This window comes from Triturus cristatus, chromosome 4_2, assembly GCF_964204655.1.
Source record: "Triturus cristatus chromosome 4_2, aTriCri1.1, whole genome shotgun sequence".
Lineage (NCBI taxonomy): Eukaryota > Metazoa > Chordata > Amphibia > Caudata > Salamandridae > Triturus > Triturus cristatus.
The window spans coordinates 506,286,457-506,430,635 of record NC_140586.1 but is presented as its reverse complement, the minus strand read 5'-3'; the positions used below and the strand labels follow the sequence as shown (position 1 = coordinate 506,430,635).

The 144,179-nt window shown below is 42.8% G+C and overlaps 1 protein-coding gene across 1 annotated transcript; it reads right to left on the bottom strand.

Moving 5' to 3' along the window:
• Positions 1-51,153: 51,153 nt before the first annotated feature.
• On the bottom strand, positions 51,154-129,102 carry LOC146834628 (vitellogenin-A2-like). Its single transcript, XM_085602100.1, has 34 exons — positions 129,055-129,102; positions 128,769-128,789; positions 128,495-128,646; positions 126,742-126,993; positions 125,334-125,495; positions 125,096-125,244; positions 122,497-122,647; positions 118,947-119,104; positions 118,695-118,860; positions 116,770-116,895; positions 115,816-116,034; positions 113,279-113,502; positions 113,063-113,160; positions 111,783-111,907; positions 108,982-109,083; positions 106,872-106,991; positions 106,591-106,780; positions 106,346-106,439; positions 98,593-98,778; positions 96,585-96,732; positions 95,745-95,970; positions 95,447-95,619; positions 94,543-95,070; positions 84,412-84,462; positions 83,087-83,191; positions 69,660-69,872; positions 69,421-69,563; positions 66,843-66,981; positions 66,614-66,749; positions 64,899-65,085; positions 62,051-62,139; positions 53,938-54,035; positions 53,662-53,843; positions 51,154-51,396 (listed from the first exon to the last, which is right to left on the bottom strand). The coding sequence occupies exons 1-33, from the start codon at positions 129,092-129,094 to the stop codon at positions 53,679-53,681; spliced, it is 5,136 nt and encodes a 1,711-aa protein (XP_085458226.1). The 5' UTR covers positions 129,095-129,102; the 3' UTR covers positions 51,154-51,396; positions 53,662-53,678.
• Between the last annotated feature and the right edge of the window lie 15,077 nt (positions 129,103-144,179).

Below are 144,179 nucleotides of genomic sequence, written 5' to 3'. Positions count from 1 at the left end.
TATGAATCACCGTGAAATTTTTAGGATAGGAGCGGACCGGAGCTGGCCAAAAGTTTGGAAAATTTCACGAAGATTAATCAATCAGCGCCAATGTTATTCCAAATAGAATGTTGCAGATTTCCTATGGAAAATAGGTCCTAACTATATCTACCTACTGGCGACCGCCATTGTTGTATCATATATATATCATATATATATGATACAACAATGATACAACAATAATACAACAATGATACAACAATGGCCCGAAAGCATGAAGGCGCACTCGACAGCAGCTGTAAAGCTGAGGCTTTATTGACACAGAGAGCCAGAGTCTTGATTTAAGGTAAAAGTTCTGTGTCGACGTGTTTCAAGGCATCAGCCTTTTCTTCAGGACAGCTTGAGTCTGTACACAGATGCCTCCAATCAGTTCTTTATAAAACATGCACATGTCCCCCAGTGGGCCACGCAGTGTTTAAGTCTAGTACAGTGCATGTTGGGACACGTAGTCTCCCTTGGAGAGTTTATTATCATCCTTTAGTAGGTTCTGTGTAATCTCCATTAAAAAGCAATTTTTGCCCCAGTGGACCCTCAAATGCCATGCTGGCTACATTAACTCTCAGTTGCTGTGCTGCTTGCGGCCACGGCATAGTTCCTGAACGATGCGCAGCCTCTCCTTCTTTCTGTGGTGATGGTTCAGCCTTCCACGGCAGAACGGCCGTGTGAATAATGATACAACAATGGCCCAAAAGCATGAAGGCACACTCGACAGCAGCTGTAAAGCCGAGGCTTTATTGACACAGAGAGCCAGCGTCTTCTTTTAAGGTAAAAGTTCTGTGTCGACGTGTTTCAAGGCATCATCCTTTTCTTCAGGACAGCTTGATCTGCACACAGATGCCTCCAATTGGTTCTTCATAAAACATGCACATGACCCCCAGGGGGTCACGCAGTGTTTAAGTCAGTGCATGTTGGGACACATAGTCCCCCTTGGAGAGTTTATTATCGTCCTTTAGTAGGCTCCGTGTGATTTCCATTAAAAAGCTATTTTTGCCCCAGTGGGCCCTCAAATGCTACGCTGGCTACATTAATTCTCAGTTGCTGTGCTGCTTGCAGCCACGGCATAGTTCCTGAACGCCGCGCAGCCTCTCCTTCTTTCTGTGGTGATGGTGCAGCCTTCCACTGCAGGGCGGGCGTGAAAGTTTGACATTTAAAATTATATATATATCTTGAACAAGGCTGCGATAGGCAGCCAGAACGCGTCGATGAGCTATTCATTTCCGTGAAATGTGAAATAAACAAAGTCTTGGTGAATTCATACCTCGAGTGCCGTCTACATCCTTATGAGGAAACGAGTTGGCAAAAAAAAATATATATATATATGTATATATATATGTATATATATATAAATATATATATCCTTTTAAATGTCAAAGCGCAAACTTGACCCGGATCGAGTATCAGAGCGCTTTACATAGCACCAGCTGCATTACATGAGGAGAGGGGTTGGCCTAATGGCTGTGGCGGTCGACCTTGAATCTGGGGAACTGGGTTCGAGTCTCGGCAATGACGTTGAACATCCTGTGATTCTGGGCAAATCACTTAATCTCCCCGTGCCTACCAGAAATGAATTAATGTGTCATCATGTAATGCAACTGGTGCTATGTAAAGCACTCTGATACCTGATTTGGGTCAAGTTTGCGCTATATAAAACTCTGTAAAAAAAAACATATTCACTAATTTAATTATTTTCATAACCATTCCTATGGGGTGTTATTTGAATTTCCTGCCTCCATTTTTTTATAACTGTGTGTACTGCGATGCCAGTGGTTGCCATGTGTGGTGCTTGAGTTACTCCAAGCGGTACAAAAGGGGGTGGTGATAGACGGAGCATCAGAACCAATCAAACACTCACACCCAGTCAACAGATCTGGGTTTGATCCATCACCGTTCTTTAGCCCACTCTGCCACCCCAGTTCAGACATGACCATATGCAAATCAGTCTGACCCTGTACCTCATGCGAACAGTCCAGCCCGAACTGCCAAGCCATGCCTTCCCTGGACCGGAAACAAGCTTCCTAGGACCGGTTTCTGGCATTTCAGCCGTCTTCAGCCAGGCTTGCTTGAATCCAGTGGCAAAGTGAGCAAGGGACTCACGTCTGAGCATGTCCTGCCAACTTATGGCGAACAAAGCGGTACAAAAGGGGGTGGTGATGGACGGAGCATCAGAACCAATCAAACACTCACACCCAGTCAACAGATCTGGGTTTGATCCATCACCGTTCTTTAGCCCACTCTGCCACCCCAGTTCAGACATGGCCATATGCAAATCAGTCTGACCCTGTGCCTCATGCGAACAGTCCCTTGCTCACTTTGCCACTGGATTCAAGCAAGCCTGGCTGAAGACGGCTGAAATGCCAGAAACCAGTCCTAGGAAGCTTGTTTCCGGTCCAGGGAAGGCATGGCTTGGCCCTCCTCCCTCCTCCCCCAGCTCATAGTGTCACTGGAGATTCGAAAGGAGGATGGGAGGAATTCTGCTCAGCTCCTGGTTCTCTCTGGCTAAATGATGAAAAGCAGTTTAGAAAGAGCCCAGGGAGCACTAGGGGCTGACTTCAGTCTCCTTTCATAGCTATTGCTGTGAATGTTAAAAAGTTAACAGCCATTGCCCCTGCGTATGGCTGTTATCTGTTAAACATGCACACCAGCAGCTGTGGCACAGTTTTCAGCACGCAGGGGGATTTCCTATCCACTCGGGCCTCATTTATGAGTGTTTGCTGTAGGGCAGCGCAGCAAACCTTCCTGCTGCACTGCCCTACCTCAAAAAAAGGGCAGGAATGTGTTGTATCTATCAGATACGGCGCATTCCTTTCCTTTTCCCCAGCGCTGGTGCACAATGGACTGCTGTGCGCCAAAAAAGGCACCTTTGCACCATCGTACAAGGGTGTCTGCGTTACGGCGATAATTGTTTTATTGCAGGAAAAGAAACCTTCCTGCACAATAAAGCACACATAGAAAAACAAAAAACTAGGAGAAATAAAGACATTTCTCCTCGTTGTGCCTCCCTTACTTCTCCCCTGGGGAGGCGTAAGTGTTTAGCGCTGCCTCAGAGTTACGATTTCTCGTAATTCTGGGGCAGTGTCAAAAAGCAATGGATGTTGCCGGGAATGCCCCCAGCAACACCCATTGCACTCACCTTCAACGCAGAAAACTGCATTGAAGGGAACGATATTTACAAGGCAGCATTAAGCCACAAAAAAGGCTTATTGCTGCCTGGTGAATATGAAGCAGGCTCCTGCGCCACTGGAGTGTCCCTAAATATGATGCACTTTACCTTGTAAGGGTCTTAATAAATAAGCCCCTCGGTCTCCAGGAGGCCTATATTTTTTTTATTAAGACAATCTGACGTCATGGGGGAGAATGTTATAATTGCCTTATAGCCCGAGCAGGCTATACCAGCCACTAAAAGCCCGACTCCTTGTTAAAAGTCTTCGCCTATGGCTCGGGCCTTTAATGTGGGAGCAGGACCTTTAATGGCTGGTATAGCATGCTAATGCGGGCTATAAGGCCTTAATATGTGGGGGTGTCTCTCCAATTGTATCGCCTAACAATAGGTAAATGAAAGAATAATATTTTATATGTATCAGCTTGCAAAGACTGTAAAAAATGCCTGTCTCTAATTTATTTTTTTGCATTTGTATTGTGATGTCTCGAAGTTATACGTGATAAGAAAATGATGTAGCTTCTGAACTGTTTTACATCACGACAAGTGAATGGTCACATCATAATTCCTACTGCCAGCAGGCAAGGTGAGAGGCAGGTAACAGAACAAAAGTACATCTGGAGTTTAAACAATTGAAATGTGAACTGGCATTTCGTTCCTCTGATTTGATTTTGTAAAATGAGCAGTGATCAGAAGAAAGTAGATGTTTATGGAAACACAATTATCTTCTCCCATACTGCATGTCATTACAGAAAAACAGAATTTCTGTGTGTTTTTACACATTCTGACCTATAATAAATTTTTAATATGATTTCCATTAGACTGATTATAATCTACTTACAAAAAAATACTAACTGCATTTGGCACTACAGATTCTACCAGTCTGCAATCGTACCATCTCTTTTACATGAAAGAGCAAAACACCAGAGTTTTAAGCGGATTGTGAGCAGTGTTAAAGGGTGACCATTTTCATTATGAAATAAAATACCCTCTGCTGTATGTTAAAAATATATTGCAAATCACCTTCAACTTCCATGACCCTAAACATGAATTTGGTGTGCTGCCTTATTCCTATATATAGCCACAGAACCTCTCCGTGCCTTGCAACATTCTTATACTGTAGATCAGGTGGTGCTTTTGTCCCATACATAAAGCCCAGAGCTGCACTAAAGTCCATCCTGGTCCTGGATTTGGTGGAGTAATGCCTCTCTCTGACACTAGATTTAACTTCCATGCTGCTGAGGCTCTCCACCTCTTTCAGAGTCTCTCTGGGGTCATGCCAGATCTTTAACTGTGGTGGGTCCCTCCAGGTTTCAGTCCCAGCAGGACTTAAAGCTTGGCATTGAAATGAGCCCCTATCAGGCCCTCTATTCATGTTCTTAACCTTACACACAAAACACTGATCGACTTCTAAACAATGACTGTAAAAGCCATTAAGGTAATTGTGAGTGATGTAGTTCATGTTTCCATTTCACATTTTACTTAATATTGCAATCCCATTGAGTACTTTTACCAGGATTTTGTGTTTCTGTAGTTATTTTTCAAGCAGAGTCGGGTTTAGGTGTCTGTGTAAGTAAACATTGTGGGTGGCTGTGTATAATGTTCTATAATTGGGAGCTCTGGAGTTAAGGAGGAAGGTACTGTGACTATCTCACAGTGACTGCCAGTGGGTCATCATAAAGGTGTTCAGACAACATACTCATCTAGTCATTGGCCTCCCTGCAGATCTCACCGAGCAGTGGCCATGTGAGCCAACTGTAATTGTGATTCCATTCATGTGTGAGTGAGCTATGTTGAAATAATGACAGGGTGAAAGCTAAATAAACTGCAATGCTCACAAGTGAGTAGGCTTGGTGTGTGTGTAGGTATTGGTGAAGTGAATGAGATGCAAGGAATTACATGCAGGAGAGTGTAAAATGCGGGTGCAGAAGAGGGAAGAGATGATGTGTGAGATTTGAAAATTAAGAATTTTAGAAATATGCCAGGAGAAAAGGGTGCAAGTTTGTAACACAGAGGCTGTAGAGGAAAGTGGTGAGAAGGGGAGAATGGCCGTACCGAGAGACTCCAAAGACTACTACCTCATATTTTCAGAATGAAACATTTTGAATTCTAATTATTAACAAACAAAATCAGTGATCAGTATAGCAAGCCTTTGAAAAGCCAATAGGACTGACTGTAACTGTGTGATATTTCTGGATGCAATAACAAAAAGGCATCAAAATACTGCTTCGGTGGTACTGTATGAGAAGCACAGTATTTTAGCTTACATGTCCTTGTCAAATTCTTAATTATATATGCAAAGCCTTTTAAAAAGTATTCCTAGTTATGCTTTTTAAGCCATGCCCCTTTCAGAGACCCCCACGCTCTTTTATCATCGGCTTAAAGCCCTGGGTCACGCAATATTTGGCATGCTCTTTGAGCGGACACCGACTGGCCACTAGCTTTAAATCTGATGTGTTGTAAAAAGTGAACATCTGGATGCAGGTATTATTCTCTCTTGATTTCAGCACCTGCACTCAAGTGGGCAATGGAAGGGTCATTTGTGGCATCTGTTAGTAATTGTAAAATCAAGACAGATTCAAATCTATCCTTTTTAGTATAGTTGTTTATTTGAAGAGAGATGCATGAGTATGACTCTAGGAGTGCTCAAAAATACTAGGTGAAGTTAATAGAGTTGCAGTGCGGCTTTGAACTTGGGATTTTTGTACTAGAAAATGAACATGATAAAACGTATAATTTCCAGTGCAGTATAGCATCCTTTAAACAGTTGGTTCTATGGTTTGTAATTGAATGAGTACAGATAATAAGGAACATATTCATTGTTGTTTCGGGATGCAGACAGCCAGGAAATACTCAGAAGCTAGATCGTTGAAATAGCTTCTTGGAGAAAGTTGAGTTTTTTCCCATGCACAGGCAAAAGACAAGAAAATATCTTAATGGATGCCTCTATGTCAGAGCGACTGCAACTGTCAGGAAAAATGCAAAGACTGTATTTTTTCGGACCTGTTTTTGTTAGTTTTATGACTCTGGGCACTTTACCACTGCTGATCAGTGCTAAAGTGCATGCACTCTCTCTTGTAAACTTGGTGAGATTGGTCTACATATGTTTGTCACATTTAATTTACCTGTAAATCCCTTGTACAGCGGTATCTCATGTTCCCAGGGCCAGTCAATGGAATGCTACTAGTGGGCCTGCAGCGCTGCCTGCGCACCCACCGGAGTAGCCTTTCAAACCTGTCTCAGGTCTCTGCTGCTGCAGGGCCTGAGTACTTAGTTTACTGCCGCTGTGACATGGCATTCAAAGTGTTTGCCACGCCTGAAAATTTCCTGTTACTACATATAGGTCACCCCTAGGGTAAGCCCTAGATAGCCCTATGGGGATTGTGCTGTGTAGGTAAAAGGTAGAGCTTGTGCGTGTCCTGGTAGTGACAAACAGCTTATTTGGTTTCTCACTGCTGTGAGGCTGTCTTCTCATAGGTTTGCTTTGGGAATTCCCTGATATGTGTTTCAGTTGAAAAGTCTGATATGAAAGGGGTAGCATGTCCATGTTTGGTATGTTTGGAATAGTAGTAATGAATCTTGCTTATTGGTGAAAGCAAATTTGTTAGTACTATTTTAGAAATGTCACTTTTAGGGTAGGCATTTTTGTGGGCGTTATGACTCCATGTGCCCTGCTGGTTGTATACTCAATGTCTTGTTTAAACTGACAGGAGATGGGGATGTGCATTCACAGTCACAAGGGTGGTTGAGGTGTGTCCCGTCTTCCCTGGGTGACACAGTGCTGGGCTGAAAAGACTTTGGGTGCATTTTGAGTGGTGGGAGGAGATTACTTACACCTGAATAGGTCTGGTCTGCATTTATAGTGGGGGGAGGAGTTGCACCTGCACCTGAATAAGGCTGTGCCTGATTTCACAATTCTGTTTCAGCCCCACTGGAGTGTGTCTGGAGCCAGGCCTTAGGATTGAATGGGGGTGTTGTGAACTTCTGAAAGTTGTTGGAAGTGCCCCCAGAACAAAGATTTTTGCAGTATAAGTATGGGGCTGTGACCCCATGATTTAGAGACACTGCGTGGGACTTTTAACCAGATGGTGCTGGCTCTACATGCCACCAGAGGATTACTGGACTGCTAGGAGGAACTGCCTTGGGCCGTGATTGCTTTGGAGGGCTGACCTACTGCCTGTTGTGCTGGAAGAAGGACTGCCACTTTGCTCTGAGGAACCTTGTGCTGGCCTTCCTGCCTGCACCCTGCTCATGTGCCTCCAAGGAATGCTGTTATGCCTCTTGCCCTGGCAAGCTCTAGCGCATTTTGAAGTGCTTCATCTTTGGGTTTTGACAGCCTCCTTGTGCCTCAGTAATGGAGAAACCCCTGTGCATTTTATTTGCCTGAGGGTAAGTCTCCCATGTGCATAACTTGGGGCCTCCATTGAAGAAAACCCGGTGCGCTTTTCCCTGCAGGCCCAGCCTTGCCTGGGCTGAGCCCCTACCTGCTGCTGAACACCGGCTGTGAAGCAAGGGGGAACTTACCCAACCAAGGCATGAACGGCGCGCTACCTGGAGTTCCTGGTGTCACCCAGCAACCAGGGAACCAAAGTCAGTGTGGCGTCATTGCAGCCAGTCCAACGCTGTTGGAGTTGGGCAGCAGTCCGCCTCCATGGTGCGAGGCAGCGCTGCCCTAGGATCAGAATCCCTGCCACCCCAGCCCCACCAGAACGCCGTGCCACACTCCGCTGGTAGAAGTCAACACCTCACACCTCCCACCACTGACAGCCCACCTTCTTTTTCTTCAGGGAAGAAGAGAGGAGGACGGAGGCTTCTGCCCTGTGTCTACGCGGCCCTGAAGAGCCTGATCAGAGTCCCGTGGACGGCCGCCCGCCTCCTTTTTCATCAGGGTTAAAGGAAAGAGGGCAGATGAGCTTGTAGGATGGGGCAGCATTGCGAGTTAGCGGGCAGCCCCAGCTATTGGTTCGTAGGCAGGGGACCCAGCGAGGTCTGCCCACTGACGGTGGCATTGTGGGGTAGAGCCTCCAAGAAGGCCCCCTCTGGTTATTTGGAGAAAGGGCTGTGGCTCCATTAGTTTCAACAGGTGCCTATGTGGAGAACGGGGTAAGACCTCGAAGGAGGCCCCTGCTTCGTGGCAGAAATTCCTTCATTCCCTGTTGTAGGCGGGCAGGTGGCCCAGAAGCCTACCGGAAGGGAACAGAGTTACCATGTAACCTGTAAGGAGTGCGCAGGTGCCACTCTTGTTGTTGTTTTTTGTTATGCATGGTAATGTAGATATGTTGGGAGAAATTATGCTGTGTTGTGTACTGCTTAACCTGTTTCAGTTTTAGGCCCTGATATGTTCTAATGTATGCTGTTTTTTTCTATGTTGCATTTGTCAGGCTAACGAGCATTATTCCAGGATTTGCCTTAGATGTGAAGTAATGGTGGTTTTATAACGTGTGCAATCTACAGGTATTTACTAAAATTGCACTAGCTTGTAATGTTATTACAATTGCCTAGTTGACAAAGGCATCTTAGGATCTATGTGACATCATGACAAGTGCCTAGTGGCACAGTGATTTATGTGATTGTAGTCTAATGTGTTTTTATGTTTAATACAAAGGATATTTTTATATAAGCTTGAGTGGAGTCTCTTTTTGTGGTGTGCCTGGTGTGTCACTGGTGTGTGTTGCGCAAATGCTTAACGCATTGCCTCTGGGATAAGCCTAACTGCTCTGTCAAGCTACCAGGGGGGGTGAACATCGGTTATCTACGGTGTATAACTTGCTTACCCTGATTAGAGTGGTGGGTTCTGCCTAGCTTATGTGAATACCCTAGCAAACCAGAAATGCCATTTCTAACACCTACCATGCCACTTCAGTTATGAACCCAGCCATATGCTAATCAGTCAGTGCTTCTCATGAGAGCAGTCCAGCCTGAACCACCAGGCCAGGTCCTCCCTGAATTAGAATACAAGCAACCCAAGACCGGTTTTGACCTTGGTGTGGGCTCAGCCAGGTATAGATTGATTCCAGTGGCAAAGTGAGCCCGGGACACACATCTGGGCATACCCGATGCACTTAGGCCAGCTAATGGAAAAACAACAAGGTGATGGATGGAATGCCTGAATTAATCGGCCCACATTCCAATCCATCATTTTTCACCCAGCATTACCACCTCGGTTTGGACCCAGCCATACGTTCCTCATGTGATCTGTCCAGCCCAAACATCCAGGGCAGGCCCTCCCTGAACTAGAACACAAGCAACCCAGGACTGGTTCTGCCCTTGTTATGCGCTCTTCCGTCCTCAAAATCCCACATAGAGCCTGTACACGGAGGCACTCTGACATGTTCCCCTTCGGGATACACTAGTGATACATATCACACAATACTTTGCCTTGAACCGGGCTCCACTTCCTTTTGGGTGACGGAGTGGAATGCCCATGAAGCGGTTGTGAGGGGCCTCTGCATTGCCATGGTTTTGGGGGTACGGCAGAAGCTGATGGGAGAGCGCACATCGAAGGAGAGGGAACTGAGACAGCTTGAATTGAAGCTGCTGGAAGGTGCTGCGGAGTCTGACCGTCTGTATCGGTTAAGGGGGCAACACTGAGATCTTGAAGCACGGCTAGTGAAACTGAATTACAAACAATGCCTAGCCCTCCTCCACAATGAAGGGCATAGACCAAGACGGCAACTGAGATGGCTGGGTTGGGAGGATCACTCATGTTCTCCGATTGGATTATTACAGTTGGATGGGGCATATTGTTAGTATTCATGCAGATATTAATGATGCCTTTGTCGCCTACTACCAGGTCTTGTATGTGCAGGTTGTCTTTCTGTAGATGAACTATGTGATTGATACTGTGGGATGCCCCTTCACCGTCAGGCAGAGATTTATGCTTCCATACAAGTTGAGATCTATTTGGCTATAGTGCAGATTGCGTGCGCTAAGGCCCCTGGGCAAGGATGGGCTCCCTATAGAATATTATGCTGCCTTTGATACCTTGATAACTCTCAGACCTAGAGGTGTATAATGAGGCATGCGCGATGGGCTGACTTCCGGACTTCCTCTGGGATGCCATCATAGTGGTACTCCCCAAACCGAGGCGGTACCTGCTGGACACTAGGTCCTATAAAGCATTGAGTCTCTTGAACCTTGACTATTAAATTCTAGGGATGGTTCTGGTGGATAGTCTGCTGACTATTTTTGGAACTTTTGTGCATATGGATTAGAACAGGTTTATCACGGTCCCCAACACCATCCTTAACATCCGCCGCATTCTTGGGCTGCTGGAGGATCCCCCCGGCTGGTGCTGGGATTCCAGTGGCAATCTCACTTGATAATGAGAAGGCCTTTGATACCCTAGGGTAGGGATACCTATTTGAGACTTAAGTGATGTTGCATTTTGGCCCCAGATATCTGAGATGGCTATATGCGTTATGTGCACAACTGGTGGCACAGGTCAAGATGGGCCCGCTGAAATCCAATTGCTTTGACATCAACCAAGGGACTCCAAAGGGGTGAATCTTTATTACTGATGATCTTAGCTCTAGCTGTGGAACCGCTGACCTGTAAACTATGTTTGCACGCATGGCTGTGCGGGGTTTGAGGCACATAGTACCCACCACGTAGTCTACTTATATGCTGACGATGCCCTTGTCTACCTGCGCAACATGAGTGCCTCGCTCCCTGACCTGATGGTCCTACTGGAGGAATATTGGGCAATATCGGGCCTCAGAGTGAACTGACTAATTTCTTGCTCGTTCGCTCTTCACCCGAATCCAGAACAATGCAGAGTCAGATGACCCCTTTCTAGGCTTACATGGCAGTTCAACACATTTAAGTACTTGGGCATATGAGTTTTCGACTCCAACGTGGACCTCCTCCAGAGCAGGGCTCTGAACTCTATCCGTGGGTCCCTACCATTCTGGACTTCACTGCTTCTCTCCGTTGTGAGTAGGGTGGCAATTTCCAAGATGCTTATTCTTCCTTGCCTGCTACACTTTTTCACGGCACTATCCCATAGGCTTCTCACTCACTTCTTTGACGATATTAATAAGCACTTGGAGGGGCTGATTTGGGGAATGGGCAAGCACCGAGTAGTACTTTCTCGGCAACACAGGCCCTTGCAAGAGGGTGGCCTAATTATGAGCTCTATTACGTTATGGCCAAGCTGCAGTGGCCAGTGCGGTGGCTGGGGATGGCCCCCCACTCAGAGTGGGCGGTGGTGAGAGCCTTCCTGGACATGACACCCATGAATACCTGGCTCTCCTCACTGGGACCTCAGCACCCTTACGTGACTCATCATATGCAGGTCACATATCACTGCTAGTGGAGGTACATAAGCGGCAAGGTTGATGAATACAAGCCCCAGCTAGGCCCGCAAGAGACAAGGGTTCGCTCTTCTGTAACGAAATCTATAAGGAAGTTGGCACGGAAACTGCAAAGTACAAAAACAACGTTTATTAACCCTTAAGGGTGGTCCTACAATCCACACAACACTCTTCAGTATTGCAAGGAGTAGCACAAAGAACTTGCATACACAGTCCCCTTTTATACACAGCGAAGGGGCTCATGAGTGGGTGGATACCACAGAGTTGAGGAACATTACCATTTAGGGTCATTCTCGATACCGAATCAATACATGGGCGGAGCTAACACACTCCTTGGGCCCGCGAAAACACATGGTCAAGCAAAGCTAATTATAACAGATGTGGTCAAGTCTGGGCATGCGCCAGACGGACAAGGGAGAGCTATTTATAACCTGTTGCTAGGCAGATTACAAGAGCAACTAACACAGAGGTCGGACTCTCCTCGTGGTGAACACATGGCAGCATGTCAATACAAAATGGAGTCCGGACTTCGGCCAACATAATGGGGAAAACACAATAAAAGGGAAACACTAATGTTTTCAGTAAATGCTTAATCACATTCTGTCCTTAATTTACAACAGACGACCCTTTCAGCATTTACTGAAGACATCTGGCTTCCAAGAATAATCATCGTATATATCAATTATCATCATTCCTTTAACCTCTTTAGCTAAACCCTTCTGGCGGGCAACATCGGCAATAGCTTTCTTATCTGGAATGCAGAATGAAATGCATACAGAACAGCACAATGGTCCACATTGAATACACATACAGAGAAAGAACAGAATTGCTATAATAATACAGAGACCAGTTAAGACCTTCCATCCCCAGGCAGTAACCAATGCCCAAAACCATCCAGAAAAGGACCAAGTGCCGTTTTCTGTGTGGATTTCAGCTGCTATTTTATGCAGCTTATTAATGGCGTTATAAACGGATGGCGTATGATCAGGAATGAATACACAGCAGCTACTTCCAATAATTTTACAGGCTCCTCCTCGATCAGCTAGCATTACATCCAATACCATACGGTTCTGCAATGCAACAATTCTGGTAATCTGTAACTCTTCCGTAAGATTCCCAAGAGCAGCAGCAGTCTGATTTGTCACAGCTCCTACCACTCTTGTTAATCTTCGGATCTTTCTACTATTCAAAGCGGCTCCGACAAAGAAAAACAGTCCTAAATTAAAATCAATATACTGTTGCAAACTGGTATCAGTTTGATCCACATCATCAATCGATAAAGTACGTTTATACCTATTTACAGTCACATTATTCAACAATTTCAAGTCTTTATGATACGATGCAGGTGCTAGGAATACAGGAGGTAATAGGAATGATACATAGCATACCCCAGACCACCCAGCCGGCAAACGGTAATAACCTTTATTTCCACATACAAAGTAGGTATTATGGGATGCTAGGAAGGTACTATTGTTCAACCCATCAATGTTTAAAACAGTTATACAATCACTGACACCAACAGGGATAAAACCCACACTCTGGACACACAAGTCCGCTTGAGCTTGTGCTACTTGAATTACAAATTTATCTCTTCCCGCAGTGTCTCTGGTGTTCGTGAAGATATAGGGAATGGATTCATTGTCCGGTCGATATTCTTCCCATTCCCAAATTGTCCCATTCGCTTGTGGATATCCATTCTTGTCCTGATGGCATTCTTTATTAAGTCTAAAAAGCAGTCGTCCCACTGTCGGTTTTCGAGTGGCAAACAACAGAGTGTACCATGCTCTACAAGAGCCATTGTGAGAGAAAGGAAGTGGTATGAATGGCGTACCTCCTTTCTTCTGATGGGCTGGCATCATCCCACATATCCAACAGTTCGTAGCGTTTGTAGCAACGTGGGTGTGATGCAGCATCTGAATGAAAGTGTTATTCAAATAGGATTGCCGATGCTTCAACTCTTGGTATGGCAATGTGTAAAAATAGTGCTCCGCAGGCACTGGAGTCGTCAACACAAGCGTCTTTCGAGCAGGAGTTGCCTCCTCCACAAACCATGTGGTTATACCAACGATGGCTACTGTTAGCATGAACCCCAACGCACAAAGAATTTTCTTCTTCTCCATGTCAAAGGAAATAATACCCTGATATCTTCCTGAAACTAAAAGTCTGTCAGAACTCTTCCCCTTGGGCAGCGGTTGATTTCTTCACCAGCGGGCCAAGACGGGTGTCGCTACACTAATGCAGGGCTGATCCCCCCCCCTTGCCTCATCGGCTCTCCGTTTCACTAACCCAAGGGCCGTTCTGACAGTATGTCCCGGTACTGGAAACCTCACTTCCTTGGTCGCAGATGATATCGCCTTCCTCCCGAAGTCGTATGGTCCGGAAAAAGCTCCTCAGTGTCGTTTGGCTCTGCAGCACGGCCTGTCTCTGCTGCTAGGATGTCTCGTTGATCGGTCAGCACGGCAGACTCCACCAATCCGGGCGGTACCTTTCGACAGTGCAAGGAATGGATCCAATTCTTCCTGTTCGAGACTCGCACTGCCGTCCTCGTTGCAAGAAGGACTTGCTCAGGTCCGACCCATCTCGGCTCCAAACTGTTCGTCCTGTCGAAGACCTTCAGCATGACATGATCCCCAGGGCGGAGACCATGTCCTTCACCGGTAGACCGATCAGGGAGCGCCTCTCGGACCTGTTGATGAATAGAAACCAAGTTATCCGTTAACTGTGCCAGATAATCACTCATCATCACACAAGGTACATCATACACAGCCTTAGGCCTTGGTGGACCCCAAATATTCATTGGGCGTCCAAATACAATCTCATAAGGTGTAAGGCCGGTTCGAGAGTGTGGCACCGACCTAATTGACAATAACGCCAGTGGCAAGGCGTCTGGCCAAGTCAAAGATGTTGAAGCTTGAATTTTGGCGATCTTAAGCTTCAGTGTACCATTATACTTCTCGACTAGTCCTGCAGACTGAGGATGGAACACGGCGTGGAACTTCTGGGTGATGCCTAGGCCCTTCAAAACATACTTTATAACATCTGCTACAAAGTGAGGGCCATTATCACTCCACAGAAGTCTACAGACGCCGTATCGGGGGAAAAACTCTTTCAGCAATAGCTTCGCTGTAGTCATTGCAGTATTGTCTTTCGCAGGGTACGCCTCAACCCACTTACTGAAGGCGCAAACCACTACTAGAACATACTTCAAATTGTTACAGCGCTCAAGCTGGATGTAATCCATCTGCAGAACCTCAAAGGGTGCAGTGGGTGTCGCAAATCCTCCTGCTGGAGTTCGCGTGCCTTTCCCTGGGTTGTACTTCAGACAAATCATACAGGTCTGCACCACCCTCTTTGCTGTGCTAGCAATCTCTGGATGCTCCCAGACTTGGGTAAGCAATTTCACAATTGCGGAAGCTCCAACATGTGCTAGCCCATGTGCCATCTGGACCATAGGTTGTACAAAAGCCGTGGGTAACTTCCATCTATCCATCTGCTTATTTCTCCAGCAACCCTCGTCATCCAGTTCTCCTTCGCTAGCCCATTGTTCCCGCTCTTTGTCAGAAGCGGTCTTTTGTATTTCTCGCACTTCCTCCTTCGCATCATGCCATCTCTCCACCTGTGACTTCACTACGTACATGGCAGTAGTACCGGGCTGCATCGCAGTCTCCCGTGCTACTCGATCCGCTAACGCATTTCCTTCTCCAACCTTATCAACCACTTTCCTATAGGCACTACACTTAACAATGGCAATTTTCTTTGGGTATGTCAATGCAGTTAAAAGATTGTGGACTAACTCCCCATGCATTATCTGTACCCCATGTGACGTTAGAAACCCTCTCTCCTTCCAGAGTAGGCCGAAATCGTGCGCTACTCCGAAGGCATAGCGGCTGTCTGTGTAAACATTCACACACAATCCTGTACTGAGCTCACACGCTCGTGTCAACGCTATCAGTTCCGCCGCTTGAGCTGATTTCTGTGGTATGCGTGCTGTCTCCACTATTGTTTGTAGTGTGGTAATTGCATACGCTGCTGAAGTCGTACCATCTGGTAGCTTCAGGCATGATCCATCTACCCACAACTCTCCATCTACATCTGAAAAGGGCGTATCCTGGAGATCAATACGACCCTTTGTTTGTTCCTCAGTCACAAGAATACAATCATGCGCTTTCTGTGCCTCAGGCTGGGTCTCGGGGTATGGCAACAATGTGGCCGGGTTTAATGTCACGCACCTTTTTAACGTAATGTGAGGAGCTAAAAGCGTCAACTCATATCCCGTTAAACGGGCACTGGTCAAATGCTGCGTCTTTGTTTGATTAAGCAGGGCATCAACAGCGTGGGGAACTAACACCAACAGTTTATGGGACAATACAATTCCTTCACTCTGCCGTATTGACACAGCTGTCGCCGCAACCGAGCGAAAACACCCTGGTAATGCTCGGGCGACAGGATCAAGCACAGCCGAAAAGTATGCACAAGGGCGCTGCTTATCGCCGTGCATCTGCACTAAGACTGATAATGCACATCCATCTTTCTCATGCACATACAACGAAAAGGGTTTTGCATAATCAGGGGTCCCTAACACTGGTGCTGAACAAAGGGCCTGTCTTAATTGCTGAAAAGCAGCGTCACATTCATCTGACCAGGGGATCGGGATGGGCGTGTCTTTTGTCAAGAGCGCTAGTAATGGCTTAGCTATGTGTGAAAACCCCAATATCCACTGTCTACAAAAAGAAACAAGACCCAAAAATGCACGCACATCCTTCTGCGTGGATGGCCTTGGTGTGTCCAAAATTACTTGGATACGATCTAGTGTGAGTGCACGCCCCTCCTTAGACAAAAGGTGACCCAAATAAGTCACCTTTGGTCTACAGAATTGCAATTTCTTCCTAGAGACCTTATGATTGTGGGATGCTAAAAAGGAAAGTAAGGCTATCGTGCTTTTCTCGCACAACTCCAGGGTGTCAGCCGCCAACAAGATGTCATCGACATATTGAATGAGGGCGACCCCCTCGAGTAAGGCAAAAGAATCCAACTGTCGCTTCAAAGCCTGACTATAAATACTAGGGCTTTCTGTATAGCCCTGGGGAATTCTACAAAAACGATAAGATCTATTGTTTAATGTGAACCCAAAAAGAAATCGGCTATCAGGGTGAATGGGAATAGAAAAGAAGGCATTTTTCAAATCAATCACTGAGAACACGGTCGCCGTAGGCGGGACCAAGGTGAGCAACGTCGTGATATCGGAAACCACCGGGTACTGAGGTATCACGATCTTGTTCACCTCCCTCAAATCAATTATGAACCGATAAACTTTTGCATCCGTGTCCTTTTTCAGAATAGGGAGAATCGGACTGTTACAGATATTATAGGGAACTTCTTCCACTACCCCCACTGCGATCAAGTCTTGCACAATCTGTATGAGAGCCTCCTCGCCCTCCTGGGAAATACGATACTGTGGGAGGCGCGGTAGTACCGCCCCCTCCTGGACACTAATGTGGACCGGAGGAATCACCATTTGTCCGACATCTGTGTCCGATGTTGCCCATAAAGTTTGGGGGAGGGTAGCCAACAACGCATCCTCTGAGATCGTACACATCCGCCCAGATCGGGGGTAGTTGTCATTTAATATCACCCTCACACCCTCAGGAGAACAGCGAATTGTAGCCCTAAAATGCTTTAACATATCAAGGCCCATAATGTTATCCGGTGTGTACGGAGCAAGCAGAAACGGGCAAGGCGCAGAAAAACAATCAACTTTAAATGCAAGGGGCTGTGAAAGAGGGCTTCGGGAAAGTGTACCGTCAAACCCTACCGATGTAACTATTGAGCCGGATGGGGGAGCCCCCGGAACCAAGTACCTAGACAATGCACTACGTGTCGCTCCTGTATCCACTAGGAACTGATCAGTAGAACCTAAAACCTCAGCCGATACATAAGGACCCGTCTGATCGACCGGCACCTCAACTGATTCGGACCCCCATCCTACGCATTCCTATGCATGCTGAGAATCGTGATATCCCAATCGATCGCTGTCCGATACATGATACTGGTGCTGGCGATCGAAAACATTTGAGCTATCTCGGTGCTGTCCGGCAGTATCGAAACGGACATTATCGTTGGAATTCCCTCTAAAGTTCGAGAAGCCCCCTCTACCTCTCGGCCCACCCGGAGTGTGCCCCTGACGCGAAGCACGCAACGCTGGGCAATCCCTGGCCCAATGGCCCAACTGCTTGCAATACGCACACTGGTTCCTATTCAAATCAGATCGGCCCGAAGGGGGACCATAAGATCCGCCCCTTCCTCTATTATTATTACCCCGGCGGGGCGGGCCATATACTTGTGCTAACATCACTTTGGTTTTAAGATCTTTCGATTTCTTCTCCTCCTGGCCCTTCGCCTCGTGCTCCTGACGCTCATAATACTGGGCAATGGTCAGAAGGGCCGTCGGTGTCGCGGAGGACCAAGAACTCTCACTCGCTTTTAACCGGGCTGCAACTGCCGGCAGCAGATTAGCCACATATTTGTCCGCGAAAAGGTGGCGGCCCGTGTCGTCAGTAAGCGACTGGCCACTAAAATCATGGAACGTTTCCTCAAAACGCGTAAAGAAGTCCGCGACTGACTCGTCAACTGTCTGTTTACATGCTGCTAACATATTCCAGTCAATCTTTTTAGGGGGGATAATCGTCTTCAATTTAGCCACAATAGCCGCAGGGAGATCTAAAATATTCTGGGGTGGTTTCTGTGCGGGCTTCCGTTCCCTATCCTCATCCTCAAGGTCAGACCACCGGGCCTTGAAGGCAACCGCATCATCTACCTTCCGGACAGAGCGCCACGTATCCGGCGGTAGGATAAGGCCAAAGAACAGGTCTATATCCGCCAGGGTCATAATACAAGAATTCAAGGCCCCCTCGACTTCTTCATAGAAGGCCGCTGGATTCTTGCGGGGGTCAGGCAGCGCATTCTTTAATGCCATAACATCGGCCCTATGCCATGGAGTATAAACCCAGTTATATACAAAATATCCCCTTGCATCGGCGGAGTTAACATCCGAGCTAGTCCCCGCTCCTTTAGGAGGGACATACAAAGGCGCCGCCTCTCGCATTGGTTTAGCATGCACTATGTCATCCTTATCTGACTGGGAGGCGGATGGGTGGCCCCCTGCTGCAGACGAATCCGACTGCTTCTCCTCCTCCGTTTGTTGACGTGCTTTCTCTCTAAGGGCCAGTACCTCGTCCCGCAAAGCGAACAGCCGCCGAGCCGCCTCAGAAGCCTTAGGGGGAGAAAAAACACCATTACGTAATGCTCCGGCATCCGAAGACACGTCGTCAGGCTCAAGGACACTAGAATATTTTCGGAAAGCTGCGATTACTTCTTCTGAAAAATGAGACAGAAAATACACCCTCTCTCTATCTTGCCACGACCCCCAAGCATGGAACAACTCATCCATAGACATCTTGCCCTTAAGTGCACGAAGGGAAAGTTTCCGGAGCTCAGCCATATACTCGGCCGATAACATGGACCGTGTGTCGACCTTACCCGGAGCCGGGCCAGAATCTTGCGGCCGTGGAGCAGATGCGCCAACATAAGGGGGCGGAGAGCGATCTAGTAAATAAAAATCGTCATCAGGATTATTAAGGACAGGATAAAGCGGCTGACGAACAACATATTGACCCGAAACTTGTAGCCTACGCTCTTTCTCTTGTCTGTCCGTTTGCTCTTTGTCCTCCCGACGCTTCGCTTCCTGCGCTCGCACATGATCATTCTTTCGCTGCTCCTTCTCAAACAGCGCTTTCTCACGTTTCTCTCGCTCACGCACTTCCTTCACCCATAATCGCACACACTCAAACATATCCTGACGAGCACGTCGCTTACACATACACTGTTCCACATACTCAATCTTACGTATATCAAACGATCCATACAAAGGCCATCGCAACTCAGGATCCTTCCTAGTATATTTCCTCCATAACGTGCTGTACATTATGGAAGAAAGACCATGCTTCACGTACATATCCCTATTAGGAGTCCCCTCTGGGGGAGCTGGAGCAGATTCCTCGAGGTTCAACCGGTTCCCAAGACAGCAACACCACTTACGGAGTGCGCTGAAAGCAGGCATGCTAGGAATAATGCAAAATATGCAGTATTATCAAAAAATGGCACTTAATCGTTGCGCCGTTCAAAGTTTACACAGCTCCGGAGAAATTTCTCCACATTACCTGCCTATATGTGTTGCAACGCATATATTTTCACAAAGACAAATTCAAAATATGACTAGTCACCATCAATCAAACTCAAATAGCCAGACCAGGCTTCAAAACTCGGAGCAAGTACCGTACAACGGTTCTTACCAATCAAGAGTCCAGGTTCCAACTGCCAAGCTCCACAATCGCCCAAACGGCTCTCACGGCAGGACCGACAGAAGAGGTCTCAGTCGATGACCGGCGCCACCCAGATGGTCAGCTCGGAAGGGAAGGAAGAAAAACCTCGGGATGCCAAGGCTAAGACGCCGCTGGCAGTGATCACGTCCCTGGCCAAACTCCTCACCTTCGTCGCGACCAGTCCTTCGAGCATCCGAGTCGCCGATGAGCCCCACGTGACGGGCGCCAATTGATGAATACAAGCCCCAGCTAGGCCCGCAAGAGACAAGGGTTCGCTCTTCTGTAACGAAATCTATAAGGAAGTTGGCACGGAAACTGCAAAGTACAAAAACAACGTTTATTAACCCTTAAGGGTGGTCCTACAATCCACACAACACTCTTCAGTATTGCAAGGAGTAGCACAAAGAACTTGCATACACAGTCCCCTTTTATACACAGCGAAGGGGCTCATGAGTGGGTGGATACCACAGAGTTGAGGAACATTACCATTTAGGGTCATTCTCGATACCGAATCAATACATGGGCGGAGCTAACACACTCCTTGGGCCCGCGAAAACACATGGTCAAGCAAAGCTAATTATAACAGATGTGGTCAAGTCTGGGCATGCGCCAGACGGACAAGGGAGAGCTATTTATAACCTGTTGCTAGGCAGATTACAAGAGCAACTAACACAGAGGTCGGACTCTCCTCGTGGTGAACACATGGCAGCATGTCAATACAAAATGGAGTCCGGACTTCGGCCAACATAATGGGGAAAACACAATAAAAGGGAAACACTAATGTTTTCAGTAAATGCTTAATCACATTCTGTCCTTAATTTACAACAAGGTGACCCTGCCACGATATTCCACATGGCTTCCTCTCTGGCAAACGGAAATGCTCCGAGGGGGTCCTCCGAAATCACGAGATTCAGAGTAGGCATGAGGTGGGAATAGTAAATGCAGAGGACCTCTTCGGGGAGGGGACATTTTTATCCTTTCAGGATCATAGGGACTCTTGTGGCATTCTAGCATGTCACTTTCTGATGTATTATGCAATATACCTAGCAGTTGCTGCACACTGGGAAAGGGGACGTGCTATTCCACCCACGGCTCTCCCGCTACACACAGCCTTATCCCAAGGGGGAGCACGTAGACTCATAATGGCTCTCATTACATGTTTACTGACTCAATTTTGCCAGCAGGACACTTGGGTGTGCGTGACTTGGGTGAATTTGACACAGAAGCAATGGGATCAAACCCTGCAGCGGGGTCGAGGGTTATCTCGTAACCTGTGTTTTCACTTCACACAGTTTAATTATATACACCAGAAATACCTCACACCGCAACATATTGTTCACATGTTCCCTGCCACCACATTGGAATGCCCTCTTCGCTGAATGCTGGACACGGGCTTCATTCACATGGTGTGAGAGTGCCCAGTGCTGACACAGACCTGGACTGAGATCGTGGGGATTACCTTGGCATTAGTCGACGGAGTGATCCTGGTTACACTAGAATTCTGTCTGTTGGGTATACGTCCCAGGGCCAAGGGAACAAAATACCCACATAGATTTGTGGACCTGCTGTTTGTACTATTCAAACACCAGATCGCCATGTCCTGGAAGTCACAGGCGTCCCCTGAAAAGCTGTGGTGAATCTGCACATTACTAAAATGGGCACATACAGAAGCGATGGATGATGTGCGCCCCCTGTGAACATCCTGGCTCCTGTCCCAGCTGGCCATGCTTATAACGATTTATGGTGCTGTGATATTATAGTGTATATTACTGATGCTTCTGGCTGTTCAGGGAACTGATCATGCTAAAAACATTCAATTGTGTAACCCCACTGTATTTGTTTTGGGGCCTGGTTTGGGCTCTGAATTGTATGATGTGCTGCACCATGTTTTACATTCTTGTTTTCTTTTTTCTTAAAAATCAATAAAGGTATGGAATGCTTTTTTTGTGCTGGTGATGTATTCTATTGTTTTCACGCCACTGTGTTCTTGTGCTTCATTATTGCAATTTGATGTTGTGTCGCATTGTGGTTATTGTGTGGTGTTCTGGTTTGTCTGTCTTGATTTTTTGTGGCATGTTAAGTTTTAATTGAGTTGTTATGCTGCTGTGGGCATGTTGTTGAGTTATATGTTGTTGTTTCTTTGATATATGTCAGCAAATGTTGTTTCATTTCCCCAAAAAAAGCACATGCTTTTGAAGTTCCTATGAAACGCATCCATTGACCATTGCCTAGAATTGCTGTGCTCCAGCTCAACTTCTATGTCGGAAACCAGTCTGCCTAAAACAGTGGCATAGATGGTGTCTTAGGGCCTGATTTAGATCTCGTGGATGGATTACTCCATCAAAACATTGACGGATATGAATTCCTTTATATCCTATGGAATTTACTTTTCAAAGGACGGGAGATCTGTCACCGGAGACCTTTAGCCCCTTTAGTGCATGCGTCAGCCAGTGGCTCACGCTGGAGAGGCATTAAAGGGAAACATTGATGTAAGCACCAGATGCTTTCTTTTTTTCCCTAAAGGTGGGGGCCAAAGCCGAATCACTTACGCTCATGCTCCCATCCGTTCACCAACCATCTTGGACGTCAGTGCACCATTTCACCATTTCAAAAGCATGCCCTCAATCCAAAAGGGCAATGCAGTCTTTCTGCCCACCCCGGATGCAGGTTGGGGATTTGGCCCTAATCTGCCTACCGGTGTTGTTGAAAGACTGGTAGACAACAGGGAACTTTTTTTCCTGAAAAAAGAAAAAGAGGGGTCAGCGTCTCCCGGCACAGGGCTACTCATCATACCCAAAAGGACATTATACAGCCTTTCACCCGCAGGGAGACAGCTTGGGTGGTTTGCCCCCACTCTACTCCCCAAAGGGTAAGAAAGCCCATTAGACACAAGAGTTTTTTATGAACGAAGAAAGGAGTGGGATTGGCCAGCCTTGCATGCGGCCATGCCCCAACCCCAAATGAGACAATACAATCTTTCTGCCCCACCTGGGTGGCAGATTGTGGGGTTTGTCCCCAGTCCTAGGATTTTTATGAAAATGGAAGGGGGTGGGGAGGCCAGACCATTCTAGCAATTTCAGTGAGTTATTACAGTTTTCTGACATGTCCTGGGGTACAGTTTGGGGGTTTGCCCCTTCAATCTGCTCCCATAGGGGATAGAGAGACCATAAGACATTAGTGAATTTTCTTTTCCAAACAAAAAAAAGGGTGGAGTATCGACATGCCATAGGGCCACTTCCACTTACCCAACAGAGAGCAATATAGTCTTTCTGTCCCCAGTTTCAAAAGTACGTTAGGGATTTACAACAAATTTGCCTCTCGAGGGGACTAGAAATAAGGGCCATTTTCTAACAAAAAAGAGGTGGTGGCAGCTCACTCTGGCATAGGGCCATGCCTCCTCCACACATGGGGCAATACAGTCTTCCCCCCACTCTGCTTCCTGGGGGAGTAGGGAGCACATTAGACACTAGGGAATTTCGGCCACATTTTTCAAAAGGATGAGGGTAGTCCACCTAGCTTAGGAACATAGCCTCTACTCCTGAAAGGTCAACTGAATGTTTCTGCCCCCAGTGGGCAGATAAGAGGTTTGCCCAATTAGGATTTTGCCTATAATCTGTGTTTGGGGGTGGTACAGCGCACACTAGACAACATGGATTTTTCATTTGGGAAAAAGAGTGGTGTGGAATCATACACTGGCATTGGACCATGTTTCCCCTGAAGGGTCTTTCTGCACCCCAGGGAACAGAGAGGGAGTTTGCCCCAAATTGCCTCAAGGCCCATTGGATGCCAGTAATATTTTTTAAAGAACTAATGGGGTGCGCTCTGGCCCATCCGGACCTCCTAAGTCACAACAGCCTTTCTGCTCCTCTGGGAACTAAAGCACCCCATCCCTATTACTAGTGGGAGGAATTTTCAATTATTGTGTGTCTAGTTTTTACCTGTGGGCAAGCAGAGTGTGGGTAAATCCCGATTTAGTAATTTGCCATAATGAATGATTGCCCTATTCAGGGTCATCTGAAGGTTGGCCCCTAATGCTTAGTTTTCAGAAATGTCTGGGTTTGGTTGGTTTTCCTGTGTAGCAGGTGAGCCTTGGCACAAAATCCCCAGATAGCTACATGGCCAAACCAGGTCAATTTTCCCAGTTTTTTTTTATATCTCCATGTCGTGTTTTAAAGTGTAACAAGCACTTGGTCCAGCCACATAAGCGGGGTACTATTTTTATCATGAGAAATGTGAGTACTCTAGGTGGGAGGAATTTTCTGGATCCCACAGCTTCCTGGACCTTCTCTCACAGAAATGGGATGAATGTGGATGGTTTTAGACAAAGTGTGAGGTCAAATGGATCCACATGAGTCACACCAGCATGAACTTCTGTAGATGTCTTGTTTTCAGAAAGGTCTAGCTAGGATTGATAGATTTCCCTGGATGGTGGCCGAGCTAGGACCCAAATACCAAAGCTACCCACATTGTGTTGATTTTGCATGGGGAAATGTGATGTCTCCAGGTAGTCCTTTGGGATGTTTTGGGCAGAGACATTTTAAGTCATGGACAAAGTAGACAATTGCTCAGGGCCTCCAACCTCCAAGACACCCCCTGGTAAGTGAGGGCGACAGTCGAAATGTTTGCCATAATAAAATTGTTCTTAAAAAAATCTTTGTTTTCTAATTAGACTGCTAAGCTTGCTTAAAATACATTTTGGGGAATAGTTACCAAGGCTTTATGTGTAGCAAAGTCATCCAAAGCAAATGCTTGCAAAGGTGATAACCTTCCAGTACAAAATATTGGTTGTGCTGAAAAATGCCCTTTTCTCAGCACAAATAGTATTTTGTGTAATTTTGTGACAAGGAGGCAATATTTGGGTGTAACTTGGACAGAATAAAGGAAGAGTGTTGTATCCTGCTTTCCCTCATCTTTGTCCTTTTGCAGTGTCTTGTTCTCTGCTGCTCAGCCAATCTCTGTTATGTCATGTATTGTTCTATCTGTGTATTTTTAAGTGTACTTGTCAGTTATCTTGGAGGTTGAGCAGCAAGGTGGCTGCTCCCGGCGGGGTTTTTACTGGATTCTACTATCCTGAATATATACTGTATCTGTTTATCTTGTGACTTCATCTCAACAATACATTTTACATCTGGAACACAGCTACAAGGAGCCATCTTATATTATATTGGATGTTACAAAGAGCCCATTTTTTTTGGCACAAAAACAAATCCATACGGATAGCAGGACCAGACTTTGTATGAACATTGAAAGCCCTGATAAAGCAGGTGTTAACATGGAGAAATGTTTTAACTTCTCCAAACATTCAACACATTGCAAGTATAGTGCCCTGTACAGCACAATACAAAATATGGAATGTATAAGAATGTGTATAAGCATAGGTTTTAATATGGTACACACACTTTTCTGCACCATGGTGCAAAGGTTGTGCATGGTGCTAAGCAGCTTGTTTGTGTACAATCACAGAGGTTGTATGCAGCAGCAGGTCCTTATTAATTAATATGGCCCTGCGCTGCTATTTTTCCCTGCACTGCATTGCAGTACAAAATATTAAATCTGCCCCTTAGTGTTCGTGCCTGCACTGCACAGCTTCTGTGACTTGATGAGGGGGAGGAGCTTTCACCTATCATACTTGAACATCAAAGTCTCTGTCTGAGCAAACTCATAAAGGGTTTGAGACTATTATCTTCTGACCATGGACAAGCTGTGGCCCGGGCAGGAAGACAGGAAATTCCAAGCATCTCCCGGGATGGAAACCTCCATAACATTCTCTTTTTTCAAAGTGGGCACCAGGTATAAATATTGGACCCTCAGACCCAACAATTCAGTACACATCTTGACCTGTGGAAGACTTACAAGGTCTACTGTGCTGCTGTGCTACAAGGACTGCTACTCTGTTGCCCTGCTGCCTGTGACACATACCCAGTGCAGGATCCTTCACTGCAGCCGCCGTGCAATGCATCCTCGTTGTAGGACTTTGCATCGCAAACAATACGTCGATGGAATCCTCGCCACTGTTCAGTGCATCCCCAATGTGGATTCTTACAGCACTCCTTAACAAGGATTTAAGGTAATATGTTCAGCGGGCCTAACTTGTTCCCTGAACCTGGCCCACGCTTCATCGCTGCCAGTCTCAACTTGTGACTTTGTTCTGTTCTGGTTAGGCCAGTTGATGTTTTTGCTTTGAGGCACTGTTTTCTCCTAAATCTTTAAAACTGCATATCTCCTGTTCTACTGATTGGATTTTGTCATTTTGGTCTTTATTACATTTTACCGTATTTTTCTAAATCAATGTGGGTTTTTTCTTGTGCTTTGTTTTCACTTTATTACTCATTGAAGTGCTGCATAAATACTCTACAAATTGTTTCTAAGTTAAGCACAGTTTAATTTGGGGTTGCTTGTGTTTTACCCTGACAGAGATTGTGGTTGCTGCTTGAGTAGGGTTTCACTCCACTCAACCAGTACCCCAATTTCTAACACTCCTTTTGTATCTTACTTCTTCATGACTACTTTTATTTCACTGCCTTTAGCCTGTTATCTCTATAACCAACTCCTTTCTCTCTCTCTCAGTCTCTCCTCTCACACTCAAACACATATTTCCCACTGGATCTTCTTGTTCATTTCATATCAACCCCTCCACTTCAACTATCTCTCTCAATGTCTTTCTTTATTGACCTCTACCTCACCATCTTTTCCTCTCTCAACACTACCTCTGTATAAATATCACCCCTCTTTCTATATTTCATGTATGTCTCTCAACATTTCACTTTTCACCCTATGCCACAATTGACTTTCTACTCTTAACTGTCAATGTTTAAGTGATTCCAGGATGTCCTGCGGTACTTGCTTCATGTGACCTGTTGCTGAAAGCTCTCGTGAGGAAGATACAGTTTTTTATTATGGAAGAAATAACCATCATGGATTGTGTGTAGTCTATGTGACAACCATTTCGGCTGGTCTAAAGTCTGTACCTTTTGTTTTACTTCTTGAAGAAAAGAATTGGAGTGAATAACAGCTACTATCTTTTCTGGAGGAATAATGTGTTGTGGATTTTTATTTTCCTCTAGCTGATTATCACCAATTAACCTAGACAATGTATCAATTGTTTTTGTCTGGGACGGTACGTTATTAAAAAATCAAATTCACTGAAGAACTGTAACCAGTGCATTTGTCTGGGAGTGAGAGCCTTAACAGAAGTAAAGAATTGAAGGTTGTTGTGGTCAGAGAAGATGGTGATGGTGTGTTTTGCCCCCAATAGATGATGTCTCCATTCCGAAAATACTGCTTTGATTGCTAACAGTTCGCGTTCCGCAATTGTATAATTCTGTTCTGCAGGTAACAGTTTTCATGAATAGAAGGCAATTGGATGTAGGTGACCCGTGGAGTCATCTTTTTTCATTAACACACCTCCCAATGCACCTTGCGAAGTGTCCGCTTCCACAAAAAAGGGTCTGTCTGGGTCAGGATGAATTAAAAATGGTGCTGAGGTGAAGGCTTGTTTTAATTTTGAGAAAGCATTGTCAGCACCCGTAGTCCATTGAAACCGCTGCCCCTTGCGAAGCAACTGAGTAATAGGAGTCACTATGTCAGACAATTTAGCAATAAAACGCTTATAGAAGTTAGCAAAAAATCCGTTGGGTGTCTTTGACTGCAGAGGGAATGGGCCAATTCAAAATAGCTTCGACTTTCTTCGGGTCCATTGTTATGCCCTCAGGAGAAAGCCAATACCCTAAAAATTCCACTCTTCTGGAGTTAAACTCACATTTCTCAAGTTTGGCATATAATGCATGGTCTCTCAAACGCTGTAATACAGAACGTACATGCTGAACATGTTCTTGTTCTGTTTTGGAAAATATAAGTATATCATCGATATACACGATGACACAAATATCAAGAAAATCATGAAGGACTTCATTTATGAAATATTGAAACGCAGCTGGGGCGTTACAGAGATCGAATGGCATTACCGTATATTCGAACAGACCGAATTTCGTCCGAAACGCGGTCTTCCATTCGTCTCCCTCCTTAACGCGAATCAGGTGATATGCACCCCTTAGGTTCAGCTTGGTGGAAATGATGGATCCCTTGACTTGGTTCAATGAGACTGGGATTAGTGGCAATGGGAAGTGATTTTTAATTGTGGCTTTATTAATGGCGCGATAGTCAATGCACGCTCTGAGATCGCCAGATTTCTTTGCCACAAAAAAGAGTGGCGAAGAGACTGGGGACGTGGAATGTCGAATAAAGCCGATTTCCAATAACTCGTCAAGGTATTTCTTTAGATATAGATTTTCTGGCTCAGTTAGAGCATAAATCCTGCTGCAGGGTAGGACTGCACCTGGAATTAAATCTATCCTGCAGTCATAGACTCTGTGAGGTGGTAGAGCGGTAGCTTGTACAGGATCAAACACATCAGCAAAATCTAGAAACTCTTTAGGCAACTGTGGAGACTCAGACTGCAATGCAGCACAGAATAAGGGATCTATGGGATCATGGGTTTCTTTGTAGCAATGAGGCCGACAAAAAGGCAAATCTAATGTTACAGTCCGTTTAATCCAATCAATTTTTGGATTGTGAAGCTCTAACCACGGAACCCCAAGTATAACACCAAAAGTGGGTGTATCAATTAAGTCAAAGACTGCCTCCTCTGTATGTCCATTGTCTCCTACAATGGTCAACGGTACAGTATGGTGTCTAATCAGGCCAGAAGAGAGAGGAGAGCCATCTACTGCTCTCACTGCTTCAGGTTCACTTTTTGGGACTTGAGCAATTCCTAACCTTTTGGCTAGTTCTAAATCAAAAAAGCTTCCTTTGGCCCCTGAGTCAAGTAACACGGCTAGACTGTGTCTCTGTTGTGCAGATATTATAAAAGTCAATCTTATCGTGAAATGTTTTGGGAGCCTATTGAAAACATTAGTAGCATATTGTGAGATCTGTGAAGTAGTATTACTCGAAGAGACCATTAGTTTTCCGACTCAAGTTGGCTTTTATCAGACAAATTATTTTTGTCCTCTACTTCTTTTTTCTCGTGTTTAAAATATAACACTCTAGAGTCACCTCTGGGCCTTTCATTCTTTCGTTCTCCTAATCTGTCGTTAAGTTTTACCACGAGGTCCAAAAATTCTGTATAATCATCGGGTAACTCCACTATTTGTGCTAATTAATCTTTGAGTCCCCGATAAAACAAGGAGATTCTCTTTTCCTCTGGCCATCGTGTTTCAGATAACAACCTATTGAAAGTAGTCATGTATGTGAGCAAATCCTTTGATCCCTAACGTAAATTGAGCAGCTCATTATCTGAAGCTTGTATGAAAACATGTTTTGCGAACAGTCGAGTCATTGCCGTTTTGAAGACAGCTAGATTATGTAACAAAGGATCATTTGAATTCACTAAGGGCATAGCCCAGTTAGCCCCTACCCCACCTAAATATGAGATAATAAAAGCAACCTTGGTGGTGTCTGTAGTAAAAATCTGAGGTTTGCACAAAAAGTGCAACTGGCACTGACTCATAAAGGAGTCAAAGTGATTACTATCTCCTAAAAATCGTTCAGGATTAGCTAAAGGGACCGGGCTAGGGGAAACTGCAGTCACCTGAAGGTTCTGATCAATATTGGAGGAAGGTGTAGGGGAAGAATAGAAGGGACTGGTGCGGGTATCAGTAGTTAATGGCTCCCTCCAAGTAGTGAAGTCTGATTTGGCACGACTAGCTTCCTCCCTAAGTGTTTGATTTTCGTGTCTAAGTTTCTGCATTTCTGTATTTAATTTATGAATCAATTCGGTTAATTGTGCCGAATCCATCTCCTTTTGTTCAAACTCCATAATTTCAGACTCCAGGAAGGAACAAAGTAAGTATGGGCTTCATTTTCTGTCACAGTTTTCACCCACCTGTACTTCGGTTTGTTCCTTCCAGGGTGCTGACTGTTCCCGACTCCAGCACGGCAAGGAAGACCAACACTTACTGTCCTGACAGTTGCCTGGGGAAAGGGGGAATGGGAGTGAGAGACAAAGAAAAAACAAGAGACTGGATTCTGCTGTTCACTCTTGTTGACGATGCCACTAGACTGTTTCTCAGGGTTAAGGATGTTCTGGATATCCGTTGGTTTTTTGGCGTATGTACCTAGGGAACACATGCAATGCACACTTACTACTGAAATACTATACAAGCATTTGAAGGAACTCTCACAATTATGTATGTAAACCTACCATGTTAATATAGTGCCTAACATAAGCCTCTTCTACTCAGAAGCGTCCACAGTGTAACTTCTTGTATATGTGGATATGAACACCAGATTTACCTTTCTAAACGTAAAACAAAGAATAACTTTTAATTTATGATCCATTCACTATTTGCAAAGTTTCTATTTCACTAGATTTAAACAAGAAAATCTTTGTAATGCACATACCTTTCATTAGCTCGTGCTTGTTGTAAAGGGTTCTTCAACTGAAAGAAAAATAATAACAGGCACAGCACAGAGCAACATTGTAAATTGGCAGTTCTGATTAACAAAAAGTAAATTGAAGGTTCATACAATCAGTGTTGCACTATGAGGCTTAATCCTTGAAAGTCTTTTGCAATGAAGGAAAATAAATGCAAAAGCTTACAACAAGTCTTTCAAAGCTTTCTTGGGCCTGAAAAGGGGGTTGCCTAGCAACCGGAATAACCTTGCCTTTCCTTTTCCTTGTAGGAATGAAGCCCAGGGACTGGAATCAAGAAGGGACAGGAAGCAGCAAAAGCTGCAAGTTTTCTGTGAACAGCTTGGACAGGATGCCTTGCAGGACCGGAGTCAGGTAAGCTGTCTGGATGCATTGCCAATGCGACAAAGCGAAGCGTTAATTAGACACAAGTGCTTCCTTAAATAGCCTGGTGCTTACAAAGTTCTAGAAGACACGTGTGCACTGGGGAGCTGTTGACACGTGCGCTTTTCTTTCAATGTAACCGGGCACACCCTTCAATATTAAACCTAACAAGCAATGGCCAATGCAAGAAAACAAACATTGGCAAAACCAAGTGTGTACATAATTCAACAGTTTTGTCCATATCATAACCTAAATACTGATAATACATATTCAGGATATGATTCAGAACAGTTATGTGGAATCACAACATTTATGGGCCATACTGGGAAATACTGACAAGCATTCCTTAAGGCATACAACAATTACAGAGAAACCAAACCCTGTACTAGGTGGCATATCATGACAAAACAGCACAATTCCGTTTACCCATAACATTAACCCCTCTCTCTACCTTTCTCTCTTCCCCACTGCTCTCTTTACCTGTCCTGTATTTCTATCCATCTTCTCATTTTCATCTCTGCCTACCTTGCATCTCTTAGTTTTTCATCAAGTCCCTCTGTCCACTGCTACCTTTTGCTACACTTACCTCTAACGGATGCATATTTGTTTCTACATTATCTCCTTCTCTACCTCAACCTTTGGGGTATTGTACTCATCTGCTCCTCTGTACAGTTTCTTTTCCTATCTCTAGCTCACTCGCACTCTCAAAACCATACCTATGTTTCTACCTCTTTTACTCTACCCACACCTTTCTCTTTCTACCTCTGTTTATCTTTCCTTATGGTTACCCCACGTTTCTGTATTTACTTTATTTGCTCCATACCTCACATATCCTACTACATCAGCTCTGTTTCTACCCCTTCTCCCTCTTCCTAACGTTTTTAGCTACACTGATCTCTTTATCTTTCTGTTTAGGACCTGTATAAGCATGAATTCTCACCTTATACATAGGAGAAAAAGCATGAGGAAGGGGAAAAGAAATTAGTAAAAAGTTATTATTCTTTAAGCAAAGGAATACTGAACATTGTCATTGCAGTGCTTTGATTTTCATTGTTGCAGAAATAATGGCAGCAGTGACAGGGATCTATTTGTGATTACAAATATTCAACAACTACAGCTAGAAATTCAACTGCTATTGTCATATGTCTTATTCTCAAATTAAAAACTAATCCACTAAGAATCTAACAAGTCATCCGTAGCATATTTTTCCTAAAATCGGAATTGCAAGCTATTTAGTCAATGAATTCGACATAAAATGTTGTTGTTGCAAGTAAAAAATTAGATCCAAAGTCAAAAAGAAAAGTTGTTTATCAGTGCTTGCTGAAGCTTTCTTCTGTTTCTATTTGGCTGGCAGACACAAGACAGCTTGGCTCTTCAGCTGTTTATGTGTTCTTCCATGTCTGAAGGTTTAATAAATAATTCAGCGTTGAGCCGCAAAGAGGAAATACATTCAAAGTTGTTCCAAACAGTGGCCCAATATATATCTTACCAGGGGCATCAAATATATTTAATATGTCACTGGTTGTGTGTCATGACTGCTGAGCCCAGCCAGACCAGTGGGTTACAGTTTTTATCAGGAAACACGCGGAATAGAAGAGCATTTGTTATTAGATTTCTCTGCAGTTTAAGCCATTGTGCAGGAAAGAAGACATTTTGGAAATTGGCCTCTGAACCACATGAAGGTATGGAAAACCCCATATTATCAGGTGTTCAAATACCCACTGTTCCCAAAATCAGTTTCTTGTGCACATTTCAAAAATAACTTTTTTTCTTCATACCCATTTTTCATTTTTTCTGTAGACATTGAAAAATCATGATAGGCTGCAGCTCTGTTATTGGCTCTAGGTATCGGGTGTTTTTTGCGAACCTACAAACCCTATAATCCCTGCAACCAGGAGGGTATAATAATGTAATAGTATATTGTTTTTGTAACTGAGCAATTCTATAAAAAAAAAAACTCATGAAAATATTGCCAGCAATTGATATTTTTTCCCACTCATTTTCCTTATACTTTTTTTCAAATATTAGTTTCTTTTGGAAAACCTTGAAGGATGTACTCAAACAAACCCTTGCTGCATTAAGTTTGTCTACTTTTCAGAAGTGAATAGTTTTCCAGGGTCACCCACGGGTTACACACCTGTTTCCATTACAAACTGCAAGTAGGTTGAAACTAAAAATATGGTAAAAAATGAAAAAAGCTATGGTAAAAAATGTTTTTGATAACTTCTGCTTGTTCCTGAAACCTGTTAACATAGTGATCCTAACACAACAAATCTTTCTTTGATTTCATTTTTAGAATAAAGCATGTCAGTGCCCTGCAGGGAAATCCAAAATTTCTGGGTACCTTTATAATCTCTTGACTGCTAGAGAATAAAAAGTCACATTTGGCATAGATAACTTACATAGGAAAAAGCTTAAGATTGCATTTGCACAATGTGCCTAAAATATCAAAGAAAGCGTTCAGCTGAGGATGCAAAAGCCTCAGTGGTGAAAGGGTTAAATTAGTACTTCCACTGTTCACTTCATGTGATACGGCCCACACACTCTTTGAGTCTGGTTGAGGACATGGGAAGAAAGCAATATGGTAAGAGAGTTGAATGATGTCACATAGAACAGTTGATGATAAACTTGTAATAGAAATAATTCTTTTTCTGTAAACGTCTGTCCTCTGCATTGTATTTGAATTTTTAAGAAATCAGTAAAGGTAGGTCATTTTAATGATGAAGCCTATATTTCCACAGCACAAACCAACTTGTATAATAATATCTCTTTAAAATAATGATCTTCTTTCATGGTTATATTCTGTGTACGCCATCCCAGGACTAGTGTTACAGTTTAGAAGATGATTTTGCTGAAAAAACACTTAATATAGATTTTTTTCTCTGTTTCTTGTTTTCTGGAAAGCCCTCAGATATGCATTGGTTAAATCTATTTAAAAATAATTAACATGCAGGGCAACATACCATCTTCAAACACCAGTACATTTCACAAAATGACTCCTGAAGAAACAATTGCCAAAGAATTGAAACGTATTTGCTGCTGAGGTTTCCCTTCCCAGAGCTTTATTATTTAGATCTTGTCATAGAAATTGGGTTCCTGGTTGACAGCGGTGGAAGCCACGGTCAAACAGTAATCACAATCCTAGTCAGGGTAAGTCACAAACACTCCCTAACTGAACCTGTGCTCACCCTCTGGTAGCTTGGCACAGAGCAGTCAGTCTTAAATTAAGAGCAATGTGTCAACTATTTGCGAAACCCTTCAAACTGCAAAAAAGTGAAAACATCAAACAAACAAGATTCAACACAAGGTTAGAGAAATAGTTATTATTTTACTAAATAAAACAAGACCAAAATGACAACAATCAAATAAGTAAAACTTATGATATGATTTTAAAAGAATAAACTGTAAAAAACAATGCTTAGAAGCAATAGGTGCTTATTTGGGGTATCTGGTCGTGCCAGAGTGGGACAAAGTCAAAAGTTCAGGTCGACCGCAATGAAGCGTGAACCGGATACAGGGACCCCATGAGGCCCACTGACCAAAAGTACCTTAATATTGGTGGCCACAGCAAAGATGCAGGGTGTAGCAGAGCAATGCATTGGTGTCGATCCCGCAGTCGAGGCGATGCGTTGATTTTTTCCACACAACAGCAACGATGCAGTGGTTCCAGAGGCAATACATTGGGTTTCTGCATGCAGTGAAGGTGATGCACTGAACTTCTCCACGCAGTGATACATTGGTTCTGAAACGGCAGTTCTGATGTTAATACACAAGTTCCGAGGGTGATGAACCGATACTGTTCCTACAACAGCAGCGATGCACTGATTCTGGTCTCACAGCAGAGGATGTGTCGGTTTCACTGGAGAAAGCACTTTGGCCCACTTCCAAAGGTCCAGGTACGGCAACAGGGTGAATGGAAATCTTTTATGTCCCTGAGAAATCAGCTCAGGTGGCCAGTCAGCTAGCCCTTGGAGTCACTCTGGGTTCTAGTGATGTAGGTCCAGTGTTTATCACCCAGGCAAGAGATATCAGCAAGCAGCAGGGCAACGTAGAAATGCAGCAGTTCTTCCAGAACAGCACCCAGCAGAGTGGTAGTCCACCAGCACAGCAACTCTTATTCTTGGCTGAATGGTCACAGGTTTAGAAGTGTTCTGAAGTGGAGATGTCAGAGGTCCTGTACTTATACCTAGTTGTGCATTTGAAGTGGGGGAGACTTCAAAGAAGGGTCTTTGAAGTTCACAGAGGTCCTCCCTTTGTGCCATGGCTCCAGACTCAGTACAGAGGTGTGTGTAGACATTTGTGCGGGGACGGGACACACCCTATTCGGGAGTAGGTGTGAGGCTGTGTCCAGGTCCTTCCTCCCATCCTCCCAGGATGGCCCATCAAGTCACACCTAAGCTTCCATTGTGTGGCTGTCTTTAGGAACATACAAAGTCCAGCTGTCACCCAATGCAGACAATGGTGAGAGACAGGTAGCAGGCACTAAACAGCTAAGAGCAATAAAATGCCTAACTTTCTTAAAGTGACATGTTCAAAATAGTAGCAATAAATCCAACTTTGCCATTAACGATCATTTAACATTACCATTCCATAGGTACTAAACATGAAAGATCTACCTCCCCTCAATTATGAATTACAGCGTATTAAATGTAATATGGAATGCCCCATGTTCTAATACCCACACAATATATAGGGTAGCACTAAAAAAGAGTAATGTGAAAGCAGAAGGGAAGGGGGCACAACGTAGTTTTTGACGAAAACTCTCACTCACCAGAGGGTGACATGCTTCATCATTGGGTTCCTCCAAACACACGGTGACCGCAAAGTACCCCGTGTGGGCTACGACTAACCCAAATGGGAAGGAGCAAGAGTGCAAAGCACATGTTGGATCTACCAACTTGGTAAGGCAAGGAGGGGCAGAGTGCAAATAAAATGTGAAAGTGTGTTAAAAACTACCTACATAGGGGCAACAACTTCCATCCTATGTGTTTTTCTTTGCTCATTGTTTTGCAGAGCCCTCTGACCTAAAACTACTGACTGTTACAAGCAATTGATGGACAAGATTTGAGGCCTAAGTACCACTTTTATTTCATTATTTGTGCACTTTAGCAGAGTGACTGTATAGATCTAGATCCTGATGAATGCCCTGAACTTGATTGTCGTTTTGGCAGAAACATGTTACCAGATAGTGTATACATCTATAACCCTACTTTCACTTGCTTTTTTATTCACTACCACATAGGATGGAAGAATAAAGTTGTTGAACTATGTTGTGCCCCCTTACGCTTTCACATTACTCTTTCTTAGTGCTACCCTATATATTGTGTGGGTATTACGGAAGGAGTATAGGATAGATTTTCAATTTTGTAGCATAGTCCTCCCTTAGACCCTTTGTGTGTGATATATATCCCCAATGTCATCCCATTAGAGGAGTTGACCTCACAGTAATGAAAAGTGAGTTTAAGAGTTTTTCAGTACTAAGACATGAAAAACTTGAAAGCACATGTACTACATTTTAGGCACATAGCACACTGCCCTCTGGGCTACCTAGGGCATACCTTAGGGTTGACTGATATGCAAAAAGGGGAGTTTAAGGCTTGGCAAGGGGTTTTAAATTCCAAGTCGACATGGCTGTGAAACACTGCTCAGGCTGAAATGGCAGGCTTGGGACAAGTTTTAAAGTGCTACTTGGTGGGTGTCACAATCAGCGCTGCAGGCCCACATGTACCATTTAATTTACAGGCCCTGGGTATATGGTATACAACTCTACAAGGGAATTACAGTTAAATCAAATGTGCCAATTAGGCATATATCTATCAAACCATGGAAGTGAGCACAAGCATTTTAGCTCTGGTTAGCAGTGGTAAAGGACACAGAGTTCCAAGACCAAAAATTGGAGGAAAGCTCTACAATTGATGTTTCAATCTAGAGGCATTTGGAACACACAATCCTAACTAGAGCGGTGACCTAGGGCAGGAGCTCCGAGGTATGATGTATGATCTTTTACAATGAAGCATGATGGTCGTGGGTGTTGAATCCAGTTCTAATGTTGATGGAGTCTTGTTCCAGGTCTGGAGTATGGTTGACTGGTCCGGCATCAGTTCACAGACACATGCTAATTGCATGAAATTGAATGGCTCTAAACCCACTTTTGTTTTACACCTCATCCACACCTCATCCAATTTACAGCTGTAATTTAGAAGATATTTCCTGAGGACTATAATTCAAGGAATAAATATGTCTAATAAGTGTAAAATAAAAATCTGTTAGTCCTCTTGGATGCACGTGTGTTCCTGTAACAGAAGATAGATTATCACCATATTTTGCTATTTCTATTACTGTTGAATATGATTAAAATGGATTTGCCCTATTTATCAGAAGACAACTTGAAAACAACTGCATGGGTAATAAACTGTAATAAACTGTTCTCAGATAGAATACTGTAAAGATCCATATGCAGAAATGTGCATGCCAACGTGAATAAGACATTCAGGATTTTCACTAGAACACAGAGAACCCATTCAGTGTGACTAAGCCGTGAAAAGCCTTTACTGTGTGTGCCTTGCCAAATGATGCCGATTTTGGAAATGAGTGATGCTACTAAAAATATTAAATTAGACCATACAGCCTGGAGCAGGAAATCAGCTCCTGTCACCTGCTTCAACAACAAATAAATCAAGCTGCTTTTATACCATACTTGCTTTTTATTTGATAAAATAGAAACACACTGAAATAATTCTCAACTTTCTAATTTGAAAAGTGGATACAATACATTATCAGAATTTCGTATTATGTAAACACAGCAACTACAGTATTGAGCAAAACTTTAGGTTGGAGCTAATACGGTTTGTTTCATTCCCTAATACAAAATCAGAAATTGCAGTGCATGTTTATTTGCCCCATTTCATTGCACCAATATACGTTTTCTGCACTAAGGTCCACTGAATAACACCTGTTCTAAATGTATTCTCTCTTTGCATGCTTGTAGGTCTTGATTTTACTCATTTGGGTTTTAGCGCCATGTAAGAGAGGAATAGGAGCATAATTGAGTGGTTGGTCAACTTTGTGTGAGTTTACATTTGCTCCAACAATAATATGCCTTTGATGGAGATTTCCTGGCGTTCTTTGAGCTACCTATGTAGCTTATTGCTATGGTATGTCCTTGAAATGTTCTCCATATTGCACTAAAGCTACCATTGTGACTTGCAAATACAGTGAATGAAAAGCCATATGTTTGCCTAAAACATAAATATACTTCTTCAAAAAAGGGGGGAACCCAAATTAATAACCCTCCGGCATCTGGGTATATAAACAGTATATGAAAGAAAACAATGCCTCGGGACTAATAATGTAACATAAATTTTGGCGAAAAGATAAGTAAAATATCTCCTCCCTTGAGTAATATTCTTTCTCCAACACAACCTTTGTTGCTGTATTTTGTGACCACGTCAACGGCAATTCCAATGAACAAAATTTTTAAAGATTTTTTTTTGGACTATTTAATAGTTTAAGTATAAGTATATTTCTTTTATACCTCACTTCTTCTTTACAATTTTATAGAAATGTTTTTTAGATATATATATATACAAACATATACAATATTTACAATACTTACATATGACAAAACAACTAAACATATACATATCAACAAAAGCCCTATTTTCAACCAGGATGCCTTTGGGCTTATTTTGCTACAGCATCCCTATATATCGAAGATCACTCATTCAGAGACACTTAGAGATTTTATTGTTACAACCTCCAGATTATTTAGAGTGCTCATGCGAACTAGAGAGACGGAAGGTTAGAAGTTGGTCCCGTGGATAAGTTGGAGAGTTGAAGCGCAAAGATATTATAATTGCACCCCAAATACCGAAAATTGAAAAGTGTGACGAGTCTTTTCGTTGCGGCTTAATAGTGATTGGCAAGCTCGCCAAGATATATAAAAAATAAAAAAGGAGAAAAGGGAGGACGTCCATTTGTCCCAAAAGATTGTAGATGGACAAGAGGTTGAACTGTATGAAACTATACGTTCTTATGCCCTAGTCCTGATGAGGCCGAAAGAGTTATTTGGCTGAAACGCGTCGACATTTATTTTGAAGACACTCGCTTGATTGTGTTTTGTGTTTTGGAATTAATTTGGAAAGTGCACTCTAAATAATCTGGAGGTTGTAACAACAAAATCTCTAAGTGTCTCTGAATGAGTGATCTTCGATATATAGGAATGCTGTAGCAAAATAAGCCCATAGGCATCCTGGTTGAAAATAGGGCTTTTGTTGATATGTATATGTTTAGTTGTTTTGTCATATGTAAGTATTGTAAATATTGTATATGTTTGTATATATATATCTAAAAAATATTTCTATAAAATTGTGAAGAAGAAGTGAGGTATAAAATAAATATACTTATACTTAAACTATGAAAGCACTTCAATAAGAGTCCCTATTATCTGCAACCATTACACCTGTATTTCAATGCATCTCCATACCATGTGTGTAAAGTTGGCGTCGTGTTCTACGCATCTAGGGCATGTCTTGTCTTAAGTCCCATATATGATGTTGAGCTTGTGTGGTTTAAGGTAGGTCATGTGAAGAATATTGAACTGTATATGTTTGAAATTAGCGTTTCTAGATATTTTCATAATGCTACCAGAACCATTCCACGGCAGTCAGAGGTCTGCCGATAGTTCCCCTCATTTCTCCTACAGGTGGGTCAGAGTCGGTACCGACAGTTCCATAATCGGCCCACTTAACCATTTTACCAGGTGACTACCGGATCCTAACGGAACCACTGCCTGGAGGACCGGGTGTGCGCTAGGCTCATGTGAGTCCCTGCCCCAAGATGCAGCCTCCGCTCCCCTGACTGTGATAATTTAGGAACTGGCCCGACTTTAGTTTGTAGTATTCCAGGAATTCCGTGAGGGGTAATAATTCACCGCCTTGATAACAGTCCAGGATAGTGGTCACTCCCGCCTCCACCCATTCTTTCAACTGGCCGTGTGTGAGAGGGAACCCGCCACCCTCCTGAGGTAGCCCCACCACAGGCAAGTAAGGTGCATATAAGGGGAATCCCACTCCGCACTTCACACACCTGTTCCAGCATTTCAGGGCCACCTTCAACAGCACTCCCATGTTTTCAATCTTATGTTTGGGTTGCAGCATTCTGGGCAGTATTGTCCCATGTGGGGGTTTCCCCAGCAGTGCCAGTGTCTCAAGTCCTATTCCATCTAACCACTGTGCCAACCACAGGAGTTGCGCTGCCAGGTAATATGCCTCAAAATCCGGAGCTCCTAAGCCTCCCATAGTTTGTGACTGTCACAGGGTCTTGAGAGACACTCTATGCCGGGCTCTGTCCCATATCAGCTCTCTTAACAGAGCATCCATGTCCTTAAACCATTTCTTGGTGATCACCTCCGGGAGGATCATGAAGAAGTACAACAATCTCGGTAATATCACCATTTTGGAGAGCGCTATTCTAGTCATAACTGGGAGTTTGAGTGTTCGCCAGAAGGCCACATTTATCTTTAAGGCATGACCAGTCTTCCCCAAGTTCCCCTCCAAGAAGTCTATCTGGCTATGGAAAACTTGGATGCCCAGATATTTAAAGGATGAAAGTGCCCAGGTAGGCCTGTCTGGCAAGCCCACTGGTCGGCTCAGTGTGCGTCTCATTCAAAAAATCTGGGTCTTGCGTGTGTTCACCTGGAGTCCTGACAGTTGTGCAAATGTTCCCAGGATGTGGAATGCTCTCTGTATCCCCTACCTTCCATCCCTAACATAGAGTAGAATATCGTCTGAATATAACAAGATCATATGCACCGATTCATCTAGCTCAATCAGATGTCTTTCTCCCTCTCGTCGAAAACTTTCCGCCGGTGGCTCCATCGCCAAGGCGAAGAGCAGAGGTGACAGCGGGCAGCCCTGCTGTGTTCCCCTATATATAGGGTAAGATGAGGACACCATTCTGCCCGTTCTTACCCGTGCTTTGGACTTCGAGTATCGCAATTGTACCCATAGCAACCATTTTTCTTCCAGTCCCATGATCCACCTCACTTGGAACAGGAAGTCCCACCGCAGAGAATCGAAGGCTTTTTCCAGGTCAAGCGCCACCACCACAGCCTCCAGGTATCTCAGTAGATCCTTATGGAATAGAATGTGATACAATCTTCTCAGGTTATTAGATGTCGACTTAGTCGGGATAAACCTGTTTTGACCCAAGTGGACCAGTCTCTGTAGATATGGTATTAGTCTTGTGGCCAGCACTTTGCTTAGAAGTTTAAAATCAAGGTTCAGCATTGACAGCGGTCTAAAGTCTGATGTAACCAGCAAGTCCGATTTGGTTTTTGGCAATGGAACCACCAGTGCCTCCCCTGTGGACCCTGGGAGTGGTCCCCCCTGAAAGGCCGAGGCCTATATTTTTTCTATATGTGGGGTGAGGATGGTTCCGTAAGTGCTGTAAAATTCTGCCGGTAGACCATTTGGGCCTGGTGTTTTCCCTCTGGCCATCTCTTTAATGGCTGCACTAATTTCTTCTTTTTTTTTTGTCCTCATTCTCAACCCATTTGGGTATGCCCAAACTGATGATGAAGAGAAAATTCCACCGTCTCAGTACACTGGATCTGCGGGCTTGTACCTAGAAAAGGCACAGCCTGCTGGTGTCTTCTCAATCGTACAAAACTGGAAACAATACCCACTTGGGAGGCCCTTAACTCAGCTTAAAAATGCCGGAACATCTCAATCATACCCTTAAGCAAGGTAAGGGGTATACCAGAGAAATAGGGCTGTGTAATCCTTGGACTGGAGGAAAAAAAAACCCTGGTACCATTTCAAAAGCTTCCAGAAGTCTAGCTTCTTCTTCTTGAGGGATCCAACCTGGAAACCCTCAATAGAGATGACTGCCAGTCTTGATTTGTAGGTGGTAAAGGGTCTTTCCATTTCATGCAGATCTCTCTCCTAGCGAGTAGAATGGCATAGAGTAGGAGTTTCTTAGATGGGCCTTCCAGATTTGTTGCTAGGCCAAAAATAAGCATTGGTAAATTAATAACAATAAGTGTCCCTAATGACCTTGAAAGCATATTGCCCACTCCTTCCCAAAAATCTGCAATCGACAGGGCAGTTCAAGAACATATGAATATCCGATGCTGCGACTTCCCCACATCTCGCACAGCAAACTGGTGGACCATTTGACAATTTTGTTAGCCTCTGAGGTGAAAGGTAGGCTCTATGAATTGTGAAGAGGTGGTTCCTGTGGAGCCAAGCTGGTTTTACAATGTCCCACAGCATTTTGCAAGAATTTAACCATATTGACTGGAGATCTTGCTGTGGGATGCAGCTCTCCCAGAGTGAAGTTGGCAATTGAAATACACCGTCCACCTCTTCCATAAAACACCAATACCAAAAAGCAACTTCTTTCTTTACTGGAGATATCTGTATAATCAAATGCTCTAATTGATTGCCACTACCCGTTAGACATTTATTTCAGGAAGATTCAACTGAGGTAGCCCAACTAGTTAGTTGCAGATATTTAAATCTGGAAAGAGATGTACCTACTTTCTCCCTGAGGACCTCCCAGGGGACTAATGTACCGTCCACAAAGAGATCTCCCCACCTCTCAATTCCAGCCGTCCTCAGGGGCAGAGATAGACTGTCTAACAGACATTCTGGAGTCCCTGGAGAGTCCCAGATTGGAGCAAGACTGGAGAAATATCCCAACTTCAGCGAAACCCTCAGCTTGACCCACATTTTTAACAGGCCCTGTAGTACCTTCAACCTAACTTTTTTAAAGAACTTAGGGTCGCCGTATTTAAAGAAGAAGCCGTCCTCTGGGATACCAGACCATCTCGGCATGGCCAAAAACATAATACCCGCTCCCTTGCTAGTAGGTATCTTTAATAAAATACGCGAGTGGGACAGTTGAAACACCCAGGCATACATCTGTAAATCGGGAGCTGCCAGACCTCCCTTCTCCCTACGCCTTCTAATTTTCTTCCAGGCTATCCTGGAATGCCGGGAAGCCCATACAAATGTGTTGAATTCACTATGTAATTTAGTCAGGGCGACAGTGTCAAAAAATAAAGGAATAGAGTTAAAAAGAAAAGTAAATCTAGGCAGAATAGACATTTTAATTAAATTAACTCGCCCCAGAATAGACAAAGGTAATAAAGCCCAAGTTTTCATTAGCTTCCGTGTTTCTCTTGCAATCTGTGTTAAGTTATAAGTGGGTATCTTATCTATGTCTTGAAGAATGTGAATACCCAGATATCTCATGTTAGTTTTCAAAAGGGGGAGCTGGTGCTGGGTCTGCATATTCCAGGCCATTATTTCAATTTTAGATGTATTGACCTTGTAACCTGAGACTGTACCAAATTCTTGTGCCAACTTAATAACAGCGGGGAAGGCACTATTCAAGTCTGATGTAAATATCAAGATATCATCGGCATAAAGAGCCACTTTTTTTTCCTATTCCCCATATTTGAACGAAGATACTCTAAGTTCATCTCGCAACGTTTGGGCGAAAGGTTCAATATATAGATCGAACAATAATGGGGAAAGGGGACAACCATGACGCGTGCCCCTGGAGATCTCAAAGGGTTCTGCAAGGGAGCCGTTTATGAGAAGGTTTGCCGATGGTTTACTATATAGAAGTGCAATAGAACACCTAAACTTATTCCCGATCTTAAACTTAGCCAAAGCCTCCGACAGGAACGACCAATTGACCCTGTCGAAAGCCTTCGCTGCGTCAAGGGTCATCACTGCAAGTGGAAGAGACCATGTTGAGGCCAGATCTATAGCGCCAATCAAGTCATAGGTCAAATCTGACAGGTGACGGCCCCCAACAAAGCCCCTTTGGTCCGGGTGTATAAGGTCCCCCGCAACCCTGCCAAGCCTGGTAGCCATTATTGAGGCGTAGATTTTATAATCCGCATTTAATATAGAAATTGGCCTATATGATTCACAACTAGTGGCCACTTTTCCCGGTTTTAGTATTAAGGTCATAGTTGCATTATTCCAAGTGGGCGGGGGCGCTATTCCATCTTGGAGAATTTGGTTGAATAGGGTTGTCAAAACCAGGACGACCTCCTTAACAATGCATCTATATATCTCAGAAGGAAGGCCGTCCGGGCCTGCTGCCATACCCTTTTTTAGCCTCATTATTTCTCTATATACCTCCTCATGGGTGATCGGTTGATCTAGCGCCTCTTGTTGTTCCGGGTTTAGTGCAGGGAGATTTATATTCCTTAATCAGGACTAAGTTTTCGATAGGTCTATATCTCCATCCTCCGCATAAATTCCCTGAAAAAAAGAGTGAAACACCCCTCTGATATCCACATCAGAAGTAAAGGATATACCATCCTTGAAGACAGAGTTAATATAATTTCTTGCTTGGTCAGATTTTACTATCCAAGCAAGAAGTTTCCCTGCACCTTCACCATATTTAAAGTGGGCTATTTTGCTAGCCTCCCACCTTTGCATTAGATGTGAGCTCAGTACAGTTTCGAGCTGTCCCTTAAGATCACGTAAATTAGCTTGCACTCCTTCAAGAGAGTGCAGGTTTTGTAAATCAAGCAATGATTGCGTATCTTTAATTTTAGTCTCTATCTCAGAGATTTCTTCCTTATATTTTTTGTTCTTATAGACCGAAATACTTAATTTATTGCCCCTCATGAAATCTTTAAATGATTCCCATACATTGACCACTGAAGCAGTATCCAGATTCCTCACCATAAAGCCTTCGATCTCTTTCTGGAGGGCAAGTGAGACATCATCCAATGTCAATAGTGAACGGTCCATAGACCACGTCCTCAGCATAGGCGCCACAGCTCTTTCAATAACCAGGCTCACTGCCGAATGGTCGGAAAGATGGGAGGGGAGGTAAGATATGTTTTTTACCAACTTCTTCTCGTCTAGGACCCGACCTAACCCTCCATATATCCAAGTACCCCATTTGCTTCATAACACCCATGAGACAGGCCCTTGTTTTGTGCGAAGTTACTGCACGATTGTTTGTGGAGTTATCAACTAAAGGATCTAATACTATATTAAAATCCCCGGCTAGAATGACTGGTTCAGGGAAAGCCAACAAAGCTGATATCATATTTTTGAGAGAAGAGGGGTCGTCCTGATTCGGACCATAATAGCCTGCAATCGTAACTTTCAGACTGATTAACTGGAGTTCTGCGATAGCCCATCTGCCACCTGGGTCCACCGTTGTTGATCTAAGAGTTGCTTGTGCAGTTTTTTTAACCAGAATTGCCACCCCTCCTGTGTTTACTGATTGTGTGGTACAAATTACAAAGTCAATCCATCTTGCCTTCTTGGCTAAAGCAGATAGCTCGTGCTCGATTAAATGTGTCTCCTGCAGGATCATGATCTGCGCACTACTATCTCGTATATATTGAAAAATCCTATGTTTTCTAGGGTTAGTGCGCAGACCATTAATGTTCCAGGAGAGAACATAAATACTATTCATGAGAGAACCACCCACACCATATTAAGACTGCCCAATTTGTATACAGTCCCACCAACCCAGTCAGCATCAAAACGAAAAAAGAAACAATGATACAAACACTCACCCTTTTTTTTTTAAAACTACAAAGAAAAAGGCTTTGACAAAGAGAAGGAGAACATTTTTTGTTTGTTTTTTTCCCCTTGCAACACCCCACCCTGTTTCTCCCAAGTGCCCCTATCTCTACCCCTATCCCCTGTGACCCAGCAACCCCCCCACCCTCCCTGAAAATCCCTGCTCGGCACCTGGCCGTAGGTGACACTAATTTCTTGTGCAGTGTCCCTTGTCTGCTGTTCTGATCAGCCCCAGTTGTCCCGCTTTGACCTACTTTGATCCCTGCAGGGGTTCCGCTCCTACTCCAGTACAGCCTGACGTATTACTGTTCAGGGCCTAGTGAGGCCATTCAGGTGGCTGCTTTCGTTCTCCCAGCTTCCATCGTCACCGGCCAGTTTGTGGAAGCAGGTCCGTCGTTCATGGTTCCAGATCTCAACAACTTCAGAGATTCTCTTTTCTTCACTCTTCTCGCTGCGGAGCCTTTGCACTGTTATTTTATCCCCGCGAGAGGGTCGTCTCCTCACCTTGAGACGGAGAAATGGAGAATTTATAACTGCCCAGGATAGAGCTCCGCGTCTGCGCATCTGCCATGTTGAGCTCTCGGCCATGCCCCCATCCCTCTGGTAGCCTGGCATAAAAGCAGTCAGGTTTAACTTAGAGGTAATGTGTAAAGTATTTATGCAGTACACAAACAGTAATAACAGTGATACTTAAACACAAAAAAATCCCACAGCTCAATTTAGGAAAATAGAGTAAATTATAATAAATAAAATGATACTAGAAGTATACAAATTCGTTTAAGTAGAACCTGAGATATGCAATTTCAAAAGTTTTAGGTAACCATAGCGCCTCAAAGTACAGATTGGGTTTAGAGATCATCTGGTCGTGCTAACTACAGGAAAGTCACAAGTTATTACCAACTGGGATGGAGCATGGGCCAGATTCAGTACCCAGGTCAGAGTCTGGTGCGAAAAGTCCAATTTGGGATGGAGGAGGCCACAAGGAGAACATAGTGGATGGCCGTGGCTGTAGTGAGAAGAGCAGGCCTGGCATCACGGACAGTCAGTGCAGTAGCTCCAAGATCAGATGGGGATTTGCAGACGGTCATAACCGGAGCTTCACTTTGGTGGTCTCTGTGGACTGTTGTTGCTGTAGCATGAAGTGCAGATCTTTTGTTGGGGGTTGTCACTGGCGGTCTGCCAATCCAAACCCACACTGCTTATCAGTAGCAGTCTGTCAGGCAATCCAAGCCAGCAGAGTTAAGTAACTCGGCCCTGCAGAGTTCAATTCGGAAGAGAGCGGTGGGAGCCTCGTACATTGAGAGTCTTGAGCAATGGAGGAAGACTCGGACTGGGTGCCTCGGGCAGCAGCGGAGGCCTCGGACTAGAAACCTTGGTCAGCAGTGGGAGGAAGTGGAGGAGCACTTAATAGAGCAGTGAGAGCCCAGGGCAGCAGCAGGAGCACCTTGGACACAAGCGTGAGCCTCGGACAGCCAGACAGGGGTGGGAGCCTCCGACACAACTGGGAGCCTCAGACAGCAGGAGGAGCCTTGTGAAAGCTTCAGGCAGTGACACGAGCCTTGGACAGCAGTGGAGGGACCAGGAGAAGCCCTGCAGGCCATGATAACCGGAACCTACGTCTGCCCTAAAGAAGCCTCTTAAAGGGCGAAATGCGTTGGCTGCACTTTTGTGTACACTGACAGAAAGCAAGAACAAAAAGATTTAAAAGACAAGGGAATTATCCGTTTTGCTTTGTTATTTGTCTCATCTTCTTTTTGTATAGTCTTTTCTCATGTTGCCTTTCTAATATGATTACAGGTCGTTATAGAGCAAATGGTCAGGTTCACCAGAGCATCGCGTTAGAAGTCGTAGCAGGCGTTAAAGTTTAGGCGGGAATGGGCCCATTTGCGGATACGAAGAAACCGGAACTTCAGGGCTTCACCTTTCCTTGCAGAGAAGTGCACTTGGATGCCAACGAAGGGTTCAGGACCTAGAGAGGCCCCTCCTGCAGATCAAGGACTCAATCTAGTAGAGGCCAGCAGGGCTCAGGCAGGTCTAGTTAGAGGTCCAGGCTGGCCCAGTTGCAAATGACAGGTGGGCAGATATAAGTAGGCCTCTGGAACTTGCTGTGTCCCTGTATCTTAGAACAGGAAGTCAGCCAACTGACTGGAGTCAATCAGATACCCTGAGGCCTCAAGCAGCAGGGCTGTCTCATGGAGAACAAGGCAGACCCCAAGCAGCAGAGCACTCCTCTGGTAGTAACAGGGCAGTCCTCTGAAGAGCAGGACAGTCCTCTAGGGAACAAGGTAGCCCTTCTTCTGTAGTTCACAGGTGCAGGAGTGTACAGAAGAGGTGGTTCAGGAGGTCCAATATTTATACCTGGTACCAGCCTTTGAATTGAATTTAACATCCTTGCTACAGCCAAATCTGGTTGTGTAAAGATCTTCCCTTCCCCTGTCAAGGCTCCAAGTAGCCTAGGGTGACAAAAATGCTGGTGCCAAGTTTCTTCTGAGTGTGCTGGCGGCAGTCCTTTGAAATGGAAGCAGGGCAGGGATCTGCTCTGCCCCATCGATCCTGGTATAATGGCCCTTCTTACCAATCACTATTCCCACTTTGTCTCACTCTCCAGGAGGAATACACAAAGGCCAACTGCCAAGCTATTCACAGTCATGTGACACAGGATGCAGGCTGCAGGCATGTGGTTGGGACAAGAAAATGGCAACTTTCTAAAAGCATAATTTTCAGAAATGTGACTTAAAATCTGACTTTGCTATTAAAGAAGAGGAGTTTAGATTACAATTCATTTGAGTTCAAATTTGACATTCCTATCTGTTCCCAATTAAAATGTTAGCACTTATTAAAGGCAGCACGATAACCCGATGTTTTAAATACAATGCAATCTGCCTTGTGTGCTGTTTAGAGCCTATTTTCGGGGTACCATTACATGTTCTAAAAAGGAAGGTGTAGGCCTGGCAAAGGGTTTCTTTTGCCGTGTCGAATTGGCAGCCTAAAACTGCCACACAGGCTGCAATGACAGGCCTGAGACAGGTTTTAAAGTGTTACTTAAGTGAGTGGCACAATGAATGTTGCAAGACCACTGGTAGAATTTAATTTTCAGGCCCTGGGTACAAGTAGTGCTTTTTATGGGGACTTATATGTAGATTAGATATGGCAATCAGGTCTAAACCAACTTTACCATGATTTATGGAGAGAGCACAAGCACTTTTGCACTGGTTAGTAGTGGTAAAGTGCACAGAGTCTTAAGGCCAACGAAAACAAAATTCAGCAAACAGGAGTGGAGTTAGCCAAAACTTTGGGGGAAGACTACATCAAGGACTTTAGGTCTAACAATCCCAAATCAGCAATATGGGAGTTGTCTCCCGAGGTCTGAGGGAAATTTTCACTGTCCCTTACACCCAGGTTTTACCCGGCGGCAACATAAAGTGAACACTGGCCATTTGACTGCCCAAACTAAATCGGACAGGTAATCGTATGGCGCAATACTCCTATGGCCCTTACTCCGTCAGACCATTGGAGGTGTATGTCAGCAGCAGAGACGGAGTAGTCTCCACGACTGACATACTGAAGTTCAGCCTGCATCTAAATCAGGTGGCCAAAATTTCAGTTTGGTGGAAAAGGTACTCCGTCATCTTTGTAAAGGAGCACACTCTCCACCAGACTTTAAATCAAGGCCTAAACCAGAACGTTAAGAACTCAATCTAGCCTGTTCACCTTGGACACTTACTGCACTTTCACTGGTGCTACCATTGACAGTTTGAAATTAACATTCTACTTTGTATTCCCTACTGCCTAGGCCACACCAGGGTTAGAGAGTTTGTGCTGCTGCTACTATGGACAGATAGAGCCAGACTGCAGTTGTTTATCCAGTTTTCTTGCATGGTCCAGAACAATCCAAAATGCAATCAAAATTATTGTGTGACAGTGGCTACACTGGACATTGCCTATTCTTTGCAGAGACATTGTAGAAATGCTATCATTGCATGTTATCCAAACTTAGTTCTAGTGCTGTCAGGATTTCCTTCCCACCTGTGGAGTTGTGAAATAGTCACAACATGAGTAAAATTTGCATCCCCCAAAAATCTACAATTGGAAATCTGAGAACCTGGTGCTAACATTTCTGAACTTACACAGACATAAAGTAGATGTAAATGTTCTACCTATTTCGTGTAGGACATTACCCTGATCTCACCTCTATAAAGAGGTTCTATACAATGAATTTTGTAACATTCAAATGCTTTCCAGGTTGAAAATGGGGAATCAAAAACATTACATGATTTTAATCAGCCTATATATGTGGATTGTTCACATTGTTCTAATCTAGGGCAGTCTGTAGGCGTAATGTAAGGCAATGCATCTATTCTGTAATCAGTCAGCCAGTATTCAGTATACAGGCATCATGAAGCAGCCCTGCTCCCACTTTAGCAGCGTGTGGGGTGAGATTAACATTTACCACTATGGCCTTTTGTGTGAAATTAAACTCAATGCAAATGGACTATAGTTGAAAGAGGGGGTATTTTAATTTTCTGGCTCTTCCCTTGAGTGACATCTACGTAAATCATGTATTGTCTTGACATATACACAGGAAGTTGTTGAAAAGAGGAAAACTCATTACTGTCTACAATGATTACGGTATATCCACACAACTTTTATTTTATGACTTTCTTTGTGAATTGGGCCCTACTTTTATGACACACCTATTTCTAAAGAAGAACTCAGAGTCAAGCTTTGAAGCTTAGAAGCTTACTACTATCTAGCTGATAGTGTCATGCTATTGTGTGCTAGCTAAGTGGGTTTATGCTACTGCTGCTGACTCTTCTCAAAATCTAAAATCCATGAAAAAGACTAACACCATAGGAGAGAGAATTAATATAATATTCAAGGACACCATATCCGTTCTGCTGTGGATCTACAGTAGTGTCAATCTTAACTGAGAAGGAGCTTTTTAAAATGTTGGCTTGTATACGTATCACCTTGCACATCTATTGGACGCAGTTTGTGTTCAAGCTTCTATTATGTAGGGTATCTAACACAAACAATTACAGGAAATATCTCATTTGTAGGTCTCATGAAGGTGATATATTTTTCAATATGCTTAATGTCTAGTAAGGAGCCAAACTTTTTTTTTTTTTTTTTTGTCAGATGACAACTTTATTCAATAGTCTCCGGTGTTATATTCAGGTTCAAACTGCAAATTTTAACTGCAATACTTTTCTGACTGGATTCTCTTGACACCCAGTGATGCATTCAACCTCATGACTCTTTAACATATAACGTAAGGGGTTAAAATGAAGAAGTGAATTCACCTATGCTTAAGTGAGTCGCAGTCAGGATTATGTTTTGTCAAATCAGCTCATGCAAAGTGAATTTGACAACAGCCAAATCTTGTGGATAAAGCAATTCTAAATCTGCTTGTTGAGGAATGTATGAAAGCCTCAAGGTATGTGCCGAAACATGTCAACATCACTTTGGAGCACAAGAAATTGATCAGAAGGTCTTAGTAAGGAGCCAAACTTGTGTGTGTTTTTAGAATAATTATAGAACATTCTTTTCCAGTCTCCTGATTTTCAGTTAAGCATTACTTGGATTCAGGTTACAGAATGAGGGTCACACACAGCCAAAAGAAACCAAACCAGGTATTGTTTTTTAAATGATTTATCTGTAAAAGGAAAGGGTGCTTGGCACTAAATCGTACATATTTGAAAAATGATAAAATTCTGGAAGGAAAAATAAACGATTTTGAAGTGTCCTCTTTGAATTCCATTATTTTACTGACCTTTCTTTTAAGACAGCATCAGGTGCTGCACCCCTAGTTGCAGTGCAACTGCAAAATAATTACACGAATCCTAATTCTTTGGAGAAAAGGTCAATTTATGTTTACGCATTAATGAAACAAATATTTATTTGGAAATAATATATTTATATGGAATTTATCATTTATAGCTCGAATGGCAAATCAATTTAGATTTGGTTTACAATCATTTATAATGACACACTGGTGAAAGGTTGATGTGGAAATCTCATCCTCTGAGTGGTTGTTCTGCGGAGTGCTTTGTAGTTCTCCAAATCAGCATCATGTTGTGTCACTAAAAATGTTCACTCCTTGCCTACTTTAGACTATCAGCAGGGTTCAGTGTAGAATCTGTACAAAAAGAGTGAAGGTTATCAACATGGGACAGCCAGGTTAACGTTGAGGCCCTTACAGTGTTTACCATAAGAGACATCAATAAATGCACACAAACAAATGTAGATATATATGTTGTTAGTGGCGAAACATAAATGAGTATATGTTTTTTTTTTAGCAGTAAGCTCCCAGATTATTGGCAGAATACATTCAGGCATTACCAAGGGTGTCATTACACATATCTTATTATTTGGGGACTTAATATTATCCCCAATCCGACAGGATGCAATTTTTACCACATGTCATATTATCTTCCAGTGCTAGTTCTCCATTCTACAAGCTGCAAAACTAAGACCAAATTGTGTTTCTCTCACACAACTTACACTAGGTTTTACCTTGCAAAATTTCTATGGAGCAAAAGTGTGGTATTACAAGACACGTTGTCTTGTAAATATAGTATTATAAGAGAGGCTCCTATACTTCTTTGGTTGCAGACTTCTATTTCTATAAATTCTATTTGAAAAGTGTTTAAGCTAAATCATAAGTAAACCCCACTTTATAGTCAATAAAGGCTACTTTTGCAAGATTATATTTTCCAATAGCTCAGCATTTTTAGAAGTATAAACCAAATAAGACCAGAATTGCAGTTGCACCTCCACTATCCTGTCCACTCAATTGCAGGGTAGGTAGTGCCTAGGTCCATTGGCTTTGTCCAGAGGGCATAATTGTATCAATCCATCATACATGATATCAGCCATACCTAGGTAGTGCCCTTCACTTGACCCATATGTGGGTCCTCATTTCAGTCAAACTAACTCAACATTCTCTGCCTTGGGGAACATGTCAGCTCCCTAGGATACCTGGGCCTAACTAATATAACGTCACCAACAGGGAACTCATGGTACACCTCTGAGACAAAGCTGAAACATGTCAACAACCTTCTAGGTCTCTTGTTTCTCTGTGCTGTGGCATAATTGGTTCTCTGTCTCATGGGTGTGATCAATTACTATATGGATGATCATCCCTTAAACAGGCACAGTGAAGGGCAGGCTAAGTGATGTGACATAGTTCAGAGGGAAAACCCAAGGTGATGAGAAATCATAGGGCCAATATTTTATTTTCTTGTTGCAAAACACGGGTCTCAGTTTGAAATCACTAATCACTAATTTTGTGTTCAGTAATTACTTTTCTGAACTGATCTTTGTATCGTTAGTTCTAGTTGGAAAATTCAGACTCGGAGTGGGTCGCAATTCAACCTACCTCATACATATTCATCAGGTAAGTTGCAAATTGCGACTCATTCAAATTGGAGGCCATCACAAGGATAGTGGACTGCTTGGGTCCGCAGAACACAACATCTGTTATTGCCTTTCAATAAAATATGTATTTTTTAATACAGCTTGTTTCCCTAAAGAAAATGGGGATGCATTTAAAAAGATGAGTTTAATTTATTTGCTTGATTCTATTAATCCACAAACGGGTAGAGTTCCAAATTAGACCACTTCGTTTTTGTAAAGGGCTACCATGCCAATGTGGGGGGGTTGGCAACATGTCAATGTTTTCAATTTGGATTTGGTTGCAAAATATTGATACATATGATATCAAATTGGCGTTGAAGGGGGGCCCTAAACATATTAGCGCCAAAAACTGAACTGGTATCCATTCGGAATTCCATGTCGCAAATGTTGAATCTGAGGAGATATGACTGTTAAAGGGTTTGTACTTCACAGGCAATATCATCTTATAGTTTTGAATTTTTTTGGAACCACTTTTAGTGTCATTTCATCCCTTTAGTAAACAGAACAGGTAGGTATTTATGTGTGGGTGTGTTTATGTGTGTGTATGTGTAGTAACTTTTGTGCATGGAGTGTGTGTGTGTGTGTATTGGGGATAGAAACAATATTCTTTCTATGACAGCACAACCCTGCTCCTCCTTGACAGTCTTAATCAAAATTATTAAGAAATATGCAAACATTTATCCTACAAGATACATTGCGATATTCATCCTACCATTAAACAGATCATGTTCATAATTTGACATTCTAGATACTATTTGGAAATGGAGACAAAATGAAATGTGCTAACATACCAAGATATAATATTCAATAATGACTTGGAAGATACCAGGAAGCTAAATCCGGGAAAAGTACTTGAGAGAGGAAATGTTTTATTGGCTACATGGGCCCCTCTGCCAATCTATATGGTAGACTTGGTTCTAATAACATGATGGCCACTCTGCTAGAGTTATTGCATTCATCCAATGAATCAGTTTTGTCAACTCACCAGTTCTGAACCTTTTATCACTGTTGAACAGAACATGATTCTTTTGTATTCCAAGATTGGACAAAACTCTCCTCATCTTTAGCAACAATTCCATCTGGCATCTGATATTCCTGTTCCCTCTCATCATCATGATGGCCACAAACTCCACATGTCTTGCCCTTCATCCACAAAGCTGGTGTAACCTTCATGATAAAGAAAGAAAGAGACCTCTGATGTAAATCTATGTAATCTTGTCAATATGGCCAACCATGCAGTGAGTGAAATGCATCAGAATACCTGGCATGTGACTCCATTGTAGTGAAGCTTCTCAATGCCAAAGTCAGGTGCGAGCAGGATCAGCCCATCAGTCTCCTTTTCAATCTTCAAATGCGGTTCTGGAATCAAAAGAAGTGTATGTGGTTGAATTTCATATGAACAAGTAACTAGCGATATATCCAAGAAGAGATAGAGATTTATCAGTTAATAAATAGGAGCTGTACATATAGTTTTAATTTGAAACTTCTATTTAGAATGCAATGAGTCTGCAAACATGCTTACTAAGTAGGAGGTGGTCCTTTAATTGATTTACAAGGCATGTTCAATCCCTAGAGAACATTATATATGTGCGCATTGTTGTTGTATTACCTTTGGAGTTAAGTATAGTAAATCTATGCATACCTATGCCTACTTATCTTCAATATATTCTGATAGCTAAAATGCTGGTCCCCATATGTTTGCATGTCAGTTTTCAAAAAGTAATATTGTGGTACCATAACCACTTTTGTATTTGATTTCACTCCTGGTGATTCTTCTGACTCACAATTCAGCAAACCTACAACATTGCAAGGAAACGTGATTCACATGTCATCAAGGCAGAAGGTGGTATGAATGTATCCGTGAGGACATTCAAATACAGTTTTTAGGATCAAGCTCTCTGCTTTAGATCAACCAGTGTTGCCACAAAAAGTCAGCATTCAAAATCTTTAAAATGCGATAATTAACTTCAAGTGATCAATTCAAGTTAAGATTTTCCAATGCTTGTAGAAAAGACTGAAATGAATACATTTCAGACGTGTAACTATTGATTTAGCTACTTGTCAGATAAATATAGTTACTTTGGGAAACCTGGAAGTTGTGTACAACTTTTGTGATTTATGAACCTTTCCTGCATTAGAGAACAAAAGGAACACTCCCATATTTAATGTAAGCATAAGGGGTAGAACAAGGGGCTTACACAAAGGGGAAATATCTACCTTCCAGAGGAAAATGTTAAAAATGCTCATGTTTACTCATGCACATTGTATGGGTGATGAAAACTCAAATGAGTACAGTTTTGGGAGTAGGGGTGCTTTTGGAATAGCACGACTGCCATTGATTCCCAGGATTTTGGCTTATATTGGTTAGGCAATCCCAAAAAGTACAAAATCTGCTTCAATTTTTTTTTTGGGTTTAACTTTTTTTAATTTTTTTTTGTTAATTTACATTTTTTTTCCTTGACAAAAGTTGTGGTCAAATGTAGGTTTAAGACTGTCAAAACATTAATACAGAATATCCCGGAGAGAGAAAAAGAAGCAAAACCACATAGAATGGCACAACAAATTGGGGAGAAAGCAAAGGAAGTAAGAAAAACGAAAAAGAAGATTCAACTGATCCATTCGGTGATAGGGCTCCAAATTTTCCGGCTCCTTTCAGATCTGCCACGTCCTTTTAGACTGTATACTGCTAATTTCATATTATATATATTGCCAACAGCCGAGCTCTCCAATTTACAAATGTGGGGGAATCAGGACTGATCCATTGGGAACTTAAAATAGACATAGCAATAAACACAAAGCTTTCCTCAGATTTGTTCCACCCTGCCTGATTTTGCATCTAGTCAACCCCCAAGATCACTAAAGTGGGAGTTAATTGCAATTCTTTACCAATTATCTGAGCTAGAAATAATTCAATATCTTGTAGATATTTAGACAGTTTGGGACAGGAAAAGAACATATGAATCGTGTCAGCAGCCAAGATGCCACATCAACTGCACGAGTTCCCTTGATTATTAGACCATCTCGAGATTTTCCCGGGGGTATAATATAGATCAAAAGCTGACATGTAGTGCTGGGCCCTCAGACTACCAGTTATTAAAGTCTTATTGGCCAGCTCCAAAGAAGCTTCCAGGTCAGTGCTCTCTTGGCCAAATTTCCTGTCCCACCTGTCCTTTTGAATAGTTAAGTCGTCGGGCAAGCCATAAATAAGTATTTGATATATTAACCCGATCCGAGACCTTTTCTCAATAGTCCCCATCAAAGGACTTTTCCCAAACTTACCTTTCCTGGTGTTACATGGTTAAGCAGGTAGCTCCGGATTTGTAAAAACATAAAGAAGTGCCTGGTAGGAAGCCCATATCTATCTTGTACATCGGAAAAAGAAGTTATATGACCCTCGGAGAAGAAATCGCCCAATACATTAATTCCTAAAGTACCCCAACTAATAGTGATCGAGTCCTGAAAGATTGGCGGCAACAGAACGTGAGAAAGAAGAGGGGTGTAAGCATTGATATTGAATATGCCAAAACGGCGTCTGTTTTTTTTTCAAACAGAGTAGGCAGATTGCATTACTTTGAATTTTACTTTCTTATAATAACTAGGTTCAACGTTTCTAACTAAACAGTTACGAGCATCTTCCCCTAATAGAACCTCAAAGATTGTAGGTCTGGCAAATTCCGGCACAACCGCCTTTCCTCCGACCAATAATATACCCATTTGCTGTAACAGTGCAGCCCCGGAATATAGCGTTAAGGAAGGTAGGCCCCGGCCACCCCTTGATCTAGGGAGTATTAGCCATTTAGCCGCCCGTCTAGATTTATGATAACCCCACAAGAATCTTGTGCAAGCCCTTTCTGCACTAGAGATAAGGTGCACTGGGAATTCTATGGTGATAGTGCGAAATAGGTATAAAAATTTAGGAAATATGGACATCTTTATGACATTAGAGCGACCGTGGAGTGAGAGGTGCAAATGGTCTAATCTTTCCAGGGTCTGGTTCACCTCTTTAATAATAGGTGGCAAATTAATTTCTGGTATCTGCTCTATGGATGGCGTGATCTTCACCCCCAGATAGGTTACTACTGGGGCTATTGGGAACCCTTCTGGCTTTAAAAAATCTGAATGTGTGACTTGGGTTTTATCAGCATTAAGCCTATAGACCGAGACTGCGCCGAATTGTTTGGCTAAATCATAAACTGCTGGAAGAGCAGAACTGATATCCTTCGTAAAGATGGCAACATCGTCGGCGTAGGCTAGTGTTTTGTAAGCCACGCCATTAACAACGGCAGCCTTAATCCGTGAATTGTTATCCAGTTTACTCAGAAAGGGGTCGATATAAATTGAAAATAGAAGCGGAGAGCAGGGGCACCCTTGACGGGTTCCTCTACTAATGGAGAGGGAACGCGACTCTTGGCCAGAAATACGAACAGAGGCCGCTGGGGAAATATATAAGGCCTGTATAGCTGTAATAAACTCTGGAGGGAATCCCTTGGTTTTTAACAGTTGCCATAAAAAAATCCCATGGGACCCTGTCGAACGCCTTTTCGGCGTCCAACAGGATCTTTGCCAGAGGTTGTTTGCAAACCAGAGCCCAATCAGATAGTGTTATTGCCCGCCTGATATGATCTGATGTATTGCGACCAGGTATAAAGCAGTGTTGATGAGTAGAAACCAGGGGGACAATAACCTTTGCTAGCCTTAATGCAACAATTTTAGAATACATTTTACTATCGGCGCAAATTAAGGAAATCGGGCGATAGGAAGAAGTGCTGAATTCTGGTTTATCTTTTTTCTTAAAGACTACAATGGTAGTCTTATGCCAAGAGTCAGGAGTCTGACCATTCTGTGCAAGTAAAAATAAAGATTTGAGCTCTCCGAATAGAGTATGCTTAAAATGTACGATAGAATTCAAGGGGCAGTTAGTCAGGACCTGCAGCCTTCCCTGCTGCCAGTAAGGCTATCGCTAGTTTCATCTCCTCCCTGGTTATCGGGGCGGAGAGTGTAACCCTCTGTTCCGGTGTGACCTTGGATGTTTTATAGTCACACAGAAATTGCACACCAGGTATTTCTTCTTCGTACTCGTCTGGAGAGTAGAGCGTCTTATAGAACTCTTGGAATACCTCCAAAACCTTGCCCGGTCAATCCTGAATCTGGCCATTTTTGTCTTTGATTCGGCATATCTGGTTCGAAACTGCCTTCTGTTGCAACCTTTTGGCCAGCAGTCTGCCAGTATTTTCGCCAAACTCATAAATATCAGTTTTATATTGAGAGAACTTAGCGGCAAGTTCCTCCCCAAAATTTTGATGTATGATATTTCTAACAATTGCTATCTGACGTTGGCATTCCTCTCTTTTGTCTTGATCTGCAATTACACGAATAAGCTCTTCCTCTGCTACTCGAAGCTGGTTAACCCAACCATTAACCCTTTCTTTGATCACCTTCGATGAAGGAAAAAAGTAAGGGTCTCCCCCCTCACAGCAGCCTTAAAAGTGTCCCAGACAGTTAACTCGGATGCTGTACCCTTGTTCCTATGGAAGAAATCCGTTATCCAGTTTGTCATATACCTACAGTATTCTTGGTCCAGCAGCAATTTTCGCTCAAATGTCCAAGTTGCCACAGTTTTTTTTGGGCCACTAGACGGAATTTGCATTATTAACGGATTATGATCCGAAATTACTCTAGGGTGCAGTTCGCAGCTAGTCCCCTCAAGAATCGGATCTGAAACAAATAAATAATTCAAACGTACGAATTTACTGTGGGGGGCTGAGAAAAACGTATAGTAAAAGTCGGTCGGTCGCAATGTTTGCCATACGTCTACCAAGGCATGTTCAAGGCAGAACCCACGTATGGCTTTGAATGTCTTGCCCTTCCTTCCAAGGTATGGGGTATTACTATACAAATCAAAATTAGCATTCAAATGAATATTACAATCCCCACATAAATCTTTAGGAGAGGGCCATAGAGCAAGTTCGATACTCAAGAAATTTAGAATAGAAGGGTCATCAAGGTTAGAGCCATACAGGGAACAGATAGTGCAGGATGACCCTTTGATTAGTATGTCAATGATTACCGAGCGGCCTAAATTGTCCACCTTCAGTTGCTTAGTAATAGAAGTGCCTTGCCTAGCCATTAGGGCACTAGTAGTTGTGGTTTGTAGAGTACAAGCAATAAGTTTAAGACCCAGTTCTTTTAGCCAAGCCCAGTTGTTCCAAGAGACATGAGTCTCCTGTAGGCATAATAGGTCTATATCCAAGTGCCTCATAAGTTTTGCTAAAATGCCCCTCTTCTTTTTGTCATTTAGCCTAGAGCAGTTTAAAGAGCAGATTTGAATATAGTTGTGCCTACCCGGCATCCGTAATTGTTGACCAGACCAGCCCAGTACCCCCAAAACAGATCAGTACAGTTTTTCTATTCAGGATATAACCAAAAATAGGATTAGCCAAATAATGCTTTTGAAGTAGTCTGTGTTGTTTGCCACAATTACTATTAAAAGGAGCTATTTGTACCCCCCAGCACCCACCTCCCTTAACACTCCCCCCCTAAGTGACCCCCTACCCTTTTACCCTTACTGCCCTACCCCATCCCCTACACCCGCCCCTCCAACCTTCTTCTTCTGAGGCTTGGGGACCAGTGGTCCCTGGTGATGGTGAGCCAAGCAACCCACTCTCTCCCCACTACACCCTGCATGTATTTAAAGATAGGAACATGCAATGAAGAACAAAAAAAAAAAGAAACAGAAAAAAGAGCCAGAGCCGGGAAAAACCGGAAAAGACCAGCTCAAAATGAAAAAAACAAAAAAACAAAGAGAAGCAGAGAGCCTCCTGAGCAAGGTTAGTGACAATGTTAATTAAAACAGAACGTCAATCGAATCACAGATAGTCAGCAAAATTCTGTCAACTAGCGGCTCTGATAGTTAAATCAGACATTATGCCCTGACTTTATCGAGTGTAGATACCCTTTAGCCTGAGCTTCTGACTGAAAGAAATGAGTTTCCCCTTTTAAAAGCACTTTTAATTTGGCCGGGTTCAGGAGGAAAACCTGGGCTCCCTTCGCCTGGAATTCGGGCATCAATTGGTGAAAATGCCATTGTAGTTCGACTGTCTTCTGACAGAAGTCAGGTCGCACAAAGAAGCTACAGCTTTTCCCAGTTCTTTTACGATCGGCCCTGCCCAGGTAGTACAAAGATTCCCGGGCCAGGAAATTATTAAGAGAGATCAAGATGGCCCGAGGGCGATTGACAGACTGGCCCCCCTGAGTTACGCTGGTTAAATGGGAAATGGTGCGCCCTTTGAATTTGAGTCTTCCAGTCCCATTGAGGAAGATCTGGAAAAGCTTCCTCGAAAAGTTCGGTCACAAATTGGTGGATGTCAGAACCTTCCTGACCCTCCGGGAGGCCCAGGATTCTAAGATTATTTCGCCTAGCCCGATTTTTCAAGTCAGTCAGTTTAAACAGAGTATCTTCTCTGGCCATCTGCATAAGTTCTGTCTTGGATTTCTGCGTCGCCAGTTCATCTTCAAGTTGAGAGATCCTGGTTTCTGCTTCTCATATTCTTGTGGAAAAGTCTGAACATGTCTTGGCTATCCTACGGATAGAGTTTTGTAGTTTCCTGCAGGTGCCTAGTGTACGGGAGCTTTCGACCCTTGCCTCCTCCCTATGTGTCATCATCACCTGATTGTAGACAAGGTGATCTCGTCAGGACAGCCAGGAGCTGTAACCAATCTGGCAGATAATGCTCCATCGGTTGTGCTATTTTTATCTCCCAAGTCTGGTGAGTAGGAATAGTCCCAGGACATAGCTCCAGTGACCTCCTCCAACGGAGTAGGGCAAGTAGGGATTACTCTCGGTTTTTTTACCGTCTCTGGGTTCAGCTGAGAGTGGTCAACGTCACCTGGTGTCGCTCCCATCCCCAGCCCATTCTATCTCCTGGGTGTCGTCCTCTGAAAAGTTGGATACATCAGATAAAGAAAAAAATGTATCCAATGTGTCATCCTCCCTGTTAGGGTCAGTGCCTTCCTTCTGGGTATTCAAAGCTTCTGTTTTAGATGTATATAGGCGCGCTGATTCTTGTACTCCAGCTGGGGTACTGCATCTACCAGAATGTATTGCTTTTGCTGGGTAGAGATTAGGTCGTTTTCTGGCCCTTCTGTAAATTCAATCAGGATAGAGCCTATAGCCTAGCCCGATGCTGCATGAACAGTAGCCAGCGATTCTGCACTCAAAGACAGTTCGCTCCCTGGTAATAACACAGATGTAGGGGGAGACCCCCCACTAGCATGATCATCAATCACCTCAGAACAACCATTTGAGATGAGGGCTGGTGACTTTGTTCCTCTAGCCCCCACCAGGGCACTAAGCGGTGGCTTGGTCTTCAAAGACTGTGCTTTAAACAACGCTGGTACAGTCTGTCTCCCCCGGCCAGCAGTATGGTTCTTACCGGTGGATTCCATCGAGGAAGGAGGGGCTGTCTGAGGATTTCCGGCCTCCCTGCCAGCCTCCCTGCTCTCGATACCTGAGTCAGCCACTAGAGTCTTCATTTGACTGCACGGAGCAGACGATAAGCCGCGACCCCTAAGGCTTCTGCCAGATGTCTTTGGCGGCATAGCAGCGATTGGCGGCACCGTAGATTGCACAGCTGATGGAAAGGTAGTGGCTTCAGAACCGCTCAGATTGTGGGATGCCAAATAACAAGGGAGCGGGATGCTCCGCGACCAAAGCAAACAACGCCTAATCATTAGGGAAGACCAGCCAACATTTGGTGAGTACACGGCTCTTTTTCCATTCAGATAGCAAAGTTCTTCATTTAAAAAAAACATGTCAGCGGTGGAGAGTGATGGGGCAGCTCATCCAGCCGTCCGGGCGGCCGCCATCTTGCCTCCCCTTGTGCTACGAAATCTGCTTCAAATGTAGAAGTAGATTCCTGGCTTTTTAAAGGTGGTTTTTGTAATCACTCGAATCTGGACCACAAATCTTACACTTTTAACGCGTTTTACAGACCACTTTATACAATTTGAGGCCATAGAGAGAGTTGGTGACCAGCAAGGGAAGACAGTAGAGTCAAAAGAAAGGACAGGGAGAGCAGGGGAGAGCGGGAGAAGGGGTCAGAGAAGAGTCTGTATTCATTTATACATAGAAGGACAGTGAAAAACTACAGGACTCTTAATATTCTTAACTGAGCATTATTCCATGATGCTGATAGTGATGATACCGCAACATCAACTGCTAGCTTCATCTCGTAATAGAAGCAACTGAGTTATACCAACTTATCAGCTGTAACCTGGTAGACCCCTGCCACTGACCCTTAAATGGGTCCTCATTTCAGTTATGATGGAATTGATTGTTTGATTATTGATGCATCAAATAAAACTCTGTCACCTACCAGAATGTGATTCATATGGCAGCCTGTTGACTTCAATACCATTTATCATCAGCTTCAGGGAGTCAGCAGTTGGATACATGTCAATATCGCTGAAAAAGAAGAACAGATTATATGGATGTTTTTTATATCTTTTACTACCAAAGCAAAATCACATGCTTTGTTATGGTAAGTGTGTGGCCCAGCGCTAATAACACTTTGCTCTGTTTCTTTGATAGGCTTGCACTTTGAAATAAAAGAAGGCCCTTCCTATAAAACATAAATGTTTCACTGCATAATCACTAACGTGGTCAGGTGGTGGCATTCAAGGACTTCCCTGACACATACTTCAGGCAAATCAAGAAATCTCTTTCACATGGTGCACATTCCCAAGAATGAACATTGTGCCATCTGATTCGACACTCGAGAGTCATTTTCCACCCTGAAAGTGGGCTTAACCCACCACCCATAGCCCATACCTGTTCTCTGGCTAGGGGTAGGCAGCAGATTGGGTCTTCATAATGGACCACCTTCCATCTTATAGCCTGTTTATCTATTGTTAGCTCATTTCTTTTAATTTGATATCAGTTGCATTTTGGGATAGGACGGGTCAATTAGCAAGTGTCAGTGTTTTACTCTGCTTTTATTTACTGCAAAAAACCATGCTGCTTGTTACATATGCTAGATCCCTCAGTTAATTAATATGTTGTCATATGATTCATTTTTAAATGGCCAAATTCAGAATAGGCATGCTTCTATTACAAGATAGTGAACTTTAGGAGACATGTCTGGTGTTGCATCACCACTGCCGTAATAATCCAAATCAGAGCACTCAGGTTACAGAAAACTCAGATGAGAGCCAAAGGGGATTTTTTTTAATGAATTGTTTGGTTGAATGTACACAATCAACTAATACAATCAATATCTGTACCCACAGGTTTGAAAGGACATGCTTTAGAACATGTCTAATCATTAATTGTCATTAGGTAAACCTTCTGTCCTTCCTTCTCCCCGTATGACCATAATATTGATTAAATCTGATTATTGTTACCAAAGGAAACACAGACTTCCTATACTATTAGGATTTCTTGCAGTTAACAGAGCAATATTAACTAATATTGCCAAGTCCTTTGATGGGATTAGTCTTAAAAATACAGAGCTAGCTTAGTATCAATGTCTGCTCTTCTCCAAGTGGTTAATGATGGCATTTGATAACCATGCCCCTTTAAATTCTAAATGAGTTTCTGCTCCATATTACTCCCATGATTTAGCACAGGTCAAAGTTAAACCCAGCTGGCTACAATGCAAATGGGGGGATCCTGTTAAAGGTGAAAGAAGAGTTTAAAAAAGGGCTAGCTGCATACAAAAAACATTTATTTGGGTAGGACAAAATTATTTTTGTCTTGTAATCAGTGACTCAAATAAGCAGAAATAAATCATTTTGATTCTCAGCTCTCTGACACTTCCACAATAACCTCTTGCATGATTCCAGCACAAGTGTTGTGCAAGCAACTCAACTTGTATTTGTGGAAAACTTTGTCAACTTCGGCCTAGATATTTACAAAGGTTTTTTCCCTGCCTCCCCAACCTAAAATTCAGTTCTAAAATGTATCTTCTTCAGTCCAGATGACTAGAGAAGACCTACTCTCTATGATTGCCTAAGTAAACTCAGACACCCCATTAAAACCTTGTCCATCTATTACCCAGCACTAAATCTGACCATTTGCTTGTTTAATTTAACTATCCACTTGAACAAGAATTTATTCCTAGCACCCTTAAAGAAGAAACTGTTGTTACAAAGTGAAAAAAAGACAGTGACTCATACGACATAAAGAGTATCATCCAATTTCACTTTTAACAATCATTCCCAAAACCACAAAAAATGTGTGGGAAGTATCCTATGTACTCATTCACAATAGACAAACTTCTTAGATGATTCACAAGCTGGCTTTCACCCACCACATAATACTGAATCTGTTCTGGTATCTATTTTAGATGACCTACAAATGGACTTGGATCAGAGACATGTCAATGCCCCAATCTTCCTATCTGTAGCATTTGTTATGGCTTATCATGTTATCCTACTTAATCATATCATCAGAGATGGCTTGGAGGTGAGTGAGCTTAATTGGTTACAGTTTTTTCTTAGTAGGCAATATCAAACAGTATGGTTGGTACAGGGTACCAGAGAGATCAACTGGATTCTTATTAGCCAAATGATCCACTGTAAGATACTCTGCATGATTTTTGAGTCCTTTCATAGCTATCGTCATATATTTATAGCTCAGCGAGAGGTGAGATATTACCCTGACCGCAAGCAACGCTCCTCCTCAGATAACAGACCCAGTGTTCCTAAACTGTTTTAAACTAGAACCGGAGTGCACAGTTTTTTTCTATGTCCTTCAAGGTTTTTGAATCCTGTGTCCATCAGTCTAATCTCCACATTTCCTCAGATTGACACCTATGTGGGGTCACTTGCACTAGCTATTTTTCTTATGAGCTTGATAAAGAAATGTGCCATGTGCTGCGTAATGACATCTGCCATTTTAATGAAGTAAACACATTTGTTTCAGTGCTAGGTTAAAAGCATCATCTTAGTCCAAAGAGGCCATCAAATTGGGTAGAGAAGGTACTGATGTTTGAATGGCTCAAACATAATAATCTATGTAAACTTCCATATAGAATACTATATTCAACCATTGAGTTAACCACCTCTGTAATCCGATAAAGCATAAAAATCATTAGACAATCATTTCATAGAATAAAACACACAAGGAACACATTTCTACTGGTTTTGTGAGATTAACATCTAAGGGTAACACCAAGGATACACACTTTTGAACATTCAGCTTGTTAGACTGAAAATACTCACTAGCTGCCAAGTTTGACATTGATGGCCTTTTGCTCGGAAGACTCTCTCACTTTCTTCATCATCACCAGGAAGTTCAGATCAGGACTACAGTCTTGGACCAGGACATGGTAGCAGCTTCTGGGCATCGAGTAGTTAAAAGCGACATCATTAAAGGTAGTGATTGTGTCTTTGGAAACCGTGCAGCGACCTAAGAAATTTTAAACACAAATTCAAATAATTATATTTGGACACCGTACAGTGAGAAAAACAGAAACTCTAAAAACAAGACATTGATTTTCAGCAATGCACTGGTTACTGGAAGTGACAGGACACTTTTTTAAAGGTTGATGCTCCTGAATTGGCCCCTTTCTCAGACCTAGCTCATCAACTTCATCCTTGTTAGTGATGAGGAACTGCTAGGAGTGAAAATGACTGAAATTAGCCTATGTGATAGTACTGCCTCTGACCACAGGATGCCTGAGATCAAGGTTACCAAATGGAAAGCCAAGGGTAGCTGCTGCTACTACTAACTGGCATCCATGTTTAAATATTTGGTCCTATCATCAACACCAAGTGCCTCATTGTACAAACCTGATTTTATTTATGTTCACTTCAGGTAAATGACTGCACATTTCCTTCGTCGTGCATACTCATTTATTTTGACTTAGCAAAGCCATGGTTGCATGGATTGCAACATGCCTCGTTAAAATCCTATATGTATTGCAAATTTCAATGCACATGCCTAGCCATGGTATGAATATATATTATTAGAGTGCCTGCTATTTGAGCGTTTAAAAGTTTAGACAACTATGGGCCTTATGTAGGTAGCCTAACATTTACCACTTCATAAATACCGAATTTTACCGATTCGGTATTTATGAAGTGGTAAATGCTATGTAGGTAATCAGTCGGTAAAAATTACCGATTCGGAATTGGCCGGTAATTAAGAATCGGTATTTACTGATTCAGTAATGGTAACTGGCTTCCCATTGATTCCTATGGGCCAGGAGGCCCATAGGAATCAATGGGAAGCCAGTTACCATTACCGAATCGGTAAATACCGATTCGGTAATGGGGGAGCACAATCAAGGGTGGCAGGGTGTCACAGTGACACCCTGTTGCACCCCTGATTCCTGCATGTGTGCACATGTGGCACACATACATGCCCTAAGGGCATGTATGTCTGCCACATTGCACACTTCTAAGGGCCAAATAATGCTTTTTCTAAGACATTCGTCATTTACCACCAACTTTTAGATGGTGGTAAATAACGAATCCACACTACACCCACACACTCCCCCTACATCTCATTTCAGGATTCGGTATTTACCAAATCGGTAAAATTACCGAATCCTGAAATGTCCCCCCTACATACCAAAAGCCTGAATACCGGTCAGTAACGTGATTTTTACCGAAAATCAGCCGTTACCGACCGGTATTGGGCTTCCTACATATGGCCCTATATCTTTAACAAAATGACATTTAAAGTATGACGTAGTACCAGTTTTTATTGGGCCTTGTGCTCAGTGATTTTATAATATTCCTCAAACTAATTATTGTAATTAGGAGGACATGAATATATTGAAATTTTGCAATTTTATATTTTAACTTTTTTTACACAAATGTGTGGCATGTTCTGATATTCCAGGCAAACAGCAAGTGTGGCCTTAAAAGAAAATTAAATTGACATTCGAGAGCAAAGGAATAGCTAGATATAAGTAATCCCAGGTGTTTACCTCTCAGATTGTCCAGCAGGTAGTCAGGGGCTTCTGTAAAAATATTCCAGCTGGGGGACTGAAGGGATGAGATCTGCGTAGGATGAGCAGCAGGGATTGCAACTGGAAGCTGAATGGATCTGTAATAAAGTGTGAGCTGCAGAGTAATCAGAAAAAAGGCAGTAAATATCGTTGGATCCACTCTTTACATAGATACAAATATGTTACTGTCAGTAGCTGTAATATTTACCCTTGGAACCTGCATAACTGCATCAATGGTTCTTGGAGAGCTTAGTGAGAGGACCACTATTGCTTTCTTAGAGGGATTTTTCCGCATCTTTTCAGAGAACCCAGCCATAAGTGCAGCTCCTGGGACAAACTGTGCAGCCCTGCATAATTGATAAAACATTCATTTTTCGATGCTGATTTACTCATTTAGATGAAGTATAAAATTAGGTGGTAATGTTTCCATAAATATAGTGCTCTGCATTGTAGCAGTTTTTTAAATAGCTAATCATGCTCCTTAATGGGTGAGTTTGGCTTGGTTTAGGAATGTAAAACTAGTTGATCTATTTGTAGGGAGTCATTTACGATCAGTTGAGATTTTGCAGACTGTATATTTCAACTTGGAGTCTTTCCTTCAATCTTTCAAGTGCATGTTCTGTCCTATTATAGGCATTGGCAATCAATTAATCAGTCCTTCGGCATAGGTTATGTCAGTGCCATCACTGGTGAGTTAGATCATTCCGGGGGATTCCTTTAGAGTGTAGAGTTAGATAATTCCTGGGGATTCCTTTAGAGTTTAGAGGGTGGCCTGGCAGCCTCCAGGTCAGCAGAGGTTCTGGCCTCCACACTCCTAGCAGAGTACACCCCAGCTGATGCAGCAATCACTACCTGCCAGGCACGGATTTCTGTGCTCTGAGTGAAGGCGCTTCTGAGGAGGCTTCATCAAAGTCACTGAATATCTGATGAGTGAGCGCCATGTTTGATATACCTGCTACAAGAACAAACTCACAAAGTGGAAGTTTGTTCCAAAACAACACAAAAATAAAAATTCCTCATACATGTAGTGTGTAGGCCACTATGAGATTTTCAATAAGAGTGACAGTCGCATCACCATAAAAAGCATGGAGCAACTGGCCACTATGGGTCTGTAGTCCCAAGATTAATGGACCCCCATTCAAGGGTTTCCCACAGAGAACCAGCTAAGGTTCTACCAGTGTAAACCTTGCACCCTCACATTTCTGCAGGGCACAGGAACTTCAAGTATTGCATAGAGAGGCATCTATTGGTTGATGGAGGCTGCACCATGCCGTCAGACTCTAAATGCCCCTAAATGTTTGTAACTGTCAGATTTCTTTGTGCCTCTCTCCCATTAGAGGAAGTACCCAATCCAGCCTGAAAGCTTGGTATTGAAAAATTTAACATAATTGTAGTATTTGTTCATTCCTAGCACCGCATGAGACAAACACAGGGGGCCCGATTGACAGAACTAACTTAAGACAAAATCCTGAACTTACTACCATTTTGGTATTCACAGAAGGCACTTACTCATTTTGGTATTCACAGAAGGAACTTACTCATTTCGGTATTCACAGAAGTTAGGAGGTCTAACTTTAGGACTCCTAAATGCCTTCTGTGAATACCGACAGTCTTAAAATTAGGATTTTTCTCAGTTTAGGAGTAGTAAAGTTAGGAATCCTAACTTTAGGACTCCTAAACTGAGAAAAATCCTAACTTTAGGACTTTCGGTATTCACAGAAGGCATTTAGGAGTTCTAAAGATAGGAGTCCTAGCTTTACTACTCCTAAACTGAGAAAAATCCTGACTTTAAGACTTTCGGTATTCACACAAGGCATTCAGGAGTCCTAAAGTTAGGAGTCCTAACTTTACTTCTCCTAAACTGAGAAAAATGCTAACTTTAAGACTTTCAGTATTCACAGAAGGCATTTAGGAGTCCTAAAGTTAGGACTCCTCACTTCTGTGGATACCGAAATGAGTAAGTGCCTTCTCTGAATACCAAAATAAGTAAGTGCCTTCTGTGAATACCAAAAGGGTAGTAAGTTTAGGATTTTGTCTTAAGTTAGTTCTGTGAATCGGGCCCATAATTATTGCACTTGTGAAAATATTTTAAGTAAGTTATGCGACTAAATTAAAATACGCAAAAATGTTGCATTGATTAGAAGTTAAGGATTTTAGTTTAGGCCCATCAATGCATGCGGAGAGAACTGAATGGTTTTTTTTTATGTCACAAAGCATGCCTTCTTTTGAATATTGGGATAAAAATGTAGTGGCTTGGCAGCGGAATGAGGTACATGCACCAGGTTAAGTTAAAAGTGGTTTGACAAAAACCTAAATGACCTGTTCTTCTAACGGTTCACCTTGATTCATTCATAAGTTAGATCATTGAAAAACTACTCAAGAGAAAAAGGTCTAAATAAGCTTGAAGTTGACCTTCAGGTAAAGCTACATTGCTAGTACAGGTTAATGGAGACTAACATCAAGCATCAAATGTCTAGGCATGCTGGTTAGTTGTGTCATATGTTGGGTACGTTTTGAACTTTGGGGCTGAACATCATGTAAGATGTCTATTCCGCAGTATTGTAACATAAAACATTTTGAATACCCAGTTTTATTTTCTGTACTCCTATGACCTATCATCATGCTTAACACTACTTAAACTACAGGTTGGATTGAGACTTTCTATAGTGCTAATGTGTAAGTCACATGGGGAAATCACCTGTTGGTGCCTACCTCAGAATATAGTATTTCTTGCTTTTCCTGAATATATAAAATTAGTAAATTCTTACATAATGTAGAAATATTACCATTTTCCAGCCGATTTCAGTTTTGATGGAATTTTCGGCCACTCCACCATCAGCCTCAGGCCCGGTTGACTGCCAAAGTGACCAGTTTGAGCCTTTGCAGCAATTTTGTAGTCCTTGCAATTCTGACCCCATTTCAGGTAAGCCTAATCATAATGTAAGAAATTACATATATTACATTTGATATATTCTATACAGAGGAGATGTTAATTTCCCTGTGTCGTCTGCTCCCCCGGCCTCACCTGGGCTTCATGAGAGTTGACAACAATTGCATTTGCACAGGCACGCCATCTACTGGAGCCGGCGATTTCCATTGCATAGGCCTGGATCTGGGGCTTGGAGGTGTGGTAGTCGGCGTATACAATCACCTGGTATCCTTGTTTCTTGTTGTCATTTCTCACCGCTTGAGCAGTAACAGCCAGCACTGGGGGCTTGTTGTCTCCCATAAATGCAGGCTAGAGGCATGTGACAAAAGTGGAAAATAGCTATTAAAATGGAGACCTGAAAACTCTGCACCAGTTCTATTGTCAGGTGGGATGCACAGGCACTTCCTAAAGTGGATGTTTGTTCAGACAACACCTTAGCTCTATTAAACATGGGGCACCCTGCTCAGAGGAAAACCTTGCAATATAATAAGAAAAAAGGGCCATATGCAAAGTTTTTTGGTTTCCATAGATGGGAATTGCAATGAATTGCTCGGCCAGCTTGTGTATAACGCAACTGGTTGTACTTATGCTGTATAGCAGAGCCCCGATAACCCATAATGCCTCGACTTCCAAGTTCATCATAGGAAACATATTCCGTGCGTTCCAAATTGCAATTGCGCAGTCTATAGAAACTTCACCACCATCTGTGGGACTCTAAAAATACCTCTCTTCTAAGCCTCTGCCTCTAGTGATTACAAGCTTTCTCGACCTAGAGACAATCAAGGAGTATGAAGCCTGATGCATTTGTTGTTAGTGAATAATTCATAAACTATAGTCTCTTGTAAGGGACACTGATGTTTCATCTAGTTTATTCTAATTCATTAAACAGAACAGTTGCACCTTCTCTGCCTGTTTATCATTGAAAAAAAAGCTTTTTTTTCCAAATGATCTTCATTATTGTTTCATAGGATACAATTTGCATCAGCGATAATCAGCAGATTTACCTTTCAAAATTAGTGGATGTTTATCATAAAAAACAAACATCCCTGCCCTGGTTTATTTTAGGCACACAACGACTTCTTCTCCTCAGTTGCAGAGGGAATTATTGCTTTGATATCTCCAATTCTTCATATAGAACATGAAGATGTTTTCTATTGCAGTGCAGAAAGACTCCTCCCTGAGTTTGTTGTAGACAGCACTATGTATTGTCAAGATGGTTTACAGGAAAAATAGAAAGTGATAAGTGCCTCACTTGAATGTATCACTTGTAATGAACTGGGCCTTGTAATAATCAATTGTTTTCTTCTCAACGTGCTGCACCAGACAGAGCGGAAGCTAAGAGAGGCACCCTTCATGCAATGGTTAAACCCAAGTATAAGTTTCCAAACAACTGTGTTATTGGACTGGCGTCACACATAGCTTGTAAAATGTCTTGGGTGCTTGTATCCCCATCTGTATGGGACCTGGTATTATAGTTCAGAGTGGCATATATATGGAGCAGGACCACATTGTGATTTGCATATGACTGGTCTCTGCCTAGACTGGCATAGCTGGCAAAACTATGGACTGGAATGCAGCTAGAGTAATAACCAGTGGCTGAAATTAATTCAAGCATTCCACTCATGATTTTTTGTTTGTCGCTTATGAAGAATGTATGCATGCTTTGGAATATGTACAGAACATTAATGCATCATCTGGATTAAGAACAAAATAGTAACGCGTTATCTAGGGCTATGAGCAGGCAGCTAATCCAGTGTCTCTCTGACCTACAGAAGACTCCCACATCTTGTGGACTGTGCATAGAACACTAATAATGCAACATCAGGACTGCACAAAGGCCAACATAAATGAATCTTCATATGGGAATGGAGCAATTACAATGAATTATCTTTATTCCTTATGAACGGTACAGGGTTCTGTGGTTTGTCACTGAGAAAGAGCAAATCTATAAATGTATTTGCTCTATATATATATATATATATATATATATATATATATATTCACTGAAAAAACCATAAGTTTCAGGGGTGTTATAGTTAGCTGGACTTTTCACTTGTACAAAACCATTGAAATTCCCCCGTTATAGTTAGTTCAGCTAACTATAACTCGCACGCCCGCAATGCACTGCTGATGACGTCACATATTACATCACTCATGACATGGTCAGTGACATCACTCATGACATCACTGATGACATCTCAAATGACATCACTGATGACATCACTGATGACATCATCCAGTGAATGTGTGTTTTTCTGAAAATTAAATAAGTTTTATATATGTATATCTCAAGGTCGGTGGAAGAATAAATGGGTATATAAGTGTCTAAATGGATGATTTGTTTTTGAAAAATTGATTGTGTAACTCCCTGATTAAGTGTATCATAGTGAATACATGGCTTAGTGAGTAATGTTTAAATATGTAAATATCTGTATCAGTCTCTCACTTTGTGTATAAGTGGCTGCATGGGTTGGTGAGTAGCTACATGGGTGTCTATATAGGTTATTAGTTGGTTTTTTGAGTATCAGTCTGAGTGTCTGCATGGTTCGGTGGGGGGTATTACGTAGCGCATAGGTGCATGAATGAGTGACTCACTGTTTGTATGTGTTGAACACAGCATGTGTGCAGGACTGTATGGGTGGATGAGTGTGTGTATGGGTGTGTTAGTGAGTGAATGACTGTCTCAATAGTATCTTTATGAGTAACTACATATGTTTTAAACTAGTATATGTGACTATTGGTGTATATATGTGAGTATATGTGAGAGTGAGAGATTGAAAGAGTTCCTGTATGAATAAGTATGTGTTTCTATGAGTGATTGTTTAAAAGACTAAGTATGTGTAAGTTTCCGTAGAAGTAAGTGTGGTGGTGTGTGTATAACTGTACATGCAAGTAAATGTATGTTTGATTCTTTATTAGCATGAGTGACTATGTGTGTGAGTAACTCTATGGATGAGTGGCATTGTGTAACAGGATGTATAGGTGTATGAGTACATATGATGAGTGAGTACATGTATGAGTGACTGTATAGGACTGTTGGTGAATGAGTGGATGTGTATGTGGATCTTAGAATTACTGAAGAGGTTGTTGTAACTGGTATTGGTATGTCCATTGTTTTGGAAATTTTAGTCTCTATTTTTGAATGTGTGTATCAAAGGTTATATTAGGGTGAGAGGAGGTCTGCCACTCTATCACAAGGATGATGTCATCAGTGATGTCATCAGTGATGTCATTTGAGATGTCATCAGTGATGTCATGAGTGATGTCACTGACCATGTCATGAGTGATGTAATATGTGACGTCATCAGCAGTGCATTGCGGGTGCGCGAGTTATAGTTAGCTGAACTAACTATAACGGGGGAATTTCAATGGTTTTGCACAAGTGAAAAGTCCAGCTAACTATAACACCCCTAAAACCTATGGTTTTTTCAGTGAATTTCTGAGGTTTTTTAAATGCTAATTCCTAACTATAACGTGCCTGAAACCTATGGTTTTTTCTGTGAATTTCAAAGGTTTTTTAAATGCTAATTTCTAACTATGCCTACAGAGATACGACATGTGAAGAAAGAAGAAAAAATGCACAGAAAGAAACAAAAGAAGTGCAGAAAGAAGCAACAGAAGTCCTCAAATACGAAGATAAGTGCAGGAAGAAGGATAACGTGCAGAAAGAACAAAAAGAAGAGCAGAAAGAAGCCTTGTTGCAAAATCATCCAGTACCCTCAACTTTTTCAGACGGATACTGGTGGTAACTGAGTCTGACTAACCAGTCCTAGAGCCAGTGCTATGTTAAAAGACACTTAGAATACAGTGAAAACACCTACATACACTAGGGAACATTATGCGTTGGGGTCCCCCTGTGATTAGCATGACCTCCTCTGTAAGCCCCTAGTATATAATAGGGCATGGGGATTAAATCTACCTCTTAAAACAGGCCACAGTGCGTTTTTGCACACGTTAACTCAGGCCCCGTCCCCTCCCTTCACCACTGTGTAAACACGCCCTGTGTCCGTTTTTAGTTGGGAGATTAAGTTCATTTGTATCCTGAGGGTCCCTAGGGTCCAACTAGCCCACTAGGTACCTCCAGTAAGTGCCACAGAGCTGCGTTGCAGATAGGTGTAAAAAGTGGCACGGCCTGGACCACCTCTCTGCAATGCAGCTCAGTGGCGCTTACTGGAAGCACTTGGTGGGCTAGTTAGCCCCCAGGGGCCCTCAGTATTGAAGGGAAATTATATCCCCAATTTAAAACGTGCCATAGTGCGTGTTTGCACACGTCACCTCAGGCCCCGTCCCCTCCCTTCACCACTGTGTAAACGCGCCCTGTGGCTGTTCTAAGTTGAGAGATTAAGTCCCCTTAAATCCTAAGGGTCCCTAGGGTCAAACTAGACCACTAGGTACCTCCAGTAAGCGCCACAGAGCTGCGTTGCAGAGAGGTGTAAAAAGGGGCTTGGCCTCAGAACACCTGTCTGCAGCGCAGCTCCCTGGTGCATACTGGAGATGCCTGTTGGGGGCGCGTTTGCAGAGTGCTGCACGGAGGGGGCATGTCCTCCGGCATGATGCCAGTCTTTTATTTATTTTAGTTTTTTAAGAAGGGGGGCTGTGTGGTTCCCCTTCTTATTCTAATTTATTGGCCCTGATGACCCCATCCCCCAGGGCCTGTCTCCTAATTATATTTTTTTGACCCCAATCCCCAGGGCCGGCCACTGTTTTTTATTATTTTTAAAAAATATATATTCATAGACACACCTAGGACATGCTGGACAAACCGTACGTACCTATCACCATGACGATTTGCGTGATTTTCATTAAAAGGCGACTATGCATGCAATGAATCCACGTGGAATGTATTTACACCACTAGTGAAGCTCTGACATGTCTGATGCCCTACCGTGCCTAATCCCGGTAGACACCCTTGTCGTTTATTTATACAAACATGGGTAGCTATTGACGGGCACATTTAATACACATGCACACCAAGCCATTCAAAGGGGATTCGACAAAAATTCGACCAAAACTATGCAAGAAACCCCCCTCACGGTTAATAAAACACACATCCACTGCCGGATGTGTAATACTTTTTATTTTACTCTCTGGAAAGGGGACGAACATCACTTGAGAGTCACAGCACGCTCCTGACAGAGCCCAATGCTGTGTTACACCCACCATTGCCTGCCGAGTGCCACACACCTCTGTGTTGTATTCCACTAGCTAGTGCATATGCTATGACACTCTCTAGCCCATGTGCACTGTAACAGCACCCCGTGAATATGTCATGCCACATTTGTCTTCGCACGGGTTATATTGCCCCATCTAACGTGCCTTTCTCGATGCCTATGTTATAACGCACAGTGCTATGCCACACATATTACAATCTGGGATCCATATCTTTGTCACAGTGCATATGCAACGTTACACTCCCCAGCACATAATTTATATTACAACTTTAGAGACTAGTTAGGTTACACAACACTGCCCTGTGCATATTACACTCCAAGGCGCATATCGCATAGCACACGCTAGTGCCTGTGCTATCTCGCACTTTCCAATGAATCTGTCATTGCGCACAATGTATTGCATATTATATTTCACGCCCGGTTCATCTTATATCACACTTTTTGGTGCATAGTTTATACCATACACTAGATCTAGTTTTCATTTTCAATCGTGCTCTCAGGACTATGTTCTATATAACACTGTGTTCACCCACCCTTTTCACAGGCATTACATTTTGCGATAGGGGTGGAGGGTCAGGGGGTGTTTCTGCCAAGTGAGCCCGGAGTCACAGTCACAAACGTCCTCTTCTTCCTGAATAAAAGTGAGATTATGCTGCATACTTGTTCATATTTTAAGTAGTTCGCACAGACACAATGTTTTAAAAACAATAAAGTTCCTAATACCCGCCTTCTCTGAACAGTTAGCTTGCTGCCCCATCCCCCTCCTCCCTATCTGTTGTGTGAATCCATGGACTAGCCTCCTCCCTCCTGCCATGCATGGTCTGATGTGCTGCCACTGCCCTCAATTTAGTATGATGTACCAGTCCACTCCTCCTGCACTCCATTGCCTAATTCTATGCCCCATCATTGACCTCCTGCTTAAACTCTGTGCTTAGCTTGCTGCCCCTATTCTCCTTCCCCCTGCCCTCCGATGTCTTTGTGCATGCCCCTGCTCCATCCTTTTTGCCCACCATGTCCCATGGACCTGCCACTCCTATCTACTCTGAGTGTTCTGTTGAGCTGCCACTCCCCTCCCACCTGCCTAGCATTGTCAGATGACTGTAACCTGTCCCTGCCACCTCCACCCTGCCTGTCCACATGCCATGCCCCTATCCTCTTCCTCCTGTCCTACATGGTCCATTGTACTGCCACAGCCTTCTGCCCTCCCTGGTCTGTTGTGCTGCAACTGCTCCTCCTGCCTGCCCCGTGTGGTCTGTTTGTTGTGAGGCCCCTTCCCCTGAACTTTCTTGTCTGTGCACAGGTCCTGACCCTCCCTTCTATCCTCCATCGTCCTTTGTGCATGCCCCTGAAGCCTCCTTCTTGCCCATCATAGCCATTGTGCTGCCACTAACCCTCCCACTTGCCATGCATGGTTTTCTGTGCTGCCATGGCCCCTCCCACCTTCCCTGTGTGGTCAGTTAGCTGCCCCTGACCCCCTCCCACCTTCCCTCCATGGTCTGTGTGTATGCCATCACAGTCTCACTGTTGCTCTTCATGGTGTGTCTTGCTTCTAGTGCCCATCCTGCCTTACCTCCATGGCTATCTTGCTGCTCCTGCCCCCTTGCCCCCGGCCCTCTGTTTACATGTGCAGACCCCTACTCCCTCCCTCCTGGCTTGTCTGTTCCATTGTAATGCCCCTGATCCGTCCCTCCTGCCCTTTATGGTCTGTTATGCTGCAGCTTTCTCTCCTGTCTGTCCATTATGGTCAGCTAGCTACCATTGCCTCTTTCCCATCTGTTCTCTGTTGTCCATGTGCATGGTCCTGTCCCCTCCCTCTTGCTTTCTATGGATTGTTGTGCTGCACTCCCATCCCGCATGCGCTGTGTGGTGTATTGTGCTGCTGCAAACCCTGATGCCTGCCCTGTAGGGTCAGTTTGGTGCACCTCTCCATGTCCCTTCTGTCCTCTGTTATCCGAGTCCATGTCCCTATCCCATTTCCTTCCATGATCCAATGTACCATACTTGCGAACATTTTGAACTTGGTAAGAGGGAGATTTTGAAAAAAAACTGGGGTATTGATTTTCCCCTTTGAGTTACATTGAAAAAGAGGAGATTGTAGACAGGAGACAGATCAAATAAAGCCCATTTGAGCTTAAAAACATTGGACGTTTCCTGGCTGAATCGGGTCTGTTGGCATGTATGGTTGTACTACCATTGCCTCTTCCTTTTGCCCACAATGGTCTATTGCATTGCCACAGCCTCTCTTACAAGTCCTGTATTGTTGGTTTGTTGCTCCTGCCCCCCTTTCCACTGCCCTCCATAGTCCGTTGTGCTTCCACGGCCCTTCCTGCCTGCTCAGTGTGGTTAAATTGTTGCCTTTGCACCCTCCTACCTGCCTTCAATTTTCAGAGTCCGTGCCCTTGGCCTCTGCCTCTCAACAGTATCCTAATGAACAACTAGATTGCTAACATTCTATATTTATTACAGAAGTGTGGAACGCCTGACATCATCTTGATGTAATCAAAACTGTAATACCTAGAGCATTTCCTTTAGAAATTACATATATGAGAGGGTCTTATTGGCATCAAAATTATGGTTAGTGCTCTAAAAGACTAAAACAAGGACATATTTTCAGAGTTTTCAAATAGCGACAAAGCACTTTTAAATTATTTGTTATCTTTATGTTTTTTTATCCAGTTGACCACTTGATTAAATGTTGCACTTAGGGGAGAGGATGTGTTGTTACTTCCAGAACTGCAGACTTTGCAACTGGGGAACCAGGTTGAAGTTTCTGCTTCAGCTCGACATTCTGTGATTCTGGTCAAATCACTTAGTCTCCCCATGTCTACAACCAAAATGAATTTGTTCTTGTGTGATGTAACCAATGCTCATGTAAAGCACTCCAATACCTGACAAGCCTGCACTATATAACACTGCAAAAACACAAAATAATAAGTGTTTTGCACACTTCTGTCATTGGGCTATATTTGGGCTACATCTGGGTGATTTTGGGCTACATTTGGGCACTTTTGTCTCCGGTGGCCATCTTGGGAGATTTATTTGTTATGAAGTTTCCTAATTTCCTCATGTACTGCAGTCTCCTCAGTAGGAAATGCTTTCAGTTTTTTACTTTGATTCCATCATGAAGGTATTCAGATATGTCACACATTTGCCATAAATTCTGAATGTTAGCACTCTAGTTGCTCATTAGATAACTGTAGTAAAACTACTGTTCACCATGGAAGTCTGCTCCTGGTATTAAAAGTGCATGTTTCAGTCTGCATGTCGGAATATTTTAATGAAATAGAAGAGGATTTGAGAAGTCACTCAAAATGTGCCCTCATTTTCTTTCTTCAGCATTAATCATAATTTCTATGGCAAAATGAACCCCCTCATTGTGTTCCTTTTTAAATTAAATGTTTTAAGTGTTACCAGTTTATTCCAATCAAGATGGCTTCAGGTGTGCCATACTTTTGTCTTAATGAAGACAGTAAGCGCTCTAGTTGTTTTTAAGAACATTCTGGGACATTCTGTCATTGGGCTACACTTGGGCTACATCTGGGTGATATTTGGGCTACATTTGGGCTCTTTTGTCTCTGGTGGCCATCTTGGGAGACTTATTTGTTATGAAGTTTCCTAATTTCCTCATTTACTGCAGTCTCCTCAGTAGGAAATACTTTCAGTTTTTTACTTTGATTCCATCAAGAAGGCATTCAGATGTGTCACACATTTGCCATAAATTCAGAATGTTAGCACTCTTTTTGCTCATTAGATCACTGTAGTAAAGCTATTGCTCACCAGGGAAAACTGCTGCTGGTATTGAAAGTGCATGTTTCAGTCTGCATGTCAGAATTTTTTAATGAAATAGAAGAGGATTTGAGAAGTCACTCAAAATGTGCCCTAATTTTTCTTTCTGCAGCACTAATCATACTTTTTATGGAAAAATGAACCCCCTCATTTTGTTCCTTTTTAAATTAAATGTTTTGAGAGTTACCACTTTAATCCAAGCAAGATGGCTTCAGGTGTGCCATACGTTTATCATAAGTAGGACTGTTAGCGCTCTAGTAGTACTTTGGAACACCCTGGGAAGCTGCAGTAGAACACAAAGGAATCAACTGACAGTCTCTGCCCTTGTTGGATGTACATGTTTTACTGAGAATGTCAGACTTCATTCTCACATGACTGAGAAAGATAATGTGAATTTACAGAAAATAAGCTCTCAGTTTAGCTTATAGATCACCTTCCAAACCTCTGTGGTAAAAGCATGAGAAAATATTTTTCTCTCAATCATGATATCCCAGCAGAAGGCTTTTTCACATGGTGAAATCACCTTAGAACATACCACAATTCCTAAAATGAGTATGGTACCATCAACAAATGATTTATAATGTAACTAAAGTCTTAAAAGCTTCTATTAACTGCAATGCTTTTTAATGAGGTGCTATCATGTATATTGGTCCCAAGATGGCTGCCAACACTTCTTGGATGAAGTGCTGACAGCCAATCAGATCTCAGGATGAGATATGTGGTTAGGCTCCGCCCACATATATATATGCTTTTAAATGCTATTTTCTCAGGAAAACGCGTTTTTCCCATGCATTTTTCCATAGGACCTTTAGACACAGCTACAGCCCGAACGGCTGAACAGAGTTCCTTGAAATTTGGCAGAGAGGTAGTCTACAGGTCAAGGAAGTGCCTTTTGTAGGTTTGGTGTAAATCTGTTCAGTAGATTCTGAGAAAATAGCCTTTAAATCAATATATATATCTGAGCCAGCTTACGGTGCGCTTACCGTGCGCTTACCGTACGCGTACGGTGACGTGCGCGAGCGCGATTCTGATTGGCTGTTCGATCTTAGTAAACATTCGAATCGGTCGAAACCAGGAAGCGGCGGCCGCCATTTTCTCTCTCGCACTCTGAGGGGTGGAGGATTAACAAAGGGAAAAAACATGTAAAGGGGCTGTTTAGACAGCTCCTAATCACATAGCCTTGCTGCTGGTGTCCCCAATGAACCCCCAAGGCCAAAAAATCAATTTTAATTTTTTTCGAAAAATCGGCGAAAAAACGCTAAAAATTTCCAAAATAAAAAAAAAAATCAACCACACTCTTCCCCACCCCGTGGGCAAATGGTGCCCGCAGGGCACTAATTGTGCATGGCATAACAAATACTGTATGAAAAGTAAAAAGATTTCTTTTCGCAACGAAGCACATAATATGTTCTCCATGTGCGCACGGTGCGCGAAGCGCATCGTGCGTACATGGCCCATCGAGCGTAACGTGGGCACGCGGTGCGCGTAGCGCACCGCGTGCCCGTGCGTGCACGGCACTAACTGTGTAAAGTCTTCGCGCGGTGCGCGAAGCTCACGGTGCGCGCACGGAACGAACTGCGTTAAGTGGGTGCGCACACCACGAATGGCGTAAAGTAACTTAGCATTTAAAAAAACGTACAAATTCACTGAAAAAACCATAGGTTTCACACACGTTATAGTTAGGAAATAGCATTTAAAAAACCTTGCAAATTCACTGAAAAAACCATAGGTTTCACACATGTTATAGTTAGCTGGACATTTTACTGATAAAAAACCAATGAAATTCCCCCGTTATAGTTAGTGCAGGCAACTATAACTCACGCGACCGCAATCCTCTGCTGATGACATATGTGTCTTTATGAAAAAAAGATATTAGTAATATATGTATAGCTAAAATTTAATGGAAGAAGACATGGGCAAATAAGTGTCTAAATACAGTATTAGCATCAGCAGAGGATTGCGGTCGCGTGAGTTATAGTTGCCTGCACTAACTATAACGGGGGAATTTCATTGGTTTTTTATCAGTAAAATGTCCAGCTAACTATAACATGTGTGAAACCTATTGTTTTTTCAGTGAATTTGCAGGTTTTTTAAATGCTATTTCCTAACTATAACGTGTGTGAAACCTATGGTTTTTTCAGTGAATATATATATATATATATATATATATATATATCACTGAAAAAACCATAGGTTTCACACACGTTATAGTTAGGAATTAGCATTTAAAAAACCTTGCAAATTCAATGAAAAAACCATAGGTTTCACACATGTTATAGTTAGCTGGAAATTTTACTGATAAAAAACCAATGAAATTCCCCCGTTATAGTTAGTGCAGGCAACTATAACTCACGCGACCGCAATCCTCTGCTGATGCTAATACTGTATTTAGACACTTATTTGCCCATGTCTTCTTCCATACATTTTTAGCTATACATATATTACAAATATTTTTTTTTCATAAAGACACATATGTCATCAGCAGAAGATTGCGGTCGTGTGAGTTATAGTTGCCTGCACTAACTATAACGGGGGAATTTCATTGGTTTTTTATCAGTAAAATTTCCAGCTAACTATAACATGTGTGAAACCTATGGTTTTTTCATTGAATTTGCAAGGTTTTTTAAATGCTAATTCCTAACTATAACGTGTGTGAAACCTATGGTTTTTTCAGTGAATTTGTACGGTTTTTTAAATGCTAAGTTACTTTACGCCATTCGTGGCGTGCGCGCCCACTTAACGCAGTTCGTTCCGTGCACGCACAGTGAGCACGCGGTGCGCTTTACGCACTTTACGCAGTTAGTGCCGTGCACGCACGGTGGACACGCGGTGCGCTACGCGCACCGCGTGCCCACGTTACGCTAGATGGGCCATGTACGCACGATGCGCTTCGCGCACCGTGCGCACATGGAGGACATATTATGCGCTTCCTTGTGATAGGTAATCTGTTGAAATTTTTTTGGGAAATGCTGTGTTCTAATAAGCCATGCACAAATGGTGGACTTCGGCCACCATTTGCACACGGGGTGGAGAGAGTGTGGATTTTTTTTTTTATAATTTTTTACCGTACGCGTACGGTAAGCGTACGGTAAGCATAATCGGCGAAATTTTCGAAAAATTTAAAATTACCGTTTTTTGCCTTGGGGGATCTTTGAAGACTCAACTAACATGGTTATGTGCATGGGCGCTGTCTAAACAGCCCCTTTATATGTTTTTGGCATTTGTTTATCAGCTCCCCCCTCAGAGTGCGAGAGAGAAAATGGCGGCCGCCGCTTCCTGGTTTCGACCGATTCGAATGTTTACCAAGATCTAAGGGCCAATCAGAATCGCGCTCGCGCACGCCACCGTACGCGTACGGTAAGCGTACCGTAAGCGCACCGTAAGCTGGCTCAGATATATATATTGATTTAAAGGCTATTTTCTCAGAATCTACTGAACAGATTTACACCAAACGTACAAAAGGCACTTCCTTGACCTGAGGACTACCTCTCTGCCAAATTTCTAGTAATTCTGTTCAGCCGTTCGGGCTGTAGCCCTGTCTAAAGGTCCTATGGAAAAATGCATGGGAAAAACGCGTTTTGGGACCCCCCTTTTATCTCAGCCCCCGCTTGACGAATCCCCCCGAGACTTTCAGGGTAGGAGCGGAGCATAGCGCCCCACCTATTTTGAAAAATTCGCGAGGATTCGTCGACCGGCGCCAAAGTTATTCAAAATAGAATGTTGAGGTTTTCCTATGGAAACGTGGTCCTAACTATAACTACCTACTGGCGACCGCCAGTAGGTAATATATATATATATATATATATATATGTCCTTGTTATATAGAAGAAGGAATCAGGGATACATTACAGACAAGTGTCCAGCAGTAATGTCCTTTCAGAATAACGAGGTAATGCATTTTGTAAATCACTTAAAAATCTGAAAATTGTAACACCCTAGTTAAATGGAGGCTGGTAGTTTATAGATTCATAAACATGCAAAGTAAACAGTAAGGCTTGTAATAGGTAAGATGTACCCGACAGCAGATGTTGATCAGAAGCAAGTCCAAATATGATATTTTCCAAAGCAAAAAGGAAATACCATAAGGTCATATGTACATGGCTGACATTAGACAATGTTAACCAATCAACAGATCGTTTTTCATATAGCACAATCCAGTTTCACCAACATTGTGAAAGCACATTTTTGTCAAACCTTTTTGAGTTTATACTCCAAAAAATTTGAGAGTATGCTCTTTTCAGTGGTAGAGTAGTATAGAATTCCCTAATTTGATGGTCACAGCGGATAAATCCAGGTTCAAAGTGGTGTGTTTTAATCATAAAACTTGTTTGCTTCTAGAAATGTGGGCATTCCCTTGAAATACAGCCCTTCTGTAATAGTTTGCATGGCACCGAAAGTCCTGATTTCGTGATCCAACCCTCCTCCAAGGTGACCAGCGTTCCATCTCCACTTCCTCAGTGTTGGCCAGTGTAATTTGTTAATTTGCAGAATCTGAAAAGGAGCAATCCCAAGATGTCTGACATGGGGGGACAATGTAATATGGATCTATTTTAATGCAGCACCTACCCTCTGAGATCTTCTGGCATTGGAGGCACTGCTACTGCTGCTGCTTGAAGAACTGGAGCTGGACTGGGAAGAAGCTCTGTGTCCTGAGGCTCTCTTCTTAGGATTCTGGATTATTACAAAGTAGTTTAGGAAAATGCTTATTTAAATGCAGTTTACATAAATGGTAGTTATGGCAATAACTTTAAAAAACAACTTTAAAATATATTTGCAGGCCTGACTGACCCTTAGAGATCTCAGGACCAACTAAACCCTCACAATTGAGCTTGATGGTCATGTATTACTGTGTTTCTATCAAACGTTATTTTACTAATCTTTCTGTCATTCTGCTAAAGATATCTTGGATTGAGGTATGGCAGAACTGGATGTGTTTGAAGGTCATCCTTCCACATAATAGCAGCAGCTAAAGCATGAATACTGCTATTGTATGAACTGAGCTAAGCAAAGTAAGGAACGACAAGTCCCTTCAACATTTAAACATACTTTAATTTCTATCTACAAAGGTATCGCTGAACCCCCAAACTGTATCAAAACACTGTGGCCTGTAAAAGGTACTTAGGGGCCTATTAGCATATCGGGCAAATCGCCGGCCCGGCGGTGGCGATCCACACACCAGATACTCCTGTTTCAACCCCCGCCATTTTAGTATGGCGAGGGGCACCGTGGCGGACAGAAAGACCGTCCACTGCTTTTCTGCCGGTCGGATTCCCGGCCGGGCAGAAAAGGCCCTCAATATAGTGGTGGTGCCTTGCAGGCACTGCCATCCATATTATGATGGGTGCGTGGGGCATGCCTTTAGGAGCCCGCAACAGGCCCCCGAAGGGGTGGGGGGGTGGATGCCTGCACTTCAGGGGTACCCATGTTATCTCCCTTCATTGGCATGCACAGGGTGGCAGGCCAATGCAAGACATGCATATTTTGCATTGCAGCGGGTGCTGCTGAAAGCACCGCCCGCCTCAATGCATAATCTGCAGGATGCGACCGCCAGGGTTGCGGGTACATCCTTATTGCCATAGCGGGACCTCTGCACTTCTGGCGGTCGGTCCCGTTTACCGTTACGGTGGCGGGCAAACAAAGTCCGCCCACCATGTTAATGGGCCTCTTACTATTTTTATGAATGTGTCTTGATTTTGTGACCAGTTCCACTTAGTGCTCAACTTAGAGAAATGGCTTAGTTTCCCATATGAAAACCCCACATTCTGTTTTTTATGAAATATACAATGTGGTGCTAACGTTAGAGAAATCTTATTGCTCCTTACACATAATTCAAGTAAATCAACATAAAATATCACAAATATTAACTTCAAATTATTTTGAATACCACTTACAGAGCTTCTGTATGCTGGGGTGAAACGTAGGTCATAAATGTCAGGGTTCGTCTGCAGGAGAAACAATGAGAAGAGATATGTTTGGTGGTCCTTTCTCTAAACATGCAATTGATGCTGCACAAACAAGTGATTATCACGCCTGACGCATAATATTCAACATCAGCTGCATCATTTACAAGACTGTCAATACCAACATCCTTCCATACATTGGCAACCAAGAACATAACCTCTAACAAACACAAACAACATGCAGGAGAACAGTCTCCAGTCTGCAAATGTGGATCAGCATGAAGAAAAAGAAGGGATGGCACTCCAGGTCAAAAGGTTGGATCAACTCCCCAAATCAAATCGAGCAGGTCAGATCACTGCTTTTGTTCTGGAAGGATCTCAAGAATCATCTCTTCAAGAAGCGCTCCATCACTTCACTACCCCTACTGCCATTTAATTTAAGGTGCCCCCACTTCATCAGTTCCCCATCTCTCATACTTTCTGTTCATTCTACTATTAGCTTTCTAAACCTATTCACTTTGTCCTCATCACCACCTTCCTCATCCCAAAAAGTTGTATTTCGTTTCACCTACATACATTGTAACTTGTCTCCGGTACAGCGCTTCATTGCATTGTAGCTATATTCACACTTAATAAAACACGTAAAAAATGTCAATTTTATTTAAAATTTAAATACCATTAATATTAAGCATTTCCCAAATGTAATTCCCATAAAATGAAATACATTTAATTAATTTTAGAAATTCAACTTTACTGCTAGCTTATTCCCAAATAGTGGACTAGAGGTGATTGAGGAATCAAGCAGAATGAGTGACAGGTTGTATTCATTCATTTCAACTTGACAGCTTCTGTTGAAGCAGTTTTTAGCTCTTCTAAAAGGGGTTTTCTTTATCCTGATTTCATACATACTGTTATATCCACTTTTCCAGAATAAATACCATTTGGCTTGCAAAATATATTATGAGTGAAGAGCTTTCATGAATGTTTTACCATTATAGTTTATTTCAAAGTGTGGATGAGTTAACAATTTTGGAGGGATGGATGAAAAGGAAAGCTGAAATGTGTATTAAATAACAAGTGTTAGCTAGACCTGTTCTGCTGCATATTTTAAATTGGTCAAGTTATGTGATTCTGCACTGTATTTACACACCTGCTGCAATGAATAATAATATTTGATATTGAGCTATTTTACATATACTCTAACATGGGTACCTGTCTACAAAAGAAATTATATGTTGTAAACATGTTCACAAAATACAGTGATTTTTTTGTTGGGTAGTACTGCTAAGGTATATCTGTACAAAATGTGGTTTGTAACTGACATTACTATTGCAGGATTAAATACCCTCCTCAAGCCATTATAGAGCATCAGTAATGTAATGAGCTGGAATCACAGCTGAAGTGCATGCAGACTGTTTGAAAGCAGGATCGAAAGGAGTTAAAATCACGCACATATGTCACCCTAAAGATGAACACACAGATGGATCTAATGAACATGTAGAAGAGCAGTGAACAAGGAATAGCCAGCGCTAATGAGAGTTTGAGGAAGGAGCCATTGATGTACCCGAGCAAAGTATCACTGAGGTCAGGTTCTCTAATATTGCATTTGAAGATTCTTCACTGAGTATACTACATGATGGTTCAGGTAAAAATATAAATGTATGTCTACCATTGCTCATCACTTGAGAGGATGTTGGTCAAGAGGCACCTTCATGCACATGCTATTGAGCTGCCCAACCATTAAGATATATTGGAGAAGAGTGTGTGTGGAACTGAAAGCAACATTCGGAATTCCTCTGGATTGAAAGCACCTTCTATACTTTTGGGAATATGGGAAATTATTTAAGTTACGAGGTACAAAAACAATTGCACCAGAAAAGAGTTATTTAAGTACATAAAGCAATTGTACAAAAATGATATCGTTGCCGCATACCCATGACTGGAGCAGGAGTATGAACTGGTGAATTTTGGCTAACAACGCAGTGTATGACAAAAGAGGCTGACCGAGGAAATTTGCTAAGATTTGTAGGGTTTGTTTTGAACAAAGTGGGCTTGAGAGAGCTAGGGATATATTATCACAATGCACATCTTTAATTCACAAGTGTTGCATGCCTAGGAATCAAAATGAATCAACTGTATGAAGAACGATGATTCAGTGTAGTCTTTGTGCTCTGTTCTAACCTGATAAGTGAACTAGATTTTCTATGGATCTACTACTGTATGACTACATGAGTTGAGAGCAGGTCCGGCCTTTAGCATGGGTGAGCTTGGCCCAACCCAGGGGAGCCAATTTTCCTAGGGGCGCATGAAGCTATGTGCCCTAAGGTTATTTCAACAGCAGCAACTTTCTCGTCTTGCTACAGCCTTGTTCTTGTCTGTTCCTGTTCGTTTCCGTCTGATTTGCTAGTGTCTACTATTTTTAGCCCTTGTTTATCATAAAGCGGGTAATTTTTTTAACACCCCTTTCACCCCTTCCTTGCTCCCCCTTCTTCCTTTGAACCCTGCTGGCACACATAAACAAACCCATCATCTGCGTGAGGCAGCTAAGCTATTGGTGATTTAGATGAACTGGTGGAGGTCGGGGATTTTTGTGTTCAGGGCCAGTCCCTGATCATCCACATATTGACCAGTGAACACAAAGGGGCCCCCTGCTGCCTCATTTAATTCACCTCATGCACTCCCTTGTAATTACACCAAGCCCCTGTTGCCCAACCCAGATTCAGCACCAGGGCCACCATACTCACGTACTAACAACTAATAATAGGTATCAGCTCTTAACTGACCTTAACTGCTTAGATTGAGACATAAGTGGTCCCACTGAACGCAAAAAGAATTCAGTCAAAGAATTAACAAGACATCTCCAGTGGACCAGATCCCCTAGAGCGAAATATCCCATCACAAGGCTATGTTTATCCAGAACACGATCCAAACCCAGGTACAGAAGAGCCAGTTGAGGGCCCTACGTTACAGTTATTCTCAAATCTCAAAGACCAATTAAAATCATTTCCTGGAACGTTGCAGGGCTAAGGTCCAAACTTTCAGATTCCAACTGGGCTAATCTAATAGACAAATGTCATATATGTAAGTTCTAGGAAACATGGTGTACCGAACCAATTTTTACAGTAGGGTACATTAACTTTAGCATTCAAGCCAGACCCTCACCGGCAGGCCGACTGTCCGGATGTCTACTCATTTGGGTTAGGACAAGCCTTGCTTGCAAAGTCATTAGACTAAAAATCGAGTCAGCTGATATACTAGGCATTGACCTCCTATCTCCAAAAGGGGAGGTTGCCATAAGACTAATCAATATATATAATTGTTTCAAGGACAAAAATCAGCAATCTAACACAATAGCTCTTTTGCCCAATTTTTTAGACAACTCAGATAGAGGGAAATTATTTATTGCAGCTGGAGATTTTAACATTACATATGAGCCTGTGGCCTATGTCCAGTACCTCGTGCAATAGGAAGAACTGGCAAGGGGTATTAAAAAACTGCAGGTACCCCTACTTAAGACATGTACAAAGGTGGGGAAGAAAGGTCTAGCTTTTACCCTAACCCAGTGAGTATGTGCCTGCAACAGACGGATGCAATCTGATTTAGAAGCTACCTTTACATTTAAGACGGTGAAAAGCTTGAAGCTGGCTTGATTATATAATGTTTGATCTAGACAAAGTACATGATATGGCCATTATACTTAGACATGACAGTAATCATAATGCAATGGTTCTGGGATTAGTCAGCATTCCTTTTTTACTAAAGAGTTCCGTCAGAATGGTCTCCCCTATAGTCACTTCAAATGGTAATAGATGGATCAAATGGAGCCAAATAGTCTCAGATGTCAAACTTCATGGCTATTATATATGCTGAGGTAGCGTCTGCCCTTGTTAACATGAGTAACTTGGGATGTGATGACTTTATTATCATGTCTACTTTGTCCCTTCTCCTTAAGGCAATCAACAGCCACTTCTCTTGACAGACAGCAAGCATGACTCCCGAACCTAGGGATATGCCCTGGTTCAACAGGAACTGCAGACAGCTTAAGAGCACCTTAATTGCTGCAGTAAAGGGTGGGGGTAGCGCTCTTATAGCGGAGAGAAGAAGAGACTACAACAAGACACAGATAGAAGCTAAGACAAGTTAGGAGGAAGAGAAATGGCGCACATCGGCCTCAGCATCAAGAAAGAAAAATAGTAAATCCTTTTGACATTTATTGACCAAAGGAGCAGTGCACACGGTAATAAAAGAGTATTTTTTATTCAATCACATGTTTGGGAGAAGCACTTTACACAGCTATATGCCATGGAGGGCAGCGACATGGACGCTGAGATGCCAAAGGATGATCCAAGTCTGATAATTGAGAAAGTAGTAAAAGAAGCATTGTCCTTTACTCTAGAAAAAAACTGTAACTGCAATCAGCAGCCTGGGTAAGGGTAAATCTCCAGGATTAGACAAGATACCGGGGTTCTTTACGGTTCAGAATCCACCATACGAGGTCCTGTACTTCAGATACAATTTAACACAATAGCACTAAGAAGGGATATCCGAGGCACTTGGAAGGATACCAAAATCATCCTGATTTTTTAAAAAGGGAATAAGGGGACTCCTCCAATTACAGACCAATCAGCCTCATAGATACGGCTCAGAAAGCTTTTAGTACATTGATCCTTATGCACTTAAACACTTGGATTGCGGCAAACAATACACTGTTTCACCTACAAGCTGGCTTCAGGGAATCCACTAGCACCTTAGATCAGGTATTCCGTTTCTAACTGCTTACCTGGAAGGAAGTCATCATCAGAAAGGGTCATCTCTATGTTGTGTTCTTAGATCTTAAGCCAGCACTTGACTCCATAAATCGCACCAAATTATGGGTCGCCCTGCAGGATCTTGGTCTGCCAAATGGGCTGCTACAGCTTATAGTGCTTATGCACCAGGATAACTATGCCTAGATTCGATGGAAACAAGTGGGCGAACTCACTGGGAAGATAGGAGTGCACAAAGGAGTTCGACAAGGATGCGCCTTACCCCTAATCCTATTTACCTTATGTTGGAAGTGGGGGTCCATATCCCTCACTGCCGCCACCAAATTCTGGAGTCAGGAGTCCCTGTCCCACACTGCTGTCACCAGGTTCAAGGTCCGGACCCCTCGTTTCAACGTTAGGCTAAGTAAGGACACCATCTGAGATAGCCCTGCTCACCCCCTTAGTAGCTTGGCATGAGCAGCCAGGCTTATCTCCAAGACACGAGTGTACAGTATCTGCAACCACACTCACAGCAATCCCATGATGTCACCACAAACAGACTCTCCACAAGTTGTCAAAAATGAGTATAATCTTTATATAAGAAGCTATACGATATGACCACACGATACAAAACCAACATATAATAATGGGTAGTATTCCTTCCGATGGATTGGTAGGTTCTAATCCCAACCACCGCTTCTAACTAACAATTAAGCTTACTTCTAACCGTTTCCAGAAGGTTAGGCAAGTCGTATTGCTAGAATCATACATGTTGCTAAAAAAAAGAAATACTGCAATGCGTAACGATATACTCCTGTACTGTACAATAGAGAAACAATGCCATACGTGGCGCCACAGTCATGTACTTTGCAATAGAAGGAATAATGGAATGCGTATCACTACCAGCATGCCCTGTGCAAGGAAGAAACAAAGCAATGCGTTACGCTACAATCATGCACTGTGCAATGACGAAATGATGCAATGTTCCACGTTATAATCATGTACTGAGCAATGAAGAAATAATGCAATGCACCACGTTACAATCATATACTCTGCAAGGGAAAAATAACGCAGTGTGTAGCGTACCCAGCACATAGTTCGTCAGGCACAAATAAGGTCAGGCGTCATACGACAGTTCGATAGTTCGTTAGCAGCAATAATGCAAAGTGTAATACGACAGTCTAGGTTAACACTTGCTCCCAACACGGATCAATGATGACAGAAAAGTACCGCTTCTCACTCCGGCCCCAGTACTGCCCCTCCTTGGGCCAGCACGGACCTCCATCTGAGCTGAAGCAACAGGCTCCCGCAGCTGACAGAAGCGAGAGGCAGAGAGAGTGTCCCTCCGAGCCCGCGCCCCCACCACAGGTGGTGATCCACGTTACCTGGGGGGACGCGACCCCACTCTCCTCTCCTCCTTCAGCAGCTCGGGCCTTGATCCAGAACTCTGTCAATGGGCACGGCGAGCTCGGGCTGGAGGCCCAGCTCCTCCGGGGCTGCCGGTCCGGGCCGCTCCGGTTTAACTCTGAAGGCCCGATGACCTGGCCCTCCTTCCTGCGGTCTCAGTGGACACAGAGACCCGCACTCAGCACTATGGAGACTTACTTCGATTTTGGTGCACGCATTTCCCAAACACTCCTCACCAGCGCCTCAGGTTGCACCTCGACACACACTCTGCATGTCCCAGACTCGCCTCTTCTCTGGTGCACACGATGACCAGGCACTCTTCACAAATTCCTCGGCTTGCACTTCGACATGCACCATGCACCCTGCGCGTCCGAGTCTCACCTTTTTTCCCAGTGCACACGATGACCAGGCGCTCTTCACCAACACCTTGGCTCCACCACGACATGCACCCTGCGTGTCCAAGACTCACTTCTTCACCCAGTGCACACAATGACCAGGCGCTCCTCACCAACGCCTTGGCTGCACCTCGACACGCACCCTGCGCGTCTGAGTCTCCTCTCTTCTCCCGGTGCACACGATGACCAGGTGCTCTTCACTAGCGCCTTGGCTGCACCATGACACGCACCCTGAGCATCCGAGACTCACTTCTTCACTCGGTGCACACAACGACCAGACGCTCCTCACCAATGCCTTGGCTGCACCACTACACGCACCCAGCGCGTCCGAGTCTCCTCTCTTCTCCCAGTGCACACAATAACCAGGCGCTCCTCACCAATGCCCTGGCTGCACCACGACACGCACCCTGCATGTCCAAGACTCCGTTTACTCCTGTGTGCCCACGATCACAAGGTACTCCTTCCGAGGGTCTCACGCTGCAAAAGCACGTGCACACCTCTTTGCTTGGGACTTCTCCGGAAACTTTTATGTTCCTGTGTTTCAAAAAAAAGGAGCCTGCTCGCCGCGGGCCCTTGGGGTTCAGGACACAGCACAAAGCACAGTCCTGTTCAAGAAGGGGGGACACCACCCACTGCAATGTCCCTTCACCCTCTTCCTTAGTAAAAGCTACAAACTGCAGGCCAGCCCCATATCACCAAGCAAGGGTCAATCCTATCCAGCAGTCTTTTCAGCAACTTCTTCTGTGGCAGAGGTTCTTCTTGATCACAAAAAAGGTCCAAGCCTTTGCAGACTGGACCTGTCCATTTCGCCACTCAAAACTACACCAAATTCTAGGGGTTTCAGATCCCTTAGTTATACCTCTTCACGTCTTTGAAGTTCTTTGTGATCAGGTGTCCCTGACCTCTGCCTTAATCAGTTCGGGGTGTCTCCCTCCCAGTGTCACTTTTTCCCTTTGATACTGGGGATCTGGATCCTTAATCACTCAGCTGGAGATGGGTCAAATGGTTTATAGCACCAGCCCAGGCTTTTTCACCTACCGGGTTTCTCCTCCCCCTACTCTCCAGATGCAGGGCAGCCTAGTGCCATCTCAACCCCTCCCTCACAGATCTAGAAAGTCAATCCACATTCAGCAGACACACACAGAAATGCTTAAAGCACAAAACTCAGCCACTTTCTAAAAGAGTGGTTTCTGAACACACAGTGACAAAACCACTTTCATAGAAAGATGTGCTATGACACTGTGAGTTCATACGTACTAAGCTTCACCTCTCCATTTTAAACTTACAGGAAACTAGGCTAACAAACACAACACCCAGCCTCCACATTATGTCCTATGGGCAGGATGGCCTTTCAGCAGTGAAAAACGAAATGAAGTGTTTTTCACTGTCAGGACATAGCATACACCTTAGTATATGTCCTGCCTTTTACCTACACTGCACCCTGCTGAGGGGTTACCTGGGACCTACCATAGGGGTACCTCCTGTGTATGCAAAAGGGAAAATAATGCCTGACAAGTGGTGGCATTTGTCAGGACAACATGCTAACTTAGCAAACTGCGTGCAGGCCCTACACTGCAGGCCTGAGTTCCCTTCTCCGTGCGCCTTTGAATTACTAGCCCTGGCACACACAGTGCACATCACTAGGGACTTTACTATTAAGGCAAATATACCAATCATGGACAACCAATTAACATTACACTTTAAACAGGGAGCTCTTGTTCTTTGACACTGATCAGCAGTGGCAAAGTACCCAAAGCACCTAAATTGGCTAATCTATGTCAGGAAAACGGTCTGGGGGAAAAGCTAAAAGTTTAGGGAACTTTAGCCAAAAAGGCCAAGTCCTACATGAATGGACTAATTAAAGCTCTGTACAATTATTGGGGTGATCCTCCTAAGCTTGTGGGCAGACAAATTCCATTACTCCTGTTCACAGAGAAGAGGCTACTGATTGCAAAAACACCTATGGTCGAGCAAAATACACTGAACAGGTTTGCAACAGCAGCACTGACTTTGGTCTAGAGATAAACTGCTCAAAGACCTAATTCATGGCTTTTAACCCCCACCGTTGCTTTAAAAGGACAATCGGATTGGGCTTGCTTGAACAGGTCAAGGTGTTCGACTACCTAGGTGTCAGACTGTATAGTAAGTCGAGCTGGACTGACCAAATCCAAAAGAGGACCATTACACTACAGTATGTTGACTCAGCAGTGACCAAAAAACGTAATCAATCTGCTTATCGCCCTATTTCTCCAGCCCTAGAAATACATTGAGCTAGAGGTCTGGGGGAAGCACTTTATGGTGCTGAACTGTGGGGCTTGGACCAGACAAAGAGCTTAGAGCTGGCAGACAATAAATGTATACGGTCATTACTAAAACTGCCAAATAGTACTCCACTCCTACTGGTTCGGTTTGACCTTGGACTAAGAAGTGTTAAATACATAGCAGAATTGAAACTCCTAGTGTTTTGGGTCAGAATATGAACCAGCAAAATCCAAATCCCAGTAAAAGAAGCTGTAGAGGAAGTACAAAGCCTCGATAGAGCAGTAGGATGGGGGAAGTGGTTTAGAGAGGTTAATGAGATTGGGGCTGTAGGCTATGTGGGAAAACCCAAAATCTCTGACCAAAGACGCAGTACCTCTTTTATATACAAAGTTCTGGGCTTACATTCAGGACTCCAGTCATATAGCCAAAGCACAGGGCACCATAACAGGAAGATTTTTAGAGTTTAAATGCACATTTTTAGTTGAGGCAATCATGGATGAAATTGAACCCCCACAGGCATGTCCACTTTACCTTAAATTCAGGTATGGAACTTTACCCCTGAATTACACTAGAGGTAGATGGAATCAGGCCACTGTAAATCCGATTTGCCCTGCATGTACCCTTAGTCCTGAATCACTAGGCCATTATATGTTTTTTTGTCCCTGCTATGCACAGATTAGGAAAAAGTAGCTTATACCTCCATGTTGGCTTTTATCGTTTAGGTGACCATTAGATGCTCTGCGAGCATTTTGATCAAATTCTACAAAATGGTTAGTATTTGCCATATCGTGGTATTTGATTTATACTTGACGCATTAGGTCTAAGTTGTTAACCACGAGGTAAAGCAGAGGACAACACACGCTAGGCATAATTTTCAAATACGATTATGACTCTTCTGATTACACTTGTTTTTAATGTCAATGGTAATATGCTCCTAATCACCTTTTATTATTTTAAAATGTGTATAACTTTTATACTAGGACCATTTATGTACTATTGTATAATGTATTTTATTAAGGAAGATTGTTGTCTATAAATTTTTATGAATGATCTCTCTTTGATCGAATAAAGGAATATTCAATTCACAACCATCAGCAAAGGCACCAAATGTCTCATCCACCCACAGCCAGGGTTCTATCTTAGTAAAGGCTGGCCCTCGTTGGGTGTTTATTTCAGGTTTCCCACAGGGACTGCGCATGCAGTCAGCTCAGCTGCAGATAAGTAGACTCATCTTTAAAGATTACTGCATTAACTTCATTAATATACCTTGTCAAAATGATATAATTCATATCACAATAAAATCAGTACATTACCCGTTTCCTGTGGGACTCATTGCTACTGCTGCTGCTGCTGCTTGCACTGCTAACGCTCCATTGATTCCTGTGATTATGTTGATGCTGTTGTTGGCTTCCATGGTGAGACGTTTGATGCCGCCTGAGACTTTTTCTCCTGCTGTTGCTGCTACTGCTGCTGCTACTGCTGCTGCTACTACTACTACTGCTACTGCTGCTGCTGCTGTTTGGCCTCTTTTGGTTTCTGCTCTTACTGCTGCTGCTACTACTACTGCTGCTGCTGCTGCTGCTGCTGCTGCTGCTACTACTGCTTCGCCCTTTGTTCTTTCTAGCAGTTCTGCTGTCTTGTTGCTGGCTGCTGCTTGAGAGGCTGCTAGATGATGAGGATGATGAGGAGGAAGAGGAAGAAGAAGAAGAACTGGATGAACTAGAAAAACGTTTCTTCTTTCCAGACGTTGCAACCTCAGCAACATTTGGAGCATGCTCCTTAGAATGTTTGTCTTTCTTCTGATGTTTTTTGTTTTTTCTAAGCAAGCTTCCATTTTTAACCTGCAAACAGAAAGAGGATATGAATGCAAGGTCTTGTATTTGCTCTGCAAAATAGCATCAGTGTTTATCCAACAACACTCTCTTGCACAGTTACAGAATGCCAGAGGGTGTTTGGTGTGATCTAAGTAATTTTGTACAATGCACCATGGACCACCATTTCAAATGATTATTCTTATGATTATTAAATAAGTAGTATAACAGATATGCACACAGTAAGTAAAGTCAAACTTAGAACATTACATAAGCATATTTGTCCAATATTCACATAACTTTCCTCAAAAGAATAATGGTGAACTTTATTAGAAAACCATTTAATATCTATTATATTACTAAGGACAATTTCTTGAGTGGGCTAGTATAGTATGTTGCCAGTTACCTTATATTCTTCCTCAATTCCCAGAATCTTCTTCAGCTTCATTTGAACCACGGAGTCTTCAAGCTCTTCACCTTCGTTCTCTTCCACAGTTACCATGGTGATTATTTTTGAGGCTGCTTTAGATCCTGCCTGGACCTCTAGCATCAGTTTCTCAATAGCTGCATCTGTATGAGCTACAACCAATCAGGGGAATTAAATTATTGCATACAATCTGTAATTTATTTTCAATTATCAATTATGTTCAACATTTTGTACCTGAACACAAACAAGAATTGCTCAAATGTTGTAATAGGTGTACCTGGTTTTATGACAAGTTTGGCTTCATTCTCTCCAATTAATTTGTACAGAGGTGAATTTCTGAGAAAAGCAGCATTTTGTGATTTGTATTCAAGGCAGATTTGGAAGCCAAAGGATTTAGCCTTCACACAAGACTGATATGCATTAGTACTTCTGGCAGCAGAGCGGTGATCTCTATCTTCTGCGGAGTAGGCATACCTCTTGGACAAAAGTTCCGACGATACTTCCTGTTTTAAACATAGAAAAACGATTATTCATTAATGTGTTTTAGTGTGTGTACATGTAGTACATATTGTGATTGTTTTGCTAGGTCTGTTCATTGCGTGGCTATGTAGGTAATAATGATTAATTAGTTTACTTCTCTGTTTGTCTGTCTTCCTGTACATCATTGTGTTGGTCTGTCTTTGTGATTGACTGGTTATCTGTTGCTCTCTGTCTTGCACAGGTAGTTAATAAGAACTCATTTTAGATGTAGACCATATTTGGTGAACATGAAGTCGAAAGGAATGCAATACCTTTTTACCAAATCGTTTCCATATTATTCTTTGCCATTCATTTCTTTTGAATTCCAATCCATTCATTGAATTAGGTGCCAATTAGAATTTTAGCCATATATCTTTTTAAATCATTTCCACATCTGGTCACAAACTATTCTGCTTTGTCCTGATCTGAAATCTAAGTATTTGATTATAAGTGAGCATTAAGTTTAAAACCTTGCTCATTTGTAATTTGTTTGCATAAAACATTTGAACTTTAAACAGAAGTAAATTAACTTTATTTCAATATGCCTGTTTATTCCCTTTTCAAATAGAATCAGTGAAGTAGTAAAAGCTCATATTACCATCATGCTGGCAGCTTCCGCTGACGACTTTCCTGTTGTCTCAAAATGTTTCTTAAGAATGTTTGGCACAGCTCCTTGTGTCAATAATGGGGTCTTCTTGGCTGCATCCTGGTCTTCTACATTCCTTGTAACAGCAAACACCTGAGCTCTGGTGACACAAAGAAGAAATAATGTGAATCTGTCCAATGGAATTGGGCTGCAACAGAAGGTTCTGAGGTGAGCTTTACATTCTGCATTTAGGGGAATACCTTTCTACGCTGCCCTATGTCAAAGTGAAATGTCTAATACAGTGCATTTCTTTTCCATTCCCCCTGTGCTAGTGGCATTGCTGCAGACTAGCGCCAATGCAGGCACACTTGCACCATGGCGTAAGAGAGCCTGTGTTGTCTGCAGGATTATTTATGTGCAGGAAGTGGCACCTTCCTGCACAAAACCAACCTTGGGAGTGACAGGCTACAAAATCACAGATTCAATTGAACAGTTGATCAGTCATTTCTTCTTGCAATTTATCCCTCAAGGTTGCCGTATTTAACTTTATGTGAGTCTTGCCTGATAGCTATTTAAGCTGTAAGTGAATTGGTGATGGGTGCACACATTTTATGCCTCTACTCACAGCTTTTACATCTGTTTCATGGATTGCTAATAAAACTCATGGCTTTTCAACACACTCCCAGCGAAGGGAATTGCCACATACCATCTTATATCTGCTGATTGGTTTGTGTATAGTTGAATCTACCTTTTATTTATATATACAGTAGCTTTTAATTTATTGTCATAGCCTAGGCACAAGTAACATATATTTTATGAACACCTCATCAATTCAACACAGTACTGTTTAGGATGGAGTTAAATCCAGATAGGACTATAAGAAGCAGGGTAGAGACAGGGCAATTTATCCATGGCCTGCTCCAGGGCAGTGCTCTGAAATTTAGATGACAATATATATAGTTAATGACTCGAGTAATATGAAGTTATCAAGGTCTAACCTAACTGTGTAATTTTAGTTTCAGCTTCAGAGCTGCTAAGCAATAGCCAAATAGGCCCATTTTTTGAGGTGTGGGTCTGGAAAAAGCAAGATAGGTGACCCTTTCTACAAAAACCAAAACTGAAGTATCGGTATACTATGCTTATTGTGACACTGTATTCTTTTTTTCTCCATTTCAATACATGCAGATACATCATTTTCTGTGGAAAAGAACATTTTAGTCTTGACAATATACACAAATAGGCATAAAGGTAAAAGGGGAAGTTTGGTGGATAAAAACACAATAGAGACTATGGAACGTTTGTTGGAGTATTTGTTTTGGGAAGATAAGGGTAATGGATTACTATCCCTACTTTACATTTCTGAGTGATGGATGTATAATAGCATGTAGGGGCGAAAAGTACTGACCAGACCTAGGGTTGGAGATATGAATAACCCAACACTTCTTTAGGTAAGGAGATGACACCCATATATATTTGGAGTAAGAGAACATGTTACATGGAAATAGAGTGTGAGGCTGTCAGTGAACTTTACACCATCTCTCTCTGTACCTTTCAAAAATAGAGAGAATGGCTGTATGCTTCTTAGGAGTGATTACACATTTCCAGTTAAGAGCACACCCACTTAGTACAGCTATTTCCATTCAATTACATTGTTACAACCAAGCCTTCATGCCTATGCCCTCATAGAATGAAATTGTAGGTGAGTGGTGCATATTTTCTCATTCATCGCTAAAACACAGGGAATATTTCATGAAGCACAGCAACCGGTTAGGCCATTCAGTACCAAAGATGGTTTTTGCTATATGTCAGTGTTTTTTCCTTGTTAAAATGGAATGCTCAGAACCTTGATAATTTACCAGATCATAGAAACATTTAGGATCCACTAGTTAAAAATGTAGTCATGTCAATTTCTCAGGCAAACAATTTTTTAAATTAAAATCATTTTTAGTGATAAAGGAAACAATACCTGAGCATTTGCAACAAATCTATGTTAACAAATATTTACAAACAGATGGAATACCTGGTTATTAACAGTTCATTCTCCTGCTGGCATGGTGTTGTCTCAACCTTGATATTTTTCTCTTTCATGTCAATCTTGGCAGTGAATTTCATTGGGGTATTTGCACGAACCTTGGCATGAAACTCAATTCCAGCCTGGATGAGGTGGGTGTTGATACCCATAGTCGCCACTGTGTGCTTGGACACACTGAAAGAAAAATGGTACTATTTGTGGTCATGAACTCACTATCGAGACAAAAAATATATTGTGGACCAGCAGCCGGTGGTCATAGTAGGACTGCATACATACAATAGGAAATTCTCATCTACCACGTATGTGATGAGTATGAGTATTTGTTAACACACTATGTGCGACACTTGGTTTGAACAGGAAAGCCACCAAAGTGAGGAAACATAAATTTATTTTAATTAAGAGTACACATTCATGTTAGTCCTTATATAAGATAAAATGATCTGCCATAGTAGATGGAGAAAGGAAAAGTTAAGCCCATATTTAGAAGTAATATGCTGGCTACAAATTATTGGATTATTAGCCTGGCAGCAATGGAACAGCAAAATTGATCTACCAAGCTCCTTCATGTTAAAGGCACTTGAAGGAAAGGCGAAACATATACTAGGAGTCTAATTTTGAGTTTGTTAGATGGGTTACTCCTTCAAAACATAACAGATATCCCACCCAGCTTATCACAAATGTGTAGTATCAACCGCATTTGAATTAGGGTGGATGAGTTACTTGTCACATTTGTAACACAGTAAACCATTTGCCAAACTCTAAATAAGACCCTAAGTCAGACTTAGTGTACAATTGTCGATGACTGAACCAAAGTCTGTCTGTCTATCTGTCCTCTGATTGTCATGATTAAACTGTATCCTTTGTAAAGTAACTTTAGCATACCTGACACAATCAATTTGAGCAGCCACCTCAAAAATATGTAGTGGGACATTCAGAAGTCTAAACACCATGTGACAAACAGATGACTTTCTATATTTTGATGCTTTCCAAAAATTTAAAGTTTACTACTGTGTGTGTGTGTGTGTGTGTGTTTTTGGCCATATATTTCAGGCAGTAAATCACTCCTCATCCTCATTCCTTGCAACTCTTCCATCCGCCTTAAAATATCAACTATCATCCTTTTTTTGATGATCAATTGTATTTGGTTTTTAGTACAATCCCAACCATTATGAGAAACAAACGGGTAAGGGGCCAGATGCCCCCAAGCCATGTACAGCAATTACAAGCATCAGTTCTAGGAATTAGGAAGCATTTGTAGGTCCAATTAAGAAAATTGCCACCACTTACTCCAGATCTTGGTGTGGTTTTGTGGACAACCTCTCACTCCATAAATGGCGGCCTCTTGTTGGACGCACCAGTCCACTAATTTGCGACACATGGCCAGTTAGGTGGATGTGGGCGGTTCCATACTCGGGCTATATCTCTTTTTATCACTATGGTGGCTATGCTCATCATCTTTTTGTCTCCTCTGGTGCCACCCAAATTGCCCAGAACTCCCAGTAAAGCACTCTTCAGTGTAAGTGTATCTTGATATTCTAAGATTCTGGATAGGTTTTTTCCCACCACGTGCCAATAATGAGCAATAGGGGACACAGCCAAGTCCTGTGATAAAAGTCTCTGTCAGTTTAGTTCTTTGGGGGCAGACTGAGGCCAGTGTCTGACCCACTAACCTGCCAGCCATAGGTGTTTAGCCATGAGGTATGTGGTGTCAAGGTAGTTAATTTTGATCATCTGGAGCCGTGGGGGTATTCAGGACTTGAGCCAATTGATATCTATGAAAGGGCCCACAAACTATCATAGGAAGCCCAGGTGGTCAGGCATTGAGTATTAAGGTTCAGTATATTTGGGAAACCCCCTTTCTCACAAGATTCTCCATCAGGAGCTCTAGTGGACTGTGCATGGGTAGGTTCACCAACTCCATTGTGTATACTGCTGGTGTATGTCAGAGCTAAAGGTCTTTCAGAAACTAGCTTTTTGAGAGGTGGAACTCTGTATGTAATTCATGAAAGGAGCTTGGACCCATTCTTCCCCATACATCCCTTAATTATCGCACAGTCCATGAAGAACATCATTTTATCTGGGATGCGGTTTTTGATGGGTTGGAGTTCCTGCGTGAGGTGTCTCCATCCTGGTGAGCAATTTGTTGAAAAGACACTGATGTTTACAAGCTGTTTGTGTTATGTATCAGGGTATAGGGAAAAAGGGCTGGCTAAAACAACTGCCAGCCGCAGATCACCATTATGTCACCTCCTCCAACAACACCCACCTGCACTTCCTCCCCAGAAGCATTTGTCACCTCATACATCCCCTTAATAAACTCATAAACAAACACAGACCAAAGATAACAGGCTTTAGAGTTAAGCCCCTTCATCCCAGGATCACACAGTTATTTTAACATTGGCACCATATAGTACCAGGATAAACCAAAGTAGTCAGAAGGTCTCTGCTCAAGGGGTCTGCATCCAGACTCTCTTCTTGAATTGAGGCTCCAGGACAGAGGTGACCCCATTGATGAAGATTATCTACGTTGGTTGGTCTCTCAATTTCTGGTATCATTGGGTGTGGGTGGGCTGAGGGAGGGTGTACAGAATCTACCCTCTATCGGTACTGGCCCAGCATCTGGAGGATCATTGTGGTGCAGTCGCTGCTGTACAAGAGGGGTTGCTCAGGGAATGACCCCAATGAGCCCCAGGATCCAGTGGTTCAGACCTCTCCATCACCCTCTACCATGCTGCCTAGGGAGTCTCAAAGAAAAAGGATCTCTTTTGAAAGAGGACTTAGAGTTGTGCTGGGAATATCAGCATATAGTGGAAGCTCATGGCACAACGTTTTTGTTTGGCTTCCTCGAGGGATCATGTGTCTCCCTTTATAGTTCTATATTCATACGATTATCCGAGGTCTTGGGGCCCCCCAGTGGAGGTCATTGTGCTAGGGAGCAGTGAACCCTTCCAATTGTGAATAACTTGGACAGGTGACACGAGCCAGGATTCCAGGAAGGAATCAGTGTTCTTACTCTCCGTCTCTTCTGGGAAATCCACAAAGAATAAGTTATTCCGGCACAACCTGGTTTCTGTGCGACCTGTTTTCCGCTGTCCTCTGCTCGAGTTTCAAGGGCAATGACAGTGGACAGCAACCTGGAGCTGTTGTTTTCAAGGTTGCCATGTCATCCTTAAGGCTCACGACCCTGCTCTAGGCTTCGGTAACCTTGGGTGCCACATTCTGGAGATCTTGGCACAGGATCAAGACATCAACTTTTACCACTCCTATTTTGGATTCTTCTGCTTTCTGGAAGGACCGGATGGCTTGCAGGATGGTTGCAAGATCTCCAGGTTCTGCAGGGAGCTGCGTGAGAGAGACATTCTTGTGGGGTACGGTCACACCAGAGGAGCGAACCATGTATTCGTTCATTTTAGATTGAGCACCCATGCCATTGTCTTTCCTCCATAATGGAGTGCCCACCGACACTGTTCTTGGAGGCAAGGGCAGGGGATTGGGTAACTCGAGGATTCCACAGGTCTCTGGGGACAGGCTGATTGCACCTTCTGACCTGTGGTATGTCCAGAACCTGTGTCCCCCAAGGCACAGGCAAGGGTGACCAGCTCAGGGGCTATCTCATGAGCCTCCCACCAGAGATCTGTAGTGCTGCAGCATCTGTGTTGCCCAAATTTCTCTGCAGAGGGCCTGATGTAAGATGTCATGTCACTGGCCCGCTACCCCCCAGGAGGTGCTTGAGGAGGGGAGGGGCAGGACAAGGAGCCAGCAGACTACTGTTACATGCTCTCTATTGGTGGAGGGAAGACCCTACCTCTTGGGATTCGTGGCCCTACGGCAGCCACTTTTCAAGGCCCCTGATAGGCCTTTTCTGCTCCCCGCCCCTCACAGAAGTCCCTCACCTCACTAGGTTCAGGGAGAAATAAGGGCCCATTGAGAATTAATCCAGGGCCATGGCCATGTGAGTCTTGTGTGGTCTGGCTCCGGAATCTCAGGTGTGGCTGGGAGGCAAAGGGTGGCAGTAGATTCAGCTTGTTGGTGATCTAACGTCAGCCCACTTGCCCCCAGTGGTTCTTTGAGTAGAGTGGGCAGTACAAGCAGGCAGTAGCCAACTGCATGTGTCTTCCACTGGGAGGGAAGGGCCCATCATCTTATGAGCCACAGCACCTGTGGTTAAATGTTTCCCCGGCTGGAGTTGGCCGTGCACTATTGGGTGCCTCCTGCAGGGTTCCAAGCCCACTTCTGTTGGGGGACGCAAGGCTGTTCAATAGTGCAGATGAGGCCTTGGCCAATCACCCACCTTGTGACCACAGTCATGTGGCTTTGGTGCAGGCAAACTCTGCGGGATCCGCAGCCTCCCCAAATACCTGGACGTGTTCTCTCTCAGCTGCAGCACTGTCTCTCCTTGGAGCTGCAGCTGTTCCGATGTCAGTACTGCTTTGTGGAATGTGGTGGCTATATCTCTGGCCTGGCCCCTGACCAGCATCTCAGTTGTCTCTTTGTTACATTGGAATGGTCGGTCTCTCCCTGGGCCTCCAGTTATTGGGAGTCACCACTGTGGCTGAAAATGAAAGATAATGGCAGATTTGGGAGGAGGTCATGCAGCACTCTCAAAGTGCAACTGCCATCTTGGCCCTCTCAGCCACACCCCCACCTTTCAACTTTTTTTTTGCCACACCCACCCAAGGGTTGTTGCATCTCATCACTAGTTTCTACTAAAATGTGTAGGGGATTATGTGTACTTAACTGTACATTACAGACATATTGTGAGTCACCGTGAGGGTTTGTGGCCATATAAAGGTGCAATTTCATTTTGGGAATGGTAGTTTTGTTTCTACTTTAGCAAAATAGGAAAATGATGACTGTGTGCACTGCTAATCCTCCACCAGGACAAACTGAAAGCGTTCCATTCATCAGCCTCCATCTATATTTATGTGGAACACCCAATTCTAACACCCAATTAGCTAATAGAGCTAAAAAAGGTTAGTGACAGACAACATTGATATTAAGCGCATGTGCTGGCTACAACCTTAATAAACTTCTATAGATAAGGCTAAACTGCCGTTTAAAACACTATTTTGGAAATATGAACCTCTTTTCTCATCAACTAAAAAAGAAAAAGTTTGATTCAAAATAATTGTTTAAGTTATGTGCAGCTTATATAAAATTCCTTTAAATGGGATCCGAGGGCTCAGTTTCACTACGAATATTAGTTGGACACTATTAAACAACATCTCTGATGCACTTACTCTAGAAAAATTGTACTCTAAGTTTGGCAAGGTTGTTCATGTTTGTATGCAACAAGCTGATTGATGAAGCTTTGTCCCAAAAAAGTACATGTCTATCCACATTTAATTTTTTGGGATTCTTAATACACTTTTTCCAAGCAGCAAATTCTAGGCTACTGGCTCTTCTAATGGCAGGAATAGCAATTCACATTCTGGGTTGAAGCAATTAGAGGCTTCTTTCCCCATCTTCTCTCCTTGGCATTTAAAGATATTCAACAGGTTAATTTCAGATGATCATAATGTTCCTGTCTGTTACAGGAGGCAGTCCAGTATTTAAGCCCTGTATCATGTAGAGTTTTATGTATATACATAAACCTTCAAACTAATTTGATGGACTCATTCGAGTCATTGAATCAACCTCCGTCTTTGCAAGTTATCATCATATTTGCGAAGAGCCAGAGAAAGTCTAAACTTAGTATGTTAACAGTGATGCTTAGAAGTAAATGTTGTGCTCTACATTGCAAGTTTGTTATCTTACTTATAGCTCATACTTAGGTTTGATCTATCCTAGTAAATCAGTGAAGGAAACTTTCATCATGGAATAGATAGACCTCTCTTCAACCTAGAGAGGATTATCTTTGTTTTGTCGTCAATAAGCTGGTTATGCTTCAACCTCATTGGTGACTACACTCACTGATCCAATAATCAAAGTCTTATTAAACTGTAGTCATACATGAATCGGCCTAGGCATTGGCACCTGTTCTGCTCAAGGACCACACAGATTGATAGTCATTTTTAACTTCTGCTAAAGCCCATCGTTTTGTTGCTGACATTGAATTGCTTCTGAAACATTTTCCTATATTTCACCTGTATTATTTTTCTAAAGTGTAATTAGTAAAGACTGTATACTATAGTTAATTTTTTCATAGCAGAGATTACAACTACATATCCATTATACTTTTAAATTTCCTGCTTTTTCAATCACTGTTTTTATATCTTCCTTATTCCCCTAGAGTACGTTTTCAACCTGACTCATAGAACCCAAGGCTAGGATACTTTTAAGAACCTTTTTTACTCGCGCTGATGGCATTATCTTAACCTATTTTTGTGGGAGCTTTGGTACAGTATGCATCAAATGCCTGTGGTTACTCACTTATCATCCTGATCTAGTGGGCCCACTTTCATTCCCACAGTTCTGAAGACTATTTTTCAGGCAGTTGGTTAATAAAAGTAATACCAACTAAATGTTCTATACCCTTTTCTCTTCTTGTCCATTTCAACAAACTGAGACATTTGAAATAATACTTAAGCCATCATCAATATCATTGGTATTAATATTATAAGACAAATAATATAAATCTCTTCGAATATGCACAGTTTATAGAAATCAAATGAATTTGGGATGCAGGATATCATGTTTCTAGGTTCAGACGTGTTTTCTACTTCACTAGGCCTGTGTAAGGCTTTTTATAAGAACCTGTGAGTTTGGAAAGCAATTTGAAAGTGCTTTTGTGAAGGTATGGGATATACAGACACACATACTAGGCCTGTGTAAGGCTTTTTATAAGATCCTGTGAGTTTGAAAGCAATTTGAAAGTGCTTTTGTGAAGGTATGGGATATACAGACACACATACACAATGTATAATAATTACAGCATATGGGTCATAACCTTGAACACATCCCTGTCTTTCTTGTAATCCTGAAAAGGTGGAGCTTGTTTTCTCCTGTGCTCAGGACTTGTTTTAAGTTCTAATACACAAAACACCTTTCAGAATTCCCTTTTGTTTAGTGGATATAATACACAGCTCAAAAAATGTTGTGTTTAAAGTGTAGAACAGGTAGGGCTGAACCACACTCTTTCTGAGAGACACACACTCTATTAAGTGATCTGGTAGCAAAAGCTTCATTAATTAAACATTGCATCTCCTGCTTTTTACTAAATACAAACATTAAACAATAAACTACAAGTAAGTCAGTAAACTTGCACTTGGAAAGGGCTGCAGTGCAGCACTGCCCCTGTCCCCCCGCACCTGACCTTCTGTCAGGACAAGGGGAAGCATGCAATTCTCCCAAAACCAAGTAACAATCCCATCAACTGTCCACTCCTCCCTCTATTTCTGCCCTGCCCCAGCCTCCTAGCACTCATTTCCAACTTGGTTACAGCAGGTGGAATATGTGTGTGTTAAATCCCACATAATTCTGCCATGAGATCTAGGATTCCACAGTTATTCCCAAATTTCATTGTATTTAACTGATATAAGACATAGTTAGGTGCAAATATACTGTCCATAACCATTAATTTCAGCCACCTTGCATCTCAGCACCTGGTTACACCTGGCTAGTATTTGGGGCCTAACTGTTCTATCTGACTTTTTAGGATAAAAAAAAAAAATCATTAGGATTATGCCATTTTTTTCAAATGTAGGTGCAGAATTTTCACTCACCCTGGATATTAACAATGATAATTTTTGTCACATTTCTGCCAGTCTTCATTGGATAAATTAATGTATATTTATTTTACCTTGGAGCTATATCAGCGTGAACTTGGATATTAGACTCAAGAAGCTGAGCAAGGCTGAAATCTGAGGATGGAGAAGGAGTCACCTTCACATCAGCTGCAAAAAGAAAGATTAGCATTGAAACAGACAGATAAAAACGTTCAAAATAGACACATATCTCTGTGCAGCACTTAGCTCAATATTAGACTGTTGTTCTCATCATAGTTTCTTGATATAAGTATTAAATAAATTAATATTAGAAACTTACTGTTAAGAGCAGCATTCACTACAGCAGCAGAATATATGCTCAATTCCATGGGCAGACCAACACAAGTGGGAACAATCTGTCGAACTTCAGCTGCCAACACCGGTTGGGAATATTGCCCTGCAACACCATTAAGAAGTTTGTTGATAACAGTCTTCACCATACTGTGTCTTGCTGCTGGTTCATTGAGAGCCTGTGGTAAGTGAAACAAACCAGAGGATTGTTGAATGAGAGGTACCGCTGCTGTAGAGAGCTGTGAGAATGCAGTATAGAGCTGTGGTTACCTTATAGGCAGTCTGAATAAATTCTTTGTCAATGTCAACGAAGGCCATCTCCTGACCAAACAGCTTTATGTAAGCTGAGATTAATGGGGCATCTGCAGGCAGAGCCTTAAATCCCAGCAGCTGTGGAAACAGAGAACACACGTAGTAAGAAATAAACAACAGCTTTATAAAATCAAAAAGCTTTGTAAACTAACTTCACTAAGTAATTAGTGTTTGATGCAATGCTCTTGAATGCAGATACCATACGGGGTGGCACTGACTAAACCTCTGCCAGTAAACATTTGCCCAGGGCATGGGCCAAATAGAAATGTGTCCAGCACTGACTCCACCAAGCTCCCTATTTTAACTTAAATCCTAGCCAGTAGCAATAGTGCACAGAATCAGTGGACACCTGGGCTTCCAGCCCATCTCAGCTGCTTCTCTCAGGATGTTTTCTTGAGGATTCTCTGTCTTGGCAGTGACAAGAGAAACATGTCATCTCCCTCAGAGAGAGTACTACAGATTCTCAGACCACCCATCCAACATATGTTTATTGAGATCATCTCCCCATGGAGAAGTTGGGTCTCTGGATGCCCCTACATCAGAGATGGTTCTTAGGATACTTATTGAAGTCCCTCACATGACCTAATGCAATTGTTCTATGTGTCTGTCACGGCAGTAGTCACACATTAAATAAATGGGTTGCAAGAGCACCTATAGTTGAACTATCTAACCACTAGTGCCGGTGAACCCTTTGCCAGCTTATGTAATGGGAAACTATGGACACCATTTAGAGTTCAGCAGAATGATCATCCTGCTGTAATTCGGCAATGGTCCTGTGCCACAAAAATGTAAGTTTCTCCACCTTAGATAGGGTTGGGACAACTATTATGTTTCAGACAGCAGAGCCTCAAGCAGTCTCTTGCGTGAGAAACTCCTGACCCGATCACCCACCTTCCACACCCTATGTATGAGGCCAACAGCAGTACAGATCAAATGTATAGGTCACCTGGCCTATACACTTGGGCTATACCTCTGTTGGCCTCATAAATAGGATGGGCCTTTCAATGCATACTTTTCCTGCATGGGACTGACATATGCAGGGAACTCAATATCTCCCATGCTACAAACAGTTTGCATTTCAAGGCCATTGATTTGCTACGGCCCGACTTTAGGGACTTGTTTCACAAATAATGATTACAGGCCACTAGTGCATGGTCGTTGGTTGGAAGTTAAGCTTTTCCAAAGGGGCTCATGATGTGTTAGCAGTAGCTCTTTCATCAATACACTACGCACCAACAAGGCAGAAATCTCAATGATGGGTGGTGTTCTGCTAGAAAAGTAGAAACAAGGACCTCATATGTCAAGTGAGATTTAAATTAGCTTACTTTTGTGTAACTGTCTTAAACTCAGATGGGTCACGGTAATTGCACCTAAATGCTTCATTCATATTGCAACAAAAAATGGAGTGACCTAGTCTATTTAATGCCTTAACACATGCTAGCCAGACCTAATGACGTTTCAGGCACAGAGAAAGACCTGCATTTTACAAAAAGGCTTGTTATCATTAGACAGATCAATTCTGATAGCGCTTCTTCATTACTCTAGCAGCAAAGTTTACTATCCTTGTTCTGTGTTTATACATCTTTGTACCTTATCAGAAAATTAATACCTATTACTTAAACGAAGAAATGCAGGTCTATGAAAGACTGATTTAATATACATTGTTAGGCACAATTTAGTTTTGTTTGAAATTTTTTAAGTGAAAATTTAGTGTTACCGAACATAATGCTACAAAGGCTTTCATTTTTCTAAAATCTTCTGGTTCATGGCAGTGGGTTTCACATAGCTGTCTACCTCTAAATCAGAACCAAAATTATTTGGGCAATTTTATGAAAAATATATTGTCAAACAATACTCTTGTGTGTTTCAATGACTACCTGAAATGGTTAATTTTAGCAATAGTGCATATATGTGAGCTTGTGTGAGACTTTTGGTGGGAGTGTGTCCAATGTTTGAAAGGCATTGACTCACTGTAGTAGAAATGGGTGTGCCCTGGTATTTATGGAAATCTTGCAATTAAATCTATTGTGTAAATAATAAGTTCAACAAATGTGAATGAATACCTTACCGTTTTTACAATCTGCTGGATTTTCTTGCGCATTGGGTATTCAGCAAATGGAGTATTCTGTTTCCTGAGAGTTTGTTCCAGACCTTCAGCTCGGACAGCAATCTAGTAACAAATATTCAAATGTAAGTTTCTGTAGAGAGCGGTAATGTATCAGTTAGGAATAAGTTGATCATTGATTTGGTATACTTTGAACTGCAATAATGATTCCCTTACAGCAGCACAGTTGCCTTTTGGTTTTCAAGGTTTCTCCCATCTCCTGATACACACTTTACTATATCTGCCTTTGTTTATTTTATTTATTTTTATTGATATGGTTTTATATAGCGCGAACAAGACCCAAGTGGGTATCAGAGCACTTTTTATGTAATCAGGGAAAGGAAACAAGTGGATCAAAATTAAACAACAAATTCAAGAACGAAACTAGCTGTCCCAAAGTCAAGGAGAGGGTGTTAATTCCCGCTGAAGGACAATGCAAATATGAAAACAAACAGGAGCGCTGGTAGGAAGTTGCAAACATGGGTGAAGAGAATGCTCCATAACGTGGTCCAGAGGTAGAGTTTGTGAATTGTAGTTCAGAAAAGTATTCATCAGCAGGGCTTTAACTTCTTTTTTGAAAGCCACAGGTGAGGGATTTAGTCTGGTTTCGGGGGGGCAGAGAGTTCCAAATTCGCAGGGAAATGCCCGAGAAGGCACAGTTGTAAGATTTCTCTTTATGAAATTACTGTAGTTTCAACAATAAAGTGCTGGTGCTTCTAGAGGATCGACAGCCACCAGATAAATCCAGTTTGTATGTAATGTTCAGTGGGGTGTTGAAGTGTAGGGCTTTGTGGGTTATGCAGGCAATTTGTAGCAGAATCCTAGCCCCATATGGGCACCACTACAGAGATTTTGAATCTGGTGAGATGTGGTTGTTTCTTTTGGATGTTGTGATGAGCCTTGCTGCAGAGTTAAGACCATCTTGTATATCAATAGACCTCAAAGGGTTGCACTGCCATAGTTTAGCGTGGAGATTACTAGGACTTGAACAGCAGACTTGAAATCATCAGGGGGGAAAAAGAGTTTAAATGCTCTTAAGATGCTCATTTGGAATTTGCTCCTCTGGTGGCGATGTTGATGTGCTTCTGCATGTTCGGTTTCTTATCTAGTGTTATTCCCAAGAGAGCTTGCAGAATCTATGATGCATGGCATGCAGTTAAAAGCAGTTAGTTGTTTCAAATATTCTTCACTAATGGGAAATTGCTTGGGTGAGGCGATTTGGAAGAATTCCGTTTTGAGAGTGGACAGAAGAGATATGTTGAGGGGCCTGGTATCCTCAGGAAAGAGATTATCAGGTCAAGTTGGGTGTCATCGACATACATGTGATAGTGGATGTTAGATGATTTCAAGGTTTGAATTAAAGGCTCCATGAACAGTTTGAAGAGAGCGGGTGAGAGCGCGGAGTCCTGTGGAACCTCTAGTGTGATCTGTGTAGACTTGGACGGAGAATGATTGACCTTAATTCATTGTATCCTTTTGTGGTGAAATGATGTTAACCAGTTTAAAACAGACCTAGATAGACCCATCCTGCATTCTAGGAGGCTGTCATGTTTGACAGTATCAAAAGTTGATGAGGGGTCGAGGAGGATTACAAGGCAAGATTAGTTCTGATCCAGTATTTTTAACGCCATCAACTATGGGCCACATGCATCAACGAGAAAACTGGTCGCAAACGGGCAGATTAGCAGAATCTGCCCCTTTGCGACCGTTATTTTTGCATTTGGGATGCATCATCCCAAATGCAAAAATCGCAATTTAAGGAAACTCTAAATAGCGATTCCTTAAATTGCGATTGCATTTAAGGAATCCCAAATTGAGATTCCTTAAATGCAATGCATTAAAGTTAAAAAATTAGCGATTTCGCTAATAGGGGGAGCAAATTACCATGAAGTTGAACTTCATGGTAATTTGCAAAAACTTAGAAAAATGCACTTTTGTGCATTTTTCAAAGTTTCATGTTGCGCACACACATGCCCTTAGAGCATGTGTGTGTGCAACATATGTGCACAGATCAATTTCAGGGGTGCAATAAGGAGTCATTGTGACACCCTTGAAATTGCATGAGCAATTTGCGAGTACCTACTGGTACTCGCAATTTGCTCATGCAATCTCCAATTCATTCCTATGGGCCTGGAGGCTAATAGGAATGATTGGGACGGCATTCCTTACTTGCGACTCGCAATTTGCGAGTCGCAATTAAGGAATTTGTAGGAATCACTATTTTTATAGCGATTCCTACATGCATAGGCTTTTGCAATTCCTTAATTGCGATTCCTTAAAAATCGCAATTTAGGAATCGTAAAAGTCTTTGTTGATGCATGTGCCAGTATGTGCTTAATGGCTGTTTCAGTGCTGTGACCCTGAGGGAAGCCAGATTGGAATTGGTCAAGGAGATGAAATTGTTCTATGTGGTTGCAAAGTTGGACATAGACACATTTATCGAGGATGTTCGCCAGAGTAAGAATATTGGTGATTGGGAGGAAGTTGTTGAGGTCCTCGTGGTCAGCCATGGTTTTTTTTAAAATAGGAGTTAGCTGCCCCATCTTTAGGTAATCAGGGATCGTGCCTTGAAGTAGGGAGGCATTAAATATCTTGGTCCAAAGTGAAAGCATAGAATTATTCATCGCAATCAAGAAATTAGCAGGAAAAGGGTTGGAGTAGTGGTTTGAAGGTTTCAGTGCTTTGGTTAACATGACAATTCATCCATTCTTTATTTACTGGTCTAGAAGTGGGGTCCTTTACCACGGCAAAGTAGCAGTCTTTACCTCAAGAATATCAGCCTCTGCACCGATGATGTACCCTCGGGTTTTGGCAAGGAGGAACACTGGGAACATTGTGTTGGCGCTGTTCATTATAAAGACATCTGCAGTTGCTCCAGCCATGAGTGCATCTATAGAAAAATAATAAATCTATGTTCTTTAAAAAAATTGAATAGATGGTTCATCTTCCAGCTGCTTTATTGTGGCATTCCCATAAGGCCATGACACCTTAAGACACTGAACCAGATTCTAAGTTTCTAGGAAATGTGCACTTAATAATAACTTTTCACGTCACCAGGGTAAAATAAGTTGAAGTTGAAATATATAAAAGATTCAGAGAGAATGTTCTCAGATTTTATATGCACAGAAAGCCCATATTTTACTTCTACATACCACCTAAGGATGCAGATCATCCATGTTGGTTTATGAGGAATGTGTTATTTTTCAAGTAAGGCACACATCACATTTACAATTCATATAAATGTCAATAGAGGCACCTTCCATGAGGAACAACATTTGGAAATACACGTTCACAATAAGCTCTATTTCGTAGGCACATTCTGAGTGGCATCTCATTCTGATCCAGTGCCAGTCAATATTTTCCACCTTAGCACTGTGTGGAAATAGGTAAAATCATAAATGATTGATTGTCACTGTCTAGGTAGTTCATGTCCCACCAAATTTTTGTTTGAATAGCCCTTATCTGTGTCACCATCAAACATGTGGTGTGCGCTCACTAGATCAAGGAGTCCTCAAACACTAATTTGACTTTCTATTCTAAAGCTAAGAGGTATTTTTCTTTCAATTTGGGTTCCTCCACAACTTCACATCAGATATTCTTGGGGTACTACTGGTATCAACAGCACACTGTATTCCTCCTGTCCATGTGGAGGGTAGGTATTTAAATATAAATTAGTATTTTGTTGCCCTGTGTTTGTGTTAGAGCACTAATATTTGGTACAGAACGCAATCATGATAGTGAGTGAGGGTGAGAAGCCTTCTATAATTTCAAAATATCTTCTGTCTGTAAAAATGTGGAGGACTTTTGATAGTTTGGAGAAAAAATATTATGATAATTGTGATTTACTTGCATTTATCTTATACGAACACTATTACTTAATTGTAGTCATACTTCTATAGAACTTCAAAGGTCAACTATATATATTTTTGCAGTCCGCATTTGAATAGCCTACATCTTGGCAGGTAGGGTTTGGGACAGTTGTAGACAGACAGTCAAAACAATTGGAAAAGTGGTCAAGTATCTGGTAAGCTTTTTATGTACTTACGTTGGAATGAACTGACATGTAAAGCTTTGCTGTAACGATAGCTCATTCTGTCGAGCATGGGGTTCAACATCTTTACAGCAACACTGGAAGCAGCAGCTCTAAAGGAAATTATGTTAACTATCATCATTGATGTCTTGTTACAGATGAGTTGGCATATATGATCACATTTTATTCTAAGTTTTTATACATAACATAACCTTCCACTTTGATGCTTACACTTGATGGAGCGATGGAACACGGTTTCTGGACAAGGCCTTCATCTGGGAATATACAAAACTTGCGAGTTGTAGGTTCACTTTGCTCTCCTTTGATGCAATGTTGGCGATGGTTGTCACTAAGGCGAGACCAGGCTTGGTTTCAAACAGAACCACAGAGGCCATCATCCGGACTTCAGTACGAGCTCGGCGGTCCATGAAGATCTGCAGAAGAATTTCCTGAATCTACAGAGAGAAACATAATATATTATATTGAAATATCTAGCGTGAAAACACATCACCAGTATCCAGTGATGCGAATTTACCTTTGTATAAAATGCATATAATTGTACTGATAAATAGATTGATTCCCAGCACCGTGGGGTGTGTAGTTACTAAAGAGGCGCCTTCCTGCCCAGTTATTTCTTCATCTTTCTAAGATCATTTCAGGATGGCTGACATTCAACAATCAATACTTGTTCAACTTTTAAACCATCTATCTTCAGTGCAGTAACTACAACAGAATCACCAGGTGCTATGAATATTCAACTAGTATTAAAAAGATTTAGATTACATACTCAATGCACCTCATAAGAAGCAACAACATGTAATTTAAAGTTTTATTTTCAAAATGTGCAAGTGATAAGACGTGGTAGCGTATCAGTGAAGTAGACACACTCTATAAGAGATGTGTACTCCAACAGCACTTTTACCATTCTCTAGGAGCGAACCTGTAGATTTTTTAATGTGCCTGAACCTGTAAAGCGCTGGCCATGAGAATCAATATGTTAGCTTGAAACAATTATGTAGTGATGAAAGTCCACACAGGAAGGATGTAATTCAGTAAGATTTATTTCATGAAGATAACAAGTAGTAGGTTCAGGACATCAAGTAGATATGTTGTAGATCAGAGCCCCACCAGGAGCTGTCTGTCAGCTGCTCAGCCCATGACCAACTGTCACTCTGCCTCTCTTTGTCCCAACATTCCGAGGCATCATCAGACTCTAACATTCCAATGAGTCAGAGCACAGGCACTGGCTGAGCAGGGGAGGTAAAACACCTTACAATATATATCCAGGATACTACAAATTACCATAAAACATAGATTGTTCCCTCATATTTTGGTCTTTGTTACAAACCTTACCTTAAGTAAAGCAGACCTTTGTGGAAAAAGGTCAGAAACCCTGAATGCAAAACTGTCAGGTCAGTAGTGTGAGGCATCATAAAATAAGGATGTGAATTTTCTAAAATTTAGAGACTTCGTATACATAGGATTAGGAAGATTTTGTGGGAAAATGTATGCAAATTGGAATGCTTCATAGAGAATGGCTTTACTTATCTGAGACATAACCACATTTATGCATCAGAGGCCTTTATCTGATGTTATATTTTAAAGTAATGATAAAATATTGATGTAAGGGAAACATTGGGAAATCTGGTGTTACTTTTGTAGATGAACCAAAGCGGATTAATCACTTCTGGTGGTATAAGTAAAATTGTATAATAAAGAAATATAAAACTATATTTGGAATGCAGTTATCTATTGTGTGTCTCCATAATGGTGAAAAGCCTCAAATTTTAAAATAAGACACACTCTATTATCCTACTGGATCTCCATTAAATTACACTTAGAAGGCACCTGATTCTGGCAAGAGACTTCTGCAGCCCTCAGGGTATGTTTGTGATATCTTATATCAGAAAACATCACTGAACTAAAAATTGTCCACTTCTTAGAAAGTCTTCCGGAATCCCTGATAGAGAACAACTGATTTGGTAACCACCAATCCAGTGAAGCATGTGAGTGTTAAATTACATCAATGATGAATAAATGTATACTTTCTTTGTTCAATTCATATTAGGTTTAACATACGTGGTCTATTTTCTTTTTGTGTTGCCTCAAAGAAGGCAGACCTAATGTAAAATGGCTGCCAAAGTGCCTGAACAATGAACATCTTTTTCTGTAGACTCTTTACACTCAAACTGATAAGTGTGGTATGCCTATAGAATTCCACACCGTTGGTACTACACAGACCTTCCATGGAAGGCTAAATTTAATCCTATTGCTAGGGACATACAATAGATCAATGAATGCTTCCTTCGCTAACTAGTGATGGTTTACGGTAAATCTGAGATATCTTCAAGCCACTCTCTAACTGGGATATATACTGACATCAGAATGTGATATAGGAAATGTTTACGAAAACGTGTATAGATTAAATTCACACACACACTTGTATGATGGCATACACACTCGAATGCGCTGTCTTGTCTGATTTTATTTTAACAACATTTGAAAAGACATCTATGAAAGAGCACCACCTATTTGTTAAGGGTAGCCAAGATCTGAAAGCTAAATTGTCCTTTAATGACCCAAAGGACAATAAATCAGTGGACAAAGCAACACGTAAATTGCATTATTAATTGTATTTTGTATAAAGATGAAACTTCTGATTTCTTCTAGGTTTTTTTATGGTGCTCGTATGTAGGGAAACCAAATAACTGAAATGGATATTTAATCAAATATTATGCTCAAGGTGAATCCCGCTCCTTCTTTCTTACCCTTCTTGGATCCTCCTTCACAATGTTCCTCAAAGCCATCACTGCATCAGTCTGGATCCTGACAGGCAGCTGATAAGCGCTGGAGGAGAACCCTGGCAGGAACTTCTGGATCCTCTTGATACTGGCCGGCTGTCCTGCATTTCCAAGAGCCTTCAGAGCAAGTGCCATGTCCTCTTCATGGGCATTGTTGGCCGCTTCAGCTGCCAAGTCATGTAGAGGCTGCAAAAGAAACACATCTAATGCTCATCCTTTTGCCACTCTTTTACTATCAGGCTCTCTCTCCCATTCTTTATTTTTACCTTCTTTTTATAGATTATAATAAATTTCCCAGAATTCTGTCACCCTGTCTAATGACCTCTGTGTCTCCTTTTCTTCTTCTTCCCATAATCCAAATGAAAGGTGCTTTGTGTTTCTGTAGTTCTTACTTCTCTAGTGCCATAGCAACGAATAAGTGGGTTTCAAATCCAGTTTCCAAGCTAAGGGCTCTCCTCGAAAGCCACAAACAACATCTACATCTCCATGCAATGAACGTATTGTTAATATTGTTCTACATAAAGTACAAATATCCATTATGCTGTTTGAATTCTAACCATCAGAAAGAGGAAAACATATTCTGATACAGAGACACCCATGTTCTACATGAGCAATGGTCTATTGGACAAGCTGAATGCACGCAGGAGAATTATTTCCATTGGGTGAATTCGAGTACTAGTGTTTGCAAATGACTGGCACTTATCAGACAATGAGGACATACCATGCTTATTTATGGATTTTTTGTGGACACTTTATACTGGTGACTACATGGTGGTAGGACATAAAATGGTCACAGATGCTGTTTTATCATATCAATGCACATACCTACTTTAGTGCATAGATTGACTAAAGCACACTGATTGTGTTTATAAAATAAATATGTAAAACTATTTTCCTTGTCAATACTGAAAAGTTACTCACGGATAGAGCTTCCTCAGGACAGGAAGAATGTGCACCACAGTACTTGTTCACCATGGACCCGTATGCCAAGATTGCTGCCTTGTAGACGACAGGGGATTTCTGATGTTCTGCCTCTTTGACTAAATCCTGCATGGTTACGGACAGAGGTTAACCACTGGAAGTTTGTAGACCGTGTTTATTTTATACACCACACATGGTATGAACATTTCAAATACATTTGTCCAATTATGGAGAATATGGTAAAAATGTAAAAGAGGGCTAACACATTACAGAAAACAATCATTGAGGTATATCATACAGGTCAGCACTCCACATAACAACAATTCATCAAGTGATTTTACAAAAGAGGACTTTACATGTCCCTATGGGCTATTTGTTGAACTTCATACACTGGTGGCACAGAGGCTAGACAGCTAAGGATATATTAGTGGGCCAACATGTTATGGGTGTGTAAAAGCAACAACCGTGTGATTTTAAAAGTCAATGGTGGCATGAAAGTATGGCCTAAGCAGTTACAACAGGATCAAAATTAGAATTTCACTGGTTGGTAATAGTATCAAATACATCAAATGCTTCATAAAGCTTCAAAGCACACAATTAAACACAAACAATCTTTGTAGCGTGAAGAATTTAGAATATTTATCCGAAGTGTGATATTTTCACAAATTGCATCAGACACCAATATGATGGGTAGAATGCTATAAATAATCTCAGCCACTGCAAATCATTTGGGGGTCGCATTCCAGTCCATTGTTTTCCATCCTCTATGCCAATCTAGCAGAGGCCAATCAAATGAAAATGAGCCCTGATCCCGTTCCAATGGGAACAGTTCAGTCCAAACTTGCCAATCGAGACATGCATAAGGCATAGTAGGGAAAACATAATGGACTGGAATGCAACCCAATCGCTTATCAGTTGCTGTGGCTTTTTACAAGCGTTCCACCCCACACCTTTGTTTTTTCCTTCATACATTCTCTTAAGTACTTCAGGAATATCCAGTTTTGGCCCCATGCTCATTGTGCCATGGGATTGAAGTTATACCTCATTGACAAGTCCTAAATAGGCCAAAACGTGTCTGGGATTGCATGTGTTGTTACTCAATCCATGCCACAGAGTTTGTGCATTGTTGTTCCTATTCGATTACGACCTGGGCTGATTTGGACGTCTTAAATTGCACACTGGGCTGAAAATCATAGACTGGAATGCAGCCCAAATGATTGCTAGTGACTGTGACTTTTTGCAATCACTCCACCCATTGCCTTGTTGTTGTTTTTTCATCTGTAAAAATTGGACACTACAATAGCAAAACCTTAGCTGCAATGAGGTGATAACAAAATCAGATGACATTTTAACACTGAACACTCATTGCCCCAGCAGTATGTTCTGCTGGTATTCCTGTGGCAAACTGCAAATCTTCGATCAGGAAAACAAACGTCACCTGGTCTCTTCACAGACTATCAAAGTTTAGCAGAACATAGGAGAAGAGACGTCATATAAACCACAGATGGATGGGTAAGCAGAATCTAAATTGTCATTGCAATCGAAAAGATATCTGAAGCTGAGGGTGACTCAAAACATGACTTTAAACTTAACTGTGGTCGAGTGTTCTTGGAGAACCTTGCGTCTCTACTATTGTTCCTGTTATTTTTACATAAATAGGATCAAAGACAGGGTACCAATCAGAAAAGTGCTGCAGTTCGTTTTTACATCAGAAGAGGCAACGTTTCTGTAACAATCATTGGATGGTATTCTATATGGGGAATAATGGCTGACCAAGGCCCCAGTTGGAGGAGGCCTTAAGTGGGGACATTTGGTTTTTTATTATCCATTTGACTTCCCTTCTAAGTAATACTACACTGTCTGCCATAACTGCACAGTGTCCACTAACATGAGAGAACAAAATGAAAACACTTGATTAGACTTACTTGAGCCACTTGCAAGGTCTGGTGATCTGCTTTGGTGAACTGGACAACCAGAGTGACAGCCTGGGCTGCCTCCCTGGGGCTCAGCTCCTGGTTGTGGATCTTCTGCTTAATAACCTTCAGGGCATCAATGGTTCCCACCGCTGGGATGGCATTCAGCAGCCAGCGCCTGCATGTAGCATACAAATCCCAGGAGTTAGGCAGATACAATTCCAGTATTACAAGCCATCAGTTAACATAATAACAGCAAATCACCTGTACTGAGGTCTGTCTGCAAACTGCTTCCATATGGCTTGGATATTTTCATAGTTTGCTGCTCGAAGAATCTGGGTAAGCTGTAGGAATTTGGCAGGCGCATCAGCATGTACCTGTTGTTGGTTATTCTGCACTAAATGCTGGAGGGTTTCTGCAACCTGTACCAAAAAATAAAATAGGTGGAATTTATTTACAAAACAACTAATGGAAAGTATCATGAAACATACTGTGCCATATCTTTCAAGAAGCTGGAGGAAAGGAGTGGATTCGCAAATGTAAAGTTTTTAAATTGCTAGTTCTTCATGCCTCTTCTCTCACACTACCTCTGGAAGGACATTCATCCCTGTTTGATTAATTGCTGTGTAATTTCAAGTTTCCTAGAATTATCTAGAGATGGAGCATCAGAGGGGCAGCATGCATCAGAGGGACAAACAACAAATGGTATTTATTATATGGAACAGAGAGACAAAAACAGAGGCTGGAAAATCTTCAGTGCCATAATTGAATAATCATTTGTTTTTTTCCAAATTGTACCAGGAAAATCCTTCGAATTCTGAAAGTGATTAATCCCAGGTATTGTTCTATTTTCTTCTACACAATATCACCATGGTGTGGGAAATTCCTTGGTGAACTATCCTCTATATTTAGCACATCATCGTTATATGTGTGGAATTACATCATCATCCAATTCCTAATCAGACCATGGTGATCAAAACTTTCTTACTGTCTAAAATGTGCAGTGTCTATTACTTCTCTGCCTCTCCCACTGGTATTACTTTCTATTTGTGGGCTCTTACATGGTATGAGTACAATGTCTAATTTATAGGGTCAAATAGTCTAGAACTATGTTTTGTGCACAACTGTATTATCAAATAATGTATGGATTACAGAACAAAATCAATCAGTGTAGGACCTGTAAAATGATTTAGATTGATGCTAATTGACTGAGCTTAAAGATATTTCTATCTCAATTATAATCTATGATCATATTGGTCAACGTTTACCGCACTACAGCACTCTGACTGGTTGGTGATTAAAAAAATGTCCCAAAAAGAAATAAATGAGAGTGTTTTCTCAAGCATATATCTGAATTGTTTCTTAAACTTAGGCACAGCCATTGCCATAGAAGGTCTGTGCATAAAGGGAACACTTTGCTTGACTGAATGCTAATGGAGCCTCAGTGTGGTCCCATTGATTAATCACTATCAATAAATCAAGAATTAAGGTATTTGTGTGTGGAGTGAACAGACGGAGGAATAGCTTTAGGGTTAGAATGGTTGTACATTTAACATTGGAGAGGCATGGGAACATAAGTTGAATGTTTATGTATCCAGAGTGAGTCAGCCTGGTGTCATCCATGTTTTTCCTCATCCAAGGATTTGTTGAAACTGTTAAACTTGTGTGGCTTGGCCTCTTCCTGTATAGGAGCAGTATCTCGGTATCATCAATTCATGAGTACAAACTTCCAACTCTGAATTCAATAATTCAATAATCAGTAGAAGCAATGTAGGTAGGCATTGAAGAAGTCCTATAGGTCTTACATGGTGCTGGGGGTCAGACCTGGTCTTTAGGATTAGATATGATTCTTTAAGAGATACAGGGGATTACATACTTATGTGTTATTACAGATTTTCCAAGCAATCGAAAGGGATATCCCAGGAATAATGTCTCAATATGCCTTAAATCCAAACCAGACGTCAGTAAACAAAGAACATTCTAGAATACTTATTGCTGATGATTTTTAATGACGCGTAACTGGGTGAAAATAAATGTTCCTTTGTCAGGCATGGCTTCCATAGTAAACCTCTATTGTTTAAACCAGATTCCAATTCTAGTAACTCACTGCTATGACATAGCAAAAGTTGATAAGAAAACCCGTTATCCACCATTACTACATTATCAAGGATTTTTAGACCAGGCTGACAGGGCTGTCTTAAAGCCTACCAGCACAGTGCTGCTTGCTTGCTTTGGCTGAAAGCAGAGAGCCCAGCTGCAGGAGGGGAAACGTAGGTCGGGATGGGGGTGGGAGTTAGATAAGGATGGCCAGTAAGGTATTATTTCACATTTGGGTCTGAGATTGGAGGCCATGCACCCCTATTACTCCTCTCCCCCTTGGGTAGCAGTGATAGGCAGGGGCAGATGCTTTTAAGGGCCATCCATTACTTTATAGATGGATAATTGAGAGTTACAGAGATGTTATTCTCAGAACCCCTGAGTGAAAAACATCCCTGTAACACACAGTTACCCATCTATATGTCTATATGCTATGTATGTTTCCATTGGAGGCATCTATTGTAAATACCAGATTATAAATCTGATTATTCACAGCTATGATGTAGCAACAGTGAGAAACAAAGGTTGATTCTCACAGTTGCTACCTCCTAAAGTAAGTCCACACTGCTCTGGCAGGGCTCTCTGCGGGCCTGTTAGTGCAGCACTTGGTCTAGCACAGCTTTGAGAGGATAGGGAGTTGGTAGCAGGTGGCCAGATATTCCTTTTTTACATTTGGACATTTGGGAGAGGGCATGTTATGTACGGATCCCCAATTACTCCTCTGCCCCTTCATAGTTGTTGAAAGAAGGGGCAAATGATTTTGGACACCATACATAACATACCATATAAACATAATATAAAAGTATATATGGGTATCAAGTGAATAACAGAGATCTTTTTCACCTAAGTGACATCATACACAATTTGGCCTTTTCTTTTGTTGTCTACTTAATGCCACTCAGAACTCCTCAGTGAGAAACATTCCAGTTGTACTATGTTACCCAAATATAATTTTATGAATATACTGGATGGCCCTGTAAGAGGTTTGTATCAACTCTGATGAAACCAGGGGCCAAATGTACAACGCGTTTTTCTGGACACAAACGTCCCGATTCGCAGAATTGGGTCACTTGCGACCGGAAAAATGCTTTTTTCAAATGCACAAAATGTGATTCTGTATCTTATTATTGAATTACATTTTGCATTTGTGATTCGATATTTGGAAGGGACGTCCCTTCCAAATACTAAATCAATGTGGTATGTATTACTGTTTTGCAATTAAATTCTGGACGCAAACCAGTAATACTTTCCAGCCAGTTTAAAACTGGTGGTAACCCATTTGCAAATAAGAGGGGTCCCCAAGGGACACCTTCCCTGTTGAGAATGAGAATACAAATATTTTTTAAGAGCAGGGAGTGGTCCCATGCACCACTGCCCACACTTAAAAACTTCAAAGTTTAACTTTTGAAACACATATCATTTTCCTTTAAGGTAAACTAAAGACTTCATTTAAAAAAAAAAGATTGCTTAGTGAAAAAGCAGCCACAAGCATGGAGGTCTGCTGATCTCAGCCAGCCATCATCCCTGTGATGTCAGTGACTCCAAACGGGTCGCAAACTGCAACTTACCTCCTTAATATTTACGAGGTAGGTCGATTTGCAACTCAAAAGCAATCCCAAAATGAAACTCTATGAGTTTCATAAATTAGGATTTCCTAATTGCGATTCAGGGAAAATTTGAATTTCACGTGCACACTGATATATTGAGATTTACATACTTGGGTTTCAGGACTCCTTGTCTTCACTAACTGAATAGGCATTTGCAAAATTTCAGAAGCGAACTGGTAATGAAGACCACCGCGGTTCTGTAGCTCAGTCTGAGGAGCATTCACTCGATTGCTTTTCGTTTCCACAAAAGTGAGCACTTGCCTGAAAGAAAGATGAATAGAAAATGTATTAGCTCCCCATTTGCCTTGTCAAGCATCTTAGCTTGCAAACGATCAGGTAAGCAGGGGTCCTAAAGTGCCACCTTCTTGGAGTATGCCGTTCCAGACATTATACATGCACATATTTGGACATTGGAATATAGACTTTTGTACTGATCTGATGAGGGCAGATGTTCAACTTATCCTACTTCCTAATGGACCTTTTTGGAATAGTAGATGCTCATTTTCTTCCTCACGGAGAAATTTAATTTTCTCTGGCCCTACTCAGATGTTGCATCAGCCCTGATTCCCTCACAGTTATGAAAAGTAACATATATAGATGCAAGGCCAGCGCTCCTAAGATTCAAACATGGCTCTGTTTGACTTCATTCCATTGCAATGATTTGGTGAGCTGAGAATCTGGATTCTATTTTCCGCACCACCTTTCACTTTCTTTGCACAGCTCCATGTTGTGAAATATATCTTCGGCTTGAACCCTCTCAGTCTTTCCTCCTTCATTGTAACCTATCTAAGGGAGAAGATCTAGTGACATAGAGAGATGCTGAAAATCAATTTAGAGATTCTACACTAAACAGTTATGGTTGTATATTAACATAACTGTGTCAATGATTTACAGAGAAACACCCCAGCAGAACATTGAAGGACAACACTTTACAAGCAAAAATCCAGTCAGTCTTCTGCTGGAGAATGCCTTTTTGCAGAAACTACCATGGACATGAATTCATCAAGTGTAGCAGAAGGGACATCCTGAATACTTGTGACCACCACTGTCATCACATGCATTGACTGATTGTCTCACATCGAACCCCTCAACAGAGTTATGTTTGCTGCCAAGTGCCTAAGAAAAAGTCAGTGAGTGGAAGCTACGAAAGGTAAATAGGGCTCACAGAGCCTTCTACACTTTCTTTTGGTTTTAATCCCAGCATAATCTAAGAGCCTAAGATAGGAAGAACAGTTCCAGGGGTGGCATGCAATAGGTAGATGCTGCAAACCTTGGCTACCTTAAACTGATGTCAATGGACAAGAGCTCCATTAATAAAAAAGATGAATCAGAATTCATATTTGGGGGGAAAACTTGTTATACTCTCAACAGTTATCCAATGTATAAAACAAAAACAAGCTTTTGTATTTCTTGTAGTAAAATCAACTCACATAACAAAAAAAACAAAAGGCTCTCCTCAAAGCATTTAAATTCATTTGATTTGCTTGCTTTCTGAAATTATTCAATTCCAAAGTGATTATTAATTCTGTAAATCAAACACTCGCCATTGTGGCACTCAAACCACTGAGGCAGGTGTTGACAAACGCTTTTCAACTGTTCCTCTATTCTTGACACGTGTAATTTTACAAATGTCCTCTAGAAAGCATTAGCTTCATCGAAACACACATTTAGATCTCAGACATATTCTAACAAGACTTATACCAAACATCCTTTGCCTTCCAAGACTCAACCTCCAATAGTACAAAGAACCGTGCACTGTAGAAAAGTTTGTGCCTTTCCCTTAGCAATAAATGTGTGGAACTCAGTCATGGCCAGTCGACCCAACACCCCGTGAAGGGTTATTCTTTGCTCACAGCTGTTTGTCAACATATGTGTGGTTTCATGGAGCTTTAAGGGTGCATATTTTGTCCTTATGATGTACAGGATCATTACTGAGAGAACAGACAGGCAGTTTAGCTGTTTCTAAAAGACCAAACTGTCTTTCTGAGCTCAAGTTCAAAGTGGCTTGGTGTTCCATTGCTTGCTTGCTGGAAGGACAATGGTCAAACCCCATTCTCATCTTAGTAAGACTTGGAACATAAAAGATGTTTTTGGTGTGATCATCTGGATGGTACTCTATGATATCTCCAGTCTAGCATGTAGGAGCCAAGCCAATTTCATTGATCTGGTATGCCTATTGGCAAGAAGCAAGCAAAGTTGACTTGTGGCTCTAAAAAGCTACTGCCACAATCTGGATGTATCTTAGACATTAGATAGGATATGAAAGCAAGTGTAAACACATGCTCTTTCTATAATCAAGTCAGAAGGCCATGAAGGTGGAGATGTCAGTTCTCCTTTCACTGGCAGACAGACAATATTTTTTATGGGGAGAAAACTGGTACTAAGAAATGGAAATTGAGGATAGCTGACTCTATAAAAGGAAGAATCTAACTATTGATAATTATTGATGTTTTTGTTTTTAAGTTTAATGTGGAAGCTTTTAAACATTTATGTTTCTTGGTCCATGCTGTTGCTTACCTAGCTGTGAATCGCATTAATATGTACTTTATTTTAAACATATTTAATAAAAAATAAATTCATTTTGAATTGGAATAGCTAAATTCCTTAATAACACTGCTGTGATCTTTTGGGCACATGATATGCAATGTTGTGATCATCCTGCACAAGACAGCACACAGAGAGATTGATGAATATAAGAAAGACACCCACCTAGCTTCCATTACAGCTGCGCCATAGAGTTCATAAAAGGGGGAGAACTGATACACCTGTCGTGCAGTCACTTCAGTGATTAGAGCACCACCATCTCTGGGCTTCATCTTGTAAGTAAATGTTGCAGCCCTTCTTAGATTCTTTACCATCTATAAACGTATAGAAGCACATAAAATGATCATGTAGAGGTACTATATTAAAAGTCAAATTTGAGTCTAGATATATGACATGAATGTACCTTTTGCCAAGAATCACTCTTCTCCATGTAAGCCATGCCGATGTTCTTTTCCACTTTATCCTGACAGTTGTTCAGGTCTATGGATTTCACAACGATGATTCTATCTGTTCTCTTGTCTTCTTGAATCACATACCTTGTGTGGCAGACACCGGTGACACCAGACTGTGGAAATTAGCAGAGACAATCAAAATTGACAGGCGGTGGTCTGGGTCCTTATATGAACATATTCAGATAAAGTAAGATTTGCCAATTAAAAAAAAAAGGTTTCTGCTGTAAGTAGCACATCACTTGATTCAACCTACTGATCTGTAGGCCATGACAGCAATGGGCGATCTCTTGATTTGCTGCAAGCTGAATGTTCTATGAAAACCATCTAGCATTATTGTTACTGACTCTTAAGGGAGGACACCATGCCTCTTTCAGATGTGTGGGTGATACAAACAAGTGTCATTACTTCCCTTCCATTCTATCGAGTCTGCATCAGTTACCCTCAACTGTCTTGTTTCTAGTAAAATAGGGTTAGCATCTCCATCATGAATGCTGCTTAAACTTCGGAGTCTAAGTATGTCCAGGTCCACTTGAGTAGTGCACTTTGGAAATTAGAAACACACACTTTTTGAAATCGCAAAACTCAAATAGTACCTTGCTACCTTTCTCTTTGTATGCAGGACACATGTTTCTCTGCAAGTTTTCTGCTTTAAATATTATTATTAAGTGCATTAGTCCGATTGGCTCCATAAAAGTAAGCAAATTCTACAACTCTTAGAACTCATTAGATTAGCAAAATGCAGATCATGTTCTGCCAACGTAAAAACAAGATGGAAACAATACATTAGGACAGTCTTTGCAGACATGCTTTTATCACTCTAGAGATAATTTGTGAGGACTTCTTCTCAACGCTGTTTCAGAAGGTCAAAATATTTCCTAGAATGTTGATCGACAGTTTTATACTTTATAGATATCATCATCACACAACACCATCTATGAACCTAGGTGGAAACAATGAGAAAGACATCCAATGTGTTGTTGACCAGATTCCCATCTAACATCAAATGATGTCATGGAAGCTATAGGAGGTGTAGATCCTGGACATTGTAAGTGAAGGTGTACTTTTACCAGACAACTTTCTTAAGTTTCGGAAAGAAATAAGATTTCTTTTAACTAACCATTCTAGAATATTTCTCTGCAGTTCAAGCAGGCCAAACCTATAAGACCTCACAACACTCAGACAACAGCATTTTTATATCTTGGAGGGAAACTTTACCACACTTTGCAGGTGGCTTTATACATTTGTTCATGCCACTTAAATATATATTTAAGAAACTATTTTCACATGGTGTTACTAATGGATCTCAATATTACTTACAACTGTTTTAAAATAATTGACACTAAAATAATTGACACTAACCTCCTGCAAGTCATAGACATTTTGTGTTTTCTTGATGGTGACCTGCAGCATGTTCACGATTCCTCTGTAAATGTTAAGTATAGTTTCAGAAACACCATCAGGGGCGTACATGTTTCCTACACGTCCATTGCTGTACTCAAACTTCACAGGTCTGCTCAGCTGAGCAGCAAGAGTCTGGGTCAGCTTTGAGGAGCGAGTGAATGGATCCTTGGGCCAGATGCCATTGTACTCTTTGATTTCCGGAGATGTGATCTGGAAAATGAAATAGTTATATTTAGCGTCTTTGAAAGGTATTGCTATTTATCATGAAGACAATACCATTGGTAACTAAGATGCAGAGTGCATCCTGTGGAATATTGAGGTTCTTGACTTACACATAATGCATGTACCTATGTATTACACTGTGTACCAATGCATTACACAGTGCACTACTGTCTGTAATACGGATCACATTGTGCATATATAGTTTATTCCCACCACATTCTGGATGCCTTTCGCACTCCAACCCAATTGAAAACAAAATACATGTCATCTTGTCGACGTCCCACAAACCCCTCAGCATTACCCAACCCTTCAACTCCCAAATATTGAAAAATAAAATACTGGTGTCCTGTCATGTATCCACATCACCCTCTCTTTATTGCCCCTCCCATCTACACCCAAATTTAGCAAATGCACTATCTGGTGTTCTGCAATCCTGTTCCACAACCCTTTGCGCCTTCCCCACCCTCACCTGAAGCTGTGCTTTAGGGTAGGCGCAGCGCCAGTAGTGGCTCTCTGAAAGCCACATAAGCACGTAATGGAATCCCCTACCCTCTGTGGGTCTCTGCAGACCTGTAGCTGACCAAGAAGATGTTGGCTGGGGAATGAAGAGCACGACCTGAGTTCCTCCACCTCCCTCAGGTTTATGGAGACCCAACAGAAGTGGGAAAAGGCCAGTGAGGATGAAGAGCATTATATATTCCATTCTGCTGCTTCGCTCAATCTCTTGTGACCTGGGTAAGGTGAAAGAACACCAGGAAAACAAGCACAACTAATGGTGACATAGCAGAGAACAACAACTTAATGAATGAATGAGTGAGATTTGTTTGGTGCACTCCGAAGAGTGTCCCAGTGCTAACAGGCATATTCCAGTTACTCAACCCCACAGCTGAGAACTTACCAGAATTTAAGTTTTTGGGGAAAGTGAGCTCAGAAGAGATCCAGCACAAGTCTCGAGGAAGCTCAATACAGGCCTTAGGAGCCAGGAAAGAAATGGCTTTGCCACCCCTTGGGATACGCTTGCCGCAACGGATAACCAAAAGTGAAGGAGAAGTGAAGCGCTCTGGAGGGAGTAAACTGACTGAATCTCTCTGCCAAATAACCTGGACTGGAAAGGACCTCTGCCCTTTGAACCATCGCTGTGAACTTACTATTGTGATATCAAAGCAGCGAATCATTATTGTCCGGTTGGACCCTTTTATTTATTTTTTTGTTGATATTTATACTTGTGTTTGGCCATGGAGTCAGTAGGTCTTTTATCATTATGAAATGTACAGATGGAACACTACTGTCTTTCAATAAAGAAGATTAAAACTAATTTTAAAAAATGCACTTGCTGTTAAATGAAGAGTAGTTCCACTGGCAACGTTGGCGAAGTCTACCATATTAGTTTAACTTTTAAAGAAAATGATGTGATTGTTGGAGGTCCCCCTCCCGCTGCACCCCCTGTGCCACGTCATCACTGAGTGCTTCACACTGTGCTCATTCCTACCTTGAGGAGATAGGCCTTCTGTGCGAATCCACTGATCTCCACCTTGCAGTTCAGTTTTATTCCAGATCTGGCCAGGCCAGCCTCCGGTAATCCATTCAGGATAATGGCCTCGTACTGGAAGACGTAGGTCTTACTTTCACTGAAGATGGGTTCTGCAAGAAAACATAGAGCTGAGCACTGAGAGGAACATTTCACCTGGCATTGACTCAAGATAATGAGATGCAGCGGGGTAAATACAGGTAAAGACACCACTTATACCCAAAAAGGTACATACCATAGTTGGACTGCTCGCTGCCTGTGGGAGGAATACCAAACAGGAAAGGTGAGAAGCAGCTTAGAAAGAACCTGATTCATAAAAGGTTAACAGTATAGTGAAGGTCAGTACATAAAATAAATGAGGCTTCTTGTCATTATCCTACTATTCCCCCTACCACAGGCATCTGAAAGAAACATTTAGCCTTAGTAATTTGATAGCAAAATATATAGAGGATAAAATCAAAAGAAACATTTTCTATCCATCCCCACAAGTTTCCATTGAAAAGAGCAGAAGTGCAGCTTACCCACAAGAGCAACCAGAAGGGCTAGGATGATTCCCCTCATGGTGGCGGTGAATGGAGGTGAGTGGTTGTGCTGTTGCTTTTATAGCAGGAAAAGGGGAGGGTTTGGCCACTTACCAGCTTATTTTAGCTGATGGGACAGTTTTTTTATCATTCACGACAAACTTTGATTTCACCTTTAATGATATCGACCTCTAGCCGGAAATAGAGATGCAGAAAGGCTTGACATAGCTAGTATTATTTTACATATTGTGTACACTAAAATAATTCAAATGTACCTTTGTAAAGATGTATCAAAAAGAGATTGATTGTCAGACAGTGATGAAAGAAATGAATATTTGGTTATGCTGATGAGATTCACTGGAGGTTTTTGGCAGGTCTTACTGTACACCTGTGAAAGGTTGTGGTAACCTTGCTCTGGTCATTCTGACTCGACTGACATATCTTATCTAAATGATAGTGAGTCTCAGCACTGAGCAAACCACATGATGACATCAGAGTAGCCAGTTGACCCCAAGAATGTATTATGTTCCACTTTGAAGGATGTGTGTGAATGCAGTGATGTACTGTGACAGCTTCCTTGGTTTATATATAAAATGATTGTGTGGATTAATGCTGCATGCTCATGAATCTGTCGCTTAGTGCAGCTGCCTCTTTTTACACGATAAGGCACAGACAGTGAGGTCACTGCTGTAAGGCAGATATGATATATAGAAAGCCCCCTATACCTGTGTATATATCTGCATCTAAGTCAGACTGTAGTCATAACATTGCCACTCCTCAGTAATAGAAAACAGCATCACTCTCATATGAACGGATTGCTGTGCAGTTGTGGTGCACAATCCCTGCTGCCAGAGCAGAAGAGAGTGGGAAGAGCAGCTGCAGAAGCACATCCCCAAGTGCCACTTACACACTTAGCATTCACAGTCTTGATATGACAAGGCGCGATCCGTGTCAGCCTATGGATGTAATACTCTCCTGGAGTGCAATGTAAGAGGGCAGCAATTCATCTGCACGTGGGCAATCCTTGTACACATCGAAATTCACTTGAACTGTCTTCAACAAGTCGGAGGCTGCTTTTGGTTTTGTCATTGTCACTGTACAGATTCCAAATGTTTTCTATAAAAGTGTGACAAGAAACTCACTTCCATGTAAGAGTTACTTACCAAGCGTTGTGGGGTGAGTGGTGAGTAAAGAGATATCTGAATGTATGATATATATATTGTGACATATACATTATCCCCTCGCTGTACCGTGCAAGTCATATCAGAGTCCCCTGCCCCTACAGTGGGACTCTTGCTTTAGCCTCATTCCTCTGTAGGGTCACAGAATTCCTCTGTGGCTTGAAATAGGCTTCTAGCCTGATATACCTCTCTCCCATAATACACCCTCAATTATAACCATGGTCATACACTTCAATATCAAGAGAGCACTAGTAGTATTGCAGCACCATATGTCAGCAGGCAGATGAAAAATGCAAGTGAGCTTAAAAATTTATTTTAGTAATATGTTCCTTTTGGTGTAGTCCCTGAGACAGTTCAAGCGACTGTCAGCAAATAGCAGCAAGTGCGGCATTACTAAGCCACAGGTAAAATACAGGAATAACAGGGGACATGTAACAGAAAAGTGTCTCTATCTAGAGATCAATGGAGCGCGGAACAGTGGGCGAGGCCTAGCAATACGGTTCTTTTAATATAGGGTGAGCGGGCTCTTTGAAGAGCTGTCTGCTTGGTGTGTGTAGTTGTGATGTTGATGTGGATGCAGTTCCAGACCCTGAGGCCAGACATAGACACGGATAAATGCTCTGCTCATTACTTTCTTGTATTTCTTTGCCTCCTGTTTATTGGTGAGGCCTTCTTTGCCAAGAAAAAAGGTTCCTGAGCCAGGTAAACAGGGACACTGTCCTGAGAGGATAGTAGGTAACGTCTCTGGCTTGGAGAGCAGGCCATTGGATTTTCTTCAGCATCTGAGGGATGTGGTGTAGCTTCTTCAGGCACATAAGGCGAGGAGTAGCAGTGTCTAACCTGCATCCAGGAGGGGCAGGGCCAAAGTTTGAACTATTGATCAGTTTCAGGTGGGAAGGGTTGAAGGATGCTAGTTAGGCAAAAACACCAGGGGTAGTTAGTTATTAGTTAACTACGAACCATTTGTTATAATTATTTGTATTATTGTTATTATTATTATTACTATTATTATTAGTAGTAGTAGTAATATTATTATTGTTGTTGTTATTATTGTTATTGTTAGAAATACAAATACTACTTCTACTACTACTAATAAGAATAGTAATAATAATCACAATAATAATAATAATAATGATAATAGCCTTTTCTTTAAACAGCATAAGGCTGCAATTTTAGAGCCTCTTTTACTCAGTATTTGGAAATGAAACTGTACTATTTAAAGGTATTTCACATGGCAGGTGTTAATTAATTTCTGCCTATTGTAGATGCCAATATGGGTATTGTGAGTAGCAGTACAGAGGTTCATTATATTGATATTACTTTTATTTATGAATACAAATAACAAACAAAGAACAAGCGTGCCATTACTTTAAGGACATTTTGACGAAAAGAGACATGTAAGGATTTTCTATGCTGGATATGACAGTCAATTTTGACTTATGAGAGGGATTAGAATGGCATAGAACGTTATTATTTTGTTAATGTTGTAGACTGGGAATTTTAGCATTCAAATAATAGTACAACTTGAACTTGAACTACTCTTTGAATTGTATTTGCTGTGGATAGATATTTTGAAGGGCCACAGAAGGTAATGGGCCATAATCGTGCTACTAAATCAGTTAAAAAGTGCTCTGGGTATATTGCTATTACAAGATGGTATTTGGATAAAATATTGGATAAAAAATATTGAGTCATGAATATCAGGATTTTATATATGTCATGCACAGGAATAACAATGTAATTTAAGGTATTTATTAGGAGTTTGGAAGTCCATGGACAGCTGTTCCGGAGGTCCGACCGCCGTGAGCTCGGCTGTCCGACCGCCATATTACAAGTTTTGCAGATTCGCTTTGTGAAGACCGCTGCTGAAACACTGACACCGCCAGCCAACTCCGACCGCTGCACCCACGAAATGTGCCTATGAGGCTGTGAGAGGCTCAGGCAACCAGTGAAACCACCTGCTCAATTACTAGTTGCTTTGCAGCCAGCGTGACTGTGGCGGTCCAACCACCACATCTGAGATAGCAGAAAAGGAGGGTTATAAGACCAAAACTCAACACTACCCATCTTTACTCGTCTTCTACTGTCATAGAGTCCATTGGGCATGCCTTGCAATTGCTCCACCTTCTCGACCAACTCCAAAACCTTGGGGCAGATCTATGAGGAAGTGCCACAGCGTGGCACTGCAAGCCCTTTGGCTGCGCCACGCTGCGGCACTTACAAAGCACAGGGATGCGACATATTTACAAGAATATGTCGCATCTCTGTGCTTCTCCCTGCGCTGGCGCACACACTGCAGCCATGCGCTGGCGCAGGCACTCTTGTGCAAGGATGCCTGCGTTGTGGGGCGATTGTATTTGTGCAGGAAGGTGCACCTTCCTGCACAAAAACAATCACTACAGGCATTTTCCTCTTTCAATGCGAGCTGTAAAATGCAGCATGCATTGAAAGAGGAAAAAATGAAGAGAAATTAAAACATTTCTCCTCGTTGCGTCTTCGCTACGCCACCTCTAAGGTGGTGTAGCATTCACACACATCTCCAGATTTACGATTTCTCATAAATCTGGAGATGTGTCTTGTTCCATGGGTGTTGCGTGGAACACCCACAGCAACACCCATGGACTGCCCCTTCAGCGCAAAGTGCTGCAAGTGAAGGGGCTGTATTTACAAGTAGAGGAAACGTCACGCAGGGTGGCTTTTCATGTCCTTGTAAATATGGAGGAGCCCCCTGCGCCACCAGTACGTCACAAAAAGTGATGTACTGGTGGCGCAGGGGGCTTGTAAATCTGCCCCTCACTCTGTCACAGACAAAATTGGTGGTAATTTTTACAACCTCCTGTTGCCATAGACTCCTCATCAAATCGATGCCATGCCATGGACCAGGCAATGGAGTTTGGGCCCCTAAGTAATTTTAAACGTATATATGGACCCTGTCTGGGATTGTTTGAAAACAATAATGTCTGTTACAGATAATTTGCCCTTTCTCACTTGTCTGCCATGTTACTACTGATCTTCCCTAGTCATGCAACTTACCATTCCTCAAGTGTTGGGAAAGTGACATTGAAGTGACTACAACTACCATTAGGCCTAGCGACTGGAACTCTAACCAAGCTGCTAGACTCATTTTGCCCCTGCTCACTTGCCTACAATGTCACTATTGATCTTCACTAATCAGGCAGCTTGCCATTTCTCAAGTGTTGGGAAAGTGACATTGAAAGGCTACTACTATTACCATGAGGCCTTGTCACTGGAACTCTAATTAAGATGCTTGACTCCTATTGCCCCTTTTCACTTGTCTGCCATGTCACTTTTTATCTTCACACATCATGTTGCTTCCCATTTGTCAATTATTGCTAAAGTGAGATTGAAAAGCTACCACTACTACCATGAGGCCTTGTGACTGGAACTTTAACCAAGCTGCTAGATTCCTTTTGTTCCTTCTTACTTGTATGCCATGTCACTACTGATCTTCACTTGTCAGGCAGCTTGTCGTTTCTCAAGTGTTGGGGAAAAGACATTGAAAAGCTACCACTACTACTATAACGCCCTGTCAATGCAACTCCAACCAAGATGCTAGAGTTAATGTTACACACTCACATTGCAGACATCTCAGAACCTGTTTTGATATCAAAGAAACATCTGTATGGAAACACATATTCGCTGCTACAACTCTGTATTGGACTGTCACACATCACCCACATGAAAAAGCAATGTCAGTCGATGGGATTACAAAGTCATTGTGAGAACCATTCTAAGGACAAAATGGAAACACTCTCTGCAGGACAGTTATGCCTCTATAAGGGGGAACCCTGAAAGGCTGGGGCCCTAGGGCATATTACATTTTACACATCTCTGATAAACTCCATGTGAACTGGACCAGGGAACTGAAGTGTATTAGGGACAACCAAAAGCATAACCAAGTGCCATGCATCTGTAGGCAATGGGTAAGTGCAACCTATGAAAGCAAACACAACACTAACAACACGTGGCACGCATCCAGATGAATTAGCTGTAAGGTACACACTGCAAATTTCACAAATGTCCATGCAATACTCCACAAAGATATGACAAGTTGACACCCTCCATGTGTGGAAACACAAACATGTAATTTCAGCACATCAAACACATGTCCATCATACATCATAGGGAGAAGTGCAACCTAAGTGTCATTGACAGTGGCCAGGCTAAGCTGAAATACTCACCACATAATATGACACCCAAAGGGGGCGTGGCTTCGCCGGGGACGATGACGGACGCATGAGCACAGAGCTACGCATCAGCCATCTAATTATCCTGTAAATGTTTGTCCCCAGAACTGCTTCGAACATCCCCAGCACCCTAAAGGGGACAGGGACCACAGGGATAGTCCGCAGAGCAACTGTGGTGCCAACCAAGTGCCGGGACTCGTGAGCTGTGGCCGACAGAGGAGTGCGGATGAAAGAAGCTGCACAAAATGGCGGCGAGGGCATCTCTCGAAATGACTGCGACCAGGCCCGGCTTCTGCGATTAACAGTGACCGCCCTGGACCACTGCCAAGGGCAGCGCCTGCGGCTGTACAGAAGATGGGGGCCGCTGGTGCTGTCATTGGCAGCAGGTTCGTGACTGAGGTAGCGATCGAGCCCCAGCCTGAGGGGAGACTCCTAGGAGGGCCTACGGCCCTCTAGAGTGACTGGAGCAGACACGCCGCATCGGATGGGTACTGCAGGGGGAATCAGACTCCTGGCAGCCGCAGAGGAACTTACTAACAAAGTTTGTAATGGAGCGATGTTTTCCTACTTACAATGGGTACTGCTATTGCTTTAAAATGTCTTTCATGGAATGTGAGGGAAATGCACTCAATGTGGAGGCATCATAAAATACATGCCTATTTAGTCTGTAGCGGGGTCCAGATTGCGCTGCTTCAGGTAACTCCTTTGCAAGCACAGGATGGCAGGGCTTTACAATGACGGCGGCGTTGCCAAGTGTTTTATACTGCTTATTCGGCGTTCGCCCAGAGAGTACTGATTTGGGTGCGGGCGGGAGTACCCTTTCAATGCATGAACCAACTCATAGACACTGAAGGCCGCTACGTAGTGGTGACAGGGAAACTAGATGGTCGGGAGATAGTCCTGGGTAGCATTTATGCTCATAATACGGAACAACCTGCCTTTTTCTCACAGCTGTCCGGGAGGTTGGCGCCCTTTCTTACAGGCTCAGTATTGCTCGGGGGAGATTTTCATTGCATTGCAGATGTGGGCCTAGACCATTCGCATCCCCCGCTTCCTAACACACCCACTCACAAAACAGTGGAATCAAGAAGCAATAGGCAGACTAGATGGGGGTTGGTGGATATCTGGAGGGCCCAGCATCGAGGGGACCAGGACTATTCCTTTTTCTCTGCTTTGCATGATCTTTATGTTCGCCTTGATGTGTTCCTGTGCTCACTAGATGTACATGCCGGGGTAAAGAGTAGCGAATACGTCACGAGAACATTGTCAGATCATAACCCCATCCTGATTAGTATGCAGTGGACACGCAAGCGAGCTAAGATACCCACTTGGCGCCTGCGCCCTGAAGCCTTAGATGACCAAGTATTTCGCAATTGTCACGTACGGGCGTAGGTTGGCTGAAAAAACACTATAGCGAGCACTGTTATATGAATGAGAAGGAAATGCAGTATACACATCTTGGAACTTCATCTCCCATAATGCCTAGGTTGTAGCGTGCTTGTCCTGCCTCTCTCTCTATTTATTCTCCTCCCACCTTCAACTCGGTGCTTGTCACCTGATTCCTGTCGATAGATCCAGAAGGGTCAAGTGCCTGACTGTCAAACTCCTGTCTGGAGATGCTCGTTATCCCGTCACCTCTCCACCTTGGCTGCTTTGTTCATTGAGGAGGACTGTGTGAGCGATGGCGTTCTGCTGCCTTCCTTTTTTTTTCTGTGGAAGCACTGTTCCGAGCCGCGCTGGGATCCGCGCCTTTCCGGAGGAACTTTCATTTGGTTTAGCCGCACTGGAGCGCGTACTGGTTAAGGACTGAAGGTCTTTGAGCCATGCCATATTTTGTTTTTTTTGTTTTCCGCGCTCGAGCGCTAGTACTTGCAGCAGTACCCTGCAAGGACCGTTTTTGATGCAAGGCTTCTGTTTCCTGGTTCCCTTTTGTTTTGTGTCTTGGATGTTAGTCGCGTCCCACGCGCTAACGGCGTGCCTCTGCTGGTCATCTCTAGTGGAGCCAGGAGCCTTTTCTGGTGGATGCCAAAAAACTGCCTGCTATAAGCTAAGTACTTTTCTCTTACCCTTGCTGAAGAAAAGGCTTGAACCTGTACGGAGTATAGTGCTTTCAGCTTAGAACCTTCATAGAGGCCATGATTTGTATTTTCTTGCTTTAACTTTACCTTTTTGATTGGTCTACATCAGGACACGTGCAGCAGTGTTAGTAGTAAGTGCATACACATACAGCAGATGTATATGTCTATGGTAGGTGCTTAGAGAGGTGTTTTATGTTTGTTGTGTTTTGTCTCACTTGCAGGGAACACGGGGCTATTCTAGGAAAGAGGTCTTCAACTCCTGTACAGCACTCCATTGATGGTTTCACAGCTGCACCTTTATTGTTTCTTTTGTCCCTTTTTTCCCTTTCCCCTGGGGTGGAGTTGCCTGTGGAGTGATGCTATAATACTCGCAGGTGGTTCCGCACATGAGGAAAGGGTAATCAAGCATCATCCATCGCTCCTGCTGTATCCGGCTTCCCAGGTTAGTGGACACCTAGCTTGTGTTGTGACAGCAATGCAGTGAGTACAGACATAACTCAATACTTTCTAGATAATGAGGGCACAACGTCAACTGCTCTAGTGGAGTGGGATGCCTTTAAAACAGTTATTAGAGGCCACTGCATCTCGGGGATAGGGAGGTGCGCAAAGTGCTTGTAAGGGAGGTGCAGGAAGCTGACTAATGCTTGCGGGAAGCAGAGCGAGATCATCCAGAAAGACCAGATAGACAGGGGGCTCTCCTGGAAGCAAAAGAAGTGGTGGCGGCTCAACTAGAACGATTGCGCTGTTCGACTATAAAGCGTACATTACACGCGCCCATACCGAAAGAGATAAATCGGGGTTCTTTTAGCGTGGTTGGCCAGCCGGAATAGGAGAGGTTCAATGATTCTGGAGCTTAGGGATCAGCTGGGGGTGGCTTGCTGTACTCAGCAGGGTATAAATGAGGCTTTCCTTGAATACTATACAGATTTATATAAAAGTAAATCGACCCTGTCGGAGAACGCATTGGCTGGGTTTACACAAGCAGTTAGACTTCTGCATTTGGACAGGTAACAGGCGAACACACTGGGGCGAGATATTCAGCTGAGCGAGGTGAAGGGGGCAATTAAGCATATGGCGTTAAATAAGACACCAGGGACCCACGGGCTCCACCTCACCTACAGTGACCATTTGGCACCTAAATTAGTAAAACTTTATAATGAAGCAAAGCGAATGGGCCAATTCCCCGCATCGACCCGAGAGGCAGTAATCGTCCCACTCCTTAAGCCCTGGAAACTACCTTGAGATAGGTCTGTTTTTCGCCCTTTATCCATGCTCAATATGGATTACAAGATCCTGAGCCGTATTTAAGCCACCCGCCTACTCCCCTATATGTTGGTTTTAGTACATAGGGATCAATCTGGGTTCATCCCGACCAGGAATACGGCTATGAATGTTCGGCGCCTACTGCAGATACTTGAAGCCAATTCCTATCCGAAAGACCAAGCCACTATTTTTACAGTGGACATTAAAAAGGCATTTGATAGCCTTGAATGGCCCTATCTGTTCCATGTGATGCGTTAGTTCGGACTCAGAGAAAAATGTGCACAATGGACGGCCTTATTATTTAAGCAGTCTACGGCATGGGTTAAAACGGGCAGCTTGACATCTGATACCTGTGGCATCACCCGGGGCACGAGACAGGCCTGCTCGCTTTCCCCCCTCTTGTTTGCCTTAGCGGTGGAACCTCTGGCGTCCGGGACCTGGACCAGACAGCATTACCAGGGTTTAAGCGTGCAAGGGCAAATTCATCATATTGCCCTGTATGCAGATGATCTACTGAGGTTACTGGCAAATACTGGAGAAGTGCTGCAAGGAGTGAAGGAACTGCTCCATGACCTTGGCATGGTGGCTGGCCTTCGGGTGAATTGGATGAAATCCTGCTTATTTCCAACGGTAGGGGACAGAGTAGGCCTACAAACTACTGCTGGGGTGACATGGAAATATAGATGCCTGACGTATTTAGGAACACAGATTTATAATGCACAGAGCGACTTGCTGGAGGGAAACATCAGCAGAGCAATCAGAGGACTGAAGAGTAGTTTTGATTTTGGGGGGACGCTCCCACTCTTGGTAGCTGGTCGAGTGGCATTACTTAAAATGGTGGCCCTCGCAAGACTTTTGTATTATTTCGGGACCCTACCACTTTGGATCCTGGTGCTCTTTTTTAAACAACTCAAGGCCATGATTACAGGTTTCCTGTGGGGGGTAGGTAGATGGCGAGTAGCCTTGACTGCCCTGATGCGTCCACGATCGGCGGGGGGATGGGAAGTACCTGATTTCGAAACATATTATCTAGCAGCCCAATTACAATGGCTCACGCAGAATATAGTGGGTCGGATGCGGGGAACTACAGAACAAAGAGAGAGAGTCCCAGGGCTTCAAATACTTTCTCAAATTGTGCTGAACCTCCCCATCCCCATTGGTGGTCTCCTGGGGGACCTTAAAACAGCATGACAGTGTTGTGTTGGCAAAGGAGCTTGAAAAGGGCAAAGATTGACCTTCCGTATGCACCTGACATCCCATTATCCATGTGCGAGGTATTACTTCACGGCACGACCAGGAGGGGACAGGCTGGTTGGCAGGAGAAGGGCCTGTCTACTATCAATGATTTGTATGAGGATGGCGTGTGTTGGACTTGGCCCTTTTTGCAGGGTCATCCCGAAACTATTTGCCTTTCTCCTAGCCTTTTCTCTGACATGGTGTTGGCGGTTTTAGGCCTCTGGGCACTTTAGCACTGCTGTTGAGTGTAAAGTGCGTGCGCTCTCTGTGTCAAATATGGTAAGATTGGTCTCCACCTGTTTGGCTTATTTAATTTTCCGGTCAGTCCCTTCTAGAGTGGTATCTCATATACCCAGGGCTGGTAAATGTAATGCTACTGGTGGGTTTGCAGCGCTGATTGTGCCACCCACCAAAGTAGCCTTGCAAATCTCAGGCCTCTGCCATTGCAGGGTCAGTGCGCGCAGTGACTTGGCACCTAAAGTGTGTGCCATGTATGTGACCCTCCCTTTTTCCTGCATGTCAGTCACCCCTAAGGTAGGCCCTAGATAGCCCTATGGGCAGGGTGCATTGTAGGTAAAAGATAGGACATGTACCTAAAGTGTGTGACATGTCCTGGTAGTTACAAACAGCCATTTTGGTTCCCATAGGAATGCATTGGGGATTCCCTGATAAGTATTTCACTGGTAATTCCTGATATGGGGGGAGCAGCATGGTCAAGTTTAGTATATTTGGAATTGTCTTAATACATGCTGCACAATGGTGTGCGCAGATTTATTATAATTATTTTAGAAATGCCACTTTTAGAAGTTGGCATTTCTATGTGCTATGTGTATGCCTGCCTAATGTGAATTGTATTTCTGGCTTATGAGTGACAGGGGCGGGAGTTGTGTGTAGCTCCAGGGGGGGCAGGGTGAGTCAGCACTTGGCTTAAAGGGACATTTGCATTGGGAGTAGTGGGAGGAGTATTCCCCTGACTCTGATTAGGACTGTGCCCAGCCTGTACAATGCTGGCTCCACCCCCTGTGGTGTGTCTGATCACCTAGCCCCACCTGACAAAGGGGAAGAGGAGCTTGGTAAACAAAGTGCTCCAATTCCCCCCTGAACCAGTTGCATCTGGTTCCCCAAGCCCTGTGCTGCAGACAAAGAGAATCTGGGTATAAGTATAGGGGCTGTGACCCCATGAATTTGGTGCTGTTCCTGACTTGCAAGTGCTTGCTGCTGCTGGGGTGCAGGAGGAACCGCCATGGGGTCTTACCTCCCTGCTGGAGGGCCCTGTGTGCTGGCCTCTCCGGGCCCAGCTATGCCCCACGGAACTAGAAAAACTTTTGCTGGCACTTATTCTTTTTAATGCAGGACTCTTGCTTCTAGCGCCTCGTGAGCGCTTTCTTTTAATCTTCCCAAGAGGAAGCGCGTGGGCTGCGCAGCGCCGAGCTGCCCGTCTTGTTAGAGGGAATCCCCGTTCGAGGGATTCCCCCGTCATACCTTGCGAGCGGGAGCCCACCCCGCTTATTGGATATTTAACGTGTGGGTGCCCACCCCGCTTATGCTTTTATTTTCACAGGTGCCCACCTCGCATCTGTGCTCTTTTGAATATGCGGGTGCCCACCCCGCTTTGTGGCCTGAATGGTAGTGGGAGCCCACCCCGCATTTTGGTGAGCTCACCGCCGCGGCCCAAGCCACCTAAGAAATCCTCTCCGGGCCGCTACTGAGCGTGACCCAGAAGCCAGGCGGCCTTGCCTGGTTGTGCGTGGGGCCTACTACGGGCTGCTGGGAGTCTGTGCAGGGTTCCTTTGAGCATGGGAGAGGCGCGCGCATCATAGCAGAGCTTCAACAGAGAAGAGAAGGGAGTCCCCAAGGGATGGGCGGTCTCCAGAGACTCCGCCAGAAGCCTGCCTCGCAAAGTGGGAGACCGGAGGTGCCTAAGCGCCTGCAGAGCCCCAGTGAGTGAGGGCTCTACGGGAGATATGGTTGACCCGTTTGAGGAACATTGCTCCGAGCGGACCCGCAGGAGAGCGGGATGCTCCAACGTCAGCCACATCGCTTTCAGGGCCCCGTGGGGGTCCAGAGGACCCTGAGGGGCCCGTGCCTCTTCCAGTTTGGCTAGATTTACAGCTGCCCAGCCTGCTAGAGGGTAGATGCAATGATGGGGGCAAATTTGATTCCGTGAGCCCTAGTGGGGGCCCTGAGGGCACAGTCGTGCCAGGGCCCCTTTTTCTTCATTCACAGCTCCAGCGCACCAGCGCGGGCAGCTGCAATGTTTTGCGCACATTTGCTTTAGAGAGTCCCAGTGGGGACCCACCCAGAGGGCACAGTGAGTGCCCGTGCCCACGTTTGATTTTCTCAGCTCTACAGCAATTAGTGACAGCTGCAACGTTTAGGTCTGCGCAATTGCGCACTTGTGAATTCTGCTGCATTGGCAGCCCAAGCCCTGACTTTATGGACATAGGGCATTTGAGCCCTGTGAAAGGCCAGTTGGCAAGGGGGACTGTGTTCGGTTGATAGGGCGCAAGGCCCTAATGTGATTTATGTGGTGCGCAGGAAATTTATGCCTCTAATGTGGTTTATGTATGAGGTAATTTGCATACTGTGATTTATGCTTGTGAGGTTATTCTCGACTGTGATTTATGCCTCTAATGTGGTTTATGTATGAGGTTGTTTGCCTACTGTGGTTTATACTTAGGAGGTTATGGGCTAATATATTTAGGCTTATGAGGTTGGCTCATAATGTATTTTACGCCTGATGTGATACTGTGCATAATGTGATTTATGTTGCAGGATATAATGCTGAGTACAGTGTTTGCCAGTAATTACTGAATGTGTTCTACTTTTATTATTGGTTCTACATTTACTATTTTCACTTTGTGATGGTTCTGACAGTGGCCCAATTGGCCCTGTCATATGTATATAATCCCCTGTAAATATTGCCAAGTACCAGTTGGCACAGTGTATATTGTGTGATTACTATTCTAATGTGTTTATGATAATACAAAGGCTATTTTTATACATAACCTTGTGTGGAGTTTCTTTTGTGGTGTGCCTAGTGTGTTGTTGCTGTGTGTGTGTTGCGCAAACACTTTACAAACTGCCTCTGGGATAAGCCTGACTGCTCGTGTCAAGCTACCAAGGGAGTGAGCAGGGGTTATCTTCAGCGTGTAACTCCCTTGCCCTAACTAGAGGGGTGGTTTCTGCCTGGCTTAGGTGCAAGCCCTAGCCAACCAGAAATCCAATTTCTAACAGCATGCTACTTCCCTTTGATGAACTACAGGAGCGATCTGGCCTATTAGGGGGCGACTTTTTATTACACGCAGCTCTCACTATGGCTATTCGTAAACACTGGAAGAAGGGTCTTATTGAGCTGAAAACGACCCTGGGGTTTCAATACATAGTAACAGCGGCAGGAACTTTCAAGGCGGTTACATGCCTATACCGCCGCATGATACAAGTGGTGAAGGTGCCCCTGACAGGACTGCAGCGTAAATGGGAGCTAGACATGGGGGAGGAGATCCCGGACAGGGCATGGGTCGATGTTGTAGAACGGGCATGGAAGAGCACTAGGAACGCACGCCTTCAGTTAGTGCACTTTTACATCTTACATAGAGCATAACTCACCCCGGCAAAACGTAATAAATATTTTGATACTGGCTCGGAGGTGTGCCCACGTTGCCGAGGGGAGGGAGCGGACTTCTGCCACATGCTCTGGGGATGCCCGCAATTGACTAGCTATTGGAGCACAGTGGTGACTGTACTGAACAAACTTACTGACAGGGACTTGACGTCAGCTATGGGACCTTGTATACTACATTGCTTTCCCCACACGTCTAAGAATAAAATCACTAGTAAATTTATAGATATGAGACTCTTGTTAGCTAAGCGCAAAATCACTCTACATTGGAAGTCACAAAGGGGCCCCACCACAGATAGATGGAAGGAAGAACTCATCAAATGGGCGGAATGTGTGTGGAATGGTTAGGATGCAATTGGCGAAGAGAGCGGCAACTGAGAAGGCTCTAGATACGGTTAAAGCATGGGACACATTAGTGGTGCTCTTGAAAATTTCAGACAGTGATAGTGATGAGAATCCTGTGAGTAACGCTCCTGGTGAGGAAGACTAGGCACAATACCCCAGAAACTACTCCAGTGTGAGGACTTTAAGACCTATAAGCAACATGTCATCACATCCACTGTGAATACCCATTGCGTGGTTTCCATTGCCCTACTAGTGAAGCTCCAGCACAACAACCTCACACTGCAACATTTAAGAAGAACTGAGAGTGACATGCGTTGGGGGAGGGGTGGGAGGGGGGTAGTTATAAGGGATTAGATTAGCACTAACTTTCTCAGTATAGTTGGAACTAATGTTCATCGATTGCAACACATTTCCAGAATTGTTCATGTTTATTTTTGCTGTTCATTTTAGAGGGCGGGAGGAAGGGACCTGGGTAGAGTAGGAACTTACCATAACAATGTTATCCATGGCTCTCTTGCTGATCCTTCTTTTGTATGTCGGCACCCACGCAGCTTTACACATGTGTGTTTGTATTGATTTGTCAAAAACAATCAAATTTGTTTAAAAAAAAAAAGAACATGTCACCCAATGCAAAGTCTACCCAATTTGGATGTCAATCCACATGGCCATCCATCTAACATTTCCTCTCGTCCTGTCAAACTCGAGCACTGGCTCCAAGGTCATATCATACTAACTACGTCAACTGGATCAGCAATCAGGGATCAAACAAACACAGCTGTACTCACACATCACTAACTATAATATAACATAAAATAAATATGAAAGTAATGGCAGGGCTAATGTCTTTCAAACTGTGAAAGTTTTTATTTAATGGATTTAAAGCAATCCAAAAAAGAAACTAAGGCCGATGGCCGGTCCATTCATTATCCATGTGCCATAGCACAAGACTGAGCCACCAAACCTGCCCTCACTGACACTGCCGGGGAACCTCCTCACAAAGGGGCATCCATTAGACATAACAGGCACCTTGAAGATGGTAGTTTTGAAAGCGGGACAGAGATTTAGGGAGGGGTGGGTTTGTCCTTGGGAAGGGGCTTTTTGGGTTTGGGGGCTTTGGGGCTGGGTTTAGCTTTAGTCGATTTTAGGTCTCGCGACCTGCGTTGCACTGCGCAGCAGTGCTCGCGCAGGTCTC

Bases quoted from the DNA above. Each gene is read 5' to 3' on its own strand.
- LOC146834628 (XM_085602100.1), bottom strand. From the start codon at position 129,094: ATGAGGGGAATCATCCTAGCCCTTCTGGTTGCTCTTGTGG. The intron at 119,105-122,496 runs GTATGTAAATCT...TTTTTGGTACAG, and splicing joins CAAGGAGTCCTGAAACCCAA to GTTGCAGAAACCCTCCAGCA. The intron at 84,463-94,542 runs GTAATGTACTGA...TTTCTCCTGCAG, and splicing joins ATGAGTCCCACAGGAAACGG to ACGAACCCTGACATTTATGA.